Below are 127,677 nucleotides of genomic sequence, written 5' to 3'. Positions count from 1 at the left end.
ATACTAATTTTGTTTACAAAACTCGATATCTCAGAAAGGGGACAACATTTTTTTTACGAAATTTAAATGTTCATATATTTATAAGCTCTTTATTAAGTGCTTATACTAAAAATATTTTTAAGACAAATTTTAAAATGATCTTCGAAAAAAATAAGTTAATATAGATTTTTTGACAAATAAAATGGCATTTTTTTTTAGAAGAACTTATTTTGGAGGTACATTTTTAAATCTTAGAATATAGGCAATATTTTTAAAAAGACTTTTTGGAAGAAATTATCAAGTTCTTGCGACCCAGTCGTGCATTTTATTTCTTTTAAAATTGGTTTTCTGTTGAATACAAACGATCTTAAAAATTAAACAAATCTACTTTTGAAGTCAATTTGCTTGGATGCTCTAGAACCGAGATTCAAACACGAATTTCAATATCACTGTCCCAAAAAATCAAGTGACACTTTTGTGAAACTAATGGCTAAGTGAAAAACACAATAAACGTTTCATATCTATTGATTCAAAAGCTTTGAATCTCTTGAGATTTGAAGTGAAAAGAGATTCTGAAACGTGTAATTTGTAAGTGCCACACCAACGCTTCTTCCTAACTCATTTTTTTACCTTAATTTATTTTAATTTAATTTTTTAAAGAAATGATGATTAATTTCAATTTTCTACATTTCTGCATGAAATGCACCAAAAACCGTCTAAGCTATTGTATTTTAGCTCTTAAATATGGCATATTTAGACAATTGTTCGAATCTTGGAATGCTTTCATACGAGTCATCTAAATAGTTAGACCATAACTTGCTGGACAACAGTGTTCTAAATAATTTGATAACTAAGCAATTTTAAAATTTTGTTAGCATCCTTTACAAAACATTAAAGAACATTTTTAAGCGGTGAGTAAAAACTCATCTAAGTGTGTGACCCCCCCCCCCCCTGATGAGAAGTCTGGATCCGCCCTTGGAAATATTACTTATTTGTTTTCCAAATTTACAAGAAACCTTTTTACAGAAAGCAATATGTAAATGAAGTTGTGGAGAAAATAAATAAACCATAGAGTAATAAAATTCAGTTTTCAGTTGAAAGAAAAAAACATGACATAAGTTGACTTTAGTTGCTAGTACACTTTTCTTGACTGACTTTCTAGTCAAATTTCCAACAAAGTTGCCTTAATTGGAAGGCAACTTTATTTGATTTTGACAGCTGGCCAATCAGATACTAGAAACTTGACTTACTTTCATGTTTCTTATGTAGTCTGAACCTACCCATTGGGACCTGTTCTTTTCAGTTTATTTATAAATGAAGTTGTAAATGTAACTGTACATTGTCAATAACATCTTTATCCTGATTCCTTGTAAATTTCGTATTCGTTCCATCTTACAATCTTAAAAATTGCAGTTGTTCATATTAACGAAGGTTTGAGGTACATTTATGACTATAAGTATACTTTTGAATCCGGTTAAATCACAAAGCAAATTTTATTGTTTTGTTATAAACGATCCCTAAGCTTATAACATAACAATTACGTGGGAGGATCATGTATAGCAGGTCATCTATGGTATTTATGTGCGGACTGAGACGTTTGTGAAGAATTTCACCACCTTAATTTAAAAAATTAATTTTCGCGGGTACTGCCTCTCGCGAGGAATTGACAAATCCTTCATGAGTAATTCTTGTCATGAAAAAGTGCTTTCTCAAATTAGCCGTTCGGATTCGGCCTAAAATTGTAGGTCCCTTTCCATTCCTGACAGCAGTACTCGCACACAGGAATGGTTGCGAGTTGTAAGTTCACAACGGACTGTTTCGCCATCAATTTATTTTATTCACCTTTAGATAATAACTTCTTTGAGTCGGCGGGGCATAGATACCACAAGGTTATTTGTAACATCGGAAGATATTTGGGACCATTCTCCAATTAAAGCCTTTTTTAGGTCATCTTTGTTATTTGTGGTCCTTTTTCGAATTTGCCTGTACAAATGATCCCATAAATGCTCTATGGGATTAAGGTCCGCTGATTGTGGAGGATGATCAAGCTGTTTTGGAGTCATACGAAGCAACCATTCTTTAACAAGTCGCGATGTATGCTTAGGATCATTGTCTTGCTAAAAGATCCAATTGCTAAACGTACCTAATTTGTTTACGCTAACGCTAGGTTGCAGGTTATTGCTCAGGATATCAATGTAGTCTTCCTTCTTCTTAACTTGCCATAGGAAGTTATTGTAATGGGTCCGATTTGTCAAATTGAAAATTTTGACATTTATCGATGTTTCAAGGTCCCTAGAGTCGAAATAAAAGATTTTTAGAAAGATGTCTGCGCGTGCGTATGTACATACGTACATACGTACGTTCGTACGTCCCTATTTCGGTACGTTCGCGACGTTTTTTTCGTCGTCCATAGCTCAAGAACCAGAAGAGATATCGATTTCAAATACATTTTGTTATACAGATAATAAGGCAGAAAGATGCAGAAATGGCTTTCAAGAAAATCGAGTGGGTGGGTTTTTTTTAAAATAGCATTTTGAAGAAAAGGTGAACATTTTGGTTAACACTAAATATCTTACGAACCAAAAACGCTAGAGACTTGAATTAAATTTTATATAATATATTGTAACAGTATATCAAAGAAGTATATTTTTTGAAAAAAAAATCCATTTAACGGTTTTTTTTACAAATCAATAAAACTGAAAAAAACTGTCACCTCCAAAATTTTACGACCAAAATATGATTTCATCTCCCAAACAATTTTGTGGAACGAAGAATAATGTTTTTGACATCTGATAAAATTTTGAGAAAAATCGAATGGACAGTTCTTTTTATAAAAAATAAAAATCTAAAAAAAACATTACTCAAAGTTGGTAAAAATTGAATATCGATTAAAATATCTTTTCAAAAACTTGAAATTTAGACTTCAAACTGATTTTATCTTATAAGAAATATTGTTTTCAACATTCTGAAAAATGTTGAGAAAAATCGAATTGACAGTTTTTTTTACAAAAAATTAAAAACCGAAAAAAAAATTAACAAAAGTTGGTAAAAAATGATTTTCGAATTAAATATCTTTTCGAAAATTTAAGATAATAGCTTCTAACTAATTTTTACTTATAAGAAATATTGTTTTCATTGTTTTGAAAAAAAATCGAATTGACAGTTTTAAAAAAAAAATAAAAACCTAGACAACCTAAAAAAGGAGTAACTTCTATTTTTCTGAAAATCTTACCACATGTCAAAAACGTAATTCTTCGGTTGGTACAGTTATATTGGAGGCAACATTGTTTTTTTGTTCGTAATATATTCGAAATGAGACATATTGTGTTCAGTTTTTTTAGTTATAAAAAAACTCTTTAACTGATTTATTTTTTTCATAATTATACTCATTTGGTACTTGTTAAAATTTTGTAATATAAAATTTGATTGAAGTCGCTTGCGGTATTGGTCCGTGAGATAAATTAGATCAACCAAAATGTTCACATTTTTTAAAATTACTTTCTTACTTAAGGTTTCGATACAGTCCGGTAAGGACCGGGCCTAAACCAACATGCGTCTCTTGCCAGCTCGGTCCTTAGCTATGTAGCTGTCTTCAGTTTCTCATGCCAAATTAGTTGAGGTACTCTTCCAACTGTGTGTCCTCCTTTACTGCGCGGGCCGTCTCTCGGGACTACATGACCCAGCCATATAATTCGTTGCACTTTTATTCTTTTCACCACAAGAGGAATTTTGCTTTCGAAGCATCCTTAGACGCTCTAATATTTCTTTGACAGGGTCCAGCCCTCAGTGCTGGTGTCATTGTCTGAGTTTATAGCGGTGCATAGGTAGATAAAGTCCTTAATCACCTCAAAGTTATAGCTGCCCGTATTGACGGTTTGTCTAAACGTTCACGAGGTCGTCGTTCAATATCGTTTCAAGAGGTTATATTTATATGGAATACTTTATTTGGCTATACACTAATATGGTTTCTTGAGCTCATACCCAGCCTAAATGAAATCAACGCATATTAAAAACTAAAATCATTCAATTTATTAGCCTGTGTGAACTAGGGCTTTACTTACTTACTTACTTAAGGTGGCGCTACAGTCCGGGGCGGACCTGGGCCTCAACCAACAAGCGTCTCCAGCCCTAGCTAGCTGTCTCCAGTTTCGCACACCAAGTTGGTTGAGGTCCTTTCCCACCTGGGTGCGCCACCTGAGTCGCGGTCTTCCTCTACTGCTCCGTCCCTCGGGATTGGATTCGAAGACCTAAGAGAGAATTTTACTTCTCAATTGCCTTCTAAGTCCAAAGAAGCAGCGATTTGCAAGAGTTATTCTTCCTTTGATTTCAGCGCTAGTATCGTTGTCTGCATTAATAGTGGTGCCTAGGTAGACAAAGTCCTTAACTATCTCAAAGTTACAGCTGTCCATGGTGACGTTTTGTCCAACATGTCGTTGTTGAGTGTCCTTTTTTTTTTTGATGACAGCATGGTCTTGGTCGTGCCCTCATTGACCACTAAACCCATCTTCTTCGCTTCCGTCGTAATGCTCAAAAACGCTCAACTGACATCACGCTTTGATCTTCCGATTATGTCAATATCATCTGCGTATCCGAGTAATTGGATGGACCTTTGGAAGATTGTGCCTCTAGTGTTGACGGTTGAGTTTTGCACAATTCTTGTCTTTAACCTTTATTGACATCAAATGCATCGGTAAGATCTTTTTCGACCTTGATAGAGCAGCGTGCATTCTCCATCGTCATTCTGCACAAACGGATAAGTTTGACAGGGATGCCAAAACTAGACATTGCCCTCTAGAGCTCTTCCCTATAAATTCTGTCATACGCGGCTTTAAAATCGATAAAGAGATGGTGGGTATCGATTTGAAGCTCCTGGGTTTTTTTCAAGATCTGCCGTAGTGTGAATATTTGGTCGATAGTGGACTTTCCTGGTCTGAAGCCACACTGATTAGGACCAATCAGGACCAATCATTCCGTCAGCTCCAGCAGCTTTGTTTGACTTAAGTTTAGATATAGCTAACTTCACTTCGTCAAGGTCGGGTAGGCGGAATTGTTGATCTGCGTCGCCGAGGTTGAGTGGTTCTATCTCCCTTACAGCGGAATTCGGTTCGTCATCGCCGTTATATAATTTGGAGAAGTGATCTTTCCATGTTCTCAGCATCGACTGCGGTTCTACTCCGATGTTCCCCTGATCGTCTTTACAGGCTTCGGTTCGTGGCTGGTACCCTTGGGAGGTTTTTTTTACCTTTTGGTAAAATTTACGAACCTCATTCCTGTTGTGACATCCCTCTATCTCTTCGATCGCGCGCATCTTATGCTCTCTTTTTGTCCATCTAAGAAGCCGATGTTCCTCTCTCCTCTTCTGCTCGCAGCGCCGTTTTGTATTGCATTCGTCGTTAAACCAGGGGTTTCGCTGTGGTGGCCGTGTGAAACCTAGCACTTCAGAGGCGGCATCTCTGATGGCTGCAAGGCAATGTTGCCACTGGTTTTAAATGCTTAATGCAGGAAGCATAGGACTCCTTAAGAGGTTATTAGAGACTCGATCGGAAAAGGATATGGCAGTCTCTTGCGATTTGAGCCGTCTAACGTCGAATCTTCTCAAAGTACTTTGGCTTGGATCGGGATATCCGTAGCCGTACCTTGGCTACAACGAGGTAGTGGACCGAGTCAATGTTGGCCTCTCGGAATGTTCGGATATCCTGGATACTGGAGAATCTGGTTGACGGTTGATTGATCAGGAGATTTCCATGTCCCCTTGTGGATATTAAGATGCGTGAACTGCGTACTAGGTACCATAACGTCTCGCCCCGCAGCGAAATCGACCAGCCTCTATCCGTTGTCGGAGGTGGTGTCGTGCAGGCTGTATCTCCCGATTATCCCACCAAAGAAGTCTTCTCTTTCTAGCTTGTCATTAAAATCATTAAAAAAAATTTTAACGTCATAGCCAGGGCACTGCTCTGTCTTGTCCAAGAGCTCGAAGAATATGTCTTTGCTGTCTTCATCTTTCTCCTCTGTTGGGGCATACGCGCATATTAGGCTTATGTTGGTGAATTTAGCCTTGATGCGGATTGTCGTGATGCACTCGCTCACACTGTTGAAACTCAAGACTTTTTGCCTGAGTCTAATTTCAACAACAAATCCACACCCAAATAGACGCTGTCTTTGTTGTCGGTAGCAGTCGCCGTAGTATATATCGCAGTCTTTTAGTTTGCGTTTGCCAGGTCCATCCCATCGCACTTCTTGGATGGCTGTAATATCTGCCTTGCAGCAGTTTAGAGCTTCCGCTAATTGTTCGGCTGCACGTGGTCTGTTAAGGGACCTAACATTCCACGTACATATCCGAAGTTCGTTGTCCTTATTTCGTTTGCGTGTGTTGTCAACAGTGAATCTGTCCGTATCCGCGGCTTGTTGGTGCTTCGAAGCTTAAAGTATTTTTACGTGGCCAGGAAGTCACCCCGACGGCACAACCCCCAACCTGGAGGGCCAGATCCTTAGTATAACTCCAAGGAAGGGGAGCCGGATAAACCGCTCCTTACAGGCCTCGGCTCCGAATATGTCGAAGAAGCCCTATAAGGTGTTCACTAAGTAGTTCAACCTTACTGGAACTGTAGACGACACCGTTGATTCCATCTCGAGAATTCGTCCGCTGCCGCCTGGATAAGGAGAGGTGCCTTAGTGGAAACACCTCTCCCCCCTTCTCTCATTTGCTGCCCCCAACAACTTTCCACTGGGGTCGGAACCCAATCTTCAGTTGAGGTACTAGGCACCCGATGTTCACCGCGGGGAGGTGAGAGTAGGAGTTGATAGACAGAGTTGGGTTTTGAGAAAAACCTGTGGACGCTTGTGTCCTCTTGAATGCACATGTCTACCATTTGAACATCGAACTAGGGCTTTACCCAAAAAATTTCTCCATCCAGCTCGGTCCTTAGCTATGTAGATGTTTCCAATTGCGCATTCAACGTTGGATTACGTCATTTTCCACTTGTGCCCTCCGCCTGATCCTTGGCCGTTCTCTACTGCACTGGCCTGTAGACATTCGAAGACTTTTTTTGTCCCATCTGCCTCAATACTCACAGAAGCTTTTTGACATCATGCTAAATTCTTACGATTATCAGCAAATGCCAGTAATAAAGACAGACTTTAGAAAAATAGTACCTCTAGTGTTGACGAGGGAGCTCTGCACTATTCTATAAAGAATAAATCACAACAGTATGGTCACCTTGTTTAAAGCTTTTTTGACATGGAAAGGTTCTGTTAAGTTGTATCCAACCTTAATGAAGCAACGCAAATTCTCCATGGTCATCATGCACAAACAAAGCTCGGCATTCAAGCCATTTGCTCCAACGGTTTTCTTAGATTTCAGCTTAGGCATGGAAATCTTCACTTCGTCTAAGTCGGGAAGACGGTATTGTTGGCTTTCGGTTTCCATATTGATTTGATCATTCTCGTCACTGTTATACAGTATGTACCATGGTATTCATAATTTCGTCTTTGGAGCCTTCGGCTCGAGGTTTCTTCAATTGTGAATTTCGTTTTACCTGCCCATAAAAATTTCGAACTTTATTTCTGATCCTGAACATCTTCGACCACACGCTTCTCATGATCTACCATTTTCTTTCTGAGAAATCGGTGTTCCCCTCTTCCCTTCCACTCATAGAGCTCTTGAGTTGCCCTAGTCCTTCTGTACAGCACCGTTTTTAATGACTGTTTGTTTGCATTTGCCGTTTGACTGCATTTGCCTGTCGAGAATTTCAAAAGAGGAAGTCGGTCGGAGAAGGATTTGGCGATCTCTTTCGAAAACACGAATTGCTACCTTGGCTACACAGAGGTTATGTTCCGAGTCGATGTTTAGCTCATCGGAAAGTTCGGACTTATTTGATACTGGAAGGGTGTTATCGATCGCAATAGATTAGCCGTTAGATTGATCTGCAGAACTACAAATTCCTATGTGGATATTGGATAGAAAGATTTACTGAACAGTTCAATTTGTTATATTTTACCATTGTTCCTTGTGCTTTAAGCTAAAACAATTGTGTAGCCTGCAGAAGATAAAAGGAAAAACTACGCAAATTTACGCTTAATTTCGCATTTTTATTGAAAATAAATAGAATAAAATAAATGTTTTTAATTTCGATATTACCTTCTTTATGATTTTTTCTTTTTTGACCTACTCGTATATCGCGCGTATCTTAAAGCAAATCTTTAAAATCTCTTCATTATACTTAAATATTCCATTTTCTAAATTTAATTATATATAATTTAATAGGTATTATTTTTCTTATTTTGTTAAAAAGTTAATAAATATGTTTTTTTTGCATAAATTTTAAATAGCAGATTATTAATAATTTAAAGAGCATTTAATTTAAAAAATAAATTAATTTAATTTAATATAATTGAATTATTTACTTTCATTCAAATATAATCATAATTTTAATAATTTATTATAAATATAAGTGTGATAAAGCTTTTCGTTGACTCTTTCAAACATTTTATTTATTTATTTTATATTTGTTGTCAATAAAACTACATATTTGGACAAATGATTAATAAATAATAAACAGAGATAAGTAAATTTATAATTCTTCTACTTTTTTTTTAAATTTAAGATTTAAGCAAAATAAATAATAAAATTTATTGCTAGATTATAAGACGTTTTTCCATAGTTTCTTAAATATCATTTTTTATTTTTCTTTTGTTGTTGATTTTGTTGAGTTGTGAAAATAGGCGTACAAGTGCTACATTTTTATTTGTTTGTGTTGCTGCTATTTTTATTTCTTCTTAAGTTAAGAGATAATTTTAATTTTAATTTTATTTAAAATTTAATTTGATTCAAGCTTTAGCAAAAAGCTCGTAGTTAAATTTACGCTTTTACTTATATTTTATTTTCTAAGAAAACAAAAAATCACAAAACGACTCAAACATAAAGCAAAAGAAAAAGTCGAAAAAGTTGGCGCAAAATTTAAATGATTTTCCAATCCAATTCTCCCAATTTTTAGTCAAGATAAAACAAACCTTGAAGACCGTTTGGAGACTCGAATCCTCCACAAACAAAATGAATAAATGGTGTTTACTATTTTGCGCCATTAAATAGTTTTATTTTTTAATGAAAGAAAAAAATAAATAAATTATACAACAATTTGTTAATAACATAAATGTAAATATATAAAGATCGACAGTTTTTATAATAATAAATAATAATTTAATTTGGTTTTAATAAAAACAAAATAATACTGCTAAACAAAACGTGAGAGAAAAACAATAATAAACAGAAATTGATTTAATTTAACATAAAACATCAATAACTGCTTTTGTTTTGTTTATAGTTTTGCTTTCGGGAATAATATAATACTAATCGAGTTGAAATATATAATTTTTTGGATCGTTTTTTGGTTGATTTTGTTTTTCTTTTTTTGGCTCTAATTCTCCAATTTAGTTTATTTAAAATTAACTATAAATGAAAGCTTTATTTTGCTACCATTGGCTAAGAGCAAAGGTTAGGGCTGTTCGACTACAGCTGTTGGTGTTGTTGTTGTTGTTGAGGCATCGAGAATGTCCAATTTCTTGTGAAATGTCTCCAACAAACCCGACACTGTTAAACAGAAGCCACGGCTTGCAGGCACAAGTGGAAAATCAGGAGCATTGCCATTTTTAAACAAAGGAGGTTGTTGTTCTTTATCGGGGGTCATAGCAATTTGTTGTGACAATTCCATCCAACCCTTGATACGATTGTACATTGATTGACCGTTCTTTTTGAAATGTTCGACGATTTGTTCGCGGAATATTGGTGGCGGATTGGATAGCAATTTGGTGGTTGCTTGAACCAATTTGATGATAGCCATCTCGTTGTACATGCGAGAGTTTTCAGTACCTTGTTGTGTACCTTCAAACAAAGAAACAAAAAGAATATTAAAAAAGTGAGACAATTATTTTTGTTGTTAACTTACCTCTCTGCTTCTCGTAGCCAGCTTCATTAAAATACGGTTCAGCCACCAGAATCAATCCCTGAATTGAAACAATAACTTGCAACAGGGTGCTATTGGGCCCCCAGACTTCTGTGTCACGTCCTGACCAAGTACCCAACAACGAAACACAAACCTTTCCATCCTCATAGAGATTAGGATTCAATCGATCTGAGCAATAGCTTATGTAATGACAAGACGGGGGACTTTTGGGGTAATCGCGTCCAAGTTGAATATCAAAGAAGAACATTCCATCCTCGTAGGGAGTGTTTTTGGGTCCAGCTATCATCACACTCACTAAATCCATGCGATCTTCAAATACTCTAAAGAAAAAACCCTTCATTAAACAACGATCTAGGTCGAATTGAAGTAGAAAACAAACCTAACCCAAACACCAGGAGGCAAAGAAGACCTCAACATCCTGTGCTCCCTCTGAATAGCTTTATAGTACTGTTGCGAATTATTTGGTTGCAAGATAGTTAGCTCAAATTTGTGATTTTTCGGAGCGACATCCAATACTTGGAAGCATTCTAAAGGCACATTGGGTGTCGACACAACTGTCTCGGTTGGATCTTCCACAGTTGGTGTCTCTGGCGAGCTAAAATAATTCATTTCGTTTGATAATTTTATCTGAGGGCTAAAATCCCCATCGACAACAACCAAATTCGTCGACTCGATTGTTCCATCCAAATCTTCGGCAATATCATTCTCAATTATCTCACTCAAATTCAAATTATCCACAAAGTACTTCTGTCGGATTTCATTGATACACTTGACCAATTGTTCCTTGAGCAGACAGCACAATCGAATGCACACGAATTCGGGAGGTGCATCATCTGTGAACTCGATACTGCTGCATGAAACCGATTGCTGATCGTCGTTTGTCTTCAAGAAGCTTCCATTCGTATCGATGTTGGTAAGATCATTCGAGCTAGCGTAGCTGGCCGAACTGCCGTCACAGTTCTCTGTACGCGTGTAATTCCCTGAGTCGTCCTGCGACTTATTGTTAGCCAATTTGAGTTGATTGGTTTTTTCGGTAGCCTTTTCAATATTTAACATTACCGAAGTGAGAAGTTTGTTCTTCTCCTGATTATACGGATTCTTTGAGGGATCTGTTACTGTTACTTTGGTATTTATTGGATTGATTGGGGTGTTGTGGGGTTGCTTTGGGGGTGATTGCAATTCGGTGAAGTCCTGGAGGGGATTGGAATTTGAATTATTTGGTGTTGTTAGCTCTGATTTGGTAGCTTTTTTCTTGAGGCATTTAAATGGAGTCGAAGAGATATTGAAGATAACTTTAGGAGCGTAATCCTTGGGTGAACTGACACTACTTGCAGTGGTTTGGGTATTATTTACGGGAACTACAATTCCAATTGCTTGTTGAGAGTGTTGCGTAGAACTCTCACTGAAAAGACGAGTTTTACGTTCATGTGAGGAGGGATTCTCTGGTAAAACTGTTTCCGCTGTATCTTTTCCAACACGTTCCAAGAGGCCCTAATATAAAAATATAAACACAAACAAATGTGAAATGAAGGAGTTTTAAAAGATTAGGAATTTATTTTTACCATAAAATGGCTTTCATGGAAAAAACTGGTACTCATCAAACGGTCTAGATATCGACAGTTCTTATAGACACCGAGAAGCTTCCTCATGACCTGCAAAAAAAACATCATTATTTTTATGAGAACGAGATCCGATTTCCGGAAGACAAAACGTAATTCATAATTAACAAAACAAACAAAATATGAGCCCAGCAAGTTGTTGATAAAATCGATTTAAAGGTAGTTCCTAAATCGAAGAATATGCAGTTGAATGATCCACATTCAGAATTTTTTTGTTTTCCATTCTCTGTAGTCTGCCGGGGGCCTTTAAACTTAACTATAATATTTTAAATCTTGCTTTAAAGGAACGTGGTCTAGCCCACTTGAGATACTTAGTGAAGGGAACTTCGACCTCTTTTAACTTTGAAGAAATAAGCCTTAAGGAGGGTATTTGTAGGTAAGGACCATTCAGGAGGCAATACAATATGTGTACATATCACATTTTTCTTAAAATTCATACCAGTCCGTGGGCAAGTAACCTGTAACCTCCACAAAGTCAAAACTGGTAAAGCAATGCTGTAGGGAGCTTTGTTTACTCAGTGAAGCGAACACGGTTATCATTCGTTGGGTCCTAGGGCACTGTGAAATTGAAGGTAATAAATAGGCAGACAAATTGGCCAAAATTGATTCAATGCTCAGTCACAGTCATATGGAATCCAAAATTTTAAGTCCCAGAACAATTGAATAAACAAATCTACCAATGTTTCATTAAAATGAGAAACAGCAGGTTATCAGCTATAGAGTTAAAATGAATCTTTGGCCTAAGATTTCAAAGATTTTGGAAGGAGTTAGGACTCAGCTGTCCTTATAAATAGGTATTATATTGGATCACAACCCATTGGGTACCCCCATGGACGCAGTGTGTATTTTTATGAAGAGTATGTGAGGACGAGGACGCAGAAGGAGATACTTTACACTTTTTAAGCGATTGCCCAAGGTTAGCCAAAAGAAGAATGATAATATTAGGAAATTACTTTTTTCGACATTCAGAAATGATCAGAATGAATCAAAATGGTTCACCCTTAACCGAAATTCTTATCAACCTTTATATACCCTACCAAATCCTTCCCCTTTTCCTGGGGAGCACACTGGATCCAAGTGAGATGTTTCTCTGGCTTACGGATGCATCACCCTAAATGCATACAAGCTAACCTTACCTAACTTGTAACATACCTCGCATGAACGACCAATAAGGAACCTTCTAATAAAATTCTTCGAGGTACACGCTATGGTAGATAACAGCTAGCGAGGTGGTGATACTAAAGTGTTTTTTAATAAGAGCGGGTAGATTCGTGGCGGTTGCTATGTGGTACATAGCGCCGTCCTGCTGGAACCACATGTCGTCTAGGTAAATATGGTTCAATTTTGGCCATTAGAAATTAGTTATCATCGTTTCATCGTTTTGTAGCGCTTGCTGTTAAAGGTGACCGCCTCACTAACGTCGTTTTCAAAAAAGCACGAACCAATTACGGTGCTGGCCCAAAACCCACACCAAACGGTAACTTTTGAGGATGCATTATCACCTGATGAACCTCACGTGGATTGATGTCGTCCCATATACGGCGCCTCTTCACTAAAGATGTTTTTTTAGGTCCAAATTGGTGTCCCCTTTCAAACGGTTCGAAGTCGAGTTAGCGATCAAACGGCGTTGTCTATGGTCATGAACTTTGAGCTCCTGAGTCAGGTGGATCTTGTACGGGTGTAGGCCCAGTCCCGACGCAAAATTTGCCAAGTAGAAGTCTGCGAAAGGCCGAGTTCTTGCTGTACATTCGTTGAAGAGTCGACAATGAAGGGCAGCCACGTCTACTGTAAAATGGGCGCAACGCGTTTGCGTTAAGAAACACTCATTTTTATAATAAAGTTTAATCATTTGTACGTTCTGTTCAACAAAATGGCCGCTACGGGTTTCCAAAATCTACCCGCGCCAATTTAAAAAACCATTTAGAACGCAAGAAGATCTAAAAAAAAAAACAAATATGGTCGATTAATAAATCAAATTATCAGCTTTTACGACGCTGCCAGAGTAAGACATGAATTTGTCTGTACTTCAGAGCTTAAACGGTTTAATGGGACGAAACTTTTGTACGCTCGTGCAGTGACAAGACTACTAAAATATCACCGTCCCGGATAATTACTTTTTTTATCCTCAAGAGGTGGTCTCCAACGCTAGAAAAACAACTGTCTAAGCTTTTCTATATATTCTATTATACAGATTTCCACAGGACTGGTGGAAAACTGGATTTGTACAGCTTGTCCCTTAAAAAGGCGGCTTTTCTTCCATTTCTATCTATCGGTGAGAACATACGAAAACCGTTTGGCAATATGAGAATGCCAACTGGGACGGTCTCATTGCATTCTTCATGAACTTTAACTAGACACTATGCTTCCTCGATAGTGACGTGAATTCCAGTGCATATATGATTACAAACTTAATTTTTTGTGGAATGAGAAATTACATTACATTCTACTCAGCACATAAATGTTTATAGCAGAGAACACAGCACCTTGAGCGACTAGACTATGTAAGGTGATAACAACACAAAACATTAGGACGGAAGAGAAAGAACAACAGACAGAAAGAAACTACACTTGACAATAGCACGCGTTAGGTTTTGAGACGGTTCCCGATCTGTCTAATAACCACGCTCACTGATGCGTGATTTTGGTGATCGTTGGGAACCGAAGCTTTATCAGTGATTAGAAATTTTATCTCGAGTAAATTTATTATTATTATTATGAAAATTTTCGGAATTACAAACCCAAACCCACTAAGGAAAACCGGAATAAGTTTCAACAAGCTAGAAAGACCTGTAACGGACATATATGCTTTTCATATTAGTTTTAAGATTCTTATCCTTGTTCTTCGGATGTGGACTACCATCGGCAGCGTGTGATAAACTAATTGAATTATGATCTTGACAGCATTGGGGAATCAAAAACCGTGTAGAATTTAATTCTTCGAAAACTCAATGCTGTCTACTGTCGCAAAATTGTAACCCTCCCCCAGTGCAACTATCCATGAGTGGTACTTGCATCAAGGAGACTGAACCGCTATCAGTTCTAGGTACATGCATTAAAAACTCCTTGTTGTGGAGTGATCACATATGACATTGGCAAAAATGCTGTTAAATGTTTAGGTTTTCTCTGACGATGCAAGAAGTTTTTTACCCCTTCTGATCTGGCTATAATTTATAAAACCCATATTCGTCCAAAACTTGAGGACAATTCCCATTATTTGGGCAGGTGCTCCTATAACCCACTTGAGTCTCTTGGACAGAATTCAAAAGATAGCTCCAAAAATGATAGGTGACCGTTGTCTAATTTTAAAGAAAAATACAAGTGTTACATTGATTAAATAATTGAAAAAAATACAACACCAAATACATACAAAATATAAAATGCAGACTTAATTTTGTTCACGTGCAGTCTTAAGGTGACATAACCTAAACCATTCACTACAATGGCAAATACTGCTGCAGCCGCTGCTGCGCCTACAACAATCCAATTTAATTTCGAGGGATTCGACGTTTGGTTTCACCAAATGGTCACATTCGTTTAAATGATTTGAAATCGTGTTCGAAATTTTCAATTGCGATGTTTCGAAAAAGAAGCAATATTTGCTACACTATATGGGAGCCCCTACTCACGATGTGCTGTGCGACAAGCTCATGCCCAACTTACCAGAAGATTCACAATACAGCGAAATAATAAATATTTTAGAAGAACATTTCGACCCGAAACCGAATGAGATCCTTGAAAAAAAAGGAAAGTGAAACATGTGCGGAGTTCTTAGTTACTTTGAAACGTCTACCTAAGTACAGCCTTAAGAAATCAATTTGTGTTAATAAACCAAAAAATCGTCTACTCGAAAAAAGCGACTTGACTTTGGAAATAGCTGCGAACACCGCCAATGCCTTGGAGACAGCTGAAAAAGGGGGCATTGATTACATGAATACATGTCGAGGCCAAGCGTTAACGAAATCCAAGAAACAGTCAATGCATTTGGCGATAAGCGGAAAGATACAAACAAAATCGAAAAGACAGCGGGCACGGGCAATAGACAGCAATTTACTAGAAAGTGTTACCGGTTTGGTAGCACCTCCCACTTGGCAAGATATTGTACCTATAAAGAAGCGGTTTATGGATTCTGCAAGACCAAAGGACATCTTCGTAAAGTTTGCTTGAAGAAAAAGCGCCAAATATACGAGGGAGGGTCAAACAATATTAAAAACAATAAATTAAGTACTATTAAACGTTCCAAAATATTTTGTAATCTTAAAGTTAATAATTCTCTTTTAAATTTTGAAATTGATAAAGGTGCACCGTTGACGATCGTGAGCTTAGGTGATGCGGAAAGGCACTTTTGTGATTTGGATATACATGATAATGATACGTTGCTATACAGCTACTGCAAAACTCCATTGGATTGTGTGGGATACATTATGGTTAATGTAGCAACTGCAACAAATAACCACAAAGTTAAACTGTATCTGGTGCGAGCCGAAAGGAAGCCCTTACTAGAACGCGAATGGCTCCGTACTATTTAACTCAACTGGGATCGGATCATCGCCGACCAACTACACAAACCAGGAATGGATGTAAAAACTATTCAAGCAGACAAATTCAACAATACAAAGCTTAAAGACATTGTGAGCAAGTACAAACATTTATTTTTGCCTTCTACTGGAAAAATTGTGGGATACCAAGCTAGATTACACATACAAAAAAAATGCCTTGCCTAAATTCTTTAAGGCCCGAAGGGAACCATTTCCATTAACTGAAGCTGTAGACAAAGAAATTACAAAACAGGTAGACGAAGGGTTGTTAGAAAAGGTCAAGTCAACTTCCATAAGCAATGCTCTAATGAAATGTCCAGTTGCATTCCTTCCCTCAAACAATTCAACCGTAATATTCGTTCTTTTAGGAATGCCCATCAGTTTAATCTTGATCCTAATTCCGGTCGTACTGTATTAGGATTGTACAGAGATTCCTTTTTTAGTCGCACTACACGAATGTGGAATGCTTTACCAGACTCAATATTGTCCACTTATTACAATGTATTTTCAGCTTTTAATAAACAAAATTTTCACTTTTGGGGCTCAAAAAACTCAAGAATAATCTTTGGAAAGGCTCTCTATCTATCTATACGGTTAGATATTGTTGTGGACCAAGATTATTTTAGATCCGCAGGAGAAAGCAGAGGAGGTGGGGGGCTGCTTTACGGCAAGGTGAATTTTAGCATTCGCCTTAATCGCGACTTGGAGAATAGAGCCCTGCAGCACCACTTCTACCTGCGTAACGACAAAAGACAGTGACGATCCGAGAACCTCGGTTTTACCAGGTTCAATGACGAAAACGAAAATGTCATCATCACCTAGTAAAACGGGGTTTATACCGTCTTAGTCACGAAGATAGAGCTGCAGCTTATCTTCGATTCATTAAAGAAAAAGAAGTCAGCAGGTGTCGATGGTATATCCAACATTGTACTACGAAATTTACCTCAGCAAGCTGTGGACATTTACACCACTCTGTTTAACAACGTTCTGAATAATGCATATTATCCGGTTCATTCGAAAACAGCTGTGGTACATCCCTCCCGAAAAAGGGAAATGACAACTCCAATCCGGCGAATCTCCGGTCGATAAGTCTTCTGCCGAGTATCAGTAAGGTATTCGAGAAGGCTATAAATAGAGGTCTGTCCAAGTGGGCTGAGAACAACAAAATAATTCGGCTTTAGGGCGAGACATGACACTATTCATGCTACATCCAAGCTTGTTTCTGATATCCAGTGGAACAAACCTAAAAGGCAATGTACGGGTGCTTGTCTGGTTGACTTGGAGAAGGCCTTCGACACCGTATTGTTAGAGGGTCTGTATCTAAAGTTAACCCGATTTGGCATAAGTAAACCACAGTTGTATGTGCTTTATGATATGCCTAATGGTAGACTGTCAATTTTTGGCAATGTAACATCTACCAAAATGTTTGATATTAAAAATAGTCTTCAACAGGGAGCTGTCAACTCGCCGATCTAGTTCAGCATTTACACCAGTGATATGATAGCAAGTCTGACTCAGGCAAAAGCGTACGCCGACGATCTTATTGCGTACAGAACGGCCCCAAAAATTGAGGTTATCAAGACACTTTTGCAAGTTGACTTCGACAAGATTCAGCAATATTGCGATGACTGGAAGTTGAAAATCAACTTTTAGAAATGCGAAACTATTCTGTTCAGGACTCCGCTGTATGGATACTCAAGGGATACGAGAAAGAACTGGAAAAATCTAGTGATCGTTGGACCAAATCGAGAGGCACCTTATGGTTCAACGTAGCCCCATCTCAAATCAAAAAGATTCGTTTGCTTGAGAGACAATGTCTGCGACGACGTTACAAGTACAAACATTACTATTCCAAGCAGGTTCTATACAACTGAGCCAACATAAACAGTATAGATAATTTCTTGCTGAAGCTTGGAAAATTAAAATAGATTGCCGATAGCCGTGGCGACCATTGGATATCATTTCTTTTCCATTGTAAATGGTATACCTTCCTCTTTAGAATGAACTTTCAGTGATATCTCCCAAAAAACAATTGAACATAAAATCTCTTATTAAAAAATTGAGAATAAACTTGAATCAGGACATCCCTATCTCTTTCAAGTTCGATTGAAATAATTCCTCCTCTTAAACGTAACAAACATTGATTCAACGTCGACATTCACATTTTGAATATAATATTGAATCTTTTTAAGACTCATATCCTTCCCAAGTTACGATGTAAAATTTAAATACTTACATCATGATTTTGTAGATTTGGATTCAAGCTGAAAATCTCCTCTAACCTCGAAATCGCCACGCGAGCTCTTTCGAAATTCGACAAAATATGTGATTCTGAGAACTTGAGCTGTGGAGTGTCTCCTCCGAATTCACTAGTTTCACTCTCTGTCTCCCATGAGTCATCGGTATCGTGAGCCCAATCGGCATGATCATACTGCCCCACTTCGAAAAGATCCTGTGGCCAGCACATACTTATGTGTCCATCAACCCACCAAACCTTCACACGGCCATCGATGTAATTGTCTATGATTTGGCCAGCCGTGCACGTGGCGTCTTCACCAAGGAAATTCGCCACACGAATAACCATGGTTCCGGGTCGATATTGGAAATCAGGATGATCTTTAAGATCGTACACACTCATCTCGGATTGACCCTTGTAAGTCGGCCTGAGGAGCACAAAAACACGAGTCATAAATTCAAGAAATAATCGAAATTTTATGCATTGAAACTTACTTAGGCTCAACAGCGGAGGTGTAAGTGGTGAACCATTTGACTGTGGCTGTTCTTCCATGATGATCAACTGTCTGAATGACACCATAGTCTCGGAACGATACATCGGAATCTTCTTTGCCGCAGACAACGAAATCTCCAGGAAAGAATTCCTAAATGAGAGAGAAATTATAATAAAAAGTATACAAACAGTGTTAAGAGGAAGCTCACATGATCATCTAAATGATGAATAGGATACAGCTGAGTTGATGGTATTCCCGTCTCCACTGCTCCATCCTGCCATACCACAGTAGCTGTACTATAAACCATCATTGATTCGGTGACAAGTTCATCACCGACATTAGGAAGGGGCGTGGTCGAGCTGGCACTGGTGCTGGTTTTCTTTAATTTTTTTACTTGCTTCTTCTGCAATCTGGACGTATGTTTTGGACTACTTCGCGGAGTGGGGCTCGAGCAAGTCGATATGGTTGTAGCGGTGCTCTCAGTTTCATCATCATCATCAAGTCCTTCGGCTTCATCTTCATCTGTTTGCCAGCCATCAGCAGAGACAACTTGATTCTGTTGTTGCTGGGATTCTCCGTCTAGCGTTTTCTTCTCAGTCTCACTCCTCTCTTTCGATGTATTGAACTTTTCCAGATTAGCTTTGCTCAACGGTTTCAAGGACATTCGCATAGGTAGTTTCTCCTGACCGGGTGTTTCCAATGATGAATTGGAGAATTTGGTTTTAGTCTTTTCGTTTCGGAATGGAGTTGGGGCTTTGGTACTTCTACTTTGGTTTTTATTTAAGTGTTCCTCTTTCTCTTGCTGACTCAAGAGGAGTTTGTATTTTATAGCTGAAATGGATACAAATACATTTATAAGGAACTGTATGTTTTAAAGATTTCTTTCGCTTTCCTACCGTGTTCTTTCTCCCATACGGACTTTCGTACAACCACATCACAGTCGGCAAATTTCAGATAACTCTTATCGTTTATCTGGAGCATGCATGATTCGAATAGGTTTAGGCGTTTGAGTCGATCCAAATCGGCACCACTTACAGATGGATCGGGCTGTTGTAGGAGATTCGACTTAATGTCACCATCTTCGGAGAGGGCTTTGCATTGCCAATGCACCCAAACAGAGTCGAGACGTACCGATTGTACTGTGAACTAAAATAAAGTTACATATGAGTTTTCATCAAAAGTCCACAAGATCACAATCAAGGAAATACCTTTCTGAATTTCTTAGACAAAGGCTTCCAATTCTTATTTGTTGGTGAAAGTATTTTAACATTATCCATAGATTCGAGACGCCCATTGATAACTTGCCCTGGATAATAGACCATTTCGGCAAAGTGCCCATTGCGAAATTTAGTATTGGTATCAGTAAAATGCATCAATTCCAAGTCAGAAACTTCAATTAAAGCACCACAAGACGATCTATGGTAAGAAAGCTTTTAGCTTGTAAAATAAGTTTTTTTTAATTAAGGGAACTTACTTTAACACAATTTTCTCATTGACAGCCTTTACACTGCCCACCCAAGAGTCTAGACAAACAGCACTGTCACGTGGCATTCTGACCATTGGTTGTAGTCGTTCGGCCATAACATTTTTAATTATATTCTTTGTGCCTAGAATTCGGACATCTGAACGCATATTGATCTCTCGGCAATAGCCGCGCTGCGTGTCTTTCCCAGGAACCAAGCGGCGAACAACATCGCCGGGCATAAGGGTCCGATCAGCAAGGCCAACCTTTAAATTTATACAAAAAAAAGAAAAAATGATAAATCGCATCCTGAGTACAATATCAACGTAATTTTGTACAAGACTCTTAGTGGACATCATTTATACTCTGAAAATTCAACATACTAGTAGGAAATGAGCCTTTATGACAAGCTTGTATGTACGTAGGTTAGGTTAGGTTAAAGTGGCTGTCCGTGGTGGAGTAGGGCACACTTAGGCCAATGCGAGCTTCCCACTTCTATCTTTCATAATATGTGAACATCTTAAGCCTTTCTGCAACTCTTCAATTGACAGACCGACTAAATACCGAATCTTCACACAGAAGATATATATGTAGGATATTAGCTGTAAAAAATATGGATGTAGTTTAAAAAGTTAAAAAGCTTCCACTTCATAAACTCGGTCACATGAAGCGAATGGACAACAGCTTTCTACTAAGAGAACATTTGAATTCAGGTTCCTAGGTTTGAGACGACAAAGAAAACCGAAACAAATTGTTTTCAAAACCAAGCCATTGCGGATACCAGAGTGCTTGGTCTGAATGCCTAAAAGCATGTGTTCAGGAATGCAGTATTGAAGGTCATTCAGTTTCAAGCAAGACGATCCATGGATCAAGACTGAGCAAAAAGTAATTTATATGCTATCGAAACTGAAGGGTTATAAAAAGAGGATACTACTGAATAAACTAAATATTTGCGGTTATTACGATTTGTTTAAAGAAAAAAGACTTTTTTAAGAGACGATAAATATTAAATTTTTAAAATAATCAATCCCTATCACAAAAATACTGCAAATCTCCTTTTTGTTTTTTACATCCAAATAAAATAAGGTGTGAATATAAAGAACAAAATAAAATGATGTAAATACAAATAGTTCATAAATTTAAGAAAGAAAGTCGGAGATAGAAGAGAACCCTGAGGCAGATTATAAATTACTTAATATCAAACTCAAAATCATTTAAATCATCCACTAAAACTAAGATTGAAAAATTCGAATCTTTAAGTTCTTTAATCTTGATTTTAAACGCTTTAGAAATACCTAATGGAGAAAACTTAAACAAATTTGTTAAACTTTTTTGGTAAAATAAAACATCGGGTCACAAATCAAACTATCGCCTTAAATATGTCACACTACTGATATTAAGAAGCTTAAAATTTTTAAGATGAGTTTTAAGCTAATTTTATTCCCATAAATAGTGCGTTTCTTTGCAATTCCATATATAGTACAGTGAGAAATTGCCAACAAAACGACCGCAGTAGCCAGATTATTTTATTTAGAAATTGGTACAACTGAAAGATGGTCTGTCAGAATAAATTTAAATAAATAAATTAAGTGGCGCGACAGTCCGTTGGGAACCAAGGCCTAGTGACTTACAACTCTCAACCATTCCTGTGTGCGAGTAATGTTGTCAGGAATGGAGGGGACCGTTTATATGCCGACTCCGAACGGCTAATTTTGAGAAAGCATGACAATAGTTACTCTTGGAGAATTTGTCAATTCCTCGCAAGAGGCAGTACCCGTGAAAAGACTTTAGATGGCATAGACAGGGATCGAACCCAAGACCTCTAGCATGACAGTCGAACGCACTTTTTTTTTTTTTTAATTCATTTTTATTAGTTCAATCTTAAACCTATCTTAAAGCTAGACAAAAATTCATAAAACTAGCCTAATTATCCATAACTTACAACTAACTTAATGGTCCCATACGGACACTCTAAGTTAAACTATAACGTCGAACGCACTAACCATCATGCCACGGGTACCTCGGTCTGTCAGAATAATAATACAAAAAAAACACACAAATAGAATAAAGTTTTGTGAAAATCAAAAGTTAAAATTAACTTAGCAAAAATAAACTATCTAAAACTAATAAAATGGACAATTTTCAGGAAGAAATGGTAAGAACACACCTGGAAATTGAGATTCTATAAAAAAAGTTCATTTAATCCCGTCGGGGATCGGAGTCGAGTCAAAATTTGTGAAGAAAAACCTTTATGGAGGAGATGGTTTTACCGGTAATGGCATGAACAAAAAATATAGTTTTATTTTAATTAAATTACAAAAAACAAAATGGACAAGGAATAGGTATTCTTATATGGTGCTGAACTAATCAGTTCTTCATTGTTTTTAACAAAACAAACTATCTCACTTGCACTTCACACATTAAAAACATCGAAACACTACGAGTATTTGCATTTTAGAAAGTGCTGTCAAACTTAATCATTTTTCGATCTTTCTGTGCGGTGGAAAAAGATTTATTTAATCTAAACGATGGTTTATACCTTTGGTGGAAACTAGTAGTCCATTTTCACTAACAAAACTAAATAATATCAACAGTAATAGATTAATTTTTTCCCTAATGGAAAACACACTTGATTCCAAATGCACAACTACTCAACGAACACAGCCATCGAGATACAAATGCTATATCAATCGCACCAACAACGAAATCTCGGATAAATGTCAAAAACCCATCCCTAGTAAGATTCTACTCTAACTTTTGTCGCTAGTATTCATACTATGGATATTGTTTTTGTTATTCGTGTAAAATCCTACTATACTATGGATAGATTTTCCAACAAAACATGGGTAATGCAAAAACTTTCTATCCGTACATATTTAACTCCAGAATAAGAAAAAAAGAGGTTTATGAATTAAGACTCAGAATTTGAACTTACTTCACCAAAATCTTTATTAAAATATACTTTTTTTTGGAGCTACAACGAGTTTATATCATCTTTAAAAAACCATCAATATTAATTAGTTGATTATTGTAAAATAATAAGTGTATCATTTCAAGGACACATCCTTGATTTTGACATCGGAAAGATTTAAATATTTAGAAAGCATGTCAAATTCATGCTCATAATTTATTTATACAATTTAGCTAAAACAAAACTTAATTTTATTATCTTAGGGATATTGTTTTTTTTTTTATTTTATTTAACTAAGGAACGTGCTTTTTGTGAAAGCTTATTTTCGGTATCCGGCCACCGATCCAATTAAATCTCTCGATCCACTTACAATATGAATTGAATTTACTTTAGATTATTCCTTTTAGAGCGGCCGTGAGCACAATAGTAGCTTAAATGAATTTGGAGGTTTGCTTAAAACACTTCTTCTAAAACCATGAAATATGTTTTTTTTTGTATTCATCAATCTTGAAATTATTGTCATACCTATGTTTAATGTCAGATAGACAATCATTGCCTAGAGAGAAAATGTAAGAAAAACTAAGAAACTGTAATAATGCGCTTGATATTTGTGTACAGTGTGCTCTATCGTAAATTGTCACAAACAAAATAGCATGGGTCATATTAAGTCGTTTCATGAGGTTATTTTTCGCATTAAATTTTTTGTTCAGACAACATAAGGGACTTCCTCAGCAGTCAACTGCATTATTTAGACGTAAATTTTGACCAAGGCAACTGTTAGTTTTTAAGTGTCATACATTTCAAACTTGGAACTTTAATTCACTAACATCTCCTACCTTTAGTTCATCATACAAAAACTACTAAAAATATTATTGGCTACAAAACACCCCCCAGGCAAGTTACAAGCCCATCACGATTTGTATTTTGTAATGAAAAGGAATGTTACATATTTATTTTTAAAAATGACAACAAACCTTCTACACAACAAAAGATGAAATTGTGAAGAAAGAAAATAAATAAATACAATTTAGTTTTTAGTTAAATAAAGAAAAACATGATCAACTTTCATTTTGACATGAGTAGACTTGACTTTATAGTAAGGGAGATTTTTCTTGACTAGCTTTTCAGTCAACTTTCCAACTAATTTGCCTTAATTGGAAGGAAATATTTTGGCTGCTGGCCAATCAGATACTAAGAAACTTACTTTCAGGTCTCTTATGTCATCTGAACCTGTCCAATGCCTAGGTATTTTAGAGCTGTCAGCTATGGCTGTGTTCAATTTCGTGTTGGATAGGGTATCTTGGATAGGTGGATTTTAAGATACATACCTTGTTGAACGAGTTGGATAGCTTTATTGAGGTAGCTATCATAAAATAAAAACAATTTTCAGCTATTAACAAAAGCAGAGAAACATTTAAGCTTCGAATAGATAATAGCTTTAAATAGATAATTCAAATGATTCGTTGGACGATGATAAATTGTTAGGGCGTACAAATTTCATAAGTAAGAGATAACCTTAATCTGTAATCTATGTTAAATTTCCTCTTAACTCAATTGGATTTCTATAGGAGGCAAATAGCTTCTTTATCGTCTGTTATGTACAGAACATCCTCAAATACTGCTTCAACTAACATTGTGTATCTTTTTTTTTACCAACAAATACAAAAAGCTGAAATCCATTTTCAACTTTTTTGAAATTCAACCATGTGTTGAATCAGCTGCTCTATCAGATACCTATATAGCCCAGAAATTCTTGGATACCTTTGCACTCTTTTTTTTGACATCTCAGCTGTTCTTGATTAGCTGTTAATTTACACGTAAAACACTTACTAAAAGGTAACCGGATACCCTATCTGACTGAGATTGAACGCAGCCTATATAAACGTAGTACATGGAAAGACAAATGTAAACTTTTGATTGAGCCACGCTCCTGCTGACCACGTATTTCGACTGTCGAACATATCGCAAACCATCTTGCTTTATCTGATTTGTGTAGAGAGGATCTTCAGCGGCCAAAGAGAACAGTTTTTAATTCGAAATAGGTTTTACTATTGGCCAATAATTAAGATGGTTTGAACAAAAGTTTGCGTTTGTTTTTCATGGTACTACGTTCAAAATAGTGCTTCAAATAAATGAGACGCTGAAAGCTATAAAATACATATGCATTCTAAAGAAACGACTTGTAAATAACCCAATGAAAATTAGCATTCTTATGGAAGTTCCTACAACTTAAAGACTCAAATCATATCACTGGAATTTTGAAAGTATATGGCAAGAAAAGACCTTACACAAATTCCACTTCTTTGATCGAACTTTAAACTTAAAAAATAACACCGACTTTAATGTTCTTAATTCGAACTTTATAGCTACTAGGAAGACTTTACTCCTTATGTATTACAGGCAAGTTGTTGAATCTGAGGAGCGAAGGTGGCATGAAATTCAACAGCAAAGAGGGTCAACAATAAGTCACTAATGTGATTTGCAAATAATGATATCTTAAAATTAAGTAATGTTAGAGTAGATAAAAAATCTTCATAAGATGTCCACTACAAAAGGCTCCTTTTATGTGATAAAACTGCTATAAAATATTACGTTCTTCAAAACTGATGCAATTATGTATATGTATACTCTATAATACCCTAAGATACTCTAAATAAAAAAAAAAAACTTATTTTTCATACACAAAAATAGTTTATTTTGAAAATCTAGTTTTTTTAAATAGATTTTTAGTCGAAAACAAAATGTTACCAATTTTAGTAGCATTTAATTTTTACAAATTGGATGAATGAAATTAGTTTCAGAGATATCAAGAACCGAACATCAATTTTTACCAAATTTGCGTACTATTTTTTGTAGATTTTATTTTTTTATATGAAAAACGGACTGTTGGATTTTTATAAAAAAAAACTACTGAATATCGAAAACAATATTTTCTGTGAGTAGTACCCGTGGCATGATGGTTAGTGCGTTGGACTGTTCGGTTAGATCAGTATTTATATTTCGACAGACATATAAATGCTACTCTGACCAGGGCCCTTATTATGAATTACGAAACGAACGGCAGAAAAAACGAAACTCGAAGAAACGAAAGTCATGGTGAAGAGCGATTATAAGATACGAAAATAGAAAACAAAAAAAGTTGCCAGGCAAAAACGAAAAATGATAATTTCTTAAAGGAGCAACTAACTTCACTCCTATTAACAAATGTCAAAATATAAATAAAGTCGAGGAAGTTTCAAAAATAAATGTAATTTGCATAAATTCTATAAAATGTTTTTTCACTGCGATTATTTTCTTGAAAGCGAAGATGAATCCCAAACTAACGAAGAAGAGGAAATGCGTATAAAAAGAAGAGTTTTAAGAGATTCATCGAACCCAATGAGCCTTCCAAGTTCAACGTAAGTAAAGTGAAATCGATTCAATCTAGTATTAAAAAAAAACCTCCTAAAATATTTGTCAGGTTCAAGCTTCTTTATCGTTTGAACAAGGACGCATTCAAATATGTATTAGAAGAGATCGATCCTCACCTTCCTAGTTTAAATTCTACATACATACCAAATGTATTGAAATTAGCTGCAACACTCCGGTTTCTGGCCGAGGGTGGTTACCAAAGAGAAACCAGACAGGACTTCCTTGTTGGTATGGCACAACTAACTTTGTCGGTCACCCTCTCAAAAATATTGACAATCATGGAAAAAGTTCTCTGCCCAAAGTTTATATCCTTTTCATCGACGGAAGAAGAAAAGACTGCAAGCAAACAACATTTTTACGAAAAATTTGGGTTTCCTGGCATTATCGGTTGTGTAGATGGAACACACATCAAAATTATAAGACCAGTAGTAAATGAGCATCTTTACTTCAATAGGAAAGGTGACCATAGTATCAATGCAATGATCGTAAGTATCTACCGCCTATTCCAATATAGCATAGGTGTACATTTTTTGACAATAAACACTCTTTTTAAACAATTCTTTTTACTTTCCAAAGGTCTGTGATTACAAAATGAGAATCCGCGCTATTGACGCCCGTTATGGAGGAGCGTCCCATGACTCATTTGTCTTCAGTTTAAGCGCCTATCGCAGACACCTTGAGCAGAAATGGAATGATGGTGATAGGAGAAGTTGGTTGTTGGGTACGTAGATGCTAAATTCACTCAAAACGTTTGATGTTTTATAATTGGTTTAGGTGATTCTGGGTACACTCTGGAACCGTGAATGATGACTCCCTACCGAACTACGCAAGAAGGAGGTCGAGAAGAGCATTTTAATACTATTCATTCTAAATGCAGGAATATTGTTGAGAGGACGATAGGCGTTCTAAAATCTTGGCTTGGCTCGTCGGCAAGTAATTTTTTGCTATATTTGGATTGGTTTCCATAAAAGCTACCAGCAAATCCAACTGCTTAGCATTAGTTGTAGGCCTAGAAGGTTAGAAATAACTTATTTGTATGTTTTTCACAATTTTATTCATTATTTACTTACATTTTTTTGCTCACCAAAACAAAAACCAACCATCAACCAAACGAAAACAAAAAAATAAATGACAACGAAAGCTGAACGAGAGCTGAAGGCACTCGTAAATAAAAATACGAGTATCGTCATTTTTACGATTCTCGTTTTTCTTAATCGCAATTTGACGATTTAGTGCTACTACAATCGTTTTTCCTAATCGCAATTTAACGAATACGCGTTATTTTGAACGAGTTTCGTTTTTCATAATAACCCCCCAGGGCCAAAGGAGCCTTCGCTATGACGAAACGGCTGTTTTTTAGCAGTCGGCTTGACCTCAGAGTGAAGGTAATTTACTACATGGCCCTCAAACGGCCGATTATCGTTTATGGTTGTCCTGTGTGGTTCAACGTTGCCCCTTCCAAGACGGAGAAATTTCGGGTGTTCGAGCGGCAGTGTTTACGACACTGTACCGGCTTATATCGAACAGCAGAATCTTCTTATGTGCATTACTATTCCAACGAGGTCCTATACAACGGGGCTCGAATCAACAGAATTGAAAACTTCGTGATAAAACTCGTTCGAGGTCATATATCACATATATAAACAAATATCAGATAGATGCGGTCTGATACAGGATAGATTCGCAGTTCCGCTAATCTACCACGTCAGACGACGAACCGTGGATAGGCGACTCCTTCACAATCGGGACCTCATTGCACAAGGTAGAGCAGAGCTCATTCGGTTCAGTAGGGCTGTGTCCGAACGGGACCGAACTGATAGGGTGAAGCAGGAGAACCAGTTTTGGTGGCTTCAATCGGCACTTGATAAGGGGTAGTCGGGATGGGGTTTTAAGCCTTGGCCGGCTTACATACTTGTTTAATAGTTTTAGGGTTTAGTTTTAAGTAGAATAGGCATGGTGGCACAAAAAACAAAAATACATACAAAAAAATACAAAAACAAAATTTAAAAAAAAAGGAAAAAAAACATGGAATATAAAAAAAAAATTAAAAAACATACAAAAAAAAAAAGACAACAAAATATGAAACACAAAAAATGTTAGATAGTTAGATTTGCTGCTGTGGTTGTTCTAGTTTTAAGTAGTTTATAGGTAGAATACGTAGTTTAAGTTAGTTTTAAGTTTTATATTAAGGACCTTATTTTAAGTAGTTTTAGGTAAAATAAAAAAAGATCTTGATATTATTTTTTTTTCTCAATTTTTCTAATAAATAAAAAAAAATAAATAAAATTTAAACTGAATTAAAAAAGATCTATGGGCCGAAAGGCTTTATAGTTTAACTTAGAGTGTCCGTATGGGACCATTAAGTTAGTTGTAAGTTTTGGTTATTTAGGCTAGTTTTAAGTTAGGCTTAAGATTGAAGTAATAAAAATGAATTTGAAAAAAAGGCGTTTGACAGTCCAACGCCAGAGGTCTTGGGTTCGATCCCTGCCTATGCCATCTAAAGTCTTTTCACAGGTACTGCCTCTTGCGAGGAATTGACAAATTCTCCAAGAGTAACTCTTGTCATGAAAAGTGCTTTCTCAAATTAGCCGTTTGGATTTGGCGTATAAACTGTAGGTCCCCTCCATTCCTGACAACATTACTCGCCCACAGGAGTAGTTGAGAGTTGTAAGTCACTAGGCCCTGGTTCTTCATGGACTGTTGCGGTTGTTTAGGTTTTTTTTTGTAAAAAAAACTGTCAATGTGTGTTTATAATTATCTTTCCACAGCTGTAGTTCCTATATTTCGTAAATTAAATCTGTTATCGGCGATTCTGAAAACTTTAAAGGAATGAGAGTCATACATAGTCTCAATAATAAAACTAGTGTGATAATTTGCATGATCAAACAAAGCAAAATTTTAATAACATAATGCACATATTAACCTTAAAAGTACACATTTCAAGGGCTTAAGTGACAACTTTAGTTATTCAATTATTTTAGAACGCTATTGTCCGGCAAGGTATGGTCTACTATTTAATTAAGTAGACTTTCTTTATATGAAAGCATTCCAAGATTGTAACAGTTTTCTAAATATGCCATATTTAAGAGCAAACCACAAGAGTTTAGAGGGTTTTTATTGCTTTCACGGACAAATCTACGAAATTGTTTGGAAACTTTGCTTTCTTCCAAAAAGTATATTCTTTTTTGTTGCGTTATATATTCATGCGAAAAACGCTGCAAAAATTCAAAAAAGTAGAAAATGAGAAAGAATCTAATATCAAGATTATTCTGTTCTTTTTTTTTTGACGTGGTTTCTTCGGACTCACTTTTCGGGAGTCTATTATTATTAATATTTACTCGTAAATTGGAGCTAATGCTAGAAAATATTTCGATATTAAAGGAGTCAACAAAACTGTAAAGTTGTATAGAGAAGAATATTAGGTTCTTGAAGTAAGTGCATTTTATTACATTATTTTCTCTTAATATAAAAAAAAACAAATCAAGTCAAACAAATAAGTTGGGAAGCAGCTTTTGTGTGGCAGCCACAAAATTACACGTTTCAGAATCTCTTTTCACTTCAGTTCTCAAGGGATTTAAAGCTTTTATTCTAATAGACATGAAACGTGCATTGTGTTTTTTCAATTAGCAACTAGTTTAACAACTAATGTTTTTGCTGTTGGGATATTTATATTCTTGAAATTCGTGTTTAAATCTCAGTTCTAGAACATCTAAAGCAAATTCATTTCAAAATGTAGATTTCTTTAATGTGTTAAGATCTTAAAAGTTTTATTCAACAAAAAATCATTTTTGAAAATGGAAAGGCTACTTCTCCAAATTATATAACGGCGATGACGAACCGAATTCCACTGTAATTGAGATAGAACCACTCAACCTAGGCGACGCAGATCAACCCGACCTCGACGAAATGAAGATAGCTATATCTAAACTGAAGTCAAACAAAGCTGCTGTGGCTGACGGCATCGCTACCGAGCTATTTAATGACGATGACTTGGTAGGGAGCATGCACTAACTCATCAGCAAAATATAGTCGGAAGAAAGCATGCCTGATGAGTGGAATCTCAGCATAGTATGCCCGAAACATAAAAAAAGAGATCCTCTAAATTGCGCCAACTACAGAGGCAACATTCTCCTTAACATTGCATATAAGACCCTCTCTGCCGTATTATGTGAACGTCTGAAGCCGTTCGTCAACAACCGATAGGTCCTTATCAGTGTGGCTTCAGACCAGGAAAGTCCACTATCGACCAAATATTCACACTACGGCAGATCTTGGAAAAAACCAAGGAGCTTCAAATCGATACCCACCATCTATAGGGAAGAGCTCTACTGAGCAATGTCTAGTTTTGGCATCCCTGTCAAACTTATCCGTTTGTGCAGAATGACGATGGAGAATGCACGCTGCTCTATCAAGGTCGGAAAAGATCTTACCGATGCATTTGATGTCAAAAAAGGTTTTAGACAAGGCGATGCACTGTCATGCGACTTCTTCAACATCGTTCTGGAAAGAATTGTGCAAAACTCAACCGTCAACACTAGAGGCACAATCTTCCAAAGATCCATCCTACGCAGATGATATTGACATAATTGGAAGATCAAAGCGTGATGTCAGTGGAGCGTTTTTGAGCAATGCGACGGAAGCGAAGAAGATGGGTATAGTGGTCAATGAGGGCAAGACCAAGTATATGCTGTCATCAAAAAAAGACACTGAACGACGACGTCTTGGACAAAACGTCACCATGGACAGCTATAACTTTGAGGTAGTTAAGGACTTTGTCTACCTAGGCACCGCTATTAATGCAGACAACGACACCAGCGCTGAAATCAAAGGAAGAATAACTCTTGCAAATCGCTGCTTCTTTGGACTTAGAAGGCAATTGAGAAGTAAAGTCCTCTCTCGAGCATGTAAAATCACCATCTATAAGACACTCATCATCCCGGTTCTCATTTATGGGGCCTGGACCCTGTCAAAGAAAGATGAGAGCGTCTTAGGATGCTTCGAGAGAAAAATTCTTCGGGTGATTTTTGGTCCCGTACGCATAGATGGAGAATGAAGGAGAAGATTTAACGACAAACTATACTGGCTGTACAGCGACACTGACCTAGTTAGCAGAAGTAAAGTCCAACGGCTTAGTTGGCTAAGTCATGTAGAACGAATGGAAATCAACGCTTCAGCCCGGAAGGTCTTCGAATCCAATCCCGAGGGACGGCGCAGTAGAGGAAGACCGAGAAACTGGAGACAGCTAGCTAGGGACCGAGCTGGCTAGAGACGTATGTTGGTTGAGGCCCAGGTCCGGCTCGAACTGTAGCGCTACCTTAAGTAAGTAAGTAAGTTTTTAAAAACCTGAATATTTGCTCTTTTTCTTGGTCAATCACATTTTATGAAAATAATTTAAAGCATTGCTTAAGTTACAAGAATTTTAAATTTTTTTGACAGTAAACAACTTTTTGTTGAATGTTGTTAAATTACTAACAAATCTTTACTTATACAACTTAACTGTATAAGCTTAACACTGGAGTGCTAGGCCACGCGGGCATTGGTGTATAAAAATAGGGTGTGTACTCCAGTGTTAATGGCTCATATGGCCCCCCCTGGATCGTCCATTGGTCAAAATTTGATGAATTTGTGCTAAGTTTTTGGAATAGGGCTGATTCATATTATGTTCTTGGTCCAGACCTCAGTTAAAGGTGGTACTTTTTGCAACAAAGTTTAGAAAGTAAAATACTGTTTTTGTTTTCATAGACAAGAAATAAATAATTCAAAATATAAAAGGGGTCATACCCATTAACTCAATACGATTAGTTTTGAATTTAAGGGAATTCCTACAAAAATACAAACAAATTATCTCCCAGGGGGGGCTCATGACTCCTACGACCCCCCTCTGGATCCACCATTGCATAAGGAGCTTGAAGGTAAGTCAAACTTCTAATACATGATTTGCCAGCTGCGAATAAATTGTTCTCCAGCTAAGTCAACTTTATTAAAAAATTGGTTGGAAAACTACTTTCAAATCAAGTGAACTTGGGTCAAAATATCACTTTTTTACTCTTGGATTTATTTAATTTAAAATATTATTTAAGTCCCATTCAATATAATGGACTTGTTGATTTGGTGTTTTTTATGCTTGTTAAGAACTTAAGGTACAGTTTAGTGAAATTAAAGTTCCGAGTATGAAATACAAAATGTATGTTCAAGGAATGCAGTTGACTTCATGTAATTGGACAACTGTCTGAAGCATCACAGCAGCCAACATGTGAAATAATCCATCATTGGCAATATACAAAAAATAATATAAATAGGAAGGGAAGGTATGCAATTGTTTGACGAATAGTAAACTGCCACCTTCTTCATCACTCAACCAAATGTCCCTGACCCTGTGCTAAGTTCAAAGAAGTTTTCATTTCCTTGAGAGTGAAAACATACTTTGCTTTGAAATTAATCTTGTAAAAACAAATCATGGGTTTGGAATTTCAAGTCTAAACAAAACTATAGAAACAATTCAAAGTTTACACATATCTTTGTCATCTTAAAACCAAAAAAATATGTTTAGTTTAAGAAAATTCTCCGCCCTCATTTCTAATGAATCATAAATGCCTAAATAATAATTATAATTTTTTTTTAAGTTCAGTTATTTTAATTGATTCATTCCAGCAGAGCCATTTCTATCTTCTTGCAGACAAAAAAAGTATAATTGGCAGATTGCATAAAAACTTTTCCAAACAATAATTTATTGTGTTATGCTGTTACACAATATTTTATAGGCTCTCATTTTCATAGACCCCCCCACATTTTAACGGAGAAAGAAAGGAGAAGAGAAGAAGGAAAGAATAAATGTTTAAATAGTGCTTTTTCCACGTGTTTCTTACTTACCACCCGATCCGTTATGACCTCCTCCTTGCCCTCAGGATGCCATATCACACGAATCTCACCCTTGGACAGAACATCAAGTTCATCGGCGTCATCGCCTGAGAATGTCTCAGAATTCTCTAGCACCAGACCGAATTTGACGCGACCCTTCTTATCGATGCGGAATACTTCGTCTTCATAGAAATATTGATTGTCCACAGAGTTGGATCCTGCTGCTGCTGCTGCGACTGGATTTACACAAACTTTAGGCGGCGGCTGTGGAGGTGTTGACGGAGGTGTAGTTGATTGTGGTGCCGTATAAGTCACCCCAGTTGCCATAATCAGTTGTGCATTTAATTGTCGTCTGTCCAAAATTTAATTCAGATTCACTGCAAATTTAGACTTATTTCGTTTTTGAAGGAGAATTTAAGTTTTTTTTAGTTTTTTGCTACAACGAAATTAACGGCAAAATATTTTTTTTTGTAATTTTCACAGTACACGACTCACAGCCCCAGCAAAGTTCGAGACAGTTTTTTTTCTTTGAATAAATATTTTTTGACGGCTGGCGCTGAGTGTGATGTGACACACTGAACCGAAAAATGTTTTGTGTATTTTTTAATTGGTGTGCTTTGCGGATTGATCGTTAGATGGCGCTGTTAAAACAGCTGTTCAGTGATGGGACATTGGACGGTAGTTGATGGAAATGCGTTGCATACAATTAGGTGGATGAGAGAAGGTATCGATTAAACTTAAAAAATGTAATTGAGTAGTTTAGCTACGATTGATAACTTTTTTAAATAGTAATGAAGTAATGCTTAATAAGATTTGTAACTATCAATATAATGTAACTCTTTATTAATAGAATAAAATCGAGTCTTAAGCTGTCAATATTATTAGTTTCCATATTTTTTTCTTAGTTAAAAGTTGATTATATAAAGTTTCATTTGACTCAATCTGAAATTTTGGGAAAAAACTTTAAATAATTTTTTCATGGTTTTGAATAATTGGTTTAAAATTTAATTTTTGATGCTGATTCCGATAACTGCACAAATTCGAAATATCAATTTTCATTATTTTTCTAATATACTGTCAAAATAGGTTATAACAATCATCTTTATGAGACTGCAGACGTTTTATCCAGTGTTTCCTGATAACCAATATTCAATGTTGTTCCTTTTATTATTAACAACTTCTCATAGGAAGTTATTGCCTATTGGGTCATATTCATAGTTCCTTGATAAGTTCTAATTTTGTCTTTGTTAAATTAAACTTGAGTTTATGTTATTCATAGACAATTTAAACCCATTTTAAAACGATAATCGGGAGTCTACACGACGGAAACTATGTATGTTTAAGATAATATGACTATGAATATCTTCTTCTTCGTTTCCGGCTGGTAGTAGCAGCACTTTAACTCCTCCTGGAGCATAGGGCAGCAATCAGTTCCTTCCATCTCTCTCTATTCCTAGCACGATACCTTAGCTCGGACCACTTGTTCAAGTTTTGGGACCGAGCTTCCTTCATGACAGATGATCTCCATGTTTCTCCACCTTTTACCTTGAGGATTCCATTGAAAGCACTGCTGTGTTATGGTGTCGTCGGACTTCCTCATTGTATTGCCAATCCAGCGCCACTTCCAACATCCACTTTTGTTTGCTCAGTCCTGAGCCACAGTTCATCATTAGATATGGTTTGTGGCCACTGGATGTTAAGGATGTAACGTAGACAGCGGTTGACAAAAATTTGCAACCTTCTCGAGATGCCAGCAGAGCACTTCCACGTTTCACAGGCATATAGCTACACGGATTTTACGTTGGACTCAAACAACTTTAACTTGGTACGGAGCGCTATTTTCCTGGAGTTCCACACTTAAGGAAGCAAACTACGCCATGGCAATTTAATCAGCTCCATCATGAATAAGGTGACGTGAAATAAGATCAAGGGCCAAGTGAACTTCCTTACTTACTTAAGGTGGTGGACTTACAGTCCGGGCGGACCTGGGTCTCAACCAACATGCGTCTCCAGCCAGCTCGGTCCCTACCTGCCTGCCTCCAGTTTCGCACGCCAAGTTGGTTGAGGTCGTCACCCACCTGAGTGCGCCACCTGAGTCGCGGTCTTCCTCTACTGCGCCGTCCCTCGGGATTGGATTCGAAGACCTTCCGGGCTGGAGCGTTGATTTCCATTCGTTCTACAAGACCTAGCCATCTAAGCCGTTGGACTTTAATTCTGCTAACTAGGTCAGTGTCGTTGTACAGCCCGTACAGTTCGTCGTTATATCTTCTCCTCCATTCTCCATCTATGCGTACGGGACCAAAAATCACCCGAAGAATTTTTCCCTCGTAGCATCCTAAGACGCTCTCATCTTTCTTTGACAGAGTCCAGGCCTCAGCTCCATAAATGAGAACCGGGATGATGAGTGTCTTATAGATGGTGATTTTATATGCTCGAGAGAGGACTTTATATTTCAATTGCCTTCTAAGTCCAAAGAAGCAGCGATTTGCAAGAGTTGTTCTTCCTTTGACTTCAGCGCTTCGCTGGTGTCTTTGTCTCTGTTAATAGCGGTGCCTAGGTAGACAAAGTCCTTAACTACCTCAAAGTTATAGCTGTCCTTGGTGACATTTTGTCCAAGACGTCGTTGTTTAGCGTCCTTTTTTGATGACAGCATGTATTTGGTCTTGCCCTCATTGACCACTACACCCAACTTCTTCGCTTCCGTCGCAATGCCCAAAAACGCTCCACTGACATCACGCTTTGATCTTTCAATTATGTCAATATCATCTGCTGCGTATCCGAGTAATTGGATGGACCTTTGGAAGATTGTGCCTCTAGTGTTGACGGTTGAGTTTTGCACAATTCTTTCCAGAACGATGATGAAGAATTCGTATGACAGTGCATCGCCTTGTCTAAAACCTTTTTTGACATCAAATGCATCGGTAAGATCTTTTCCGACCTTGATAGAGCAGCGTGCATTCTCCATCGTCCTTCTGCATAAACGGATAAGTTTGACAGGGATGCCAAAACTAGACATTTCTCTGTAGAGCTCTTCCCTATAGATGCTGTCATACGCGGCTTTAAAATCGATGAGAGGTGGTGGGTATCGATTTGAATTTCCTGGGTTTTTTCCAAGATCTGCCGTAGTGTGAAAATTTGGTCGATAGTGGACTTTCCTGGTCTGAAGCCACACTGATAAGGACCTATCAGGTTGTTGACGAACGGCTTCAAACGTTTACATAATACGGCAGTGAGGATCTTATATGCGATGTTAAGGAGACTGATGCTTCTGTATAGTTGGCGCAGTTTAGAGGGTCTCTTTTCTTATGCACACTATGCTGAGATTCCACTCTTCGGGCACGCTTTCTTCCGACCATATTATGCAGATAAGTTGGTGCATGCTCCCTACCAAGTCATTGTCATTGAATAGTTCGGCAGCCATGCCGTCAGCTCCAGCAGCTTTGTTTGACTTCAGTTTCGATATAGCTATCTTCACTTCGTCGAGGACGGGTTGATCTTCGTCGCCGAGGTTGGTTCCATCTCCCTCACAGCGGAATTCGGTTCGTCATCGCCGTTATATAATTTGGAGAAGTGTTCTTTCCATATTCTCAGCATCGACTGCGGTTCTACTACGATGTTCCCCTGATCGTCTTTACAGGCTTCGGTTCGTGGTTGGTACCCTTGGGAGGTTTTCTTTACCTTTTGGAAAAATTTACGAACCTCATTCCTGTTGTGACATCCCTCTATCTCCTCGATCGCGCGCTTCTCATGCTCTCTTTTTTCCATCTAAGAAGCCGGTGTTCCTCTCTCCTCTTCTGCTCGTAGAGCTCGCGATCAGCTCTAGTCTTTTTGTGCAGCGCAGTTTTGTATGCCTCTTGTTTCGCTGCGCGCGCTTGCCGGCATTCGTCGTCAAACCAGGGGTTTCGCTTTGGTGGCCGTGTGAAACCTAGCACTTCAGAGGCGGCATCTCTGATGGCTGCAAGGCAATGTTCCCACTGGTTTTCAATGCCTAATGCAGGCAGCATAGGACTCCTTAAGAGGTTGTTAGAGACTCGATCGGAAAAGGACATGGCAGTCTCTTGCGATTATAGCCGTCTAACGTCGAATCTTCTCACAGTACTTCCTTGTTTTGGCTTGGATCGGGATATCCGTAGCCGTACCTTGGCTACAACGAGGTAGTGGTCCGAGTCAATGTTAGCCTCTCGGAATGTTCGGATATCCTGGATACTGGAGAAGTGTCGTGCGTCGATCGCAATGTGGTCAATCTGGTTGACGGTTGATTAATCAAGAGATTTCCATGTCCCCTTGTGGATATTAAGATGCGTGAACTGCGTACTAGGTACCATAACGTCTCGCCCCGCAGCGAAATCGACCAGCCTGAATCCGTTGTCGGAGGTGGTGTCGTGCAGGCTGTATGTCCCGATTATGCCACCAAATATGTCTTCTCTTCCTATAGCTTGGCATTAAAATCTCCTAAGACAATTTTTGTCATAGCCAGAGCACTGCTCATATGCCTTGTCCAAGAGCTCGAATAATATGTCTTTGGTGTCTTCATCTTTCTTCTCTGTTGGGACATGGGCGCAGCGCATATTAGGCTTATGTTGGCGAATTAAGCCTTGTTGCGGATTGTCGTGATGCACTCGCTCACACTGTTAAAACTCAAAACTTTTTGCCTGAGTCTAGTTCCAACAGCAAACCCACACCCAAATAGACGCTTTCTTTGTTCTCGGTAGCAGTCGCCGTAGTATATATCGCAGTTTGCGTTTGCCCAGTCACGTTTGTTCGGCTGCACGTGGTCTGTTAATTGACCTAACATTCCACGTACAGATTCGAAGTTCGTTGTCCTTAATTCGTTTGCGTTGGTTGTCAACAGTAAATCCGTCCGTATTCGAGGCTTGTTGGTGCTTCGCAACTATGAAAGCTTTTACGTGGCCAGGAAGTCACCCCGACGGCACAACCTCCAACCTGGAGGGCCAGATCCTAAGTATATCTCCAAGGATGGGGAGCCGGATAAAACCGCTCCTTACAGGCCTGGGCTCCGAATAAGTCGAAGAAGCCCTATAAGGTGTTCACTAAGTTGTTCAACCTTACTGGAACTGTAGACGCCACCGTTGATTCCATCTGAAGAATTCCTCCGCTGCCGTCTGGATAAGAAGAGGTGCCTTAGTGGAAACACCTTCACCCCCTTTCTCGTTTGCTGCCCCCAACAACTTTTCACTGGGATTAAAACCCAATCTCCAGTTGAGGTACTAGGCACCCGATGTTCACCGCGGGGAGGTGAGAGTAGGAGTTGGTAGACAGAGGTGGGTTTTGAGAAAAACCTCTGGACGCTTGTGTCCCCTTAAATTCACATGTCTACCATTTGAACATCAATGCCAAGTGAACTGAGGTTAGAAAAAGAAAAAGATCAGTGGCTCAAAAAACCATTGAAAACTACTTAGGCGCCAGTTATAGCTATCATTGGTTTTCATCATGGAAAACAAAAACATTTGTATTTTTTGACAGGTCGTTTATAGCTATCCTTAAAAATTTCTTTCATTGCAAAAAATACCCTGATTGAAATCCACCGAAAAGCTTTTACTGACAGAAATCTGTCATTGGAATGGTGTGGAATCGGAACCCATATCAATGGAACGTTCCGTTTCAGTTTTGAACATAAAAGTATCAGCTTTTCGGGAAAATGAATTTCCGTCCGGAAAATAGAAAAATACATTTTTAGAGAAAAATAAATGCGCAGCTACACTTTTTTTTTCAAAAAAATGTGTTGTGTGATTTCCGATCAGTATATAATTTTCGTTTCTTATTAAAGGGAAACACTGTCAAACATTGATTCAAACATTTTTCCGGATCGATTTCAATGATAGCTATAACTGCTGCCTTACAACTTTCAAAAATTCCTGTGTGCACTGTGCGAGTCATGTCAACGATAGAGGGGACGTACAGTTTTATGCCCAACGGATAATTTCAGAAAGCACTTTTAACGACAAGAATTACTATCGGAAGGTTTGTTAATTCCTCGCAAGAGGCAAAACCCGTGAAACAAACATGAGGCGGTACACGTAGGGATTAAACCCAAGACTTCTAGCATGACAGTCTTACACACTAACCATCACTTTAAGGGTACACCAAAAGTGTAGAAAAATAATAGAACTCATGCATTCGTTAAAAAATACCCTTTCTATTTCCGGTTTCAGAGCATTCGTAAAGTATAGGGCTCCTATAACCCGTTTCAGGACTTACTATGAAAATAAAAATTAGCTATACTTACTTCTGTTGTACCATATTCTGGTGGGTTTCCTACCTTCCTAATTTTAACAGAATTTCCTCTTATCGGAAATTTAACTGTTTTAACAATAAATAAAACACTAGTTTTTTGCCGCGAACAATGAGCTTCTTTTATTTTTCTTAGTTATCACACTCTATGATCATTGGTGGGGCATACTCTGCATGCCTTAAGCCAAATGTATAAGCTGCACCCCTATGTCCGGGCTTATGTTCAATAAGATTGTAAGCATTCGATCCTGGTGAAATGTTTTTAAACTCATATTTATTTCGAGCAGCCATCGTATAGACCGGACTTCGTTTAAGTTTGTTATTTAAGTCAGTTTGCCCATAGGCAGCTGGACCAGGAGAACGAGCTTTCGAATCGACTATATTCAGTAATCCCCTAGAAATAGAATTCAAATTATAAGAACAGTGAAAAGTCATAAATTCGAAGACCAAACTAACATAGTGTAGGCAGGAACACTTGGTTTTGTTGGCATTCCATACATATAAACATTTGGACCAGGGGCTATTTGCTTATATCGATAGTTATTCTTTCCAACCATTGTATATGCCGGAGCATTGACACCTTTGAAATGTGGCTTTTTGTGGACTTCATGTGCAGCGGGACCAGGACTTTTAAATTTTTCTAAAAGAGTTTTAAAATTTCAATAGATATTTAATAATTCAAATGGATTATTTGAAAAACGTTACCTGGTATTGGAGTAAGTGTGCCCATTGTGTATTGATGGGCTTTGTTATTACCATAGCGTGTCATTCCTTCAACCATATAGGCACCTGGACCAGGACTGACCCTCTTATCAATTGTTTTGGTTTGAACTCTAATTGAATATTGAGGTTGCCGTTGTTTTCGAACATCATGTTCGACATAACCAATTATTGGTGGGAGACCATATGCTCCAGGTCCAGGCCCTAAGAAATAAAAATATTTCTTGTTAAAAACAAATAAACCCTTACAAATATGCAAACTAGTTACCTAAAGGCTTTTTACTCATTTTTGTTGGTGGATTTTTTAAATATTTTTTATACTTTTTTTTGTAAAAATGTAAATTTGGGAGAAATTTAGATCTTTATTACCGAAAGGTTCGAAACTTAATAATTAATTTTTTGACAATTTTATGATTTTTGATTTATGTTTATTTTTACTACTTACATTTGTTTACGAACTAAGTAGTTATTATTTTCTTTGAAAAAGGTTAAATAGGGTCATTCCTTTCGTGGTTTTAAGGCGGTCTTCCTTTACTGTGCTGTTCTGTGGGAGTAGATTCCAAGACTTTCCGGACCGAGGCGCCCTACGTGACCCAGCCATCTGAATAATTGGACTTTTATCATTCTGACTAAGTCTTCGTCCCTCCACAGACCGTTCAGCTCGTCGTTCTGACCTTTCCGCAACTCACTTTCTATGCAACCGGAACCGTAGATCACGTGAAGAATTCTGAAACGACCCAAGGTGCTTTCATCCGCTTTTGTCATAGTACATGCTTCTACCTTAATACCACATTGACTTCACGCTGAGTTCTTCCGATTTTGTCAATGTTATCTGCATATACCAGTAATTGGACAGACTTCTGAAAGATGGAGACTCTAGTGTTGACGTGGGAGCTTTCTTTCAAGGACGATGTTAAATGCATGACAGGGCATCACTTTGTCTAAAGTCTTTTTTCGTATTGAAAGGTTCTGTTAAGTTTCGTCCAACCTTTATGAAGCAGCTCGTCTCTGTAGTTGCTGTCATATTCGGCCTTTCAATCGATAAAAAGATGGTGGGTGTCGATTTGATGGTCTTGGGTTTTTTCCAAGATCTGCCGTAATGTAAATATTTGATCGGCTGTAGACTTTCCTGTTCTAAAGCCACACTGATAAAGACATTTCAGGTTGTTGACGATGGGTCTTATTCGTTAACATATTTCGGCAGGGAACATTTGTAAGCGATGTTAAGAAGACTGTTTTTATACAGATGGTTCAAATACAAAAGAAGGGGTTGGTGGAGGAGTGTACTCTGAACGACTGAAATTACGTCTCGCATTCCGCCTTCCGAATTAATGTAGCGTGTCCCAGGTGGAACTTTTGGCAATAAAGGAGTCTTGTTCTGGCTTAAAAAAAACGTGATATCATCATCAGATATTCGCATTTTCTCAGATATTAAGGCCGCTATCAAATCTCTGGACTTTGTCTCTGCCACGTTTGGCACATACTGGCATACCAATCGCTGCTTGTAAACTGTTGCTAATGCAAGACGATATGAAAAAGGCAAACACCAGGTGAAACAACATCACCACGTGCTAGATTTAAGACGTTCAAGGTGCTTGCTATCTCTAAGCAGATCCCATATAAGCTCGATAATAGGTGTCAGAACCGGGCACTGTCTAAAACGAAAGCACGCCACGCAATTAGGCATATTCCCAAATAACTTTTGCAGAAGCTGTTTGGACAAGGAAGAGGAGGAAGCTCAAAAACGCAAGAATTACCTAGGAGAATTCTTCTTTTACGATCTAAACGATCTAAGTCATATCAGCCTAATCGACCTCTCACGTTTCGTAAGGGACTTAAACTGGTTCCATTGAGCTTAGGAGGAAGCCTCAAGATTCATGTGGTATCAAAATGGGCTATTATACTGGTCTAGGTCCGTTTCCATCATGGACAGCCACTTTAACCTAACCTAAGCTAAGTAGACTAATATCTCTATAGTTGGTGCAGTTTAAAGGATCTATTTTTTTTTCCTTTTGGGTATGCTTTCTTCCTACCATGTTTTACAGATAACTTGGTGCATTGAAGCCATCTGGTCCAGAGGCTTTGTTAGACTTTAGCTTAGATATGGAAATCATTACTTCGACTAAGTCGGAAAAACGGTATTGTTTGTTTTCGTTGTCTATATTGAATGGATCATCCTGTCTGACAGAGAAATTCGGTTTGCCGTCGCCGTTATACAGTCTGCAGAAGTGGTCTTTCCATATCCTCACGGTATGACTGCGTTTTGACTATAATGTTTCCACTTTCGTCTTTCAGCCTACGCTTCAAGGTTTATGTGCTTGTGAATTTTACTCATAAAACTTTCGACGTTCATTTCTGTTTTTGAACCTATTTTGCTCATAGAGCTCGTGGGCAGCTCTCGTCCTTCTATGCAGCGCCACTTTGCGTGCCTGTTGTTTGGCTGCATTTGCCTGCCGACATTCCTTATCAGACGAGGGGTATCTTTTTGGTGGCTGTTTGAAACCCAGCACGTCAGAGGTGGCTTCTCTGCTTGCATCTTGGCAATGTTGCCACTGGGTATCGATACATTGTGTTTCTGGCAGAGAACTTCGAAAGAGGTTACTAGTGACTCGATCAGCGAAGGATATGGTGATCTCTTGCCATTGTAGCCGTTCGAGGTTGTATCTTCTTCTAGCTTCTCTCTGTTTTGCCTTAGGTCTACAAACACGAAGTTCTACCTTAGCTACAACTAGGTAGTGGTCCGCGACGATGTTAGCTTCTCGGAAATTTCGGACATCTATGATGCTGGATCAATATGGTGAATCTGGTTGAAGAAAGATTGATCAGGAGATTTACAAGTTCCTTTGTGGATAGAGAACGTTCGTGGAATTCCTTATTCAAAAAATCGACACTTTCTCGTCTACGGTGTAGATACTCAATACTCACAGTAGATTAGAATGTTTGGAAAAAAATGGCTACAGTAGATGACCAATTTTGAAAAAAAAACCATCTTTAGTGATGAGCCACATTTCCCCTCAGTGGATTCGTCAATAATCAAAATTTACGCATGTAGGCAAAAGATAATTCAAGAGTGATTATCGAAAAACCAATGCACCCATTAAGCGACTGTTTGGTTCGGTTTATGAAAATGAGGCCGAGCGGGTAGTTACTGTGATTGGTGTTCGCTTTCGTGAGATAATAATGAACTTTTTATGGCCCGAATTGGAAAATATGGATTTGAACGATATGTGGCTTCAACAGAACAGTGATACTTGCCATACAGCTAACGAAACAATGGTTCTTTAGTGTGACAAATTTAATGGCCTTTTCATCTCACGTGGTGGTAATGTCAATTGGCCGCCAAGATCAAGTGATTTGAATCCACAGTGGCCCGTTTATGCAAAACTGCTTGCAATATTCATTTTTCGAGTGGGTCTATAAAGCAAAACTTTTTAGTTTACTGGATTCAAAAATATTCGAAGCTCCAGTAATCGAAAAAATTATTCAATTTGGGTTATTGGTGTGCCTTATAGAGTAGGCCTGGTTGAAGATAAGGATAAAACAATTTTGGAATATGTTAGTATAAAGGTAGACAGACAGGTAGTTTTATTGGGGTGTCTTTAAGTATAATTAATAAGGATCAAAGAGTCCTGAGTGCAGGTATTTACTCTTAGGTATAAAAAGATGAAACATTAGACTAAAATAATCATTTAGAATTTAAACGAGCGTTCAAGCAGTTGCTTTTATTTTTCAAAACAATTAAAAATGGATATTCCGAATAAGGATTTGTTTGAACTTTTTGTCAATGCTAGCACTTGGAATGAGTTTATATCTGCCGTGGAAAGTGAAAACCAACTACCAGATGCAAATGCAGTCAAACAGATATTAAAACAATTTTGTTACAACCTCGATAGAAAATCGATAGCAGCGAAAAGATCGAGAAATAACTTCAAACAGAATGCAGAATGACTTTCCTTATTTCTGCATATCAATACCGGACAAACCGAAGAAGCGGTTGATCTCCCAACTACATCAAGAGGAAGAATAAGGAAGCCAATCAATGAGTGCGCAAAATTTACTAAAAAACAAAAACTAACCAAAGCTACAAAGGAGATATGTACAGAACATCTTTCTAAAGCTTTGAGTATAAGATAGAATAAGGACCATGAAAAGGCTGACATAATTTAGGCAATATCTTCTGCTAGTCCACTTCGTATCAAAAGAGTCAAGGAAAGCATCCACACTCGCCAACACAATCCCATAAAATACACCCATGAGAACGCATTAGCTTTGTTTATGGATTTGAGACTCTCAAAAGAAAAATATAAAATCCTGAGAACTTCGTTTAGACCACCACAACATATATGTCTTGCCATCATACAATATGATTACGGTTGCAAAAAAAGAAGCAGTTCCCGAGAACTTGAATTCTCGGAAATATTAGCTAGAGTGAAACTTCAGTACATGATAGATCATATGCGGCTAATAGACAGCAACACGGAGGATCAAATAATTGAACTTCCAAGAAGTCTAACGTTACAAAGTGAATGGGGCTGCGATGGATCATCCGGACAAAGTGCCTTCAAGCAAAAAATAAATACAACAGATATTGAAACAGGCGCACCCATGTTCATGGCATCAGTTGTCCCACTTCGACTCAATATTAGAAATGGGGAACATTGCCAGAACCCTCGCCCATCGTCAGTTCATTTATGTCGGCCATTTATGTTCCAATATGTTACAGAGACTATTTTTTTTTAATAAACATACACTCAAGGGGATATTACTACCCTTATTATGCAGAGGCAAAGTGTGAGCACTAGGAAGAGGAGATAGGGTTTAAAAGGAGATGTCGGTGCACATTGGCTTTGAATTCCTGAATATTGCAATGGCTAGGAAAGACAGAGTGTGGTAAGGCATTCCACATTCGCGTAGTACGGCTAATGAACGAATCTCTTTATTTGACAGTACGACCGAAGTTGGGCTCGAGGGTATACTGATGAGCATTCCTAGAAGCGCGAGTATTACAGTTGAACTGTTTAAGGGGTGGAATGCAACTGGCTATTTCACTAGAGCATAAGCCGTTAAAATAACGGTAAAAAAGGGTCAGACAAGAGACCTTACGACGATGTTCAAGCGAAGTAACTAAACTTATGATAATATTATCATCTATCAGTTTAAATGCTTCACCTTCAATACTATCCAAGAGTCTTAAGTAGGTTGCAGGAGCACCAGCCCAGAGATGGGAGTTATACTCAAGCTTTGGACGTATGTAAGTCTGGTAGATAACAGCCAGATCAGAAGGGGTGAAATATTTCTTGCCTCGCCTAAGGAAACCCAAACACCTTGCGGTATTTTTGGCGACATCGCGTATGTGATCATGCCACAAGAGGTGGTTGGTGACACACATACCAAGAATATCGAAGTGTTCAGTCTCATTGACGCAAGTGCCATCCATAGAAAAAGTCGCTTTAACGATACAAGACAGCATTGGGTTTTCGAAGCATTAATTTCCACGCGGTTTTTAATCCAGATTGAACAATGCTGTTTAGGTCGGAATTTAATGAGCTTATCATATTTTGTCGATGCAGTTCCACATCCGAAGAAGAGGGATGTGAGTCTGAAAACAAATATGAAAAGCTAAGAGTACTATCGTCAGCAAACCAATGTATTGGATTAGATATTGCAGACAGGAGATCATTAATAAAAATGAGAAAGAGTGTTGGAGATAGAACAGAGCCCTGGGGCACACCAGCATTTATTTTGTGGTTTTCAGACTTGAATCTATCCAATACAACTTGTATTGAACGATTTGAAAGGTAATTACTAATCCAATGAAGCCAGGATTCATGAAAATCTAATGAACACATTTTCGATAAGAGAGCCTGATGCCAAACCTTATCAAATGCCTTTGAAATATCGAGTGCAATAATAATACTTTCTCCAAAACGATGTAAAGATTTGCTCCACTGTTTGGTGAGTTGAACCATGAGATCACCAGTGGACCTATTGTTACGAAAGCCGTATTGCCGGTCATTAAGAAGCTTTCGATCTTCAAGATATTTCTTGAGCTGATAATTAATCAGCGTTTCCATGGCCTTGGAAAGAAGGGACGAAAGTGCAATCGGTCGGAAGTTAGAGCGTCAGGAAGATTCGCCTTTTTTTTGAACAGGCTGGACAAATGCCGTTTTCCATCCGCTCGGAACGAGATCTGAGGAGTAGGACAGATGAAAAAGCTTAAGCAGTGGTTTTGCCAGCGTTGAAGAACACCTCTTCAGAACAATAGTGATGATACCATCCGGACCAGCGGATTTATGTGTGTTTAGATCTCTAAAGACTCTTGCCACAGTACGAGTGCGAAAAAAGATTGGTCCCATAGAATCACTAACTCGCTCAAGTACAGGCGGAGTCATAGCACAGCGCTGGCTTCGACGTTACTATCGATGAAGCATAACCAGTTAAAGATCCTGAAATAATTATTGAGACCGTCCCAGTTGGCTTTCTCGTTTTGCCAAACGAGAAATTTGCTGATATAACACAATGGTCAGATGTGCCTATAGGAGATAGAACACTAACAGTGTACTTATCAGGGCCAGAGGTAAGAAACAAGTCAAGAGTGGTTTCTGCTCGACCTTCAACGTCCGATATCCGGGTGGGCTCGTTGACTAGCTGAGTTAGGTGGTTCAACTCAGCGAAGATTTCTGCACACACTCCATCGGGTGTTGTCTGGCCTGAATGTTGAAGCCATGAAGAACTGTGTACATTGAAATCTCCCGTAACAACGATTTCAAGGCGAGGATAGGACGAAACAATTTTTTGGATGGAATCAGACAAAGCATCAAATTCACGAGATGTTGATACTCTGTCTAAATTTGGGCTTCGATAAAGGAAGCAGTAGTGAATAATTTGCTTATTTACGGAGAATTTAATCCACATATAATTAAAAAAGGGATTGGTGCAAAAACCATATTGTGGTAAGAGCAACATCATTCCTAATATATATGGTGAGGCCATGGTGGGAAAAGAATAAAGGCACCAAGCTATACCCATGAATACAAAATTCAGTAGGATCGGAATCCTCACCTACTTGGGTATCACTTAGTGCCAAAACAGCTGGACTGTATGAAACAGTATGGCGGTATGCCAACAAATAATTTGCCCTTAGCCCACGAATATTACAATAATCTACTCTGAATTGTCCAGTCATTGCAAAATAAAAAAATGTCTAAAACCAATACAGATAGAGATGAGAGATGCGAAGCACGAGAAACACTAATGACAAAAACACTGCCAGAAGATTTTTTGAACGGTCAGGTGCAACCGCTCGAATAACTGGAGTCAATGGAGAAGTTATAATGAGGCTCAAAGTAATTTTGATCGTTTTGAATTGCAGAGAAGAGAATATCAAACACTACCACTTGGAGAACTGTCAGAAGAAGCCCAGGAATGCAAAAATAGAGAAATATCGATATCAGAATACGTCTACAGTTTCAAGGATTCGGCAGAATGAGGACCTATTTAACATGCTTCCAAATTCTTCGGATCCACTAATTTCTTCCTTAAGGCATATGAGAAGCCAAAAAGATCTGAAAGAATGATACTCTCCAGAAATGAAGAGTTTATTAGTCCAAAGTCCAAAGAAATAGCGGTTAGCAAGAGTTATTCTGCATTTGATCTCAGCGCTGGTGTTGTTTTCTGCGTTTATAACGAAGCCTAGGTAGACGAAGTCCTTGACTACCTCAAAGTTTCTTCTGTCGATTGTGACGTTTTGACCAAAACGTCGGTGTTGCAGGTCCTTTCTAGACGACAGTATGTACTTTGTTTTGCCCTCATTAACAGTTAAACCCATTTTTGCCGCCTCTACGGACGAGTTTGACAGGGATGCCAAAACTAGACATGGCTCTATACAGCTCGTCCCAGATGCTGTCATATGCGGCCTTGAAATCGATGAAAAGATGGTGGGTGTCGATTTGGTGTTCTTGAGTTTTTTCCAGGATCTGCCGTAATGTGAATATTTGATCAACTGTGGACTTTCCTGGTCTAAAACCACACTGATAAGGACCTATCAGGTTGTTGACGATGGGCTTTAGACGTCCATATATTACGGCAGAGAAGATTTTATAGGCGATGTTAAGTAGACTTATTCCTCTATAGTTGGTGCAGTTTAAAGGGTCTCCTTTTTTCAGGATCGGGCAAACAATACTGAGGTTCCATTCATCGGGCATGCTTTCTTCCGACCATATCTTACAGATAAGTTGGTGCATGCTCCTAACCAACTTATCTCCAGCTGCTTTAAAGAGCTCGGCATTCAAGCCATCTGCTCCAGCGGCTTTATTAGACTTCAGCTTAGATATGGCAATCTTTACTTCGTCTAAGTCGGGAGGACGGTATTGTTGGCTTTCGTCGTCTATATTGAATGGATCATCCTGCCTGACAGCGGAATTCAGTTCTTCGTCGCCGTTATACAGTCTGCAGAAGTGGTCCTTCCATATCCTCAGCATTGACTGATGTTTCCACTTTCGTCTTTGCAGCCTTCGGTTCTAGGTTTATGTACCTGTGAATTTCGTTTCACCTGTTCATAAAACTTTCGAACCTCATTCCTGCTTTTCAACCTCTCAACATCTTCGACTGCACGCTTCTCATGCCCTCTCTTATTTCTTCTGAGAAGTCGGCGTTCCTTTCGCCTCTTTTGCTCATAGAGCTCACGAGCAGCTCTCGTCCTTTTATGCAGCGCCGCTTTGCGTGCCTGTTGTTTGGCTGCATTTGCCTGCCGACATTCCTCATCAAACCAGGGGTTCCTTGCTGGTGGCTGTTGAAACCCAGCACATCAGAGGCGGCTTCTCTGATTGCATCTTGGCAATGTTGCCACTGGTTTTCGATACATTGTGTTGGCGGCAGAGAACTTCGAGAGAGGTTACTTGTAACTCGGTCGGAAAAGGATTTGGCGATCTCTGGCGATTGTAGACGTTCGACGTTGTACCTTCTCCCAGCACCTACCTGTTTTGCCTTGGGTCTGGAAATCCGAAGTGCTACCTTGGATACAACGACGTAGTGGTCCGAGTCGATGTTAGCTCCTCGGAAAGTTCGTACATCCATAATGCTGGAAGCGTGTTTGGCATCGATCGCAATATGGTCAATCTGGTTGATGGTAGATTGATCTGGAGAGGTCCAAGTTCCTTTGTGGATGTTGAGGTGTGGTAAACGCGTACTGGCTACCATGACGTTTCGCCCCGCAGAAAAATCTATGAGCCTGAATCCATTGTCGGAAGTGTTGTTGTGCAGGCTGTTCTTCCCGATTATTCCACCAAAGATGTCTTCCCTTCCTAACTTGGCATTAAAATCACCCAGGATTCAATATCATAGCTAGGGCACTGCTCATATGTTTTGTCTAAGAGCTCGAAGAACATATCTTTGGTGTTGTCGTCTTTCTCTTTTGTGGGGGCGTGCGCGCATAGTAGGCTAATGTTGCCGAATTTAGCCTTGATGCGTATGGTCATGAGGCGCTCATTGATGCACCTATAGCTCAAGACTTCTTGCCTAAGTCTGGCTCCGATGACGAATCCGCATCCAAATAAGCGCTGTTGGTTTTCGTGGTAGCAGTCACCATAGTAAATATCGCAGTTTTTCATCCTCTTTTTGCCCGGCCCATCCCATCGTATTTCCTGGATGGCGGTGATATCTGCTTTATATCGTTCTACGGTCTCCGCTAATTCTTTGGCTGCACGTGGTCTGTTAAGGGACCTAACATTCCACTTGCATATCCGAAGTTCGCTGTCCTTTATTCGTTTGCGTTGGTTGTCAACATTAAATCCGTCAGTATCCGAGGCTTGTTGGTGATTCGCAACTATGAAAGCTTTTACATGGCCAGGAAGTCACCCCGACGCACAACCCCCAACCTGGAGGGCCAGATCCTAAGTATAACTCCAAGGAAGGGGAGCCGGATAAAACCGCTCCTTACAGGCCTGGGCTCCGAATAAGTCGAAGAAGCCCTATAAGGTGTTCACTAAGTAGTTCAACCTTACTGGAACTGTAGACGCCACCGTTGATTCCATCTCGGGAATTCCTCCGCTGCCGTCTGGATAAGGAGAGGTGCCTTAGTGGAAATACCTCTCCCCACCTCTCTCGTTTGCTTTTGACGATTGCATATTAAAATACCGCTATGTTTATGACCTTTGTTAAAACTTCTTATTTTAACAGACATTTCTGAAACGCCCTGTAAACTTTTTTTTTTGAAAGGCACAATTTTTATAGCCTTGGAAATTTACTTCAAGATAAAAACAAATTAAAGAAATATCTTTATTCGTTTAGGAGATATGATTTTTGAAACCAAAAAGTCAAAACGGGCCACTGTCGCCTTTAGACTTCTTTATTTGGGGCTATTTGAAAAAAAAAATGTGTACGTCGATGAGATAATTCGGCATATTAGGCACGGAACCTCTTCGAAAATTTTGACCATCGAATGGAGGTGTGCTTCCGAGGTCTCGGCGCCGGCCGGCGGCCATTAGGCCCATATTTTGTTCAGTACCAATATTGCCATAAAAAATAAAATAGCAATAATTTCCTAAATAATTTGTGTTTTATTCAAAATTAACATCGGCCCTTAAAATCAAACACCCTTTATTTAAGGCTGTAATGACTCTTCGTCATAAAAACACCATCAATTTGTTCAGTTGACTTTTTTTATTAATTTATTTCTACAATAGTTGATAAATCTATTATACATTTTACATTTTTTCCTATTTTTTTTATTTATATTGAATTTCTAATGTTTTTTTTTTGGTCAAATTTTTAAGGTTTGCGTTAGCCGAGGTTCTATGGAGGTGGCAAAATATCAATCAATGGAATATTTGCTGACACTTTCTATTCAAAATTATCTACTGATCAAATTATTGCAACCTTCAAAGAAACATGTGCACCAAAAAGACTGTTGAAACACAAAATTTAGAATATTCTAAAAAACTGGTGATATATGAAACAGAAGGCAGCTCTAAATATTTTAAGGGACAATTTTTAAGCAGTTCTTCCAAACAAAGAAACATATCAATGGCTTAAATGTAGAACACATTTTTAAACTTGCTTAAGACAACAGGGTTCTAAGTAAGTTCAAAGTCATTCAATATGTTCCTCCAATTTGAAAGAACTTTAATCCAATTTTGTTCTAGTACAGATTATCACATGGCAATATCATCGGTGGAGCATAATCCGAATGTCTGTTTCCAAAAGAGTAGGCGGGTCTAGTTGGTCCTGGATGGTAGTACGACAAATCATATTTAGTCGAAGCTGTTCCACATGGCTTGAAAGAGTAAATATTGCGTCCTGTCATTGAAAAAGCTGGATATTTTTTAAGTTTCACATTCAAATCTACTCGTCCATAGGTTGCTGGGCCAGGGGAATCAACGGAGAGTTTTTTTGGGAGAAGTTTGCCCCTAAAGAATAATTTATCATATTAATGTCCTTTAGAATATGAAAAGATTATGAAATATAGTTACAAGCTATAAATAGGAGGTTTCGGTTTTATGACTTGATCTTGAACATAGTACGTATTTGAAGATGGTGACTCGACCTTCTCGGAAATAGCATAATGCTTTGATTGTATGCTAAATGCTGGAGCTCTTGGTCCATTCCAAAATGGTTTCGTATGAACTTCATTAGAACCGGGACCAGGACTTTTACAAGCCGCTGGAAAACACATTTATATATAAATAATCTCTAGACTTAAAATTTATAAATATAAAATCAACCTTTCACGTAAGTTTTTGGCCTAATAGTAAAGTGAGGTGTTCCATCTTTCCCATATTTTGTTAATTTATTAATATTATAAGCAGCAGGACCTGGACCGTCTGTTTGATATGATTGTTGAAATTGACTTCCAAATGAATATTGCGGTTTTCGTAGCTTGCGAACATCATGATTAGCAAATCCAACATTAGGAGGAAGTTTATAAGCACCGGGGCCGGGGCCTGAGTTAAGAAGAATGATAATAAGTTTTGAATGATATTGACATGGCTACACAAAACGAAGGATTACCCCTTGATTTTGTATTCATTCCTTAATTTTGACACTTTTTTTTTTAATTTGTTTAGATAGATTTCATTTGACTTAAGAGAATTAAAGCAAAATCATAATTTATTTATGACTTACATATTTTGTGAGCTAAAAATAATTTTCTTTATAGTAGTGATGGCTGAAACACATACACGCTTCAGCTTCGGCTTCGCCTGACGTTTACGAGTTCAACCATAGGAATTCAATGCATGCTATCACAATGAAGCTTCGACCTCACGTTTCGTTTGACAATCGTAAGGAAAAGAACGTAATGTGACTCCTAACGGAAGCTCTAGTTCAATTATCTGAACATTTGCTTTGTCTGACAGCTCATCAGCTGTAAAAAAATGTCAACAAACAAAATATTTGCTCTTTGGAGGGATGAAATAATAGAAATATCGTTCAAAGCAACCTCGAAGCAGGCCTAACGTAACGCAGACGAAGCCGAAGCTGAAGCGTGTATGTGTTTCAGCCATGATGTAACTTTAGCTTTATAGCTTTAATTAAGGAAAAAAACTTTATTTCAATATATTTTCCGACATTAAAGGAGGTTTTTGACTTCACTTCAAATGTTTAAATAAAAAAATAAGAAGAAGGAAGCGCTTTAAAAAAGGTACCAGTACACAATGGTTTTAAGGTTTATAATTTTTAAATAGGGCTTAAAGTAGAGTTGGGTAAAACAGTTAAAATTCTTGATGTACGGTTGTCAAAGGGATATCTATAATTGACAATTCATCGGATTATTAAGATGAATCTTTTTTCACACTCATACATTTGTAACACTACTAAAAGATCTTAACATTCGTAAATTCGTTGCCCGGGATAGTATTTCTGCAGCCAACACACTGTTTTGAGAAAAAGTGTCAATATTGCCAAGCTGCAACAGAGAAGCCGCTTCTGACGTGCTGGGTTTCAAGCAGCCACCAACAAAAAATCTCTAGTTAGATTAGAACGGCGACTACGAACAGCGGAACGCGGAAAGTATTACCGTATTCCCGACCTAGACGAAGTAATGATTGACATATCTAAGCTGAAGTCTAATAAAGCTTCTGGAGCAGATGGCTTAAATGGCGAGCTCTTCAAATCAGGTGGAGATAATTTGGTTATGAAAATGCACCAACTTATCTTTAAGATATGGTCGAAAAAAATCATGCCCGATGAATGGAACATCTGTATTGTTTGCCCGATACTAAAGAAACTAGACCCTCTAAACTGCGCAAACTATAGATGCATTGGTCTTCGTACCATAGCTTGCACAATCTTCTCTGCCGTAATATGTAAACGTCTAAGGCACATTGTCAACAACCTTATAGGTCCTCATCAGTGTGGTATTAGACCAGAAAAGTCCATAGTCGATCAAATATTCACATTACGGCAGATCCTGGACAAAAAAACCAAGAACATCAAATCGACACCCACATTCTCTTCATCGATTCCAAGGCTGCAAATGACAGAAACGAGCCATGTCTGGTATTGGCATCCCTGCCAAAGTGGTCCGTTAGTGCAGGACTACCATGGATAATTCTCGCGGCTCCATAAAAGCTGGAAGCAAGTGAACAGGAGTTTTCGATGTCAAAAAGGGTTTTAGATAAGGTGATGCGCTGTCATTCAGTAGTACCCATGCCAGAGGTCTTGGGATCGATCCCTGACTGTGCCATCTAAAGTTTTTTAACGGGTACTGCCTCTTGCGAGGAATTGACAAAGGCCCTGGTTCTTCATGGATTGTTGCGACACCCGATTTTTTTTTTCTTTTTTATGCGCCGTCATTCGATTTCTTTAACTTCGTCCCTCAAAGAATAATGCACAGCTTCCACGTCAACAATAGAGGCGCTATCTTTCAAAAGTCTGTCCAATTACTGGCGTATGCTGATGACATTGGCATAATCGGAGGAACTCAGCGTGATGTAATGGGGCTTTGGTGAGTATTGAGGTAGAGCTGGCAAAAATGGATTTAGCGGCAAAATAAAGAACATGTTGTCAAGAAAGAGCCTACAACAACGACGTCTCGGTCAAAACGTCACCATCCACGTAACTTTGAGGTAGTTAAGGACTTTGCTTACCTAGGCTCCGCTATAAACACAGAAGAATAACTCTTGTTAGCCGCTGTTTCTTTGGGCTAAGAAAGCAATTGAGTATAAAGCCCTCTCTCGAGCGACCAGTGTATCTATATTAGACCTTCATCATCACCGTTCTGCTATAGGGTGCAGAAGCATGGACTATGACAAAAGCGGATGAAAGCACTTTGGGTCGTCCCATATACATTATACATAGAAGGTGAGTGGAGGAGAAGGTGGAACAACGCGCTGTACGGGCTGTAAATTGTTGCAAACTCAGTCCAACCAGTGGGTCACGTAGAGCGCATGGATACCAATGCTCCGGTCCGGAAAATATTCGAATAAACGCCCACAGTACGGGGTAGTAGAGGAAGACCGCGAATCAGGTTGTAGTGGGCAACTGAAAACATCTAGCTAGATGGAGAAATTTGTTACCGCTAGCTCACACAGGACTTTAGCGCCACCCTAAGTAAGTAAGTAAAAAAAAACTACATACGCTTTTTGATCTGATTTACTCTTCAGACCTCTTAAAAGGGTAAATCATCTTTCCTCTCTTACTATCGTCCAATCGCACTTACGTCCCTTCGTTCGAAGGTCATGTAATTTATAGCTTAAGATATATCTTGCAATAGGTCCAGCGGAAATAGTATGGTTAATCTCACAGAAAAGTAAAACTAACAGTTATAGTTTACCAAAAAGTATTAGACATGTTCAAATTTGATATCAACAAAATAAACGCTGGTGTGCCACAGGGCTACGTTTTGTCTCCGACACTTTTTCTTATTTTGTATAATTGTTTTTTTGTATGATATATCTCAGCCATTTATTTATTTTCATAGTCGTTTTCATATGTCTATGCAACAAGAATCTATTTTGAGCTCTAAGAATCATGTGTGACCATTGTCTAATGTCTATAACTAAAACGTTTGAAACTCTGCAATACTGCTGCAATGTTGAATAATTTATCATTAATTCATTGCTAGTTTTAGAGATAATTGTAAAGTAAAATAGGCAGTTATTTAAAATAGGCAGTTTTTTTAGGGGGGGGGGTTAATACAACTGTTTTTTTTTTTTCAATAGAACAATGCTTATAATCTGTAAAATTAACGAAAAAAAAACTATAGAAAAATCATATTAAACACAATATTATTAATATTAAGTATATTTATCTTAAACAAAACAATAAAGTTAAAAACATTCAAAAATTTATACCACAACACGTATTTATAACAAATGATCCTTTTTAAATATCTGACTAAGAATCTTCTATTCCACTGCATTATAAAGCTTTTTATAGTGAGAACCTGGACCACTCCCAGACGTATCGAGTAACATTTGATTATCTTTTTCAGCTGCAAACTATGCAAACAAAGTTATTTAAAATTATTATTTTTGTATCTAAGTTATACGTAAACAGTATACCTTTGGATTATATTTACTATACAGCAATACTAAAATTGGTCCATATATAACATTGCAAAGTCCCATTAATCGCATTAACCAGGTGAAACCCATGGCTTGCACCAATTCTCCACCAAGTAATGGAGCTTAAAATATTAGAAACACTATATAAGTTCCATTTGAACCATGCAAAAATTGTATGGTTACTTACCCAAGCAATAAGCGAGGCTTACAGAAGTCTGTTGAATGGCATAAACTGTTCCATAGCTTGACATTGAATCTTTTGCCACAACTTGGTCATCACCTAAGCTCAAATCAACAAACGAAGCTAAGAGTGGAACTAGAGCTGCATCAATTATTCCGATTCCAAGACCGAGGCAAAAATGGGGAAGCAGCAATTGAGGAACTGTTGTAGCGCTAGGGATCTTCAATGAAAAGAAATGATGTTATAATGATTAAGAATACACAAAGAACTCACCAAAATTGAAGCTATTCCAACCAATAACAACGATAAACAGGAAACTCTTATTTGACCAAAATTATACGCAACCGTTCCGAAAAAATTGGTTCCAATAAAATATCCCACAGAATCTGGAATGAATACAGTTCCAAGTTGCCATTTATATGGCTTTAAGTGTTCCATCAGCCAAATAGGTAGACATGGTTCTAAGATAGCCATTGAAGATGTCGATACCAAAATGGCTATTACAATGGCTAGTATCATTTTGTTTCCGAAAATTGGGCGCCATTTTGGATAACCAGTTCCAATTGTCACCTAAAGAACATACCGCCAAATATTTGAAAAGCTTCCAAATAAATTATAAAGGATAATTTTAATACCTCTGGTTGAACCGAAAGGTCCATTGTCAGCAATTGCATTCCTTTAAATAAAAATAAGTTAATTTAAATGTAAAGTTCTCTAATGAAAAGTCGAATAAGTTTCTTACCTAAATTAAGAAAAATTAATGTTGAAAGAATAATAAACGGCGATGACTTTCCCACCAAATCATAGAGAATACTTCCAAAAGGGTAGCCCAATAGAACTCCAAGCGCAATGCTACCCAAAATTATACCCATCACTTTGGAACGTTTTTCTTCTTCTGGATAAAGCTAAAAATAAATACATAGTTTTAAAGTTATAAATTCCTTTACATCGTATGCTGCTATATATTAGCATCTGTATAAATGTACCTTTCTAACTACTGTTTTTATGTAATTAAATTATAAATGAGTTAACTCAATTATCAGTTAAAATATTTGTAATTGAGTTTAAAACAAAATTAAACTAATTTGCAAACTGATTGAAAGTTTAAACCACTTACACAAAAGTTCAAAATAAGATACACTTTAAATATACCTTTGTACCTTTTTACTAGTATAGAGTAATCAATATATTTTAGAGTTTAAAAATTCAAGTCTTTTCGATTCCTTAAAGCTAAGAATTAGTTTTCGACTTAAAATCTCAAAGATACATAAATTGAAGCCAATATCTTTCTTCTCCTAATACTTATGTCGAATCCCATTTTTTGTCAGTTTTTTGTTGTTTTTTAGGTTTTCGTGTTTTGTAAAAAAAGTTGCCAATTGAAAATTAAACGTTAGATTTTTCTACAAAATTTTACTAAATGTTAAAAATAATGGCCCTAAATTAAAAACGATTGAGTAAAATTTTTATGTCATTTTTAGCAAGTTACTAAGCTTAAAAGGTATTTACCTAATTTTAAACGATTTAGATAGATGAATAGATAGATAAGTTCTTTATTTTTTCAATTTTCTTATAAGTACAATATTTCTTGATAAAAGATATACAAAGCATGGCTTTATAAGCCGTCTGCCGGGAAAAAAACTAATTAAATAAACAACCAAAAAAAAAATACAAGTAAAAAGAGAGAATATTTCACAAAATAAGTTTCATAGTTAAAAAAAAAAGAAAATGTAAATATAAATATAAATATTAAAGAAAACAATTTTTTTTTTTATTATTATTTTCATAATGTGACTTTTAGTTTAGTCCAAACAAAAAAATTAAGGAAAAATAAAGAAAAATATTGGTAATGGGCTTTTAGTTTAGCTAAAACAGATAATGGTTTGTAAGTGAGAAAAAAAGCAAACAAAAATAGGAAAAGAACTGTATATTTCTCAAGTTTATTTTTAATTTAATTTTTTTAATTTTAAGGACTTTTAATTTGGTTAAAAACAAAAAAGAAAGGAGAAGATACAATCACATTAACATCGTCTTACAACTCAAAACAAACTCAAACACTCGTTTCGATATTTTCGTGCATGTGATACATAGCGTAATATTGGACAAAGTGCTAAAAAATGCAAAACATCTTCGTTTTGACCAAGGTTGCAAAGGGAGCACACAGGGTTGAAGTCTGTTCTATGTGGTCTATAATTCAAATCGAGCATTTCCGTTCTTATCTTGAAGATCAAGCTCATTTCAGAAATTGTAAACTCTTCTCTAAAATAGTTTCTTTCACCAAGTTTCAGATTAAGTTGTCTGTATATATTCCTGGATGTTGATGCAGTCCCTCTCGCAACACAAAGCCTATACATCGAGTCATCTATAACAGAGATACATTCATATAATGCATTTTTTATTGCTTCCACATTGTCCACTTGCAATGATATTGAAAGGTTATGTGCTACAGCAAGATCATACCAATTTTTGACCGGACTATATAAACAACTTAAACAAATTTTAAGGAGTCTTTTTTGCAAGTTTTGGTCAGATCGCTTCATAACTCTGATCATAAAATCGGCGTTAGCCTTTAAGTTTTTCAAGAAAATTTGAGGTAAGCCTGGCTCTAGGTGGATAGCATAATTAGGAGTGTTAATAGGTAACCTAAAATTCGCTTGAAAAAATACCTCTGTATATTTTCCATTTCCTCCAACTGTTCGAAACCATATACTTCATTACCATAGCAAAAACAAGTATTCACGCTGGCATTGAAGGCTTTTGAATTTTGAGATTGGATCTACGAGTTTATTTGCGAAGAACTGGGACCACATTGTATTTATTGCAATTTTTGCAGCGGTTGTTTTTTCTTTTATAAAGGTTTGAATTTTAAGATTATATGTCATTGTATACCCAAGATACTTAAATTCATTAACAACCACAATTATCTCACCATCTAGAGTCCAATTCCGCCCATAGCCAGTTGATCTATTTCGAGATCTAAAAACCATTATTTTGGATTTGGTGGTATTTATTTTAAAATCCCATAGATCACAAAACTGTTTCAGCTTGTTTATCTGGAGCTGTAGAGTAAGCGGACTGTCTGATAAAATCACTAAATCGTCTGCATAAAACAAGACTTTAAGTGTAATATCCCCGAACTGAACTCCCCCAGGTATACTGTTTTCGACATCGTTCATATACAGTGCAAACATGATAGGGCTTAGAACACATCCTTGAGGGACACCTGCTTCACAACTAAATTCTCTAGATACTTTTCCACCATTCTGAACAGATGCCATCGTGTTTTCGAGAATTTTTTCGTAGACTCTGATAAATTTAGTAGATAGGCCAATTGCTGAGAGCTTATAGAGTAAGTAGTGTCAAAAGCCGCTTTTAAATCAACGAAAAAGGCATACAAGTTCTGTTTTTTATCAATAAATCGCCTAGCAGTGGTGCTGAGTACAAAAATTTGATCAATAGCTGAAAGGTTGGCTCGAAAACCAGCTTGAAAGCAACTTATTATGTTATTATCTTCTAACCAGGTCGTAAGTCTAGTATAGAGTATTTGTGTAAACACTTTTCGTAATGAGTTAAGCACAGCAATTCCTCTATAGTTCTCTGGCAAATCACGGTTACCTTTCTTAAAAATGGCTGTAATTCGAGACAGACGAAAATTTTCAGGCACTGTCTCATCAATGAATATTCTATTGAAAAATTCTAACAGATATTCCAAAAACTCAGGAGTAGCATGTTTATAAAACTCTACTGGGATCCCATCAGATCCAGGTGCTTTGTTATTTTTCATTTTTTTTTTAAAGCAGCTAATAGTTCAACCATTGTAAGATTGGAATCCAGTTCAGGAATAATGACATTAGGGAATGCAAAGCTCATTGTGTTTAGATTAGGGTCAGGCAGAAGTAGAGTTTCAAAATAATTAGCAAGTAGATTTTCATCTATTGTGAGCAATACCCTCCTATTCCGCCCACTCAACACTTGTACTGTCTTCCAAAAAGATTTCGAGTCCTTGCATTCAACGAGCATAGAAGCAGTGTTTTTTAAATAAAGTTTTTTTCTGAGATTGTATAACCTTTTGTATTCTTGGTTTGATTGTAAATACAGTGATTTAAAAACTGCGCTATTTGTTTTTCTATATAGTTTTAAGAAAGCGAAAGATTTTCTCCTACTTTTTTTGCATTCGTCACTGTCACCTTTTAGACATGTTTGGATGCCCATTTTTTAATAAAAGGTGATAAGCAATTTACTAGTAAGAATGACGAAAAGAAACGGTCAACATTTTTGGAGTCCTTTAAGAAATTGCTAACTAGGAGATTGTTAAACACTTGTTTAAAATTTTACACCAATATTTGCAAAGATATTTGAGCCGAAAATCAAATTTTACAAATTTTTAGTAGTGATTTATTACGTTATCATTTTTATTTATTATCAGTTAAAATATTTAGAACAGAGGTTTTGACATCTGGTAAGTTACGGTTTAAAAAAAAAACATAATACTAGGGGAGAGGGGCGTAAGACGGGTGGCGGGCAAGACGGGGTACCCATCATATATCGGGAACCATTGGAAAAATTAGGATCGTTACTGCGCGTGACGCAGTGCCGCATAATAGCTTTCAGTCGGGGCAGTGATAGTTGCTTTATCAGTAAAAGATTAATTGCAACTATGACGACTGCAACTCTAACATCTAATAATTAGCAGCCGCAGCAGCCCATTGTTTAATCCCAGATTTTAGCAATTGTCACAGAGCACAGCTAAATATTAAAAGAACCAAACTGTCATTAAGTCATTCCTCTTGCAACCTCCATTACAACAATATCATCCCCTAAGCCTGGTTGTTCTAGTTGGTTTGATGACATTGAAATGAACAAGACACCAAGTACTCCACAAAAATCAACATTTACCGTAACTACTCCCCAGCAAATAGCGTCCTTTCCAGCGCAAAACGAGAAACTTCTCGCGTTGTTGCGTTGTTAAATTAAACGCACGACTAGGTCGCACGAAATTGCTCCTGTATGCAAAGAGTCTGTTTAAAAAAGTAACTATATAATATTTAAAAATATACCTGTAAAATAAGTTTGTCTTCAAAGATATAAATGCCATTTAATTCATCCCAAGACACAACTCATCCTTGGATAACTCATCCCGGAAATGAAAAATACTTGAAAGCATACTTAACGAAAACAATTGTTTGTGTATTCAACTAGTTCGACCGGGATGGAAAATAAATTATCTGAAGATAGGAAAGAGGAAGAACATGTATTCTCTTATTCTTTTATATAGGCGAAGGCAAGTAAAATATGTTTGAAACAAACTTATTCGTAAAGAATAACATTTTAAAATCACATATACAAAGGTACCAAGATGATACTTCATGATAGACACTTTAAAATAGATTGTTGATTAAACATATCATATCCGTTAATCCGATGCAGGGGCGCTAGACGGCCATCGTTGGTATTTACAATAGTTATACCTAGTTATAAAAATAGATAAATGTGTACCAAATGCATTAATTTGGATAAAAGATAGTAATGTATTTACAATTTTGTCAAAATAATGCGCTCTTTCGGGCTCACGCACAGTTAAAATAATTTAAAAAAAGAAACTATTTTAAGATTCAAAATTTTACCCAAAAAATAAGTTTGTCTTCAAAAATTTAAATGCTATTTTTTTTTCGAAAATCGGTAGAGCGGTTTTTTTTTTAAATTAATTTTTTATATATAAAATTTTTCGATTTTGTTCTAAAAATATTTTTGGTATGCAGTTAATTAGTGATTCAAAAAATACGCATTAAATTTGAATTTCGTAAAAAAATGTTGACCCGTTTCTGAGATATAGAATTTTGAAAAATAAAAATTCAATATTTTTTTTCCAATCCAAACAATAAAAAATTTGTTTTTGATAATCAAATATCCTTAAGGCAATATAAGAGCTAATTCGGAAAAAAAAATTATTGAAATCAGTTCATAAGTTCCTGTTAAAATTAAAAAACAAAATAACGGTTCTATGAGTGGTACCTTTCCTGAGCAATACAAAAATATGTTTTTCTTTTTAAAAGAAGCCAAGTTAAAAAATAAAATTTTAGAGAAAATTAAAAAAAATCTATCGGTTCGTTTTTGAGAAAATTCGAATCTTCGTTTTTTGACCGTAGGAGCGTGGACAAACAGACAAAACCGACCGGACGGAATCGCAGGACCCACTTTTTTCGACTTCTCTACCAGCGTAATATGATGTTTGATTAAAATCTCGAGTTCGAAATTTTGCACGAATGCAAAACTTGCAATATAGTTCCTATATGTCGCAAGTAAAAATGTCTCTGAACTTTCTGTTTTTGATTCTAGACCACATATGAGTGGAAAAACAAGCCCACAGTCTGACAGCATGGACAAAAACCGGGCGCAATAAGATAGCACTACTTGACAAACAAAAATTAAGTCTATAAGTCACAGTCCTAAGCTGGCAAACGCCGTGAACAGACGTGAGTTTATACTGTGTGAGCTGTGATTTACTCTTAAAGACTTTAATTATTTTTCCACTCAATTTATTACCATCTGCGGTGAGTGAATTTTAAATATTTAAGAAAAGAATATACATATTCTATAAAACTCACACATAAATTTCTATTATGGACGGGGGGACGGATCCCCCCAATCATAACCGGTTTAAAATCCTCGAATCAGAGGTAATTTTAAACCGGAACAAAAAACACAAAAGAAAATATAATGGTGATGATTTCCCTAATCTACCGGTAATTCAAAACGATGATAATGTGCCTCGATACATCGTCATCACTGGTTTAGAAAAAGAAGGCGATCAATTGCGTAAATTATCTACCTACAATCCTATTCGAATCAATCGCGGATTAGAGCACATTTCCCAAGATATATTGGAGGTTAAGTCAATGAGGTCAGGTGACTTGCTACTAAAAGTACTTAATGTTGCAACAGCTGATAAATTCATTAAATGCAAACTTATCGACTCAATCCCAGTCAAAGTGACAAATCACATTAGCCTTAATTCTGTTCAGGGTAGAATTTATTCCATGCACATCAAAAATATAACCGAAGAGGAATTACTCGAAGAACTAAAAAAATTCAAGGTTATCGAGGTCCGAAAAATGATGAAAAAAGAAAATGATTTATTAGTTGCAACCGGAGCAGCTATCCTCACTTTCGATCAAATTCGCCGTCCAAATGAAGTTAAAATAGGTTGGTTGAACTGCAAGGTCGAGGAATATATACAAAATCCAATGCGTTGTGTCAGTTGTCAAAAGCTTGGCCACACCAAAAACCGATGCACAAATTCGGTGATTTGCAAAGATTGCTGTCTCCCTCCACCTCATGATAAATGTGTTCGTATTTTCTGCATTAATTGCAACGACGAAAATCACACTTCATATGATCCCTCCTGCCCTGCCTTCCTCAGGTACAAGTCCGTCAACAAAATCAAAGCGGATCGTCGTTGTACTGTTCGCGACGCTTGGCAAATTTATAATGATAATCCTAATCTTCATCAGCTACCACCACCTAAAAAAAGAAATAGTTCGAAGCCTTCAATGGCAGAGATAATAAAAAAGAGAATTGAAAACGAGAAAATTCTCTCAAACATTCTCCAATCTTCAAATCCCGCTCCTACCTCAATAAAATCACAACCAAGTACAATCGAAACCACTCACGATTTAAATAACGTCCGAAATCTAACACAATCTAAGCTCTCTCTCATCGAAACCGAAATCAACAATAATCCCACAACTCAATCCTCAAACCTGCAGCATCACTCTCTTATGGAAGAGCTGAGCTCAGTTGACAAATCTCTCATCACTCCCATTCCTACTCATTCCGAAAATTACATACACAATACTCCTACAGAAGAAACACAACTGTCATCGCTATCTGACACAGAAATGTGTGATATTTCTGACTCCGATAACTCGCATACTAACTCTACTTCTGCAAAAGAAATTACATACAACTCACTCCCACTCACCAACCAAACTAACTCAAAAAACTATACTCACTCAACTAAAAACTTTAAAAAACAATAATGACTCTGTTGGATAATGATTTCATTATCCTCCAATGGAACATCCAAGGCTATACTAATAACAAACATACTCTAGAACGATTAATCGCAAAATACAATCCACACATCATAGCACTACAGGAAACACACTTCATTGCATCAAATTCATACATGTTTAAAATTAAGAACTACAAACCATTTCATCATAATAAAGGCTATGACTACTCGAAATCAGGCGTAGGGTTCTTAGTTAAAACTAGTATACCTGTCACCTCCCACACCATTTCATCTACAAATCTTCTCTACCATTCAATAGAAATTCCTGCAAAAATACCAATTAAGCTAACAAATATTTATAGAGAGCACGATGTTTATATTACAAGTGAAATTCTTGATGACATCCGATGTGATAAAAACAATCATCATTTGATCTTAGGAGATTTAAATGCCAAAAACACAATTTGGGGTTCTAACATAACCAACAGGTTAGGTACTCTTTTTGAAAACTTTGCTAATGATAAAGGCCTGGTGGTCTTAAACGATGGTTCACCTACTCTATTTAATACAAGAAACACCTTCTCTGCTGTTGATGTAACATTTGCATCTGAAGATTTAGCTCCACTTCTTCAATGGGAGGTACTTCCTTATGCGGAAAATAGAGACCATATTCCAATAATGATACGCACCCAAGAAAGAAAACTGTTGAATAAACGATCTGTAAGATTCAAAGAAAGTCAGGCTAACTGGAACCTTTTTGTCTCTTCAACACATTCTCTATGCGCAACTAACCCTACATCTAACAACACCAACCAAGAAGCAGCCAAAATCAAAAAAACCTTAAGAAGTGCTGCCTCGAAATCAATGCCAACAACTAGACAAAAACAAGACACTCCTAAAAAAAATCCAGTATGGTTTAATTCATATATTCAGACTTTAGTTAAAACAAAAAATGTAGCCTGGAAAAATGCGCGTAGATACCCCACATCCGTTAATTGTATAGCATATCGGAAGGCTTGTGCCAAAGTTAAACACGAATCTATTAAAGCAAAAAGATCATCGTGGGAAAACTTCGTGAATACCATGGATCCGGCTTTAGACTCAAAAACACTATGGAATAGAATAAAATCTTTGCGATCATCGAATTCAGTTCAAAACTTCCCATATATTTTTCTAGATGGCTCATTAGAAAACGATCCAGAAAAAATAGCCAATACGTTCTCAAAGACATGGGCAAGCTATAGTGAAAATAAAACCTTCCCGGACAACGTTATTAGGAAGAAACTGACATTTAACTTAAATGACCTCCCTCATCAAGAAAACTTGTACTCACACCTCGCAGATGATATTTCCAGGATAGAGTTTGACACGACATTACAAACACTTAACGGAACTTCTCCTGGAGATGATAAAATCACATATAATATGGTTAAATCAGCTGCCGATAACCTTAAAAACCGAATCTGCGCTTTATATAGCAACATTCTTCGGACTGGTATCTTTCCTCACGATTGGAAGAAAGCTATACTCAAGCCGATTCCCAAGAGCTCCCAGAATTATCACCACATAGAAGGGTATCGACCGATTTCTCTTCTCCCTGTTCTCTCTGTATTACTGTATTACTGAAACTGTAAGTAATGAACAACATGCTTTTAGACCTAACAGAGGAGTTCAATCCTTAATCCACCTAATTGAACATAAACTATCAGATAACCTCTCATCTTGTAAGCACAGTGTAGTCATGTCATCTGACCTCGAGAAAGCTTTTGACCGCGTTACCACATTTCCCATCATCGAACAATTACACAAATGGGGAGTCCCCAAGCAAATGTTAAAGGTTATTATATCATTTTTATCTGGAAGAACTTTTTGTGTTGATGTCAACGGCTTTACTTCAAAAAAGTTAAAATTGGAAAACGGAACTCCACAAGGATCTCCCTTGTCTGTGTATCTATATAATGCCTATATTGAAGCACTCATTAGAGAGCTTACACTACCAAAACACGGTCTAGATTTCGTTGGTCTATATGTAGATAATATCTTCATAGTAGCCTCTGGTGACCCATCAAAGGTAAACGAAATTTTGAAATCTGCAGATTCTATAATCTATGCTTGGACACAAGAAACCGGTGCGAAAGTTCCACCTAGCAAAACAGAAGCGCTTCACCTTTGTCGGAAAAAAAAATGTTCTATTACTCCTCTTACGATTCGTAACTCCACAGTCAACATCAAAAAAGAACTCAGAGTCTTAGGAGTTACTTTCAATAGTAATCTGAAATGGGATCTCCATATAAAAAACACCATCAACCAACTAAAGAAACGAAACAATGCTCTGAGAATGATATGTTCCCGCCGGAAAGGTCCCCATCTAGAAACGGCCCTAAAAATAGCCAAAGCCTTAGTTGAAGGAACTCTCCAGCATGGACTCACTATTTTTATGTGGACAGCTAAAAAGAACCTGGAAAGCATTGATACAGCCATAAATGAGTGCTACCGAACTGCTACAGGAGCACTTAAAACAACTCCAATTGAAGCTCTCAGAATAGAAGCTGGCTATAAAACAATTAATAGGCTAGGACAAAAACGAGCAATTAATTTAATAAGTAAAGCACTTACAGACATAAATCACCCTCTTTATTCTGCTTCACAAGAAGTTCAACACAGACCAAAACAAAACAGGAAGAATTCAATATCTTCCCTTAGTAAAATATTAAGCCTTGTCTCAGCTCATGGAAGTATGCCTTTAGAAACGTCTTTGAAGCTCAACTATTCGTCCCCCCCTCCATGGAAAAGACACTTACTGCCAATCGACACCAGCCTCTCTAGTCACAGGAAAGAAAACACTCCAAATGAACACTTCCTTATGCTTCACCGTGAGCTTATCGAAAACATCAAACCAGTGAGAATTTTGTACACAGATGGATCCTATAGGAATAAAATCTCAACATACGCCGTCATCGAGCTCAAAGGGAACCACGAAGAAATCCTCACTTTTCAAGGACTCCTTCCAGACGCGGCTGGAAGCTATCTAGCAGAATTAACAGCAATATTGAAAGCACTGTCCGTGGCAAAAACATGGACAGAAAGGACATTGATACTCACTGACAGCTTAAGTATCCTTACCGGAATCAAAAGTGCAACTAACAACTGCTCCACTCTTAATTACATCCGGAGCATCCTATTTGACAAAACCAACATAACCCTAGCTTGGATACCAGGCCACGCTGGTATAAGAGGAAATGAGCTAGCAGATACTGCAGCAAAAGACGCCACTAACCATCCATATTTAAAAGAACTGCCACCTATATCTCAGCTTATCCGCAAAATGTTCATGGCTAATGAGCAAGAAGATCTCAAAAGCTCTTGGCTAAAAGAGGAGAACTTTCTTCGTAAACACCACTCAACACACCTCAGAACTCCATACAACAAAAACCTAACCAGAGAAGAATGTATTTCTCTATTTCGGATCAGAGTTGGAAAAACTTTGTTTACGAGTCGCCACTTCTTCACAAACGATCCCCCAGAGGAGTGCGAAAATTGTAAAGAAGTTCTCTCAATCTGGCATATTTTTGCAGAATGTCCGATTTCTCGTCTAATCAAAAATACCATCCCATTGGAAGACAAGCAGAAACAGATGGGTGAAATACTAAACCCATCTGACATTAATACTTATCAACGCATAAAATCAACAACAACCCTACACAACAAATTTAAAGATATTTGAACTTTAATATTAGTTATATTTTTTTGTGTAAATAAATAACATAACATTACATCATATTTTTCTTTTCGATTTTAATTTTTTTCATAAATTACATATTAATACTTTTACATAAAAAAAAAAAAAACAAATTAAATACGACATCTATGGTCTTGCCGCCCTGATGTCTTCAATATAAATAATTTTATAAATTTATTTTTGTAAGTTATTTTTTGATAAATAAATAAATAAATAAATAAGTCTATAAGATAGATAACTTGAAGTCTTTTAAACAATCAAATTGAAAAGTAACACACAACACCGATACTTGAAGAAACCTTCTAGGTTGTAACTAATAAGTTAAAAGAGGCATGATCAATTCCACGCAAGTTAAACAAAATTGAGAAGTTGCAATAAATGATACCTTTAATTTCTTAGCCGAATGAGAGCCCAGGTCTGCAAACAGCAGGCACCAATTCGTATTTATAGACAGAATGAGTGACTTAATTAACTTTAATTAATTAACAGACAGTTTACCATTACAAGATACGGTTTGCACGACTGGTCAAACCAAAAATAATAAGAGGCTGGGATGCGACCCACACTGATAACTTCCCATCCCGTCTGTCGATTTGTCTTGCTTAAAAGTTTGTAGGTTTTCGTGGTGGGTTAAAAAAGTTGTTAGTTGAATTATTCTTACAATTTTAAAAATACCAACAATATTTTTTATATAAAGAAATAGTTTAGTTTGAACATCTAGTTTTGTTAAATAGATTTTTAGTCGAAACATTTTTCTTAACCAATTTTAGTAGAATTTCTTAAATTTTTACAAATTGGATGAATGAAATTAATTTCAGAGATATCAAGAACCGATCATCAATTTTTACCAAATTTGCGTACTATTTCTTGTAGATTTAATTTTTTTTATGAAAAAACGGACAGTTGGATTTAAAAAATAACTACTGAATATCGAAAACAATATTTTCTGTGAAATAAAAAAGTTTGAAGACATTATTTTTAAATTTTGAAAGTCTTTTTGATTCGAAAGTTAATTTTTATAAAGTTTTAGTTATTTTTAGGTTCTTATTTTTTGTAAAAAAAACTGTCAATTTTTTTTCTCAAAATTTTACAATATTTTTTAAAAGATAAAACTTGTTTAAAGCCAATATCTAAAATTTTTTAAAAGATATTTGAGTTGAAAATCAATTTTCACCAAACTTTTGTTAATTTTTTTTAATGTTTTTATTTTTTGTAAAAAAAAACGTCAATGCGATTTTTCTAAAAAAAAATTTTTTCTTATAAGTAAAAATTAGTTGGAAGTCATAATTTCAAATTTTTGAAAAGATATTTGAGGAGTCAAAAATCAATTTCACCTACTTTTGTTAAATTTTGCTTAGGTTTTTAATTTTTAGTAAAAAAAATGTCAATTTGATTATTTTCAAAATTATACTGAATGTTGACAATATTTTTTAAAAGATAAAAGTAGATTAAAGCCAATATTTGAAAGTTACGAAAAGATATATGAGTCGAAAATCAATTTTTCCCAACTTTTATTAATTTTTTTTAAATTTATATTTTTTGTAAGAAAACTATCTATTCGATTTTTCTAAAAAATTTTCGAATGTTGAAAACAATAAGCTTAAATTAGTTGGAAGCCATAATCTCAAATTGTTTAAAAGATATTTCTCTCGAAAATCAAGTTTTACCAAGTTTGAGTAATATTTTTTTAAGTTTTTATATTTTATAAAAATAATTGCCAATTTGATTTTTCTCAAAATTTTACCAGATGTTTTTGTTTTTTGTTAAACAAAATTGTTTTGGAGATGAAACCATTTTTTATTCGTAAAATTTTCGAGGTGACACATTTTTTCAGTTTTCTTGATTTATAAAAAAAAAGTTAGATCTTTTTCTGTTGCTTTGGTATCACGTTACTATACTATACATAATATAACATTTAATTTAAGTCCTTAGCGTCATTGGTTCGTGACATATTTATTTTGAACCAAAATGTTCACCTTTTTTTAAACTGTAAAAAAAAACCACCCACGCAATTTCATTGAGAACCCTTTCTGCATCTTTATGCATTATTATATGTATAACAAAATATATATCTCTTCTGGATCCTGGGCTATGGACAACGAAAAAACGTATCGAACGAATGTACGTACACACGCACGCACAGACATCTTTCTAAAAATCTTTTATTTCGACTCTAGGAACCTTGAAACGTCAAGAAATGTCAACATTTTCAATTTGACAAATCGGACCCATAATAATAACTTACTATAGGAATTTAAAAATATAATAAAAAGTAAACATCTATATTTACGAGTATGTATATAACAAATGCTACACGAACATCTCGAGAATAAATAAAGTAAAAATAGTTTCAAAATGTTTTTGTTCAGAAGGTAATTTTCTTAGAAAAATCAAATCGCAATTTTTTGAATAAAAAATAAAGTCGGTTCAGAAAAAGCTACCAACAAACTGGTAAAACCGTTTTTTACCTTAAATATCTCAGACACAAAACCAAATACAATATCTTAATCAAATTTATTTCATCATTGTACATAATATTGTTGTTACCTTTTACTTAATTTATTAAAAATATTCAATTGACAACTTCATTAAAATAATTTTGTCGTTAAAAATTTCATTTCTCAAAAAAACCTTAATAAAAAAAATCAAAAATCGTTAGAGCGTTGCTTTTTATTGAACAAAATTAAATACAAATCTATCAATTCGTTTTGAGAAAATTCGATTTTCTGATTTTTGACCTGTTGTTTTTAATCTTATAAAAATACGAACAAATTATATCGCCAATTTGCCTAAAACCTTTATTTCCAAGCTCTCAAGTTATATTAAAAAAAGGGATGCAACTCACGCTGATAACTTTTTATCCCATCTGTCGATGTTTTGCTATATTCATGACAATTTTTTGTTTGAGATAAAAAATGTTAAGTAAATATTTTTCTTTGTTTTCATAATACTTCTGTTAAAACCCATTTCTTATCAGTTTTACATCGTTTGTAGGTTTTCGCGTTTTGTTAAAAAAGTTGTCAGTTGACTTTTTCTTAAATTAACTAAAGATAACCAACAATATATTTACGAGATTATTAGGCGAAAACTAATTTTTACCAATTTTAGTTGCATTTCTTGAAAGTTGTGTATAAACAAATAAATTTTGAATTTTTATAATCGTACCATTTGGAAGTCAATACCATCATTTATTCACAAGATATCGAGAGTCGAACATTAATTTTTACCAATTTCGCGTACTTTTTCTCCTAATTTAAATTTATGTGGAAAAACTGACATTTATTTTTTATTTTTCTGAGTGTCGAAAACAATATTTTGTATTAGTTGAAATTTGCTTGAAGTTTTTTCATAAGTTTTTGAACTGTCAATTCGATTTGTCTCAAATTTTTACCAATTGTGTAATTGCAAAATGTTGAGATTATGGCATCTAACTAATTTTATCTTATCATTTCAACATTCGTTAAAATTTTGAGAAAAAACTAAATTGACAACTATTATACTGTAAATAAAAACTTAAAAAAAAACATTACTAAATGTTGGTAAAAATGTGCTTTTCGGATTATTTTGAAATTAAAAAATATTATCTCTATGCTCACAAGGTAAAGTGGCTTAAGTCGACTTAAGCCAAAAATGATTTTTTTAACATTTAAATAAAATAAAAAATTATCTACATTTCTGTGTCTTCAGATTGTTTCTATTTCATCTAGAGGTCACTTTCAGGATTGTAAAAACGGCCTAATTTCAGCATATTTAAAAATTTGCATTTGTTAAAGCGTCTTAAGTACATATTCTTTTTTCATCTAATTTTGTTTTGGCTTATGTGTAACTAAGCCGTTTTAAAAAAAAACTTAAAATTTCAGTTTTTTGATAAGGAAGACAATTTTAAGTACAATTAAGCCACTTTGGTTAGTTTTTTTTTTTTTTTTTTTTTTTTTTTTTTTTTTTTTTTATATCCGATGGAAATCTTCAAAAGACACTCGGTAAGAATCGGTACCGAGTAGTGTGGGACTCTTACCGCACTAAAACCACCGGTGAATCAGGACCAATCTATGAAAGATCGACAAATGATTTTTATTTCTTAATTTTTAAAATCGCATTGGGGGAAGTTTAAGGTTATAACACTTTCCCGTTGCTTTTAGCCCATCAGCTCATGAGGCTTGGTTCTTCTTAATCTCCGAACATTGTCTCGTACATTTAATACGGTCTCCATTTCAGAGTTAGTATGACTTTGCAGCCGCTTATTGTGTGATACAGCGTGTTTCTTAACCACTTCTGTAACCATTTCAATTTGAAGGTCACGATGTAGATCGCTATTTCTTATATACCAAGGGGCATTTATTATTCCACGAAGGACCTTGCTTTGGAATTTTTGGATGGGTTCAGCATTTGTTTTCTTTGTACAGCCCCATAGTTGGATGCCATATGTCCAAACGGGTTTCAATACTTGCTTATATAACATTAGTTTGTTCTGGATAGAAAGGTCAGAGTTCTTTCCTATTAACCAGTACATTTGTCTGTACTTCAAGTTTAGTTCTTCTCTTTTCTTTTTGATGTGTTCTTTCCATTTAAGCTTTGCATCCAAATTCATTCCAAGGTATTTGGCGGTATTGGAGTAAGGTACTTCTGTACTGTTTATAAAAATTGGAACATTGTTTATGTTTTTGTTTGTAAAGTTTATATGCGTCGATTTTGTTTCGTTTAATTTGATACGCCATTTGTGCGTCCAATCACTAACTTTATCGACTGCATTTTGCAATTTTTGTGTAGCCTTCGTAACGGATTTATCTGGCACCAATATTGCAGTATCATCAGCAAAGGTGGCCATGATAGCGTTGATGTCCACTGGAATATCCCTTGTATATAACAGATACAGGGTTGGTCCTAGGACACTTCCTTGTGGTACACCGGCTTCAATTTTCTTAAGTTCCGAGTAATTTTGGTCGTACCGTACTCTAAAGAGTCGGTTCGTAATATAGGATTTCAGTATTTCGTAGTACTGCCTGGGGAAGTCCCTATGCAGTTTGTACTCAAGTCCCAAGTGCCAAACCTTGTCAAAAGCTTGAGCAACATCTAAGAATACAGACGAGCATACTTGTTTTTCTTCAAGTGCCTTTTCCACAACATCCGTAATTCGATGCACTTGGTCTATCGTGGAATGTTTATTTCTAAATCCAAACTGATGGCTCGGAATTAGTCTTCTTTCTTCAATTATTTTGTTAAGCCTTTTAAGTAGCAGTTTTTCAAAAACTTTTGCCATGATTGGTATAAGCGATATTGGTCTGTAAGATGTAACTTCTGTTGGTGGCTTACCTTGTTTAGGTATAACAATGACTTCCGCAATTTTCCAATGATGTGGCACATATCTTAGTTTAAGGCATGCGTTTATTATAAATTGGAGTTTCTTGAAGGCTATAAGAGGCATTTCTTTCAGAACCTGAGCAGTTATAAGATCGTACCCTGGTGATTTTTTGTTTGACAGCTTATGTTGACACATGCTTCTTACTTCTTTGAGCGTGACAAAAGGTATTTCACATTCGTCGTTTCTGTCAACAAACTGTAAGGGATCTGTAGCTGTGCTTGCTGGGAATGGCTTGAAAACATTCGCGAGATGTTCAGCAAAGAGATCAGCCTTTTGTTTCGGGTTTCCGATCCATTTACCATCTTGAGATTTTATCGGCGGGTTTTGTGTCTGAGGTCTTTTTAGACGCTTAGTTGCTTTCCATAAGGAGTATTCTGTAGAAGCATCCGTCGTCAGACTTTTCAGGAATCTACTTAGTGAATCATTTTTAAACTCACAGATTCTTTTTTTTAATTCGTTGTTAAGACGGTTAAAAACTACCTTATCATCTGGGAATCTCGTGGATTGCCATTTTCTTCTAGCTCTTCTTTTTTCCAATATCAACTCCTTTATTTCGATAGGATATTTTATTTCTTTTTCTCTCGCATTCGAAATAGTTGGAGTACTTTCTTCTGCAGCCTGCTGCACATCAGCAATAAATTGTTCTACTTCATGATCAATTTGTTCAATTGTTTGCATAGGGGATCTTAGGTTTATAAAATTTTCAAGTTTGTCTCTGAATTCGTTCCAGTTTGTTCTGTTATTCACGAGCTTGGGATTACTTTTTTCTATTATTTCTGTTTCGCTCAGTGATAAAATTACTGGAGTATGATCTGATGATAAATCATAATTACCTTCGACACTTATATGATTTCGTTTAATACCTTTAACTACAACTTTGGTTAGTTAACTCGAGTTTAACTCTAACCCTGCACTGAAAAACTCGCCCTAAGATAAGGATTTAGCTGTGGAAAATTATTAATAAAATGTATTTTATAAACTTAACCAAACGTTGTGACTATTAAATTATACATTAACAATTACTTCTTTTTTGGAATAGTTATTAAATTGTTAAATCATACAAACTATGTTAAAGATAAAATTGAATTAATATAAGTATTTTGCTTATCTGCATCTTTGAACTAATTTTTATAAATGTTTGTTTAAGCTTATAGGACAGCTTATACTCGTACCTATTATATTTGGCATTTAATGCACAGAGATTCAATTATTACAAAGCATCTAAGTAAATGAATTATAAGGCCGTTCATGCAAACTTTTATGTAAAGTAAATTTATAATTTAAACAATTTGTACACTTGGATGGATTGAATTATTGGTATACCAGTATAAAATTCTTAAGAAAACAAAGATATTTTTATAAATAATAATAAAAAGCAGATCTTTCACGTTAGAAAGAAATAATATTTTCGGTTTATAGTTATATAAATGTACGAGTAGTATCTTATGAGTTTGTTGTCCATAAACGTGAAATGGTGTTAATTCCAAGCTGCTCTGTGGAGAACCTACGAACTTCAACTCGTCCTAGGGAGTTTGATGGTAAAATCTTATAGGTATATTATCTAGGTGAATGAATCTTAGTCAACTTTCGCTTTATTTAATATAGAAACCGAGACATTTGTGCCAGTTATGGCTAATGAAACTGCTACAACCAGTGTCAATGCCCTGACAGATACAATCATCACAGATTTGAAATCTACATTCGCCACTGATATGATGTCAGATAAATCATTTGGAGATGATGATGATAGCGTTAAAGATTCAGACTTTTTTTTGCTAGAAAAATCACCACAAAAAATTTTCTTTTCGGGGTCAGACATTGACGATATGGCCACCCAATTAGAACAAAATTTAGGTTCTGAAGATCATATCCCAGAAAATTGTAATTTAAGCCCTGAGAATGTATTAACAAAAGAATTACGAAAGCGAAGGCGTCAACAATGAAATTTAGGTCAGAACTACTTAACCAATACTGGAAAAAACGTTCCTGCAAAAAGGATGAGACTGTTGACAGATTGCAAAAGAAAATGTAGGTATGCATAAAATTTCAGCATCAGAACAAAACATTATTTTTTAAACAATATTGGAACCTGGGCAACTATGATCTTAAGTTGGCGTTTGTGTCTGGACTGATTTCAATCGGAGAAAAAAAACAATCCGTTCAAAGAAGAGCGGCAAACCTCGAGATCGAAAGTATACGTACTCGTATTTCTTGAATATGAAAGGCATCAGAACTGTGGTCTATCAAAAATGCTTCAAACCGTTTTGGATGAAACTGACCGCTTTTTGATAACAATTATTGCAAAAAAAATGGAATCTCCAGGTACCGTGGTAATAAAGGACATGCGAGGAAAGGGCAATCTGACTAAAAAAATCTCAGATGCGAAAAAAATGAAGTCCTGAAACATATTATGAGGATCCCTGCATACGAGAGCCATTGTACTCGAAAACAGTCCAGTCAAAAGTATTTTGACACAAATCTCAATCCATCAAAACTGTACAATCTTTATACAGATATTACTGATAGCCCAGTTTCTTTAACAAAATATGCAGACATTTTTAAGACTCTTAATAAATTTAAGAAGCCAAAATCAGATACCTGCACAAAATGTGACTTGTTGGATATACAAAAAGAGGCTGGGATGCGACCCACACTGATAACTTCCCATCCCGTCTGTCCGTCTGTTTTTTTTATAAAAAACGGAATGTTGGATTTTTATATAAAAATTACTGAATGTTGAAAACAATATTTTATGTGAAATAAAATAAGTTTGAAGGCAATATTTAAAATTTTTGAATTTGAGTCGAAAATAAATTTTTATCAACCTTACTTAAATTTTTTTTAGGTTTGTAATTTTTTGTACAATAAATGTCAATTCGATTTTTTTTTTTAAATTTTACTGAATGTTGACAACAATATTTTTTAAAAGATAAAAGTAGTTTAAAGCCAAAATCTACAATTTTTGAAAAGATATTTGAGTCGAAAATCATTTTTTACCAACTTTTTTAAATTTTTTTTTCGGTTTTTAATTTTTTGTACAAACACTTTCAATTCGATTTTTTTCAAAATTTTACTGAATGTTGACACCAATATTTTTTGAAAGATAAAAGTAAATTAAAGCCAATATCTCAAAGTTTTGAAAAGATATTTGAGTCGAAAATATCAACATTTTTCAGAATGTTAATATGTAATATTAATAAAAGACAAAATAAGTTTGAAGCCTAAATTTCAAGTTTTTAAAAAGATATTTGAATCGATATTCAATTTTTACCAACTTTGAGTAATGTTTTTTTTTTTAAATTTTATTTTTTATAAAAATAACTTTCAATTCGATTTTTCTCAAAATTTTACCAGATGCCAAAAACATTATTTTTCGTAACACAAAATTGTTTTGGAGATGAAATAATATTTTAGTCTTAAAATTTTGGGGGTGACAAATTTTTTTTCAGTTTTCTTGGTTTATAAAAAAACGGTTGAATGGTTTTTTTTTCAAAAAATATATTTCTTCGATATTATGTTACAATATATTATATAAAATTTAATTCAAGTCTCTAGCGGTTTTGGTTCGTAAGATATTTAGGCTTAACCAAAATTTTCACCTTTTTTCAAACTGCTATGGTAAAAAAACCACATACGCAATTTTCTTGAGAGCCCTTTCTACATCTTTCTTCCTTATTATCTGTGTAACAAAATTTATTTGAAATCGATATCTCTTTTGGTTCTTGAGCTATGGACGACGAAAAAAACGTCGCGAACGTACGAACGTACGTACACACGCAAGCACAGACATTTTTCTAAAAATCTTTTCTTTATTTATAAAAGGTAAAAGGGCTTAAGAGACAAAGTTTGCTTATAAAAACTTTAATCAAACTTATTTTGTTAGTCTTTAAATGCATAGAAAAAGAGACGAAAATTATAATGTTTGTGTCTATTTTTCATGTTTCTATACTCAAAACGGTTCTCCTTATTTATTTGTTTAAAGTTTAAATTCGTTCTCCTGAAAAATGGTAAAAAAACGACTTAAGCCACTTTACATTGTGAGCAGAGCTTCAAACTATTGTTAGTAATTTTTATTTTTTTTTTTAATAATTCAACTGACATTCTTTTTAACGAAACACGAAAACGCACAAGGCTTTTAATTAAGACGAATCGACAGACAGTATGTGAAGTTACCAGTGTGGGTCGCATCTCAGCTCCATTTTTTTCAGTTGTTTTGATTTAAAAAAAAACCATAGTTAATTGGATTATTTTTCCAAAAGAATACTAGTTTGGCATCACGTTTCAAGTCTCTAGCGTTATTGGTTCGTGAGATATTTTGGGTTAGCCAAAAGTTGATACCTTTTTTTTACATTGGTATGGTAAAAAAACACAAACTCAGTTTTAAGAGTCCCTTTCTGCATTTTCCTGTGTTTTTATCTGTATATTTCTTGAGATATGACCGACGAAGAAAGCTTTTCGAATGTACGTACACACGCATACACAGATATCTCTCTAATAATCTTTTATTTAGATTCTAGTGACTTTGATACTTCGAGAAATTTCAACACTTTTAATTCGACAAATCGGACCGATTACAATAAATTCCTGGGGGAAGTTAAAAAAGCAGTACCTCAAACTTTGATAATTCTGCTAAATTGTACTGTCTTGAATGTTCTATGTTAACTGGTATGCATATTTCTGTTATTAAGAGCGTTTTTGAACAACAATTAATGCATATACATACATACATATTGAAAATGTATAAAAATGTCTCGAATGTAATGTTATTACAAATCCTCGAAGAGAACAAATAATTCGAAATCAAATAGAATGCCTAAGGATGTGTCTCTATTTGATATTCTTGTATCATTAATATTTACTTTTTTTTTTAGTTAGTTAGTTTCTTTATTACGTAAAAAATATTTTCAAAAAAGTCTTGGACCGCTCATTTTACAATTCAGAGATTTGATAATTATAATATCTTACAACTGAAACATTATCTTGGGAGAAAAAAAAAAAAAATATAATAAATAGTTAAGAAGAAAATCGAAGGAAAATACGAAAAAAACCTTCATTCAAAATATTACAAAAAAAAATATTACAATAAGCAAAACCAGAAAAAGTAAATTTAATTTACATAAAGCAATTAGAGAATAATAATGAATAATTATAATGTAAAAGCATAATGAATAAGCTAAATAAATAAATATATACAAGAAAATGGCAAATAAATTAATGAAAAATTATATAATTTAACAAGCAAATTATTGAATATAAGTATAATCAAGAATTAATAAATAAATTAACACATAATAAATTAAAAAAAATAAACAAATAAATAAATAAAAAATAGTAATAATAATAATAATAATACTAATAATAATAATAACAATAATAATAATAACAATAATAATAATAATAATAATAATTATAATAATAATAGAAATTAATACATGCATAAATAAATTAAGAATAAATAAATAAATAAATAAAAAAAATATTAAATAAATTAACACATAAATAAATTAAAAAATAAATAATTTAACAAATAAGCAAATTAACAATAAATTATCAAACAAACAAAAATAAATTAACACCTAATTAAATAAGCAATAAATTAATTCTAAAATAAATTAATTAAGAAATAAATAAATAAACATACAAATAATTAAATAAATAAATAAATTAACAAAACAGATAAAAAACCATTAACATAAACCAAAAAGAAAAAAAAACACAATAGTTTTACTTAAAATAGCTATATCACAGATTATGCAAGAAGTTGGTTTATGAGAAAATTCTCAGAACTTTCGCAGCTGATATTAAAATTATTTGTAAGCTTACAAATTCTATCAGAAATCAGTTCAACATTCGCTTTTCTATGGAGACTTAAAGTTGAGTAATGCCAAGGAAGGTTAAGCATCATTTTTAAAACCCTGTTTTGTGATACCTGTAACTTCTTTAAATGGCATCTGGCAGCGTTACCCCATACTGGACACCCATATAACAGTATTGCTTGGAATATAACCTTGTGAATGATAATCTTATTTTCATTTGTGAGTAGAGATTGTCGGTTAATAAAAGGGTAAAGCATCTTAATAGCAATACTCATTTTTTTAAGAGTATTTTGAATATGTTGGTTAAAAGTTAGTTTTGAATCGAGATGAACACCTAGGTACTTAACAGACTGCTCCCATTTAATTGTGGTACCACTTACATCTAGCTGATTGCTGGGAAGATAGCAAGGTTTCCTTTTTCGTGTAAAAAAGATGGCTTGCGTTTTCCCAACATTCAGCTTTATTTTCCATTTAGTATAATATTTTTCAAGTATTTCTATCGCATGTTTAAGATTTGTCTCAATGTTGAGAGAAAATTCATGTGATGAAAATACTGCAGTGTCATCAGCGAAAATAGCTGATTCACATTGCGGTAGACTTGGAAAATCTGAAGTATAAATATTATACAAGGCAGGACCAAGTACTGAGCCTTGGGGGACGCCGATATCGACAAATAACAACCTAGAAACATCACAATTGACATGAACTTGATAACATCTACCGGATAAGAAACTCTGAACAATTTTACACAAATACAGAGGAAAGTCGAATTGCATCATTTTATATATAATGCCATTGTGCCATACAGAATCAAAAGCCTTTTCGATGTCTAACAATATCATGCCCGTTGATTGACCACGGGAACGATGGTCTAGAACATGATTGCAAATTCTTTTAATCTGATGAGATGTGCTGTGAGATTTCCGGAAACCAAATTGTATATCGGGGAGAATGTCTTTATCTGAAATAAATTTTAAAATATGTTGTTTCAGTATTTTTTCAAAAACTTTACTAATGTTGCTCAGTAAACTGATTGGTCTGTAGCTTTCAGGATTATCTGGAGGTTTTCCAGCTTTAAGCACAGGGACAACCATTGATTTTTTCCAACATTGAGGGAAGTATTGCAATTTAAAGCATGCATTAATTATAAATGTTAAATACTTAATTCCAACGTAAGGCAGTTGTTTTAAATAACTATTTTTTACTTTGTCCAGACCTCCTTTCTTTCGAGTTTGCAACATTTTGATTACATTTTTTACATTATCTTCTTCTACAAATGCATTAAGAGGAGTTATTCCGTTTGTAGTATCGAATCTTTCAATTGTTTTACTGACAAGTTCATTAGTTACAAAGTCCCCCAAATGCTGAGAAACTAAGTGATTTTTTGAAAAACTTGTACAAAATAGATTTGCTATCTCAAAACCTGTAACAAAAGTTGTAGAAGAATTCTTCAAAAATGGTATTTTACGGTTTTTGTTCTTAATTAATTTTACTATGTTCCAGAATGGTTTTGCATTTTTATCCAAAACGCTCAGTTTTGTGTTCCATTCTTTATTACGATGGATTTGTATCTGTTCAGCGATACGTTTATTAAAATGGGAAACCATTGATCGAGAGAAGGGTTGACGGTAATTTTGCCAATTTTTCCGATGAATATTTCTAACTTTAATAAGTTCCAAGATATGTGTTGGAAGTTTTTTAAATACATCTTTTTTTTCTTTCTTGGGAATAGTTTCATCAACCGAAGAAGTGATAGCTTGCGTAAAGTTTTGTACAATAAGATCGACATCACCTTTACAAGTCACGCTTTCAAGGTTTGTGGTACTATTCTGAAGGCTCCTTTTAATTTTTGATTTGAATGATTTCCAATTAGCGTTTTTTATGTCTAGGAAATATTGAGTTTGTCTCTCACCTAACCAAGAAAGATTGCAAAATACTGGATTATGGTCTGAACTAAGAGCACTAAACGAAACGGGTTCTGATATAAGACCTGGGACATTTGACACAAACAAATCGAGGACAGAAGGGACGCCACGAGAACCTGCGGGAAAATAAGTTGGACAAGGTGGATAAAAAATATTAATCGGTAGTGCCAATGAAAGAGCAGCCAGTATATTGCCCCAAGCATTTGCTCTTACACACCCCCAATCTCTGTGTCGGCAGTTAAAATCGCCACCTAATAGATATTCACCATTCATTGTAAATAACTTTTTGAAGTCTTGCTTTAACCACTTCCTTTTAATATCCGATGAAGATCCACCAGGGAAATAAAGAGAATAGATTTTTACAGTCTTTTGGTTTTTTAATTTAATCATAACACCTACATTTTCAACAAGTCTTGTTGGAATTATAGGTAAAAGCGAATGTTGAATTGATTTTCTAATAAGAATCGCAACTCCACCACCCATTTGATCTATTCTATCGACACGATAGCATTTGAAGTCGGATGATGGGAGCCCTATATCAACATCGAGCCAAGTTTCTGTTATTAACGCAACATCAACTGTATAGCTATTCAAAAAGTTTAAAAATTCATGAAATTTATTGCGTATGCCTTTAGCATTCCAAGTTATTATTTTTATTTGTGTTTCTGCCATTTTACTTAACATTATTAGTGTATAAAAACTTAGTAGCTAAATGAGCGATCACGTTAAATTGTTCTATTCTAGTTTTACAAACAGATAAATTTGAAATCATTTCCATGCACAATGAATTTAGTTCCTCGATTGTGAAGAGCGATGAATTGTTCTTATTGTTTGATGAAGAAGCGCCGCGCAAGTCATTTTCCCACGTATTCATTGTTGACGGTAAAGTTTGAGATTCCGTGCTTGAATTTGGAAAGCTTTTCTTTGGAGCATTGATCAGTCCTCGCTGCGGTTGTGGGAGCGATGGGAAATCACTCAAAGAAGCAAACGAAATCGGTTTTTCGCAAGCTTGATGCGTAGAAATTTGAGTTGTTGGCTCGAAATGAGCTTTTGGCTGAAGAAGAGCTTTTGGCTGAAGAAGAGCTTTTCTTCCAGATGATCTTTCTTTAACTTCTAAATATTTAGATCTACTGGGGCATGAAATGTCAGTAGCTTTATGATTGCCGTTGCAGTTGGCACATTTATTGACGGAAGAATTGTTACATTCGCTTGTTTTGTGTGAACCGGCGCAGATAGCGCAATATGTTTTTATGTGGCAATTTCTCTCACCGTGCCCAAACATTTGACAATTAATGCATTGTGTCAGCTTACCTTTTATTTTTCTTTGGAAGTTCCAATTCACTTGTGTGTGAAAAATAGAACGAACATTTTTTTTAAGTTCACTTAATTTAATTGTTCCATTTTCAAGGTAGATGAGGTAGAAAAAGTCAGTAAATTGATCATATTTTTTTTCAATTTTCTTAACATCAACACATTTTAAGCCAAGTGAAATGAGTTCAGCTTTGAGTTCATTAGTTTTTATATCGTCCAGACCATACAACATAACTTTGAATGTTTTAGCACTTTTAAGATCATGGGAAAAATATTGACAGTTATCTTCTTTTAGTTTTTCTAACACAATATTAAATGCTTCAATAGATTCGATCATTAATTTGATACCAATTGTTATTTTTTTTATTGAGTAATTAGATATTTGTAGGTTTTTCATGAGATTATGCACATATTCTGGTGATTTTTGTAGCACTTTGATTGGTGGCACATACACTTTCCTGATTACTGGCAAGTCAGTTTCATCCATTTCAGAATTATCTGTATCTGGATGGCATTGCAAGGGAGTGAATTTATTATAATAAGGGTTTTTACTAAGCCCACTTGTTGGAAACATAGTGGAGCGAAGTTTTTTATCCAAGGACAAACGATTGTCCCTGGTGTCAGGCGATCTATCGCGTTTAGGAATGTTTGTAATTAGAACTTGCGAGTGAGATGAACAGGTCAAGCGCAGTCGAAAGCTCCGGATAAACTGATTAATATTTACTTATTGAGCTTTAAATCGAATTTTGTTAATTTGTGTTTTTTTACACATTCATATACATATTCATTGTATGGTTGTCAAATATACATAAATGTTTGCTTGTGGGTTGATTTAATGTGTTTTTATTTTAATGCCAACAGCAATTTTAAATTGATCACCTAAAGGGCTTCACATTTAGATTATTTAACATCATCTTTCTTTTCATATTCTATTATTGTTTTATGTTAACTTTTAACTCATGTGAAGGGATTCTTATTGAAGATGAATTGGAGACAACCCACATCATAATTAATTTTTCTAAACCGCACACAAACTTTTTTAATTTATTATTATTGTTATTAAATTTAATATCAAATTAAATCGAAAAAAGTCTATAAAAAGAAAAAAAAAGGCTTTATTCCTGGAAATGATGTTTATCACAATTTGTTCACTAATTTTGTAAACCTTATTAAAGGAGTACATATTTTGAATGGAAGTCCTTTGGAATATATATTTTCAACAAAATATCAAGGTTCAAAAGTTGAGCGTGTAAAAGGGTAGAAAGCAATTATTAGCTTGAAAGTTCAATTTTGGGGTGGAATCAGATAAGGTGATAAGTGGTTTTAAAATTGTTCATAGTCAAATAGACTACCATCGAGTTTTCCATCTGGGTAAGGTGATTCAATCGTCGAAATAATGGTTGTCATGGTGACATTTTCGAAAAGTTTTAAAAATATATCTTAATATATGTATATAATTCTTCTGTGAGTGTGTATGTCACTGAACTTCTCTTAAACGATTGGACCGATTTTGATGAAATTTTTTGTGTGTGTTCAAAGGGATCTGAGAATGGTTTAGATTCACAATTTTGTCCGCTGGACAATGTATTTTTTAATTAATTTTTAATTTATAAGCAGTTGTTGATTTTATCGAAAGTGGAGTGATTAAGATACATAAAATTTAATCAAGCAAAACTTCGTGCTGAGGAGTACATTCATTTACGTGAAGCCGTAATCGGCAACGTAGATGCAACGAATGACATCAACAATATTGGTACCGCATATATTCTCCCATCATCATACACTGGTAGCCCGCGTCATTCAAGATGCCATGACTTACGTACGTGCATACGGCCGACCTGATCTTTTTATCACATTTACGTGTAATCCAAACTGGGATGAAATCAAAAGATTACTATGTAGTTTGGTGAAGTCTATCAAATACATTTGTAAGTATATTCACAAGGGTAGTGATAAAGCTATATTTGCTGTTAAAAATGTTAACGACAATGACGAAATAACACGTTATCAAATGGATCGATACATAAGTAGCAACGAAGCTATTTGGCGCATATTTACGTTCCCTATACATGAAAGGTATCCTGCTGTTATACATTTAGCTGTGCTTTAGCTTTAGCTTGAAAACGGACAACATATTTACTTTACAGAAGAAACTGCACTATAACAGGCTTTTACGGCTCCAAAAACAACTCTAACTCAAATTTTTAACCTTTGTAGTCGACAAGATGCTGTTGGTCAACTCGCAAGGACGTTGATGTACACTGATGTTCCTAAATTTTGTACATGGAATAAACAATCAAAGAATTGGGAACCGCGGAAACGAGGTATTCCAATACCAGGATTCGCTGATATATTTATGACAAAAACTTTAAGTCGATTATATACAGTTCATCCTAAGCAACGCGAATGTTTTTTTTTGCGTTTATTACTGGTTAACGTCCCTGGACCGACGTCCTTCCAATATTTGTGAAAAGTCAATGGTACTTCATACTACTCTTTCTTCGATGCGTGTCGTTAGTTACATTTATTGGAGGATGATAACCATTGGGATCTCACACTTGGAGATGCAGCACTGAGCTCATCTCCACAACAAATTCGTCAATTATTTTCAATAATATTGACAACGTGTTTTCCGTCTGATGCATCTGCTCTGTGGAACAAATATAAGACTCAATGAGTGAGGATATTTTGCATCGGACTAGAATTACTAATCAAAATCTTAATATTGAATTCTCCGCCGAAATAAACAACGAGTCATTAATAATGATTGAGGATATTTGTATTCTTATTTCAAACATGCCGCTCATCCATTTTGGAATGCAAGCGCCGAATCGGAATCGCCCAGTAGTAGACATCATCAACAGCGATGTTCAACGTGAACACCAGTTCGATAAGACTTCTTTGGCTACTTTTGTTGCGGAAAATGAACAATTGCTTACTGCTGAACAACGAAATGTATATGATCAAATTAACGTTTCAATTGCAGCACAACAAGGTGGATTCTTTTTTTTAGACGCTCCAAGTGGCACTGGTAAAACATTTTTTATCGCACTGATACTTGCGCGGATTCGATCTCAAAATCATATTGCATTGGCCGCTTGGCATATGCTATGACTATAAATAAGTCACAAGGCCAAACAATGACAATTTGTGGCTTAGATTTAGAAAACCCATGTTTTTCTCACGGCCAATTATATGTTGCGTGTTCCAGAGTTGGAAAACCATCGAATTTATTTATTTATACACCACAGGGTTTAACCAAAAATATTGTACATCCAATGGCATTACGATAAATTAAGTTTTTGTAAATAAAAAAAATATGTTTTTTTAAATAAAATAGTTTGAGTGTAAGCTTTTTTACCTTTAATTAAAACAAGTTGAAGATTTCATTACACATACATATTCAAATTAAAGACGTGTAGACACGACAACGTCTGTCGGGTCCGCTAGTATAGAAATAAAAGTATCAGTTGGGCTGTCTTGTCATTTTCCAATTTTTTTTTTGTTGTTAAAAGTCAAAAGTTTTGTAGGTTCTAAGAATGTTTTTTGGAATGAAATAAAAGAATAACCATATTGAGATGTTAACGTCATACTCGTTTAAAAATGTGTATAATATTGTTGTTCTGACACATATTTAGCTATCACTTTACCCTATCATTACACATACATATACATATATGTATGTATGTACAATTTGTTGATTTTGAATATCAATTATAAAAAATTTCTTTACACTAAATATTGCACTCTTGGGCTTCCAAATATATTATGGGAACAACTATTTCCGACAATAAAATTATGTCAAGCACATAAAGCGTTTGGTGAAGATGAGAGAGTTGATATTTTCACCATCCAACTTCAACTAACGGAAATTTAAGGATCAGGGCAATGCAACAATGGCAATGAACATTGAAGCCAGACTTAGACAACAAGTCTTGAGCCTACAGATGTATAAGCGAGTGCCTTATGACCATTCGCATTAAGGATAATGTCGGTAACATTAAGTAGGCAAACAATATGCAAGCAAAGTGGAGCTGGATAGAAGTATGAGAGCTGCTCACGAGTTTTATGAGCAAAAGAGGAAAGCGGAACACCGAATTCTCAGAAGGAAAAAGACAGAGCCCGAGAAGCGCGCGGTTGAAGATGCTGAGAGGTTAAAAAGCAGGATTGAAGTTCGAAAGTTTTATGAGCAGGTGATACGAAATTCATAGGTACATAAACCTCTAACCGAATACTGAAAAGACTAAAGTGGAAAGATCATAGTGGAACCGTATTGTATTCTAAGTATTGTTTGCTCGATTCTAAAAAACGAAGGCCCTCTTAACTAAACCAACTATAGAAGCGTTAGTCTACTTAACATCACTTAAAAAATCTTCTCTGCCGTAATGTGTAAAGTCTAAAGCCTTTGTCTGTCAAACTTGTCACTTTATTTAGAACGATGAGGTGCTATATAAAGGTTGGAAATAACTTAACCGAACCTTTAAATGTCAAAAAAGGCTTGAACAAGTTGATAGACTGTCATGCGATTTCTTTAATATCGTCCTTGAATAAATAGTAAAAAGCCTCTACGTCAACACTGGAGGCACTATCTTTTAAAATTATTTGCGTATGCTGATACCATGGACATGATAAGTAGAACTTAGCGTGATATGAATGGGCTTTTTGTGAGTATTGAGGCAGAGGTGGCGTCACGGTCAAAACGTCACCACCGGAAGGCGTAAATTTGATGTAGTTAAGGAATTTGTCTACCAGGCTCCGCTATAAACACAGAAAACAACACTAGGGCTGAGATCAAACGAACAATTGCTCTTGCTAACCGCTGTTTCTTTGGGCTAAGAAAACAATTGAGTACTAGAGCTTTCGCTCGAGGGACCAAAATGTCGCTATATAAGACTCTCATCATCACCGTCCTGATAAACGGCGTAGAAGCATCTACTATGACAAAAGCGGATGAAAGCACCATGGGTCGTTTCGCGTGATCTAAGGGCCCGTATGCAAATCAATGCTAATGCCCGGAAATTCTTCGAATCCACGACAAGATGACAGTGCAGTAGAAGAAGACCGTAGGGGCTGAATCCAAAATATCTTACGAACTAAAAACGCTAGAGACTTGAATTAAGTTTTATATACAGTTGTGTTCATAAAAATAGCAGTGCTAGTCACATTTTATTAGTTTGTCAATTATTTAAATAACGGAAATTCGTATACAAAAAATGATCATGTAATTTGATCTAACGGTCTTCCGTTAGTCTTTTAGCTTAAAGTTATACTCTACTTGTCACGGTGAACACACATTATTTCAAACTCTCTGGATATATAGTGTTCAGAAAAATAGCAGTGGTTTTGATTTTATAATAAGGAATTTTTTTTCGGTAAGTAAATGTTTTAATATTTAAAGTTTTAAGTATTTGTAACATGCTAGCATATACAAAATTATTAAATATTAGCTCAATATTAAACAATGGGACGGTCAAGACAATGCATCGAAGAAATTCGAAAACTTATTAGAAAACAGTGTTTCGAGGGAAAAACCTACAAAACTATTCAAGACATCCAAGGTTGCTCAGCAAAAATAGTCAGTAACGCCTTAAAATGGCAAAATAAACCGAAAACGCTAGGCCCAAAAAGGATGACTACTGAACGGACAGAAAAATTATTCAGTTAGCAAAACGGAACCCCTTAATAGGCTCTAGGAAAATAAGAAATGGATTTCAACTGTCTTTTAACGCTGTCGCCATACGAAGACGTCTTTTATAAGCAAAGTTACCAGTCCGAAGTCCACGCAAGGTACCATTCTTGACGAAGAGGCACGTGGCAAAGAGAATGGAGTTTGTTAAAGCGCATAGAGATTGGGCAAAAGAGAAATGGAGGAATGTTCCGTGAAGCAATGAAAGCAAAGTCGTCCTTTTTTGGGTCCAAGGCTCGTCGAGAATGTGTGAGAAGACCCTAAAATGCAGCATACTATCCACGGTACACTATAAAAACAGTGAAGCATAATGGAGGAAAAGTTATGATAAGGTTTTGCTTTTCATATTACGGAGTCGGGGCTATTCATCCCATGGGGGTATAAGGGATTCAACCGAGTATGTAAACATTCTCGAGGAGGTTATGTTATCCTATGCTGAAGAAGAAATGCCGTTGGTTTGGGTATACCAACAAGACTATGACCCAAAGCATACATTAAAAAAGCCAATATCATGGTTTGCGCAGAAGAAGTTATCAGTTATGGAGTGGCCTGCTCAATCCCACGACCTTAACCCCATCGCAGATTTGTGGGGGATGTTAAGAACGCAGTTCATAAAGCAAAACCCTAGAATTCGAAAAAATTGTGGGAAGCAGTGCGTGATTCGTGAAACGGAATACCAGTCGAGAGGTGTCAGGTTTTAGTAGACTCGATTAAAGCTCGACTCGACTTGTAGATGCGAAGCATCATAAAAAACAATAGTTATGCAACAAAGAACTAATAGGAAGCTAACATTATTATTATTTTTATGAACAGCCATATATTTAAAAAACGGTTTTACTGTGACAAAGCTAACAGTACAAAATCGATAATACTTATTTTCTGTTATTATGAATAAATATTTAAGTATGTTATTATAGAAGTTTAATGTAATATATTATAACGTTGATATTGAAGGCTTTTATGTTTTATTTGGAGAGCCCTGCTATTATTATGAACACAACTGTAATTTAAACGTGATACCAAAGAAATATACATATTTTTCGAAAAAAATCCAATTAACGGTTGTTTTTATAAATCAAAAACACTAAACAAAAAATTGTCACCTCGAAAATTGTACGAATACAACATGATTTTATCCTAAACAATTTTGTGCCACGAAAAATAAAGTTTTTAGCATCTAGTAAAATATTGAGAAAAATTGAACTGATAGTTTTTTTTACAAAAAATAAAAACCTAAACAACAAAATTTATAAAAGTTGGTAAAAATTCATTTTCGATTCAAATATCTTTTCAAAACTTTGAGTTATTGGCTTTAAACTACTTTTATCTATAAAAAATATTATTCTCAATATTCAGTAAAATTTTGAGACACTTTTTTTTACAAAAAAATAAAAACTTACCTATAAGAAAATTTAACAAAAGTTAGTAAAAAATGATTTTCAAATCAAATAATTTTTCTTAAATTTGAGATTATGGCTTCGAAATAATTTTAACTTATAAGAAACATTGTTTTCAACATTCGGAAAAATTTTGAGAACGAATTGACAGTTTTCTTAGAAAAAAAAAATAAAAACCTAAACAAAAAAATTAATACAAGTTGTTAAAAATATACTTTCACATTAAATTGTTTTTCAAAAGATTAAAAATATTGTCTTCAATTTTTGTTTTATTTCACAGAAAATATTGTTTTTTTTTTTATATTGAGTAGTTTTTTAATAAAAATCCAACAGTCCGTCATAAAAAAACATACAAACTTTTAGGCAAGACAAATCAACAGACAGGATGGGAGGTTATCAGTGTTGGTCGTATCCCAGCCTCTTTTTTATATAGTTTTCAACATTAATTAAAGTTCTATAAAATGTTTTTTCTTAAAAATTTTAATTACAAAAAATAGTACTCTAAAATGATAAAAATTGATATTCAAATCTCGATATCTGGTGAATAAATGAAGGCATTGTCTTCAAAATAATTTCATTCTCTGCTGATTTTTTTTTGTTAACGTAAGATATTGTTTAAAAAAAAAAAATCAATCTGTATTTGTTTATATAACACCACAAATTTTCAAGAAATAGTACTAAAATTGTTCAAAATTGGTTTTCGACTAAAAAACTTATGAATAAAATTAGTGATTGAAATCAAAATATTTCATCATATCCAAAATATTGTTGGTAATTTGTAGCTAATTATTTAGAAAAATTCAATTAAAAAATACTTTTTAAAAAATCACGACAACCTACAAAAACTACAAAAAACAGATAAGAAATGATTTTCGAATCAAGTATCAGGAGAACAAAGGAAACTATTGACTTCCGTTTATTTATCTCCAACAAAATATTGTTAGGAATATTTTGTTAAACTTTTGAGCAAGACAACAGACGGGATGGGAAATTATCGCTGTAGGTCGCATCCCAGGTGCTTTTGTTCTTTAAAAATGAAGTCCATATTATTAAATAAAATATAACACGGAAAATTTTTGTTTAAAAACTCCACTCACAATTTAAAATTTTGTAAAGCCTTTTATAAAACTGCTCTATTGCTGCTTTAAATGTAATTATTGTTTCTGATAGCTTCCCCGAAGATTAAGTACAAACATGAATCCATAAAAGAATTTCAATAAATTAACTTTGCTTACCTGTGCAACTAAGCTCATTCCACAAACCCCAATGCATGCAGATCCAACTCCTTGTATCGAACGTGCAATCAATAACGAAACATATGTTTCACCAATTGCGAAAACTTTTCCAAGAAATTAAACAAAACAAAAGAAAAACAATGTCACAGAAAGGACTTAAAGGACCTTAAAGGTATTGTAAAGTGTGTCGTAGGTGGTTGTACAATATAGTAAAACCATAATATCCTTTGACTTATAAAAAAAAGTTTACTTTCATCATTTTCATCATACCCAAAGCTGAAAGAAGCAAGCAAAACGTTCCGAACACAATTGGCAATCGATATCCAAATTTGCTGGACATACCCCCAACAATGGGGTTGAATATAAGTTGAACCAGTGCCTTCATAGCCAAAAGGATGCCTATCGAACCATTCTCGCTTGCCAGGGTATCATTTTCACCATTCTCTCCTAGAACTCCATGTCCATCTCCTCTATCTACAGGTGCTATTATTACCCTATCCTCGACAACTGTAAAATTGACCAGCGATTTTCCAGGTATCGGATGCTTTGTCATAATAGCTGCCGCCACTGGAGCATGATGTGAATCTAAGTTACGATAGGCAAGGTTCGAGGCAAACAGCTGCTGCTGTTGATTAATATCGGTGTCAGCGACGGTAAAGGCGGCCAGGGACTTGTTGTTAATCGTGGCCAGATAATCCGGTAGAATGGGCACTGAACACAACAAATTTGAGATTTAAAAATGAGAATCAAATTGATTGATCGAATTAGGTGAAGTGAAATTAAATACCTATGACCGTAAGCAAGATATTATCGACGAGCAGTGCAAGATAAACTATTGTCGCGATAATTGTCCGACTTTGGGCGATAGATTGGGGATGTGACTGATGATGATAATGATGGGGTTCAGCTTGGTCTTCCTCGGGCTTTGTTTCCATTTTTCAATATTATACGTTTTTTTTTCAAATTATTTAAAATTATTTATTTAACATATGCCACACAAAAATTCCACTTTCAAAAAACCGAGGGACGCTCTTTTCTAAGGACTACCGCACTCAGAATGTATACTCGAATATCAACAACTTTAACTCAACAAGTGCTCACTCTTCAATGGGAAAAACACAATTGAAAGGCTCCCAATAGATTTGATACCGTTATATAGAGTAAATGCCAGATTTTAAATCAGGAGCTGTATAACGAAGGACCAAAGAAGGGTAAAACGTGAAAAGTGTGTGGAAATTCATCGAAAGGCTCTTTTTCAACACAAAAAAGAGAGCCTTTATAATCCTTGTTGTTCGTGGCTGTGTTTTCAATCAGGGTTGCCATAGACAAAAGTTCAAAACACTCAGTAAGGAAAACTTTGGACAGGAACTTGAACTGAAGTAAATTCTATTTAAGATTAAATTTTGACACTAATGAGGTTAGTTTAAGACGTCAAATTTCACATAATACTAAACCAACTTAAAATTTATTTCAAAGGTTGCTTATATGATTAAGGAACGGAATAAATGGTTCATTGCAATTTTCCACATTTTAAGCAAATCAGACCCGAAAACAGATTGTTTTCCCCACACTGAAGGAATATCAATTTAGACACGACTTTAATTTACTTTTTTGAAAATCAAAACTTCAAAATTTAACATAGACTAAAAAAATACGGCAAAACTTGGCCTAAGGATCAATTGCGGACGTTTTCTAACAGTTAAAGGATACAATTTTTCCTCCGATGACACTATCGAAGTGAATACTTAGGTAAACGCCCACATTTTACGTATGGAACAATCTGGGCCTTAAGATCGATTTCAAACGTTTCCAAACATTGGAAGTACATAAAACAATGAGTGTTGTTTTTATTAGGTTGACGTTTTGACGCTATCGAGGTGAATACTTAAATTTCGAAATTCAACTTAGGGGAATTTCGAAGGTAGATTAAAAGATGAGTAAGTTGGATTCAATTTGATCTTAGGTTTATAAATTGACATTAAAACAAGGTGGCACAATAACTCGTTGAAAACCAGTGGATCTTGTGTAAGAGTACTGTTGTCAAGGAGCGAGGCGACCTACAATTTTAAGCCAAATCCGAACGGCAAATGTTGGAGCATTTGTCAATTCTTTGAAAGAGTACCTAACCACTAACCACCACACCACCGGAACTACTTTATTTATTGACATTATCGTTTTAAACACCTAGACTTCAAAATAATCTATGGAGCGAGGCGACCTACAATTTTAAGCCAAATCCGAACGGCAAATGTTGGAGCATTTGTCAATTCTTTGAAAGAGTACCTAACCACTAACCACCACACCACCGGAACTACTTTATTTATTGACATTATCGTTTTAAACACCTAGACTTCAAAATAATCTATGGATGTTTCCCAGCAGAATCAGTTTCGATTGAACTTAATATAAAGTTTGTATTTTGAAACTTTTAGGGTGAATTTATATTCGTAACGTTAACATACACTAAGCACAGGGTTGAAAATGGGTCTGAGGATTAATCGCAAATGTTTTCAGGATCATATTGACACTATTATGGTGAATACTTGAACTCTAAAATTTAACATATTCGGACTTCTAATATTTAGAAGAACTATGGATAAGTTGAGGATGTTTCCTAGCAGTATAAGAAAGTATAAGTTTAAATTTTGACAGTGTTGAGGTGAATATCTTCCAACATGAAGAAGGGGAGATTTGCTTGGATAAAATTTGGTGTCAGGTTTTAATGTTAACTTGTTTCGAGGTGTAGATAAGAACATATGTAACATAGACTTATGTCTTAAAGTTGTATGAACTCAGTTTGTCAGAAAATGGAGAAATTAATGTCCAACTTGTAGCTGCTAAGACCCGTGTTGCACCTGTTAAGCAGTTAACAATTCCACGCCTGGAACTTTGTGGGACGCTTCTCTTGAGTCGTCTAGTAAAATTGGTTCGTTCTTCTTTGGATATAAAACCCTCCTAAACCTTTGTTTTTTGTGACTCTAAAATCGTTTTAGCTTGGCTTTCATCTCCTCCTCGTCGATGGAATACTTTTGTTGCCAATCGTACCGCTGAGATTCTTGATGTTCTTCCCCGCTCCAAATGGAATTACATTCGCTCAGAAGAAAATCCAGCTGATTGTGCATCCAGAGGAGTTGAGTCCAGCAAGTTGTTGCAATTAGACATTTGGTGGAGAGGCCCAGATTGGCCGATTTCAGGAGAAAACATTTATTTTGAAGATTTACCTGAAAGAAGAAATCAGCCTGTTGTTGCCAATGTAATGTGTAATGGAATCACTTTTCGACAAACTTGCCAAACGAGCCTCATCATGTTTTTGTTCGCCTTGCCAGAAATGGTAAACTTTCTCCACAGGAACTTATACAAGGTTTCTTGCGTTCTGAAGAATTGCTTTACGCTAAACGAAAATGCCTTTTATTGGCTCAAGAAGAGTTTAACGAAGAGATACAATCCTTAAAAACGAAAAAATTATGTCTCTCCACGTTCTAAACTGGCATCCTTATCACCGTTTCTGGATGATGTTGGGCTACTTCCCGTTGGGCGAAGAATTTCCAATGCTGTCAAGGTTCTTTTCAGCCTAAAACACCCTATAACATCGCCTAAAGGTTATCCGGTCTCCATTTGGATTCTACAGGATGCTTATATTAAATTTCTTCATGCAGGTCTGTCTTCGCTAGTACGGCAACGGTTTTGGATTTTTGGATGCAGAAACCATATAAGAAAAATTGTACATGGCTATATGGCATGTTTTCGACAAAAGCTACTGCAACACTACTCATGGGAAATAAGCCTTCTTCAAGACTTTCCCCATCTTTTACTTTCGACCGAACGGGCTGTGACTATGCTGGACCAATAACTCTTCGAATCGCCAGAGGTAGAAATCCAAAGTACACGAAAGGGTACTTCGCATTATTTGTTTGTATGTTGTTTGTTTTTAAGGCTTACATTTGGAAGTCGTCAGCGATTTATCTATGCAGTTTTAGCAGCGTCGAGGCGATTTAATGCAAAAAGAGGAAAGTGCAACGTCATTTACTCCGACAATGGCACCAATTTTCAAGGAGCTGCGAGAACCCTGTGTGAATGGGTTAAGTTGGTGCGTGCTAAAGAACATTATCATCTGATGTCTTCAAAAATGGCAGCTGATAGCATCAAATGGGAGTTTATTCCTCCACAAAGTCCTCATTTCGGGGCTTGTGAAAAAATTGTCAAACAGCACCTCCGACGTGTCATAGGGAATAATATTCTCATTTTTGAAGAAATTTCTACTTTGCTTTCCTAAATTGAAGCACTCCTAAATTCTATGCCTCTTTGTACTATTTCAGATTTAGACTTGAACCCTCTAACACCCTCTCATTTCCCTATAGGTAGACCATATACGGCGATACCGGAGCCCAGCTGACTAGATGTTAAACTTAAGAGACTTGGAATATGTCAACTTATTCAAAACATGTTCCAAGGTTTTTGGCGTCGATGGAACTCTGAATACCTAACTTCACTTCAACAACGTCCCAAATGGAAAAGGAAGACCAAAAACTTTAAAGTAGGTCACCTGGTAATCATAAAAGAGCTAAACTTGCCACCATCCACGAAGCTGGCTATTTTACCATGTTCCTAAAATTCCTTTAGGGGGCCGGCGTGTTCAGGAATGCCGTGCTTAACTATTTTATCCTAAATTATTATTTATCTTAAATTTACTAAATTTATATCTGGAATTGTTTAATTAACGAATTCTTTAAAACTCAATTAATTCTTAATGAAATAAAATATTAAGAATTAAATGAAAAAAGTTGCCTCAGACTACGATTTCGTCTCGATGTGTCTGGTTTTTTTTATGGTTGAAAAAAGATTTTCAAAAGTTCAAACTGGAAACCCTGTTTTTGGTCCTTCGCCTGTGACATGAATTGAGTGTGGATTTCTGCGATGATGATGAAAATGGGATGTGAATAAAAGAGAGAAGCTTATACGATGCTATAACAAATAGTTATTTAGCGTCGTGTTCGTTTTGTCATATTGATGCGGTGCGGTGAGATGAGGCCGCAGGCAAAGCGGAGGCGTTGGGGGGAGGAGGGTTGAGTTCGTTGGGGCAGGGGTCTTTATTGTTTAAATGAAGAAAATGTATCCTTTTGTGCGGCAAACCAATATCATAATGTTCTTTGATGAGAAGCTGATTTTATATAAGTGAAAGAAAACATTTTAAATGAAAATATGTGTTTCATACAATATAATTTCAATTGCTGAAGCTTGTCCCTTGTGGTTTCAAATCTGTAATCAGCGTTGTAATCAAACGCTGTTATATTTATGCCCATAAGTACTGTAAGGGTCTTAGCGGTTAATTATTGGTCAATGTCCTACTTTTCGCTGCTAGGAACATGGAAGGAAATATTTTTGCAGAAAGGCTTCAAACAGAAATACAAATTTCCTTAATTTGTTAACGGAGCTTCATAGTTTTTAGAAAATATGAATGTTGTTGAGTTTTAACGGTGTCCTTATCAAAACCTTATATTGGTGTAAGAAGTCGATATTATGTACGCCTGGCCTATATCACAGCATCTCACTAAAATGTGCTCTTTTCAAAAACAAAATAACTCCCACGAACGGGGGCGGGATGCCATGTTTTTGAATTGGCTGTTCAACTGGTGTGAAATGATACGGAGGCCATACGGCGACGAACTTTCAGGTCACGTTCGTTTGTTGTTGTTGTTGTTGCTGCCGCTGTCGTTCATGTATCTCTCATTCACATAACATTTTATTCATATATCGTATCGTACATATATAAAACAAGAAGGAAAATATAGAAAAAAAAATGAAAATAAAAAGAAAATTTATCATCGGATCATAGCGAAATTTTAAACTACGAATATCCATTACCCCCGTGTGTAATTGTTTTATTCCGCTCGATGGGTTTCAATGGAAATCAATCAAATGGTGTTGCTGTGTTCCCTCTGCTACTTCTTTTAGTAGTAGAAATTTTTAATATTTTATTAAGTAGGAGAATTTTGCTCCAATTCGTCCTTTAAAAACCATCACATTGTCTATTCGCAATAAATTATCCTTTTTGGTGCCGTTGGTGTTTGTTGGCGGTCGATAGTCGCCGGAGACGGAAGACGAAAATATATTTTTGTAGGTTGTGCTATGAAACTTGTATAGGGATTTAATATCGAGTGATTGTGGGGATGTTTTGGAATAGGTTTGGCTTGGAAAAGCGTAGGTATGTAATTTATTCTAATTTTGTGAATTTATATTGAAAAATCGGTGTTTGATTACATTTTTTTGTAGTAGGCTAGGTGTAGGTAAAGTATACACTATGAGATGTCGTGGTTTTAGGGAAAATTTAAAACTGGAAATTTTGAATTTAAGGTTATATTTTGAACATAGAACCCTTTGATCTATTTTCGGGGTAAAGGGTTATTTCATTATTTCAACTATTTTTGTCAACGAAGTTCTTTGTAAATTAACAGATTATTCAATTCTATCTATTTATTGAATCCTTATACGCTATAACTTCCCTTAAAACTATTAAAGGTAAACAGTGCGAGCGTTAGGAAAATAGGAAGGAATTTAAGAAGATTATTAAAATATGAGAAAAACACAGAGTTTGGTAAAGAATTGCACGTTCTTGATGTGCAGTTGAAAGAAGAATCTCTACAAGCTCCAAGCTCCAAGTTAACCTATGATGGGCTGCATTCCCTCTGCAATGCAACTTGCTATTTCGACAGAACATCGTTTACAGAAATATTTCGGCAACGGACCGTGTGCAAGCGATGAACAATTTTTGGTGCTAGTTCTACAGCCGTTCTTTTTTGAAGCTTTGTTTGTGAAATGATCATATTTTAAGCCTAGATTAGAAAAGGCACAAACAAAAATAGATATCAACAACCACACCCTTAATTTTACATTTTTCGGTACCACCTTACGGCATCCTACTTTTCAAAATTCGAAACTCTATCTTTACTAGAATTTCTAGTTTTACTAATTTCTAAATTATTTTTGTTAACTTTTTCGATGTTTTTATTTTTTTTCTTACATTTTGCCATATAGCGTATTCATTTTCTGAACCAAACAAATTAAATTCAGCGATGATGGCATTTGGTTAAATTGACTTGTGTTTTGTGTGCTTACTTTTCTCCGTGATTAAATCAAATTTAAGGAAGAATGTCTAACGAAGCCGAAAAAAGGGGAAGGCAAAATACGATCAAACAAATTTCAGTTCTGAAGATGGTTTGGCTACGTTTCGGAGGCAACGTCTCTCAATTTGGGGCTTTGAAGAATAGTTCACACAAGATCGATTGCATTTTCCACACAGAAGTTATTCTGCCAAAATTTAGATCAAGTTCAAGCTGAAGTTTGGAGAAAAAAACGTGAACTTAGTTTCAGAACAAAATCCACACCAAACTGTAACTTCAGTTAGATGCATTGGTACCTCTTGAATTTCCCGGAAAAGAATGGTCTCCAAGTTCTGGACATATATTTTCAGTTTCCAGTCTTCCCAATATCGCTGAATCTTGTCGAAATCACGCTGCAAGAGAATTCTAATCACCTCAACCTTTCGGGCCGTTCTGAAGTTACATTGCCACTTTTGACAACAAACAAGCCTGCTGGTAAAGACCCTCTAACTATACGGTGTCAAAGGCCTTTTCCAAATCAACCAGAACAGCACCTGTGCATTGTTGTTTTGATTTATTCCATCGGATATCAGAAACGAGTTTAGACGCAGCATGAATTGTGTCATGACCCGCCTTGAACCCGAACTGTTTATCCGGAATTATTTTGTTGTCCGCAGCCCACTTAGTCAGAGCCCTATTAATTTTTTTTTTTTGAAAACTTTGCTGATGCACGGAAGAAGACTTATCGACCGAAGATTTGACAGGTTGGAGTTGTTCTTTCCCTTTTTCGGGAGAGGATGAATCATAGCGGTCTTCCAGTGCACTGGATAATACGCATTATTCAGTGCATTGTTGAAGAGTGAGGTGTAAATGTCAATTGATTCCATCGTTAAATGTCTTAGTACAACGTTGGATATACCATCGACACCTGCTGACTTTCTGTTTTTTTATTGAGTTGAAGATGAGCTAAAGCTCAATCTTCGTCACTAACAAGGGACTTGGTCCCGTTTGCTCGGCGATTATGGCATTTGCCAAGGAATCTTTAATGAACCGCATGAAGATCTCAGATCGCCATTGTGTCATGTCATTTCAAAGGTAAAAGTGATTAAGTATCGCTCTGTTTTCCAGGTCGTGGTTCTGTTGAATGTTAACATTTACCTTGTACACTTGCTGGAAAGCAGCTCCCACCGCCTCCACTTTTTCACTCGGATTTTTATTTATATAAAAGTCATTGTCAAAGATGGCTTCTTCTGGATCTATGTGCGCTGTCGTGAGTACGTCCCTGTTTTCTTCAGTTCTTTGGATTTTCAGACACGGAACGTCATTATCGTTCCATTTCCTGAATATCTTGTTGATTTTAGGGAACATACTAGGGTCATTGGAATTAACTGACCGGATCTTACGATCCCTTGTTAATTGATAACCTTTAGTTCTCCTTGATTGATAATTCTTATTAACGACTTCAGAGTCCTAACCTCCAAGTCGTGTGGGTCTGTAAGTCGTCTGTTCAAGTTTTTGAGTCTTGTCAGTAAGCCACTCTTGTTCATACGTAGTGCGTCAATAATCGCGTTTCTGTAGGCGTCCATTTGATCCCATTCCTTGTTCTTCGGTATTGTCTGCTCCATCGTTCATTTTATTATTTCGTCCATCTATTGTAAATGTTAGTCAATTTTTCTATTTGTCAGGTTTCTGTTGTTTGGCGGGGGTACTTCACTCGAACGAAGAACGAGGCCAGCGCATTTTACTGCATTTGTAAGAGTGCGTTGCAACGTATTCCTCCAACTCCACGCGTTCTTTCGGAATTTGCATTTCAGCAGCCAATCTGCAGTGATCACTGTCCTTAAGCAGTTTCGAGGGTGATTACCCACTTTGTCTGTAACTGTGAGTCTGGTGTCGTAAAGCAAAAGATCAAGAAAAGAGACGGTTCTTGGATACGATGGCTTTTCAGTAGCCATCAGGTCGACGCCATATTCAACGCTGTAAAAATTCATCAAAAGATGGTTACTTCTGGGATTACTATGTTGATTGCCCCAATCTTCATGTTTTGCGTTCAAATCACCGGCCAGGATGAAATAGTTTTTTCCAAGCTCAGTTTCAGTTCCCTAAAAAGAATCTCGAGTTCTGAAGCAAAGTGAGTAACCTGCGGAGCTCCAGCCGCATAAGCCCAAACCATATATATCCGCTTCCCTTGAGTGAGAGAGATGTGAACAACGCAAACTTCTAGCGTCTTTAGCTTTTGCAATTCATTGTTGTATATGACTTTATAATTAATACCTTTTCGCAGAAAGAGATCGAAACCGCCCCCTTAAGTGGCACTAACCTTCGATATTCGATAAAATGGCGGGATGTTCTCAATATTTTGACAGAAAGTAAAAGAAACAGTATAGTCACGAGTTGTCAAAATAACCCGACTCTATCGGAAAACCATATAGTAAATTTTAATAGTTTGAACCAAAGCTGTTTTATTTTCAGCTAAGTTTGACAGGTGTCAGGTTTCAAATTCAAGCGCTACAACTATGAAACTAAGAAATGAATGACCATTTACATAGATAAATATGTACTGAATGAAAACAAAATAAAACTTAGAAATTCCAATCATTAAAAAAAAATTATTAAATTTAGCAGCTGCTCGTTATCGCTTTATCTTCAAATAAGGGAATAACCTACGTCCACATGACACACATTATTTAGGATAGATATGAATGTATGTAGACAAAATGGCACATCTGGCAAATTTGAAATTACATAGTTATGTTTGAGGTTTCATGTTCCAGTTGATTTCTTAATGGATTTGATGATTTTTGATGTATTCCAAAATTACAACTTGGTTGACATATCAAGTTCTAGTGTAAACTTAGCATAGTTAGGAATTTAGAGATATAACAATGTTTTCTTTTTGGATAACAAAGTGTTGTTAGAAATCCCCATTATAACTATTTTTAACATTTCTTAGCTTCATATTTGATTTATTTTTTGAAATAAATCATATGTAGGTAATGTACTATATCTACATTTCTCTCGTCATCGTCATTTGAAATTTGTTGTTTCTATAGAAGTTGATATCAATTGTTTATGTTTACTGTAAATGGCATAATATCATTTAATTTATCAGCAAAAGAAATGAAATTGTCAAATTTTATCGTTTGCAAAAGATCAGAAGTAAAAAATAAAAATAAATACTTATTTGAAAACTAGGTAGGTACAACTTCTCAAAAGATACGCTATACTCGTGCTCTGCTCAACGCTCAGTCAGTGTTTTACTGCGAGTCGGGGAAGTGGTGTACACTTCTTTTTGTTTAATTTAATTTAATTTAATTTTGTTTTCTTTTTACTGACCGGGTGGTGCTGTCGTGATAATGAAAGTCTCTAGTTTCATAGCGACACTCGTCTTTCTTTTTTGCATTTGCGAAAGTGTTAGATTGTGTTGTAAGTAAAATTATTCAAATTCAAATATTAGTCATACTATTTATGTATATGTATATACAAAATTAAAATTCAAAATAAAAAAAAGCTTTTGAAATAGTCAAATGTAATTTAAGTGGAGGTTAGGCAACATAGGGTAAATAACAAATGTATGCAGATTATAGTTGTAGCTAACCTACCTAACTTTTAATCTTTGCTATGAAAAGAACTATAAAATGCATATCTATAATTGCAAAGAAGTACAGGGTTATCCATTTTGCGGTTTTAAAATTAAACGTAAAAAAGAGGCTGGGATGCGACACACACTGATAACTTCCAATCCCGTCTGTCGATTTGACTTGCTTAAAAGTTTATAGGTTTACGTGTTGATTTAAAAAAGTTGAATAATTCTTAAAAATTTTGAAATTGTCAACAACATTTTTCATATAAAAAAATAGTAATGTTTGAAAATATTGTTTTAGTCAAAAACAAGTTTTTACCCATTTTAGTTAAATTTTTACAAATTGGATGAATGAAATTATTTTGAGAGATATCAAGAACCGAATATCAATTCTTACCAAATTTACGTACCATTTTTGTAGACTTTATTTTTTTATGAAAAACGGACTGTTGGATTTTTATAAAAAAAACTACTGAATATCGAAAACAATATTTTCTTTGAAATAAAAAGAGTTTCAAGACAATATTTTTAATTTTTGAAAAGCTTTTTGAGTCGAATGTAAATTTTTATTAAGTTTTAGTATTGTTTTTTTGTGAGTTTTTATTTTTTGTAAAAAAATGTCAATTCGATTTTTCTCAAAATTTTAATGAATGTTGACATCAATATTTTTTTTTTAAAGATAATGTAGTTTAAAGCCAATATCTAAAAGTTTTAAAAAAATATTTGAGTCGAAAATCAATTTTTACCAACTTTTATTAATTTTTTTGTTAAAGTTTTTATTTTTTGTAAGAAAAACTGTTAATTCGATTTTCTAAAATGTTGCTTAATGTTGAAAACAATATTCCTTGTAAGTTAAAATTAGTTGGAAGCCATAATCTCAAATTTTGACAAGGTGTTTGAGTCGAAAATCAATTTTTACCAACTTTTGTTAAATTTTCTTTTAAGTTTTCTCAAAATTTTACTGAAAAGTAAAAGTTTACTAAAAGTAAATGTAATTTTCAAAAATTCAATTTTTATCAACTTTGAGTAATGTTTTTTTTTTTAGTTTTTTTTTATAAAAAATACTGTTGGTTCGATTTTTCTCAAAATTTTACCAAATATATTTTGAAGATAAAATCGATTTGTATTCGTAAAATTTTCGAGGTAACAAATTTTTTTTAACTTCCCATAGGAAGTTATTGTAATGGGTCCGATTTGTCAAATTGAAAATTTTGACATTTCTCGACGTTTCAAGGTCCCTAGAGTGGAAATAAAAGATTTTTAGAAAGATGTCTGTGCGTGCCTGTGTACGTACGTTCGTATACGTTCGTACGTTTTCGACGTTTTTTTCGTCTTCCATAGCTTAACCCATTAACACCCAAAGGTATTTAAAATAAAAAATATTTGTTTTTTTATAGTATTTTATGTTTATTAAGGTGAAAGTTAAGATATATTCAAAAAAAAAATTGTATTTAACAATTATGGGTGTGTTCTTCTTTTAGTACAATGGGGTCATGCATACCATATTAATTTTCATTAACATGAACATTTTTCACCCTTTTCCAATACATAGTGTTACATTACACATTTCACAGCACCGATTTTCGATTTTAAAGAACATTGGCGACATCTTAGTTGATTTGAAAGTTTTTTGGGAAAGTGGTACCCTTGGCTCTCCACAATGCTTCGCTTGACTGTGAGTCTAGGTTGTCCTTGGTTTAAAGTATGAAACCGGAGGTAATGTAGTGTTATTGATCTCGTGAATTCTAGTAGATCGCCTTTGTAGCTGTTTGCTAGCTTGTGGAGCCTCCAGGCATTGGACGTAGTAGACGATATTATGGCTGTGAATAGGTTCCACCACCACTTTTTGATTCTTATTTCAATGGAGTAAGTGTTGCTGAACTGGTCATGCAGATCAACACCACCCATGTTCGTGTTGTAGTTTTTGAAAAGAAGTGGCTGAAGAGTATTGACTTTCTTCTGCTTATCCTTGCTCCACTGTTTTACATTTTCAAGAGGTTCGATCTGGTCGTAGTTCGTGGCCATCGTTACGTTGCTATTGTCCTTCCATTTGACAAAATGCAATTCATTTCTCTTATGAAATTGGTGGTCAAAAGCTCCCCTTTTCTGCTTTTGAAATTCTTTATTAGAAGGAAGAGGACATTTTTTAACCAATTATCCCGAGCTGTTCCGGTTGCTTTAATTTTTTTTTCTTTTAAAATCTTCATTAGGCTATAACTAGTAAAAAAAGTTATCGAAATAAATAACATGGTCACTTGGACAGTCAACATTCCTTAGAAGGTCGAGAACCACTCTAGACCCTAATGGTAGGGCTTTCAATGAAGGCGTAGGTAATGTAGTATATGTAGCCATCCAATTTTTGAAACCAAATCTTACAGGCTTTCCTCTTATAAATTGCTTAGAAGAATGTCGACCGAAATACTTCACCATTGATTCGTCTATAGATAAATGCTCATGCATATATGTACCCCCACTTTTGAAACTTTTGGCAAAAAAGTTTACTGAGCGGTCGGAGTTTTGCCATTTTATCGTTCATGTCAAGGTTATTATTATCAGCAAAATTAATGAATGGTTTTATTTCTTGAAATCTGTTCCTGGACATACTGTTTGCAATAATTTGTACATGTGTATCAGCTGCTTGTTTCCAGTACATGAATTGCTTCAGAGTGATAGCCCGAAAATAGAAAGATTAGAATAAGTTGCCTTACCTCGACATCAAAAAATTTTTTAAACTTTGTTGAGGCCAACCAAATCAGAAGCGCAGCTTTGGATTCTAGCCAAATAATTCGTTGTTGAATTTATTCCATCTGTTGACGTAATTGACTTTGTCCATAACGGTGGAGAAATTGACTTTCTATGCCCAGGCAATGGAATATCATCTTCGCTGTCAAATTTACTGTCGTCTTGGGCTAAATAAGATTCCACAAAAATCTGGAACATCTTGTGGTAACTCTATTGTCTTTAAGTTATCTTCATCGATATCTTCTTCATACGTAACATAGTCCACCGGTGGAGGAATCATGACGATATCAGCGTTGACTATCTTCGTATTAATATCAATTTCTTCCAGGGCGGAATCCAGATTGTGGAAACGTTTTCCATAAAATATTTTTGTAGAAATAGATCTAAAATCTATTTTGGATACTTAAAAGAAAAGTGTATATGCATGAACGCACTGTCCTTTTTAAAGTACATCTAACTTAAGCTTTGCTTACCTCCGTATGTTTATACAAAACTATGTGGGGACTAATTTTTAACTGATCTTTATGTTTATTTCTAATAAATTCTGCAGAAACAATCAAGTTATCTCGTTGATTGAATTTTTTGAAGATACAAACTTTTTTGATGGAAGCGAAACTAAGAATATTTTAAAATGCTTTGCGCAAAAAGACAATGCAACACACGCCTACTTCGATAAAAAAAAATTGTTTTGAAAAATTCAAAAATACTCAATAAAGCCGAAAAAATCTTTAAACAGATAATTTTTATTTCATAGCCTACTTTTATATGCAAATAAAGTAACTACATTTTGCTGTACTCTAAAAAGGACAGTGTGAGAGAATGGGTTAAGAACCAGAAGAGATATAGACTTCAAATAAATTTTGTTATACAGATAATAAGACAGAAAGATGCAGAAAGGGCTCTCAAAAAAATTGCGTGGGTGGTTTTTTTTACCATAGCAGTTTGAAAAAAGGTGAAAATTATGGTTAGTCCTAAATATCTTACGAACCAAAAACGCTAGAGACTTGAAATAAATTTTATATAATACATTGTAACGTTATATCAAAGAAATATCAAAGAAGTATATTTTTTGAAAAAAAAATCCATTTAACGTTTTTTTTTATAAATCAAAAAAGCTGAAAAAAAATTTGTCACCTCCAAAATTTTATGATTTAAATATGATTTCATTTTGTCCAACGAAAAATAATGTTTTTGATATCTGGTAAAATTTTGAGAATAATCGAATTGACAGTTTTTTTGGTAAAAATTGAATATCTTTTCAAAAATTTGAAATTTAGGCTTCAAACTTATTTTATCTTATAAAAAATATTGATTTCAAAATTCTGAAAAATGTTAAGAAAAATCGAATTGACAGTTTTTGTACAAAAAATTAAAAACCTAAAAAATATTTAACAAAAGTTGGTAAAAATTGATTTTCGATTCAAATATCTTTTTAAAAATTTTAAATATTGGGTTCAAACTAATTTTATTAATAAGAAATATTGTTTTCAACATTCAATAAATTTTTGAAAAAATTGTATTGACAGTTTTTTTACAAAAAATAAAACTCTAAAAAAAAAACAGTACTAAAACTTGGTTAAAATTTATTTTCGACTCAAATAGCGTTTCAAAAATTAAAAATATTGGCTTCAAACTTATTTTATTTGACAGCAAATATTGTTTTCGATATTTAGTAATTTGTATATAAAAATCCAACAGTCCGTTTTTTATTAAAAAATCAAATCTACAAAATTTGGTAGAAATTGATACGAGTACATATAGACAAACTTTTAAGCAAGACAAATCGGAAGACGAGATGGGAAGTTATCAGTGTGGGTCGCATCCCTGTTTTTTAGTTTTTTGATTCATAAAAAAAAAGTTGATTGGATATTTTCCAAAAATATACTGACTTGGTTTTACGTTACAATATATTTAAGTTTCTAGCGTCATTGGTTCGTAAGATATTAAGGGGTTAACCAAAATTTCCACCTTTTTTTTTAAACTGACATGGAAGAAAAAACCACCCACGCAATTCTCTTGAGAGCCCTTCCTGCATCTTTCTGCCTTATTATATGTATAACAAAGTTTATTTGAAGTCGATATTTTTTCTGGTTCTTGAGCTATGGACGACGAAAAAATCTTTTATATAGACTCTAGTGAACTTGAAAGTCAAGAAATGTCAACACTTTCAATTTGACAAATCGGACTCATTACGATAACTTCCTATGGGAAGTTAAAAAGATGTGTTTATAAAAGTTTATTTTGTTTTAGTCGCCACCAACACGCCGTGTGCACTTCGTTCTTCTAAGTATGGATTTGTTTGTTTCTGCAATGTTACTTATTGCGATTACCTGGAACCTGTCAGTCCTAAAGTCGATGGTTTTGTCCTGACCTCGTCAAGCAAAGTGAGTATTTCAATCATGTTAAATTTTAATGTTTTGAAAGAATGGTCAACATTTTAAAGATGTTTAGCTGATATCGCTTGCCATTCTTTACGACTTACTTAATTCGATTTTAATATCAAAATGAAACCTTCTATTGGAAAACCCTATACATAAATTTCTACTTTCAGGAAGGATTACGTTTTTCTAGAAAAATAGGTCAATTTTCTAATAACACAATAAAAATCAATGACTACTCAGAATTGAAGGACATTACCAACGAACCAAATGTCCAGCTGATTAAGAGAGGAAACAGAGAAAATAAAATTATACAATCAAAAGGTTCGAAAGTTTGTTGTTAATAAAGTAATTGATTAATATAAACTTATTATTTTGTTGTGTTCTTAGCTTCAAAGCCTCGAGACGTAACTATTAAAATTGATCGAACTAAAAAATATCAGGAAATTGTTGGTTTTGGAGGAGCGTTTACTGGTGCGGTATCAGATAATTTGAAGCATTTACCCCAAGAATTGCAAGATGCAGTTTATCTGTAAGTATAAAATAGTAAATAATTTTAACTTTTAAATTATTTTTTTAATCTGTTGTTCTTTTAAAAAATCTAAATTCATATATGTATAAAAATAAATGTAAGAAAATAATTGTATTTATTTGTATTTAATTTATATATCTTTGAAAACATTTAATTTAATATTTTTATTCTATCCAAGCAATTATATTTACATTGGCACTCATATTATTTTAAAGCATACTTTAACGCTAAGGCATTCAAATAACCTTAAAAGCAACTTCGGTATCCTTTGTAAAGTACTTACTTCGGGTGGCCTTAGAGTCCTGTGTGAAATAGGGCCCCAACCAACAAACTTCTTCATACACCTCGGTCCCTATAACGATGTCTCTAGTTGTGCACTCCAAGTTCAATTTCCACTTGTGCGAGCCACCTGATCCGCGGTCTTCCTTTACTGGTTAAGCCTGCGTCACTGTATAGCCCGTACAGCTCGTCATTCCATCTTCTCCTCAACTCACCTTTTATGCATACGGGACCGTAGATCAAGCGAATAACTTTTCTCTTAAAACCACCCAAGGTGCTTTCATAAGCTTTTTTATTAGTCCATACTTCTCAAATCCGGGATGATAAGTGTTCGCTCGAAAGGCCTTACTACTTAATTACTTTCTTAGATGTAGCGGTTAGGAAAAGTAATTCTTCGTTTGATCTCAGCGCTGTTATTGTTATCTGTGTTTATAGCGAAGCCTGAGTAAACAAAATCCCTAACTACCTGGTAGTTATTACTGTGAATGGTGACGTTTTGACCCATACGTTCGTCGGTGTTACAGGGGTTTTCTTTTTTACGTAATTTTTTTTTGCCCATATTAACCATCAAATCTATTTTCCCCGCCTCTTATTCTCGGAGGGTAATATCATCTTAACTCTCCTCACTCTATCAAGGATTATAAATAGTGTCATTACTACACCAAGACAATTATCAGCTTCGCGAATATATTTTGTACGATTTTTAACGGCATGATATAACGTAACGGCCGTCCAATTGCTAAACCACAAGAACCCCGACAAAACCGACGAGCTAACCTTTGGCCATGCAAGCATGCCGCGGTAAGGAAATTGGGCACCCATACACTTTACTGCCAGGACAGTTTTAGAGTCCCTGTAAGCTCCAATCAATGTGTTCCAACATCTTCGAAAACCTCTAAATCTGCAGACATTGAAAATTATGTTGGAAAACCAGTTATTGATGATTTTACCAAAGCTTTGCTTCTTCAACAGCATTGGGTGCCCCCCAATAACTATATATTCCCTCACTGTATAGTTATAAAAAAAGGAAAAAAACAAAAAAAGATCACGTCTCGAAAAGTTCCATTGGTTGGTTTTGTCTGATAAAGATGAAGGCCTCTATTGTAAGTTTTGCGCATTATTTAACATAGCGCCTGGAGGTGGTTTCCAATCAAAGACAGCTCTAAAGCGACTTGTGAAGGAACCGTTAAAAATGTTTGACGATTTGCTTGGTGAGAACGGTGCTTTGTCGATCGACCAGCGAAATCACTACCACCAAATGTCCGTTGAAGCTGGTAAACATTTTCTAAAAACGTATCACAATCCTGAGGCGGACAATATAAACCAGGTGAATGCGCAAAGGTTAGAACAAGTTAAAGAAAACGGGGAGAGATTGAAACCAATAGTCAAGACCGTCATTTTTTGTGGTCTACAAAATATACCTCTACGTGGTCATAGAGATGATGGGAGGCTATCAACCCATTTTGAAAATGATAGCATTGCAGGAACTGAGGGAAATTTTAGAGCGCTATTAAAATTCCGGATTGAATCAGGCGATATTTCCTTGAAGAATCATTTAGAAACAATGCAAATTACATAAGCAAAACAGTGCAAAACGATTTGATAAATATTTGTGCAGAGGTAATTCAGGAAAAAATTATAGCAAACGTAAAGCAAGCTAAATTTGTCGCTATCCTTTTTGATGAAACGACAGGCCTTTCTCATGTGTCGCAACTTAGTTTATCGAACAGATATTTGCATAACGGATGTATAAGGGAAGACTTTTTGGCATTCTGTTATGCATATGAAATGGTTCTAGAAGATGAAAATAGTACAGAGCCTAAGTTGACTGGAATTGCTTTAGCAAAATTTGTTGAAAACATGTGTTCTAAATTCAACATAGATTTATTTTATTGCATTGGAATCGGAACAAATAGCTGTTCTGTTATGGCTTCTGAAACCAAAGATGCTGTACAAGAGCTTTTAAAAAAAGCGATACATGGCAAACGCTGTCCTTGTAGCAATCATATTCTCAACAATTCGTTGGCTACATCATCTAAAATAGTTTCTTGTCGAAACACATCTTCAACAATGAACAAAGTGGTAGCATTTGCCAATGCTTCGGCTAAAAGGCACGCCATTTTCAAAAAAGAACTTGGTACTTCTATGCAAAGCATTTGCGAGACCCGTTGGGTGGAAAGACACGATGGACATCTTCAATTTCAAGGAGAAAATTTATCAAACATTTGTAGCGCACTTCAAATAATTTCTACCTGGCAGGAAAGCAAAACAGCCAGTGATGCACATTGCTTATTGCAGACAATAAAAAGTTCTGATTTCATTGTTTCTTCTATTTGCTTGGTTGACGTCTTAGGTTCGTACAAAATTTTTGTTATTCTGTGTTTTTAGTTTTAAATAAATAAATTTTATTTACAAAGCCGTAACTGTTTCGTTGAGCAGACTTTTGCAAACAAAGTCACTCGACATAAAAAGAGCTACAGATGCCCTAGGATATACGATGACGGTTCTACGTGAAAAGAGACAGAATGCAACACAAGTTTTTCAACAACTGTTTTACGAAGCAATTCAAATAGCCGAGACGTTAGGTGTTGATATAAATTGCCCTCGGTTAGTGTCAAGGGTGAATAACATCCCTAATCAATCAGCTGAGGAATATTTTCGCAGGGGTGTATACATTCCTTTGCTGGATTCTATCATAAACGATTTGGGAGACCGTTTATCACCCGAAGTTCTTGACCTCTTCCAACTGGGAATTTTTTTGCCAACAAAAAAAGTTGACGATTCTGACATTGAAACCGTCAAAAAACTTGGTTATAGTTATAAACTATTTGTTAAAGACACTCCATGCAATGTTCTGGTAAACGAATACAGATTATGGATGGTACAATGTCAGGGGAACCCGATGGTGTTTCAATCTGTTACAGACGTTATTGAACAATGTGATGAAAACCTCTTTCCTAACATTACATTTTTTTTTAAATATACTTGCTACACTACCTGTAAGCGTAACTACAGCAGAGCGATCTTTTTCTACCCTACGTCGACTAAAAACATGGTTGCGGACTTCAATGGTTGAAGAACGCCTTACCGGACTGGCACTTCTCCATGTTTATAACGATGTTTTAGTGGATGCTGATGATGTAATCGATCGGTTTGCAAATGAAAAAAAAAGAAAATTAGTTATTTAAAAACAAACAAAACATTAACTTTTAAAACAATGTTTTTAACCTTAAATTTTATTTTTAAACAATATTTTTTATTTAGTTTAAGCTTATAGTAAATGGCAACAAAATCGTTTTTTTTTTATTTTAAAACAATTATTGGTATTTCATATTTAACTAGTATTTTAAGATCTTAAAATAAACAACGTTCCTAACTGAAATGTATTATAATTCCAAGAAATTATTAATACATTGTTTTCGTTAAAGACTCATATTGCTTCTATGAAAAACGTGTACCTATTTACTTATAAAAGGAAAATTTATATAAACTTTAAAAAATAACTTAAAATATACCTAACTTCTTAAATATTTTTAGCTAGTGTATCTAATAAAGTAAGTTTTTTTTTAAATTGATTTAAAATAAAAAAAATAATGTTAATGAATATTAAACTTGTATTTTTGTGGCCCCCCTGTTTTCAAAGCTAGATCCGCCCTTGCCTCAACAATCAACTTCATTAAAGATTTGAACTTCGTTTTCTAATGCTATTTTTTTTATTTTTGCTAAATTTCCAAATAGTCAAAAGTTTCATCTACATATTTCGTTAGCATAAAGCACATGCTTTGGCCTTTGACCATTCAGGAGCATTATTTTGAAACTCACCTCTCGCTGAGGTTTCATCCCTAAGTCAAGCAAGTGGGATATCGTCTTCACAGCTTTTGCAGTTTATTGATGAAAAAGTCATTTCTCTGCATATTCCGTAAGAAAAAAAATTAGCACGGTTTTCGCCAGTGTACTCAATTGAGTACACCACTTTTGTAGACCACTTACCAGGAGCAAAAAACAATTTTCGTAATGTGAATTATTTACAATGTTGATCTTTGGTAGAAAAAAGTATTTAACAACTGGTAATTCAGGAATTTGTCAAAACTTTAAATTTTGACTAACCTTTTACTTTCGCAAGGACACAAAACAGCTTGAAACAAAAAACACAAGTCCCAAAAGTTGACCAAATAACTTCAAAATAGCTTTCAACCTCAAAGAAATTATTCATAATGTCAAAACTCAAAAGACATGTCCATTAGGGTGTCTCGATTTTTTTTTTTGAATTCAGGTTTTGGGCACTAACCAAAAGTTGCCTTTATATATCATGATGTCAAGTAAAAAATTTTTGAAAAAAATTGCGATCTTGTACTGCCCCAAAGTCATACAAAACTTCTCCGGAAACCAAAAAAAAACTAGTAAAAAAAATAAATGTTCCTCAGAATAAAACCATTTTTTATTACTTTGGTGACATTAAATTTTATTATGGATGGATGGATATTTCAAAAGAAGATTCCGGTGATGATCCTGATGACAAAGTTGAATTTGTATCTTGACGAGCAGGTGAGGGTGGTATTTCATCGTTTTGAATTTCCGATATGAAAGCTCTACTAGTTGACGGAGTGTGTTCCAAAACAGATTGCGATGCTGATGCAGATGGAATATTAACATTAGTGGCATGTTTTATAAGTGATGCATCATGTCTTCTTTTCCTTTGAAGGCATGCTGAAATCTGCTTTGTTACTTTGACATCAACATTGCTTATAACCATTTTTCGTTGCGTTCGTTGATCCATTAAAAATTGTCTTTCTCTTACTGGCACTTTGAATTGTTTTTCACACTGGCATGAATTCAAATCCTTACATTTGCATATCGCGATATCAAAAAGGCAACGAGATTTTTCTTTAAAAATTTTAATGCGATTTTTGTAAGACTCTACGTCTTTTCTGGATTTGTAGGGTTTCAATAAGTTTCGGTATTTCTCATGATAACTTTTTATTTTACTCGAAACTGACCGCTGGTCTATTACAGCTGGTATGGACGCAAACTCCCACAGTTTAATTAATTTTTCACTAATTACTTCAGATGTATTGTAAACCGAGTTCTTGAATTCTTTTGGTTTATTCCGACTAATCCACAAAAAACATAGAATAACATCTTCATATGTTGGAAGTACATTTTTTGGTAAGTCTCGACCAAAACCGAAAACTGGACACATCAAATCACTCCGTAAAACTGACATTTCTCTATATGAGGAAAATTAAGCACTTGTCGACGCAGAAAAAAAACACTTCTAAATGATATTGCTAGGTCTAATACAAAAACTTTTTTGTTTCAAGATATGGGTTCCGGTTTATATTTAAAAAATTCTATAGGGAAGGGATGGCGATTTTCAAAAATTACGGTTTTCAGTTTTTTTTCAGTTCTTTCGCTTTGTTACCCCTTCAGTTTAACCTTCCAGTTTTAAGCGGACAGAAAAACCGTTTTTTTGAATAACCGGTTTTCGTTTCTTGTTCGAAACAAAATTCAGATACTGTTAGGCCTACTACATATACTTTTTGGATTAGAGATATGGAATTCCTTGCCTAGGTTTATATTTTTTAAATGCTATAGGGAAGGGATGGTGGTTTTTTCAGAATAACCAGTTTTCGGTTTCTTCGTCACTTCAATTTAACCTGCTGAAAAACCGGTTTTTGTGTAACTGTGACCTGTAAATGTGAATGAAAGTGTTCGTGGTCGCAGTTACGTAAAAATCCGGTTTTTCAGCAGGTTAATCTAAGAAGAACAACTCAACAATTTCCCCTCCTCATATTCCTACCCCTACACTACAGTACCGCTTGGAAATGGAGAAAAACATAACCAAACCAGTACACAAACACAGGCAGGTTATTTGAGAAAACAAAGACTTTGAATGTGAATAGAGCACAAACACAGCCAGATTGAGGGTCAACTCACCCCTTTGCTCCCCCTCTCTTTCCCCTAGCAGACGCCTATGCGTTAGTCTGTTGATTTTTAAATACAGTTTTATATTTAACTTGTAAAATATAAGCAATTTTGTTAATTTGATTTTATATAATTTTTTTTCTCTAGATTTTCCATATTTCGAAAATCTTTAAGGTCCTTGGGGCAGTATTTAAAATTGAAATTTTTTAAAAATATTTTGGATTCCTATTGAGAGGCTATTATGACACCTTTTATTATATCGGGCTATATGCCCGAACCCCATCAAACAAAAAAAAAAAATGCATACAATTTTTTTATCAATCGATCCACCCTAATGTCCATGCTTGCTTTCACATTAAACGAAAATTTAAATGAAAGCCTACTATTCGAGAAAAATTAAACTGAAATTTTCAAAAATACTGTACTCAATTGAGTACAGTGGCAGCTAATAGAATGAGAACTGTTGAAAATTTTGCGCCATTAAGTTTTTCAATCTAATTTTGGTTCATTTTTATCTTATTTTCTAGTATTTTGTTTTACCTCATTATATTATATTATTTGTACTTATTTTAAAATATTACTTTCAGATCATACTTCTCAAAAAAAGGAATTGGTTACAGCATGATTCGCATGCCAATTGGTGGTTGTGATTTTGATTTAGAACCTTGGGCTTACAACGAGCTTCCAGAAAATGATGTCACCTTATCTAATTTTACTAAATTAAACTATCTTGATGAAACCAAAGTAATTTTCCAACAATTTTATAAACATGAAGATTTGGAATAATTAAATTTGTTAAATATCATACATTTTAGATAGAACAAATTAATCGACTAAAATCAGTTGCAAATATAACAAATATAAAAATTATGGGAACAGCATGGAGTCCACCGAAATGGATGAAAACTATAAATTCATGGACTGGACTAAATTTTCTCCAAACAAAATACTATCAAACCTGGGCTGATTATCATCTAAGGTAATTGAAAAAAAACGTGTACTCAAATATGATATTTCAAAGATTAAAAAAAAAACTAAGTGGGAAATTCTATAAAAATACAGAAATAAACCTAAATAACTTTAAAAGAATGAAATAATGATGTGGCCATTGTGAGCTAAAAACATTGGCGCAACATTTTAATGAACCTATTGTTAAAGGCTTAACGTTTTACTTAAAAGCAATTTTCTAAACATTTAGCAATTAACTAAACTATTCTTTTAGTTTTTCTAACTAGTAGACTGATAATTCTCTTTTATTGAAAAAATGCCATCCGAACAAGGTCTAAATAGTGACAGTTCGTAAAAATTAAGAAAGAAAAAAAGGTTAATCGGATTGGAATTGGAATTCCCAATTGTAGACTGGACCATTCTATTTACTGCTTTTTTAGGATTAATTCTACAAATGTCAAATGGATTTAGCAAAATTTTAAAAGTTAAAGCACCCATTCCGCAATTTTTTTGCACCAATCCTTGAGGCAATTTTTAACAGCTGTCTTTACCTGGTTCGCTCGGCATGGAGAGAAGTTAAAGTTGTTTTTATACCCAAAGCAGATTTATACTAGCAAATCAATCCTAAAGATCTACGACCTACATATAAGGCTATCATCATTCCTTCTTAAAACCTTGGAAAGATTGAAATCCATTTAAGGGCAAGTATTGATACAAGGCTTCTGTCTACGTCTCAACATGCCTACTGTAAAGGTAAATCGGTGGAAACAGCGTTACACACCTTAGCACGCACCGTCGAATATTCCCTCCATCATAAAGAGTTCACTATGGTTGCTTTCCTTGACATCGAAGGTGCCTTTAACAATGTGGACACATCTGTATTAACATCTGCAATAACATCTCTAAATGTAGAGAGTTCGCTTTGGGAGTTAATTAATTTAATGCTTACTAGGGGAATAATTAACTCAAAACTGGGCAACTCTTCTTGCAGACGATTCGTTAGTAGAGGGACACCGCAAGGTGGTGCTCTATTTCCTCTCCTCTGGAACCTACAGTGCTGAATAAAATCCTAACTAGTCTGGATACGGAGGGCTTCAGAGTAATAGCCTATGCGGACGACGACGTTGCTATAGCAGTTTCAGGAAAGCGTCTTAACACCTTAAAAGAACTCTTGCAAAATTCCTCACATTTACAGTAGGCATGTTGAGACGAAGACAGAAGTCTTGTATCGATACGTGCCCTTCAATGGATATCAATCAATCTTTTCAAGGTCTTAAGAAGGAATGATGATAGACTTATAGGTCGTTCATCTTTAGGATTGACTTGGGAGCATTTACCTGCTTTAGGTATAAAAACAACTTTAACTTCTCTCCATGCCGAGGGAACCTGGACCAGGTAAAGATAGCTGGTAAAAATTGCCTCTAGGATTGGTGCAATTATTTCAGAAGTCTTTTGTAATTCGGCTGGTATTATTTCATCTGGTCCTGCAGCTTTAAATATTTTGAAGCTGTTGAGAGCCCATTGTAGCTTATCCCTTGTGATCAGACCTTGTTGATATGTTGTATTTGAAGTTGAACGTATATAACTGTTGCAAGTTTTGGTAAGAGAACTACCAGGAAAGTGAGTGTCCAATAGTAAGTTCAGCGATTCATTACTTGAATTTGTCCAGGAGCCGTCTGCATTTTTCAAGCAGCTTGGCATAGCTGGATTAGTTGAAAGAATTTTTCGTAACCTAGAGGCTTCAGAAGTTTCTCCATCGTGGCACAGAAGGATCGCCAAGAAGATCGCTTGGATTTCCTTAGTGCCTTCTTGTAGATTCTTAGGGATTCTTTGTAGGAGTCCCAATGAGAGGCTAGTCTTGCAGCTTTGGCCCGGTTGAAAAGTTTCCTGCATTCCTTCCTGAGCGAGTCAAGCTCTGAGGCCCACCATTGTGGTTTCCTCTTTCCTCTTATGTGTATAAGTGGACAAGCAATTTCTAGCGATCTGTAAATAGCTGAGGTAAGGTCTTTGACTTTGTTGTCAAGATCGTTAGCGTTAGAGGAAGGACTAAATAGTCCAGGTTCTAGTAAACTCTGTAATGAGTTCCTGTATGAAGCCCAGTCAGTTTTCCGATAGTTTCGAAAAGTCAATGGACTCGGGTTATCATCCATATTTATATTGAACTGGATGTCTAAGACTTCTTGTCGAGTTTAAGTTATGAAGGTTGGTTCATTTCCAACATTACTTACTAAGAGGTTTGTACCAAGAACATAATCAAAAAGAGACTCACCTCTGTCGTTGATATTCGTACTGCCCCATAAAATATGATGAGCGTTAGCATCGCTCCAAATAATTGGGCGGATCCTTTGCCTTTCCGCTTCAGCGACGACATTCTCTAGGGTTTTTTCCAGGGAGAGGGCCAAAGTGGTCATGGCCAAGATACGCCGACACTAGCCAGAAACTTCCTTTGGTTGTTTTCAGCCTAGCTACGGTGATATCTTTGTCACTGAAACGATGGAGTAAGAATACATTAATGCTACGTTTCACTAGTATGCAAGATCTAGGTTCACCTTTATCTGTCACACAAAGTGTGTAGTACCCAGGAGTCCTGAATCCTCGAACAACGTATCCCACAATCCATTGATCCTGGATCAGGGCAATGTCTTCCCCGTTACTCGCCAGACGGAGAAGAAGTCAGGCTGAGGTGTTGGATATTAATCTGTACTGACTGCAGCATTTTGGCTACAATTAGGCAGATCAACCTCCACCACGGTTTTGTTCTGATCCTCTGAGTCTGAGGATGAACCCAAGAGTTCGTGCTCGATCACAAGGATCATGTTAAGGTCGTCCTTAGTCTCCATTAAGGATGGACTGTCTACGACTTTTGAAGGGGGTGGAGTCGCGATTGGAGAGGACATTGGTGCATCATCACCCTCTGTTAGGAGAGAAGACGGCGCGGCGTCCTAGGTCCACCAACCGCTAGTTCACCTTCGGTTGTTTTTCGAGGCCCGCTTTCCGCATTGAGATCATCTTTTTTATAAATTCTTGGCTAGAGGACCCAAGGATTCTTTATTGAGTACCACAATGGCGCTCCTATAAAGACCCTTCACTTCCTCTAGCTTGGCTATCTTCCAGTTATGCGTCGGAAGGGACGGGTTGCAAACTTTGACCATCTCGAGAATGTCCTCGATACCAGCAGGTTCGATCGGTATTCAAATGCGGGCTCTAGGTCTACTTGGAATGTCTTCCACAGCGACAACCTCGAGCTGCGCACCTGGCCAAACTTCACCTAACCGGCTGACAGCAAGCTTGTATAGGTCACAAGACCTCTGGTCGCCACAAACCATGAGTTTGACATGGCCTTGATGTCAACCCCCATCGCTTATGGAAGGAAGTGGTCCTGGAAGCTCCCTCAAAATGCTCAAAAAGCCACCCGAGAGCTGCCAACTGCCAACGATCAGCCGATATTGTGCCATCAGCATCGCTCCTGTCAATGACGCAACCACGACTTTGCCTTTCGCGACGTCACTGAAACTGGATTGTTTAATGATCGGATTGAGGGGGTTGCTGGTGCTGATGAGAGGCAGTTGGGGAGGAAGAGAAAGGGTGAGGAGTCAGTTGATGTTAATTCATCATTCTGATGTGTAAGGAAAAGATTGGGATTCGGTAACAGCAATTCAGCTAGGTTACTTAGAGTGAAAAGGAGCATAGGAGACATAAAAGTAGGCTGGTATGCCTTGTTTATGTGGGAATGGATGATGATTTTGGGAAGGTAGAGGGATAAGAACGTCCTTTAGTTTCAGGACTCGTCTGGATAAAATTTTCGAGAATCATTGACCTTGCTCAGCTTCTACAATTCGACAAGTTCTGGGAGGATAGGACTTTCCTGGAAGATGGGTCAATCCATTTTTATATAAATGGTTCAAAAACAAAAGAAGGGGTTGGTGGAGGTGTGTACTCTGAACGACTGAAATTAAGTCTCTCATTTCGCCTTCCCAATTATTGTAGCGTGTTCCAGGCGGAACTTTTGGTGATAAAAGAAGTCTTGTCCTGGCTTAAAGAAAACGTGATATCAACATCTGATATACGTATTTAGTCAAGCTGCTATCAAATCACTGGATTCTGTCTCTACAAACTCTATAACAGTCCATAACTGTCGATCATCTCTACTGGAGATGGCGCAACAGTTTAATATTCACCTTTGCTGGGTGCCGGGCCATAGAGACATTCCAGGTAACTGTAAGGCAGATGAACTCGCCAGGAACAGTACAGGCACGTTTGGCTCATACTGGCATTCCAATCGCTACTTGTAAACTGTTGCTAAAGCAAGACGCCGTGAGGAGGGCAGGCACCAGGTGGAACAACATCACTACGTGTCAGGTCATAAAAAACATCTGGCCAACACTGGATTTAAAACGTTCAAGGCGCTTGCTATCTCTAAGCAGATCGCATATAAGCTCGATGATAGGTGTCATAACCGGACGATGTCTAATAGGAAGGCACGCCACGCAGCTAGGCATATTCTCAAATTACTTTTGCAGAAGCTGTATGGACGAGGAAGAGGAAGAAACGGTTCTTCATCTTCTCTGCCCATGCCCTGCTGTGGCTCGAAAACGCAAGAATTACCTAGAAGAATTCTCCTTTAACGATCTAAACGATCTAAATCATATCATTATAATCAGTCTCTCACGTTTCGTAAGGGACTCAAACTGGTTCCATTGAGCTTAGGAGGAAGCCTCAAGATTCACGTGGTTTTACAATGGGCCATTAAACTGGCCTAAGTGTGTCCGTTTCCATCTTGGACCCCCACTTTAACCTACCGAACTATTCCGTTATTTCAACTTTAGCAAATTGTTAAGAGATAGGAAAGGAAAAAGATACAATTTTTTAAATAAGGTAAATCACCCTACTAAACCGTTTTAAATTTTACGAAATTACCATTCCCTCCGAATTATCAACTTATTGGAAAGTGTCGTTACATAAAATAAATTTGACTTCTTTTTAATTAATGAATATTCGAAGTAATGGGGTTCTACTGTATTTGTATTTTTAAGTCTTTGCTATTATTATATACCTTAATCAGTTTTTTTTTCTTTACATTAACTTACGCCTTGAAAAGATTCATCGAACTAATGGCTTCTAAAAATATGCCGATTTGGGCCATCACAACCGGCAACGAGCCATTGAATGGCGTTATCGGTTGGGTTTTTGTACATTTCATGAGTCTCGGATGGACAGCAAGCAGTCAAGTATAATTTTCTAAATTTAAATAATTCATCTAACAAATAAAAGTTCTCATCCTTAACTTATGTAAATCCGAAAGGCCGAGTGGGTTGCAGATAATTTAGGACCGACCATAAGGAATTCAAAATTTAAAGATGTTAAAATTTTCAGCAACGATGATCAAAGATACACGTTCCCGTCTTGGTTCGAATCGGTAAGCTGCCAGACAATGGTTTTAATTTCTTGACATTAATTTGACAAGCAAACAATTTTTATATTTAAGATGAATGAAACTAGAAAAGAATCAATAGACTATTTAGATGGATTAGGAGTACATTGGTATTGGGATGAATATTTAGGACCAAGTTTGATTGATCAAGCTCACGAACTTATGCCTAATAAATTGATTTTCAATACGGAATCATCTTTGGGCGATAAACCTACAAATATACACGCACCGTTGTTGGGTTCCTGGAAACGTGCTGAGAAATATGCACGTTCTTATTTGGAGGATCTTCAACATTCTTTTAATGGATACTTTGATTGGAATTTGATATTAAATGAACAAGGTGGACCGAGTTATGCTGACAATTTTATCGATACTGCAGTTGTTGTAAATACTACAAGTAAGTCTGACTTTTAGGGTTCTTATGGAAATGTTTAAAAGTGTTCTCCCCATTTTCGTAAATATTATTCCCAGGTGGCCAAGAAATATACAAACAACCAATCTTCTATGTTATTGGACATTTTTCAAAATTCATTCCCGAAGGATCAATAAGGATAGATGCTGAACGTTCAAATACAAATATTAACACTGTTGCATTTGTTCGTCCCGATGGAACAATTACTTGTATCTTCTACAATAGGTAAGTAATAAATTATAATTTTAAGGATGCGAAGATACTTAAATATTGAACACTCAACAACAACATACAAAGTTCTTCATAATTGACGAGCGCGGGACGTATTTTAATACTTCCTAAAAATATTCAAAATATCTAACTTATAGACTTCAAAACATAAAAGTTTCATAAAATTGTTTTCGGATGGAATTAATTGCTATATTAACCCACTGTTTGAGTGATTGTTGTTGGGTGTCGTGTTAGGATGCTTCTTCAATAGATTGCTTAGTACAGGGTGAGTACATTTTAAGGGCCGATCGCAGATGTTGATTTTGAATAAAACACAAATTGTATTTAGGAAATTAGTGTCATGGCCTTTGCGTCACTGCTGCATTTGAAGGTCCGAATTTTCAATGGCGCTGAGGCATACTTGAGGTTCTATGCCGTTATTTACCCTGGTTACAAGACGAGATCGAGGAATCGAATCGAATCGAATTGAGATTTCGATCCAGGTATATGGTGGCACTGAATCGAGGAATCGAATTCAAATGGGATCGAAATGACATTTCGGGTTTATTTGTGTGCGTACTGTACTTTTAAATAAACTTACAATCTTAGAACAATGCTCTAAACACAAGGACGAGCGCCAAATTAAATTCAGCTTAGAACCAAAAATACTCCATTTAAATGGAGTCTTGTTGCTTAGAACAAACAAGAGAGACAAAAATTATCGCACGCACACAAGCAAATCCTCACACACCAATAACTCGATTCCCCGATTCAGGTTTACAAACAAATTTTCGATTCGATTCACCTCTTTCAGTGGGATCGGATCGAGTAATCCTATTTCGATCCGATCCAGGTCTATACGGCGCTAAATCCTGATTCAATTCGGATTCAATTCTCCTTGTAAACGCGGTAAATGTCTCAAATTATCTCAATATTTATCTTTCGAATTATTACTGACTTATCGACGTCTATCTTTTCCTTCAAATAACTTTAAATAAAGAAGTCCAACGATGTGAATCCACATGATCTTGGCGTTCAATTGAAATGACCACTACGTGACATAGCACTACCATTGAACTTGTCGCTCAATAGTTAGCTGTGAGGCAAGTGTGACCACGGTCCTGTTGAAACTACATATGGTCCAAATCCATATCTTAATATTTGGGCCATAAAAAGTTCGTTATCATCTCACGATAGAGAACACCATTCACAGTAACTGCCTGACACGCCTCATTTTTTAAAAAGTACTGCCTGATTATTCCTCAAGCCTCTTCGTGGGTGCATTGGTTATTGTTTTAATGCCTATTTTTATAATAAAACTGAATAAGATTAACGCTTTGCTTGACTGTGTATCTTTCCACGGTTCAAATTGAGAAATGTCAAAAGAAATGCAGAAAAAAATTAGACGTTTAGCCGTGGTTCCCTTAAAATTTAACCACCCTTTACTATATACCAAATACTATAAACATTTTTAAATTCTATTTATCTTTATTTTTAGTGCAAAAGATGAAGTAGCCGTTACCCTTGTCGATAGTATCCGAGGCAACATCGAAATTACAATTCCACCAAAATCATTGCACACAATTGAGTATAATTAAGATTTTTTGACAGAAGTCCAAACGATTAAAAGAGGCCAAAGATCATTTTGAGATTGCTTTGTGTGCATGCATTATTTGAATGTGTTTTTAAGACTTGCAACAAAGTCGCATTGAATTGAATTTAATTTGTGTAAAATACTCCATTACGCCATTAAAATTATGTTTTTTTTTTCTATTTATTTGGTTATTATTTTTAAATTTTTAACATTTTTGTTAAACCAACGTATTTGGCTTTCAACATAGTAGGTAGTTATTATATAAATGCTAGAATTTAGAGATTGTAATCATTTTGATGAGAATGTAAAATGTGTTCCGTATTAAAATTCAGAGAAAAAACACTGAAAGTCATAAGACTAACATTTTAAACCCTTGCAACTTTCGATTGTTGACTGCTAATAATTTTTAAATATATTTTTATAACAATCAATTTTGTAAGAAGCTCTTTTTACTGTTCTCGAACACTATTAACAATGTTGGAAAATTTCAATCTCGAAAATGTTGAACATACATTTTTCCAGACCCTATGTCCGTCAAGTTTTAAATTCTATCTCGATATAGTTTTTAATGAGTTTACAAACTTTGAAAATATTTGTTTTTAGGAACGCAGGTTACAAAACTATAGGTCCTTAAGAAAAATATAAAACTGGTACTATTTCATGCCTTACTTTAGTGCCGATGATCCTTTGTTCTTTGTTTCAATCGATTTTAAGTAAGAAGTCCAAAGAACCAGCGATTTGCAAGAGTTATTCTTCGTTTTATTTCAGCGCTGGTGTCATTAATAGCGGTGCCCAGGTAGACAAATTCCTGAACTACCTCAAAGTTATAGCTGTCCATGGTGACGTTTTGTCCAAGACGTTGTCGTTCAGTTTCCTTTTTTGATGACAGCATATACTTGGTCTTGCCCTCATTGACCACTAAACCCATCTTCTTCGCTTCCGTCGCAATGCTCAAAAACGCTCCACTGACATCACGCTTTGATCTGATAAGGACCAACCAGGTTGTTGACGAATGGCTTCAGACGTTCACATAATACGGCAGAAAGAATCTTATATGCAATGTTTAGGAGACTAATGCCTCTGTAGTTGGCGCAGTTTAGATGGTCTCCTTTTTTATGTATCGGGCACACTATGCTGAGATTCCACTCATCGGGCATGTTTTTCGGACTATATTTTGTAGATGAGTTGGTGCATGCTCCCTACCAAATAATCGGCTGCTGCTTTGAATAGTTTGACGGCGATGCCGTCAGCTCCAGCAGCTTTGTTTGACTTAAGTTTAGATATAACTATCTTCACTTCGTCAAGGTCGGGTAGGCGGAATTGTTGATCTGCGTCGCCGAGGTTGAGTGGTTCTATCTCCCTTACAGCAGAATCGCCGTTATTTAATTTGGAGAAGTGGTGTTTCCATATTCTCAACATAGACTGCAGTTCCACTACGATGTTTCCCTGATCGTCCTTACAGGCTTCGGTTCGTTGCTTGTACACTTGGGAGTTTTTTTACCTTTTGGTAAAATTTTCGAAATTCACTCCTATTGTGACATCCCTCTATCTCCTCGATCGTGTGCTTCTCATGCTCTCTTTTTTTCCATCTAAGAAGCCGGTGTTCCTCTCTCCTCTTCTGCTCGTAGAGCTGGAGAGCAGCTCTGGTCCTCTAGTGCAGCGCAGTACCAAAATACTGCAGTTAAAAAAAACCTAAAAAAAACCGTTTAGCAATAACAGAAAGCCAACTAGGACGGTCTCAACAATTATTTCAGTATCTTTAATTGGTCACTATGTTTCCTTGATAGTGAGGTTGATGCCAGCGGAGTTAAAAGCATCATACAAAACGAAAACGCATGGTTTAATTCGAGCTGTAATTAGGTAATCAGCGCCAAGGAGGAAAGTTTCCGTTGTTTTAAAGTTAATCCAACTGAGGAAACCTTTAAAATCAATATTCGACATATATTGTTGGTCATTCGAATGTTCTTCATCCTCTAGTTACCGACCGATTGCACTTGAGTCCCTTCTTTCCAAGGTCATGGAAACGCTGATTAATTATCAGCTCAAGAAATATCTCGAAGACCAAAAGATTCCTTATGAAAGGCAGTGCGGCCTTTGCAGCAATAGGTTTACTGGTGACCTGATGGTTGTAAGAATATTGCACTTGATATTTCAAAAGCATTCCTTAATTGGATTGGTAAAAACCTTTTCTATGACAGAAATATTGAATGGGTTCAAGATTGAGAACCAGAAAATAAATATTGGTGTGTCCAATATGCCGCAATATAGTAAGTTTTCTAAGGGGATGTAAGAAATGTCTCTTCCCTTCTGACAAGGCTGTTATCTTCAATACTTATATACGTCCAAAGCTTAAGTACAACTTTCATCTCTAAAGAGCAGAACATGTCGTACTGTCAAATACAGAGATTCGTTTCTTAGCCGTACTACGTGAATGTAGAATGCTATACCACTCTGTATTTCGAAGTCGTTGCAATATTCAGGAATTCACTGGCAGCACATTTTTAAACTGACGGCCATTTTGTCACCTGTTTAGTGAATTATTTTAAATTTTTTTAAGCATGAATATACTGACGCTTCAAAAATGTGCAAATTTATCATGGTTCTCTTCAAAATACGCATCGTATAAATTCAATTTTGCGATGAGGCTCACTTTTGACTGATGCAGGCCAGAATGACAGTCAGTAGTGATCGCTATAGCGCCATGATAAGTGTGTTTTTTGTGCATTAGTTAAACAGCCATGATATTCAGGAGCTGTGGTTTCAACAAGACAGCGCAACATAGCTCGTGCCCACAATTTGTTTATTGAATGAATCGTTTGCTAACTTTACTTACCCGAGAATTGGCCTCGTGCAATTCAACTCCGTTTGAATATGTTCTGTAGGGATATTGGTCTACAACTATAAGCGCGAACGAATGACCATTTGGAGGACAAAATACACCGTGTTAGTGTCAATATACGATCAGAAATGTTAGAAAAAGCAAATAAAAATTAAGCCTCCAGATTAGACAACGTCTCAGCTTTGGCTGACAAAAAACGGTATCACGAACGTATGTTCCTTAAAGTACTAGTTCATATATTTTTAAATTTGCATGTTTATAATTTGTATTTGAAAGTTCAAATCAAGTGAAAGCAATACAACTTTATTAAAAAAAAATATCTAATAATATGTAATTACTACAAATGGAAAATGAAAGTCGAAAATAATAATCGATAGTTTTTGAAGTAATTGTCGTTTTAATAGTGTCTGCTAATTTTTTTAAATTGTTTATAAAATTAATTTAATTAAAAACCATTTGAGGGCACATGTTTAGATTAGATAGACAACAAAAACATGAAAGGTGATGGGGCACATTGGAGCCGTGAACTTTGAATGTGCATCGTGAAGTGTATGAGAAAGAATAGTATACCTAAAGAAATTCAAATATTAGTGCATTAAAATTATGAAGTCTTAAGAACTAAGCCTAAAGTTGCTAACCACAACATTAAACACGTTACATTTTTTCCTAATAAGAGCTTCTAACTTTCTATCTATTACTTAAAATCATAATTTATACATACATCCGGCTAATCAAGCCAAGAAATTTAAATTTGTAAGACAGTTACTTTTAGTTAGTTTTAGATGATAACGCCTTAAAAATTTCAGCTCCGTACCGTAAAGGAATCCAATTAAAATTCTCAGCCGAGGCTAAATACCTGGGTCTTGTTTTAGACAAAAAACTAAATTGGAAACGCAACGTACAGGAAAGAGTCAAAAAAGCTACTGTAGCTCTCTTTTCTTGAAAAAAGCTATTGGTAATAAATGGGGCTTACAACCCAGAATCACGCATTGGCTATACACATCGGTAATCAGACCGATTTAAACGTACGGTGTGGCAGTATGGTGGACTGCTTTATAGAAAGGTATAAACAGGGCCGTCTGCGGCACTGGACACCTTACTCTACCTTACACCTCTTGACATATTAAGCAAACAAGTAGCGTGTTCCAAGGAGGAAGTTTTGGCGATTAAAGAAGTCTTGTCTTGGCTCTAAGAAAACGTGATATCAACATCTGATATCCGTATTTTCTCTGACAGTCAGGCCGCTATCAAATCTCTGGACTCTGTCTCTACAAACTCTATAACAGTTCATAACTGGCGATCATCTCTAATGGAGATGGCGCAACAGTTTAATATTAACCTTTGCTGGGTGCCGGGCCATAGAGACATTCCAGGTAACTGTAAGGCCGATGACCTCGCCAGAAACGGTACAGTACAGCCCATCCTACCACGTTTGGCAAGTACTGGCATACCAATCGCTACTTGTAAATTGCTGCTATTGCAAGATGCTGTGAGGAGGGCAGGCACCAGGAGGATTTAAAACGTTCAAGGTATTAGCTCTCTCTAAGCAGATCACATATAAGCTCGATAATAGGTGTCTTAATCGGACACTGTCTAATAGGAAAGCACGCCACGAGACTAGGCGTATTCTCAAATGACTTTTGCAGAAGCTGTATGGACGAGGAAGAGGAAGAAACGGTTCTTCATCTTCTCTGCACATGCCCTGCTCTAGCTCGAAAACGCAAGAATTACCTAGGAGAATTCTTCTTTAATGATCTAAACGATCTAAATCATATCGGTATAATCAGCCTCTCACGTTTCGTAAGGGACTCTAACTGGTTCCATTGAGATTAGGAGGAAGCCTCAAGATTCATGTGGTATCACAATGGGCCATTAAACTGCCCTAAGTGTGTCCGTTTCCATCTTGAACAGCCACTATAACCTAACCTAACCTAAGCGCAAAGAAATTCTGAGATACAGCACTTAACAAAAATCGCAAATCAAAACTATAAAGCACTTTCCAACATCCCAAAATCTTGAAATATCGTACATAGATTGGATCTGTGGTGCAAAACTATGAATAGGTAGTAATTAAAAGTACCTGTTCTAACTGTTGTAGAATAATGAAATTCAGGAGAGTTATAGTTTATAGATGAACATATGAAAACACAAAAAAATGTACATGTAAATTTATGGACGAAGTATACACCGCCTTCCTTATACGAGGTATTTGTTGAACACTTTAAACTTATAAGTGTTATAGGACAATTAAATTTAGCAGATAAAGGAGTCGGCAAAAGTTAAAAATCCACCAAAGGGGGTGTAGTATTCGTCTATTTTTTTTTTAAAATGTTTTTTTTTTTTAAATTTCGGAAATAAATCTTTTGAGAACATACCATCAAGGGGCCTAATAACCGGCCACTTTTCAAGTGTAGGTTGTCAATTAAAAGAAGCACTTCTCAAAGGCGAACATTTTAATTTGGAGAGTATACATTCAGGGGACGTGAGATTTAGATACGAAGAAGATTCTTTTATGACGGCAAGCCAAAGCCTCAGTCTTCGAAATGCTTTTATTGACTTGGGTATAAAGAAATAGGCGAGCGTGGGCGGTCTGTTCATTCGATTTACATTTGGAAGCGTTGAAGGCCCTTGGTTTTCGAATGATTGTGGCTCCAGAAGGGATAACTTCCGAGTGCCCAACCTAAAATTATGTATCTAAATGTGAGTTCCCAAACTTCCCTTGTCTAAGTTGAAAGCAAATCACGATCAATTCGTTGTAGGAAATCAGTAAGCTGGATCGCTTTCCTAATTTTCCCTCACTTTCTTATAGTTCGTTACTGTTAAAAGTTGTAAGGTACTGTGCGGACTAATGTGCGATAGTCCTTATTCAGTGCAAGTTTGTTTGATACCTTAAAGATATCTATCTAGCACAAACTCGAGAATATTAAAAAAAAAAAAAAAACAGGATCAAACTTTGCGAAGAGTGGCTGTTGATGAGCTAAAAGAGCGAGGATGAGGGGCGAAATTTTAAGCAACAAGCCAGAGAAAAATCCTAATTTTGATCACTTAAGGAGACGGAAGCTGGAGGAAAATTAAACAAATTTAATTCTACTCAATATTTTTCGTTTTG

General features: G+C 35.6%; 6 protein-coding genes and 1 long non-coding RNA gene across 7 annotated transcripts; 2 read left to right on the top strand and 5 right to left on the bottom strand.

The window, feature by feature from the left end:
- Positions 1-8,046: 8,046 nt before the first annotated feature.
- On the bottom strand, positions 8,047-34,038 carry LOC129954211 ((E3-independent) E2 ubiquitin-conjugating enzyme). The gene is made up of 11 exons (XM_056067967.1): positions 33,476-34,038; positions 20,296-20,549; positions 20,030-20,237; positions 19,718-19,967; positions 19,030-19,652; positions 18,823-18,971; positions 18,329-18,755; positions 11,501-11,590; positions 10,318-11,429; positions 9,921-10,258; positions 8,047-9,856 (listed from the first exon to the last, which is right to left on the bottom strand). Exons 1-11 carry the CDS (start codon positions 33,788-33,790, stop codon positions 9,471-9,473), a joined length of 4,152 nt encoding a protein of 1,383 aa, XP_055923942.1. The 5' UTR covers positions 33,791-34,038; the 3' UTR covers positions 8,047-9,470.
- On the top strand, positions 26,860-27,537 carry LOC129954212 (putative nuclease HARBI1). The gene is made up of 3 exons (XM_056067968.1): positions 26,860-27,090; positions 27,182-27,326; positions 27,380-27,537. Exons 1-3 carry the CDS (start codon positions 26,884-26,886, stop codon positions 27,406-27,408), a joined length of 381 nt encoding a protein of 126 aa, XP_055923943.1. The 5' UTR covers positions 26,860-26,883; the 3' UTR covers positions 27,409-27,537.
- Positions 27,152-27,911, bottom strand: LOC129954213 (uncharacterized). Its single transcript, XR_008782663.1, has 2 exons — positions 27,676-27,911; positions 27,152-27,614 (listed from the first exon to the last, which is right to left on the bottom strand). It is a non-coding gene; the product is annotated as an uncharacterized LOC129954213 (long non-coding RNA).
- A 5,779-nt stretch (positions 34,039-39,817) lies between the features above and the next one.
- On the bottom strand, positions 39,818-40,863 carry LOC129941781 (outer dense fiber protein 3B-like). The gene is made up of 4 exons (XM_056050505.1): positions 40,704-40,863; positions 40,421-40,639; positions 40,172-40,355; positions 39,818-40,109 (listed from the first exon to the last, which is right to left on the bottom strand). Exons 1-4 carry the CDS (start codon positions 40,720-40,722, stop codon positions 39,848-39,850), a joined length of 684 nt encoding a protein of 227 aa, XP_055906480.1. The 5' UTR covers positions 40,723-40,863; the 3' UTR covers positions 39,818-39,847.
- A 10,269-nt stretch (positions 40,864-51,132) lies between these two features.
- On the bottom strand, positions 51,133-52,582 carry LOC129941782 (outer dense fiber protein 3B-like). Its single transcript, XM_056050506.1, has 4 exons — positions 52,442-52,582; positions 52,156-52,374; positions 51,904-52,093; positions 51,133-51,840 (listed from the first exon to the last, which is right to left on the bottom strand). The coding sequence occupies exons 1-4, from the start codon at positions 52,458-52,460 to the stop codon at positions 51,573-51,575; spliced, it is 696 nt and encodes a 231-aa protein (XP_055906481.1). The 5' UTR covers positions 52,461-52,582; the 3' UTR covers positions 51,133-51,572.
- Positions 52,583-55,659: 3,077 nt separating this feature from the next.
- Positions 55,660-91,733, bottom strand: LOC129941144 (synaptic vesicular amine transporter). Its single transcript, XM_056049704.1, has 9 exons — positions 91,386-91,733; positions 90,869-91,309; positions 90,599-90,702; positions 56,862-57,024; positions 56,755-56,795; positions 56,393-56,689; positions 56,126-56,339; positions 55,936-56,060; positions 55,660-55,872 (listed from the first exon to the last, which is right to left on the bottom strand). The coding sequence occupies exons 1-9, from the start codon at positions 91,531-91,533 to the stop codon at positions 55,780-55,782; spliced, it is 1,626 nt and encodes a 541-aa protein (XP_055905679.1). The 5' UTR covers positions 91,534-91,733; the 3' UTR covers positions 55,660-55,779.
- Positions 91,734-98,716: 6,983 nt separating this feature from the next.
- On the top strand, positions 98,717-121,862 carry LOC129938893 (lysosomal acid glucosylceramidase-like). Its single transcript, XM_056046716.1, has 11 exons — positions 98,717-98,790; positions 106,242-106,404; positions 106,572-106,722; positions 106,789-106,930; positions 113,722-113,878; positions 113,950-114,113; positions 119,181-119,310; positions 119,385-119,498; positions 119,568-119,910; positions 119,985-120,150; positions 121,634-121,862. Exons 1-11 carry the CDS (start codon positions 98,717-98,719, stop codon positions 121,731-121,733), a joined length of 1,704 nt encoding a protein of 567 aa, XP_055902691.1. The 3' UTR covers positions 121,734-121,862.
- The last annotated feature ends 5,815 nt before the right edge of the window (positions 121,863-127,677 follow it).

This window comes from Eupeodes corollae, chromosome 1 (genome assembly GCF_945859685.1).
Source record: "Eupeodes corollae chromosome 1, idEupCoro1.1, whole genome shotgun sequence".
NCBI classification, from domain to species: Eukaryota; Metazoa; Arthropoda; class Insecta; order Diptera; family Syrphidae; genus Eupeodes; species Eupeodes corollae.
The sequence above is the reverse complement of the archived record's forward strand: the minus strand, read 5'-3'. Positions and strand labels throughout refer to the sequence as shown.

What these genes read in the sequence shown, in the direction of transcription:
- LOC129954212 (XM_056067968.1), top strand. Translation starts at nt 26,884, where the DNA reads ATGGAAAAAGTTCTCTGCCCAAAGTTTATATCCTTTTCATCGACGGAA. An exon ending in ATAGTATCAATGCAATGATC is followed by an intron (nt 27,091 to 27,181) that starts GTAAGTATCTAC and finishes TACTTTCCAAAG; the next exon opens with GTCTGTGATTACAAAATGAG. An exon ending in TAGGAGAAGTTGGTTGTTGG is followed by an intron (nt 27,327 to 27,379) that starts GTACGTAGATGC and finishes TAATTGGTTTAG; the next exon opens with GTGATTCTGGGTACACTCTG.
- LOC129954211 (XM_056067967.1), bottom strand. Translation starts at nt 33,790, where the DNA reads ATGGCAACTGGGGTGACTTATACGGCACCACAATCAACTACACCTCCG. An exon ending in CGTATGGGAGAAAGAACACG is followed by an intron (nt 19,653 to 19,717) that starts GTAGGAAAGCGA and finishes TATCCATTTCAG; the next exon opens with CTATAAAATACAAACTCCTC. An exon ending in TTCATCATTTAGATGATCAT is followed by an intron (nt 18,972 to 19,029) that starts GTGAGCTTCCTC and finishes TCTCTCATTTAG; the next exon opens with GAATTCTTTCCTGGAGATTT.
- LOC129941782 (XM_056050506.1), bottom strand. An exon ending in GCCAAAAACTTACGTGAAAG is followed by an intron (nt 52,094 to 52,155) that starts GTTGATTTTATA and finishes TGTGTTTTCCAG; the next exon opens with CGGCTTGTAAAAGTCCTGGT. An exon ending in AAACCTCCTATTTATAGCTT is followed by an intron (nt 51,841 to 51,903) that starts GTAACTATATTT and finishes ATTATTCTTTAG; the next exon opens with GGGCAAACTTCTCCCAAAAA.
- LOC129941781 (XM_056050505.1), bottom strand. An exon ending in CACACTTACTCCAATACCAG is followed by an intron (nt 40,356 to 40,420) that starts GTAACGTTTTTC and finishes AAACTCTTTTAG; the next exon opens with AAAAATTTAAAAGTCCTGGT. An exon ending in AGTGTTCCTGCCTACACTAT is followed by an intron (nt 40,110 to 40,171) that starts GTTAGTTTGGTC and finishes TTCTATTTCTAG; the next exon opens with GGGATTACTGAATATAGTCG.
- LOC129938893 (XM_056046716.1), top strand. Translation starts at nt 98,717, where the DNA reads ATGGCATTTGCCAAGGAATCTTTAATGAACCGCATGAAGATCTCAGAT. An exon ending in TGTGTCATGTCATTTCAAAG is followed by an intron (nt 98,791 to 106,241) that starts GTAAAAGTGATT and finishes AAGTTAAAAAGA; the next exon opens with TGTGTTTATAAAAGTTTATT. An exon ending in TAAAATTATACAATCAAAAG is followed by an intron (nt 106,723 to 106,788) that starts GTTCGAAAGTTT and finishes TTGTGTTCTTAG; the next exon opens with CTTCAAAGCCTCGAGACGTA.
- LOC129941144 (XM_056049704.1), bottom strand. Translation starts at nt 91,533, where the DNA reads ATGGAAACAAAGCCCGAGGAAGACCAAGCTGAACCCCATCATTATCAT. An exon ending in AAGCCTCGCTTATTGCTTGG is followed by an intron (nt 56,061 to 56,125) that starts GTAAGTAACCAT and finishes TAATATTTTAAG; the next exon opens with CTCCATTACTTGGTGGAGAA. An exon ending in ATAGTAAATATAATCCAAAG is followed by an intron (nt 55,873 to 55,935) that starts GTATACTGTTTA and finishes TTGTTTGCATAG; the next exon opens with TTTGCAGCTGAAAAAGATAA.